Here is a 144179-nt window from a genome sequence, read left to right as displayed (position 1 = left end):
CAGCCTCCCTTGATGTTAAAAGGGGCCATATGAAGCAGTTTTGGCTAATGAGAATTAAGTTAACTCAGCTGCTGAGGGTTCTGGGAAAAAATTTCTGTCTTCAAAAAGAGGACAGATGCAGCTGGGGTCGCCTTTTGCTCTTCCCTTCTTGCTGTCTAAAATATGCATGAAATGCCTGGAGATGCAGCAATCATTTTGTAACCAAGAGGTGATACACATAAGAGTGAAAACTCAATACACAACGGCAAGATGGGGAGAAATCGCCTGGGAGTATCTGATAGCTTTTTAGGTAGCTGAACTAGCTGGAAGACATCAACAATTCTTTTGGTTTATGTTTTTGAATTTCCTACAGTCAAATATATGTGTGTGTGTGTGTGTGTGTGTGTGTGTGTGTGTATATATATGTGTGTGTGTGTGTGTGTGTGTGTGTGTGTGTGTGTGTGTGTGTATACATATATATATACATATATATATATAGTTTTTAATTTTAAAGAGTTTTAAAATAACAAGTGAAAATCTATTTACAGCCAGTTGCTCTAGCAGTTCTCAGAAAAATCCTTTAGCTACCATCCACTTAGACTTGTTTGGTAAGATATAAAATGCTGTATTTAAATGTAGGTTACAAAGTGAAGTGAAAACTGTAGCAAGAGAGGTAAGTGGGAATGTAGGTTGTGGCTTTTAGGAATGAGCGCTGGAGACAAGCTGCTGGTTTTGCCAGCCAGGGGTTGAGGTTTCAACAGCCATGCAGGGAATGCAGATAAGGACTACCTACAGGTCTGGGGATTCAAATTGAGACTCTAGTATTAAGTTGGGTGAGAGTGATACAGAAAGAAGAGCTTCAACCCTGCAAGGATAGATAACAAGGAAACTTGACCATCATATCTTTGGCTCTGGAAGGAAAAACAAAATATCTCTTGATAGTACTTAACTATGACTCTTCCACAAATGGGACAGGTATTTTAATTTCCTGTGCAATCTTGAAGTTGACATAAAGAGCCAGCCCAGTTTACTTATACCTCTGAAGCACTTGGCGAAGCAAAACCCAAACTTCCCTGACTGTATACACTCTCAACCAGGCCAGATGGTACTTTTAGAGATAAATTCCCACAGAACATGAGGTCGCAATCTAAAATTATAGTTAATGCAAGAATATCATTCACTGCAGAACAGCAGATAAGACAAAGAACAGAAATAGACTCCTCAGGACATCAAATTCCTTAGAATGAAAAGGTAGAGGATATACAATAATAGGATTAAATGATTAAAGATTAAAGGAGAAATTCTGTAACTTGGACTTGCTGGTGGTAGTGGAGGGTGTAAGAAGTTAATTTGGTATATAATGGGTATATTTTGAAGGTACAATTGGCAGGATTTGTTAATGAGTTGGGTCTGAGGTGTGAGAGAAAGGAGACAAGATTTGGGGCATGGCTTTTGGTCTGAGTAAATGAAATAACAGACATTAAGACAAAAAGCATTATTAGAGGTAAAGAAGATAAAATTATTTCTTCATTAAGACATAAATATTCATAACTTGAGCATTCCTAATAACAGAACCTTCGAATATACAGTGAAAATGACAGAAGTACAAGGAGTTATTGACAAACCTACTATCAGGGTGGAAAAATTTTAACAAACTTCCCATAGTAACAGAGAGCAAAGAGAAAGAAGTGAAAATAAAATTAATTTCAAGAGCGTATGAAAAATTTTGATTTAATAGACATTTATTAAGTTCCTATAATCAAAATTTAGTGAATATGCATTTTGTGCACCCATATAGTATTTAGAATTGAACTCAAATTGAGCAATAAAACAAGTCTCAGCAAATATAAAAAACAAAATCATAAAGCTTACATTTTCTGACCACCATTTAGCATAATTTAGATGTTAATAACAAAACATATTTACCTTATCCCCTATATATTTAGACATTCTAAAACATTTTCTAAATGATTTATGGGTCAAAAATTAATAAAAAATGAAAACCTCTTTATGACAGTTATAATAACATTTTATTTATCAAAATTTGTGAGTTGCAATTAAATTAGTATTTGAGAAAGGTTTGTAGTGTCAAAAGCTAATATAGTAAAATGCAAATGTTATTGTCATCACACCTGTGACCTCATTTAAATTATTGTTGAAAATGCTGTAAAGGACATGACCTAGTGCTGAGACCTTCCGTGTTAATATAAATAGCAATGCTTTTTCTGTATACACAGTCGACCCCTATGCAGCCCCTATGTCACTTTACTGTGGGCCCACCATCTCCTCAGCTCTGCATGGGCAGATGCAACCAACCAGATTGTGTAGACTGCAGTATGTATTTAGTGAAAAAAGTCTCCATATAAGTGTGTCAGCACAGTTCAGACCTGTGTTTTTCAAGGGTCAGCTGTAGTTTCAAAGCCAACTGTGAGTGCACCAAAGTGTGTTAGAAAGAGAGCACTTTTATACGTGATGATCATGTTGATTTCTAACTTTCAGTATTCGCCTTCTTCCTATGTTCTGTCTGAACCAGTTTAGGTTTTCTGAGCACACTGCTCTGTCTCAAGTACCCTATGCACTTTATCCTCCTGGAAAATTCTCACTTGTTTTGACCTCCTGTCAAAGTATCCCTTCCCCTGACTGTGGTCCTTTGTTTTCAATCTCCACTCATCACACTCCCTCCTCTATAAAATGTCTGTGTATTGCACATATATCTGCTATTTTACATATAGAATCGTACTGTAATGATTTTTGTGTATCTCTTTCTTCTATTGGCCTAAACATTTTCAGCTCAAAGACCGTATCTTAATCAGTATTAGCATAGTGCCTGCCATATAGCACGTGCTCAATGAATAGGTATTAAATTCTAGCAAAGTGAAACCACACAATCCCTAAGGTAAAATAGATGATCTCTAAAATCTTCTATTCTAATGATGTATTAATTGTAAATCTATATCACTAATTTATTTCTGTTGGGCATTATCACAAAAGAATTTAAGGAATATAGGGACACACACACACACACAGAGAGAGAGAAGGTAAAGATCCATGTATTTCTAGAGTTTCACATTTCTTTTAAGTGCAAATGATGTTAATGGAAGTTCAGTAAGGGAGCACAAGAGAGCAGTAGAAAGATGTGGAACATTTATATTTAGGAAGTGTGAGGAATAAGGTCAATTCATGAAAGATTTAGATAATAATCTGTATAGAGAGGCGAGCCATCCACTGTGACAGAGAAGCCAAGGGAAGGAGTGAGTCTCACCGTGAGAAGGGCCAACATGATCAGTGAAGCAAAGCAGTTCAGATGGCAATTAAAAAAATAGTAAACACTTGGCTACATGTTAAATAAGAGCTATATTTTTATACTGGACCAGAGTGAATATCATAGGGGCTAAATGGGGGTTAAACATATGAGGAGAACTGTTGCAATTCAGTATGATTTAACGGGAAAAATATGCTTTTGAAAATCTTTAGAAATTTATTTTCAAAGCAGACACTTTCAAAATCTTTATCCAAAATGAAAAGGTTTTTAAGAATAAAAATTTCATGTGTCAGCATAACTTTATGTATTTATTTCCCTTCTATTTATTCAGAATAAATCTTCATTGTCCTTGGAGAGAAGAATAAATTCAATAAATGTTATATTAAATGTTATAATACTTCAAAAGTATCAACTGTACATTCAAGATATACTCACTAATTTTATATGCCTCACTCTAAACACTAAATTCTGATAGTTGATGGTTTCATTGTATCACAATGAAAGTCAGGGTGGGCTTAAGGAAAAAAAAAAGTGAAACGTTCAGAATGAACATTTGCTGTTGATTATGAGAATGTGTCAGATATGTGTGTGGGGAAGGGGGAGGGTGAATGGTGGTGGGTAATTGCATGATCTATTAATAAGAAACAGTTTAATGCAGGAGATCACTAAAGCATGGCTAATTCTGAAGCCAAAACCCACACATTCTTAATTTTCCCTCCAGCTTTAGAACCAGTCTCCACACACTCAGTACAGGAACTGGAACATTATTCTTTGAAAGCAAAGCCAGTGTTTAGAAAATCTGAAATTGAGCTAACAGCACAGCATATAGAAATCACACAGGATGTTATTTTAAACTGTAATGCAAAAATGTCAGTTCATTTGATATCTTTATTTGTTACATGTGGGCTTGAAGAAGGCATGTTATATACATTTTTGCTTTACAGATACTCTGTTACAGAGTATATTCATTCAACTGTCAGAGAAGTTTGAAATCCATCTAAGAGACAGAATCTTTATTGAACAGCTTTTGGAGCTTAGAGAAAAGCACATTCAATGATTGTTCTCATCTTTTCCTCTTGAACAATACATATTTTAAAATATTACTCAGGAGTCATTCAGAAAGGATGTCCAACTGAGTGAATCACGTAACTGTAATGATTATGCAATTTGAGCATCTAACTCATATTCTATCAACATGCTCCCTCTCCCCTGCACGTAAGTCAAAGATTTAAATACGGAATTGGATCCAAAGAAAGGATCATGCAGTACCCAGAGCTAATGAATATCATATTTAATTGGTTGCACTCGACTAATGCTTGTGCTGTCCTGTAAACACTCCTGTCCAAATACCTCACCACATCCTACATCTACTTTTTGCTTCATTACCAGTTTTATTTGACTACTTCCAACATGTCAAATCAGATAGTTAATTGGTGACCTTCTACTAACTGATTAGCTGCTGTAAAAGGGAAAAATGAAATGTGAATTTTAAAATCAGTGACACATGCCTTCATGTTCACCACAGTCTGGAGATTCTACATGTCTATTTTGTACAAAATGTATAATTAGTATAAAAGAATTAGTTGAAGTTTTCTATGTCTCTATACTACAGATAAGAATAAAATTCTTTTGGATATAACACTACAATAAAGCAATCCTTGACAATTTTTGTAGAATTGTTTCCAAAGGAAGGAGAAAAGAGCAAAGTTATTTTTCTTTAGCAAAGACATAAGAAGAGAAAAATATGGCATGATAAAGGACCATACTTTTATTGGTGGAAAAAATTAGAGATGAAGGTTTGCAAGCTATAGCTGTTCCTGTATTGTAGCTGTAGGAGTAGAGAAGCTACAGGTTAGTAAAGGCCCTTCCAGGGGTTGGTGGTGGGTTTACATCTTGTTGGAGGCCATAGTGTATAAAGGACCAGGGCATGTTGGAGATAATGTACTACAATGTCTGTCTACTCCAGTTTCACTGACAGGAGCTGCCTGTCAGGAAAGATGCAAAAACATGCAATGGGATACTTAAAATAATACCTGATTTTTAAACCGTATTACCTTTAACAGAAGATTTTGAGAAGACCACATCTCTTTTTTTATAATCATGAAAACAAGCAGAAGTACAATATTTAACATGGAGAGATTTTATGACTATGTATATTCAAAAAAGTAAAGCATGCCTCTTTCCAAATGATTGTGTTGATTAAAAAATATGCAAAGCTAAAGATACTGAACAAATATTATTTTAAAAAATGTATTTCAAGCTGCTTAGGTAGGAGGGAAGGTATTGTATACTCCCATGGGTACATGTTGCAAAAAGCATGAGTAATTAGGTACCAATCAAGAATAGTTTTGTTGAGAACCAACGAATTCCTTGCATGTTTTCATTGTTCTATATTTCTGTTTTTACTTATATTCAATTATCATTTGTGGTGAAGTGAGTGGTATAATGATTTAAACAGAAGTGGGCCATACAAATCTACTCTTAAGAATAGCTTTTTGATAGTGAATAGTGAATACCTATTTTATCTAATACTTTATCTTCTCTTTAAAGTTATTTTATATATTCATTCACTTACTCATCCAACAAATATGTGTTGGGTGATCTTTACTACTCATGGTTTAGGCAGTGGGGGTAGAGCATTCGTTAGTTCATGTACAGTTGACCTTTCAACAATGCAAGGGCGGAGGGGCAGCAACCCCCTGTGCAGTTGAAAATCCATGTGTAACTTTACAGTTGGCCTTCCATATCTGTAGTTCACATCCTTGGATTCAGCCAACTGAGGGTCGTGCAGTATTGTAGCATTTAATGAAAAATATCCGCGTATGAGTGGACTCACGCAGTTCAAAATCCTGTATTGTTTGAGGATCAACTATATTGTGATAAGTTTATTGTCAGTCATTTCCTGGGATTCGTGTCTTGATGGGGGGGCTACAGATTGTTTTGAAGGGAATAAAAGGAGACACTGATGAGAGAGTAACATTGAACAATCACATGATTCTGTTTTTCAGTTTTTAGACAGTTTGTAGTTCTTGTGTCGTCTGTATTAAAACCACTCCCTTCTTTCTGTGAGGAATAGCCAGCAATGACTGATTTGACTTTGATTTGAACAAGACTTGAGTTTTCCACCTTCACTGGACATGGGGGTACAGGAGTTAAGTTCGCAAAGATCAATTTAAAAAGCTCAATTTTTGCATACATACATGCCAAGGACATGATGGAATGTACAAATAAATTATGTATAAAACCGTCACTGAATTAGTATCTTACTCTAGTCTCTTACTCTTCTCTTAGAAGAGAACATTTTTGAAAGTCTGGCTTTGCTCAAAGCCTTTTTTAACAAGCTAAGAAGTTATGGTGTCATTAACTACATGTTTAGCTGCTGACAGACTTTACCAAAGCATGGAGATTCTGAGAGAGAGACAGAGAGAGTGAGAAACTGAGACGGAAAGAGACAGAGACACACAGAGAGAAACTGAGAGACAGAGACAGAGAGAATTTCACGTATACATATATAGTTTTATGTCACAAATTTAAAAGTAAATGAAGCAAAGTACACTGTATCACGTTTACGAATTTTGCATAAGAAAAAAATAAGAGAACGATTCTGAATAGAAAAATAGAGGGGAACTAATATTGGGTAAAGGAAAAATACAGCTTCAGAAAATGTCACCTGTTTCAATACATCCAATTCAGTGTGAAAAGAGAACTTTCAGGAGAGAACTGTAGGAGTCACCCCAGATTGCATGGGCACTGTCATGGCAGACAGGACCCACCACACATGTAGGATATGGGCCCTTCACGCTGTTGCTATGGCCCACGGTACAGTAGTTCAGCACACAGACTCTGGATCCAGACTGCCTGGATTTTGATCTTGGTTCTATCATTCATGAGCTGAAGAACTTGCTGGTTAATTCAGTTTCTGCTGGCTAAATTCCCTGATCCCCAAAGCAGGGCTGGTAAAATTCTCTAATTCAGAGAGCTGCTCTGATTTTAAAACTTTGGCACTTGAAACAACCTCTAGTGCCCTCAAATGATTAGCTGTTATTATTTTTGTTTCCATTAGTGTTTGTTTCTGGTATTACCATTCTCCTGAGATCTCTTATTAACCCTGCCCCAAGTTGTCTTCAACTGACAATCTCAATGTCCAGTTCACCAAGATTGTTAAGTCCTTCGGTGTCATCTCCCTCTATTTCTCATCTCTTATTAATTAGTTTATCTATAAAAACAAACTTCCTTCCAGTCTTCTAGGGATGTGGTATCCCTCCTGTTGTGGGCTAGCTCATCTTGTCCTTGAGTCCATCTAATCATTTGTCCATTTTGGATCCACTTTATTTGCTCTACTTCACTCCTTTATGATTCCCTTGGACTATTCTAATTTCCAAACTAGTTTCCTTGTCCTCTTTCAAATTGTTCTGCACAGTTTGGCCAGACTAGACTTTTCAAGTTATTTTTGTTCAACTTTTTCCTTTATGTAAATCCTTTCAGTGGTATCCCTTTGTTCTTAGAATGAAGTGCTAACTCCATAACACAGGCTGCATGATCTGGCTTCCACCTACATCTTCTTCCACACCTCCCACCACATGCCACCTCTTTTATTGTGTCTCCAGCTGCCCTGCTCTTCTCTATGTCCCACTAACAGGACAAGCTCCTTCCCATCCTGCTCATGTGGTCCCCTTTGCTTCGAATGCCCTTCTGCCACCCCAGCATTATTTTTAACCTGGTTTGATACTATCCATCTTATCATAACTTCAACATCACTTTATCAAGAGGACTTCTCTGACACTCCAGACTTGTTGATCATTACTTTCTCTTAAAGTATCCTGGAATTTCTCTTCCCACCCTAAGGTATTCCAGTGTTGCCCATGATAGTTATCTAAATTGCAGATTTAATGTTTACTTGTTCTATTCTTAATAACTCAACTGAAACTGTAGCAAAGTCTAGGACTATGTCTTCTTGCTCACTGTTGTGTGTCTAGCACAAAATGGTCAATTATTTTTGAATAAATGAATGAACAAATGCTGCTGACATCACTAGGAATTCCAATGGTAGAAAAATTCCTCCACCCTCCTCTTCAGGCTATCAAATTTCACAATTCACTACATGAGTGTTGACAGTAGCCTCAGCTTTAACCTCTGTTACCAGCAGAAAAACTAAGTAAGAATTTTTGCTATTTCAAATTGAATTATGATGAATCAATCTCCTTACCCTTTCAAAATTCTCTAATATAAAATAATGTGATTATGTGATTTTTATAATTGAAAGGTACCATAAGTGACTTTGGGTGCATTATTTATGGCCACCTATAAGTTTGTGCTCAATAGCTGAAACTTGAGCAGTTAATCTCTCTTTGACTTAATTTTCTCATTTTAAAATGTGAATATATGTTTAATCATTTATCTAAAGTCTTAGAGGCATTTTTGGACTATAGTATGTACTCAGTAAATGATAGACATTCTTTATGGTTCTTATTATTAATATTAAAGCCAGATATGGCAGCTATACCTAAGGCCTTTAAATATACATTTTCAATGTAAATAAGAATATTACGTACCAGGATACTCATTATAACTAATCAAAGAGCAAACTACACCACTGGAAGGGGCCAAGAACAGAATCTGGAATCCTGCAGGTATGAAGTACATGTTTGTTGAAAGAGGGAATTAATAATACAGTAATTATAATACTGCAGATCTTCCATTTCTTGGATATGCAGGGAAAACTGAAGTAGCTTCAAAACTAAAGGGTTAACTTAAAATTTTTATAAATGAAATCATATATCCATGTTGGTTGATAAATCTACTTTTTTTGTATATTACTTTGGATTTTCAAGTGTAATTTCAGTATAGTTAAGTATTTAAATTAAAATTGATAAGGAAGTGGATAAAAAAGTAATATGAACTCTTTTATGTTGAATTAATTTTTTTTAATCTCTGTAATACTTCCTAGATGTGGTAAAACCCTTCTCAAAAGGTTTTGAGTCCCATGCTACCGTTTCTGACAATGAACCCTATATAGGATACTTTGTAAGTGTCTCTCTAATTGTTTTATCTTGGGGGTTGAGAGAAGAGTATCGGTATCTGTCTATGGCAAATATCCCAGGAGTGAGAGTGAACAGTAGGATAAACATGTAAGATAGCTGGCGCTCTGGCTGTATCCCACGGAGAGGCGCCTCTGCTCCCAGCTTCTCTCAGGGAAGATTCAGCTAGCTATTGACAAATATTGCCTTCCTTAATAAAGTCCTTGAACCCAATGCAGCCCCTGCTTCCCTGAACTGATCTTAGTAGTAATAAGCAGATGGAAGGTAAGCACCTGTTTCTACTGTCATGGCGTGGATTACTGAGACACATTTTCTTATGAAGAGTTAGTTGGAATGCATGGATGGTCATGTTGGGAGGAAGTTCTGTGGTGTTTTTGAGCGCTGGTCACAAATAATAAAAGCCACAATGGGCATTCTAGATCTATACAGTTAGGGAGACAAGCCAGGAGGCAGCCCTACTTTCCCATTTATCTTTGTGCAGGAGCAAAGAGGATTCATATACCCAAACATAGCTAAGGAGAAGCATTAACATTCCACAAGTCAAAAGTCACAATTATTCTTAGGAGCCAGAGCTGTTCCTGGGAAAGAACCTTGAGACACAAAGGGAAAACTGGGAATAGACATTACTGGAGCAACTTATAGTTGTATTTACTACATGTCCCCTCCACCTCCAGAAAATAAATTCATATGCTGAAACCCTAATCCCCAGGGTGACAGTATTTGGAGGTGGGGGCCTTGGGAGGTCATCAAGTCATGCGGGTAGAGCCTTCATGTAGGATTAGTGCTCTTACAAAAAGAAGTGGTATGAAATCTCTCTTTGTCTGCATGCACACACCAAGGAAAGGCCACATGAGGACATAACCAGGAAGGCAAGGTGGCTCTCACCAAGAACTTGACCACACTGACACCATGATCTCTGACTTCTAGCCTCCAGAATCATAAGAAATAAATGTTTGTTGTTTAAGCCACCTATTCTATGGTAATTTTTTTATAGCAGTCCAAACTGAGGAAAACACTAAGTTTCTAAGATTGATAGCTCAATTCGTTCAAACTATCAAGCTCATTTTGAGGGTAATTGTCTTTCAAATTGTGTAGCTTTCTTGGAAGCCTTTCTGAAACTACCGTAGTTGAATTAATGAATATGTTAGACTGGAAACAAATAAGCCTAAAGAATATTGCAGAAGTCAGTGTGTACACAGTCGAAGTACACAAAGTGCAAAGTCAAAGGTGGAGAGCTGGAGGTGATGCAGATGCTACTTGTCCGGTTTTCTTACTTATAAGTAAGCTCTACAGTGACGCTCCAAGTGCCCTGGCTGCACAACAGAGTCATCAACAAGAGCTTACAAGACAGGAAACGTAATTGTCACAAAAACCATAGGATTTGGAATTGGACCTGCTAGCTCTCCAAACCTGGCTCTGCCACTTAGAATTTTATGTTGATTTACAACAATCTAGGTGAAAGTTTAAATAGAAAAACATGGAAATTGGTGAGAAGAGGGAAAAGGCATGCTTTATAAAATAACTTATCACTTCATAAAACGTTTAACCAAAAGATCCTTGTTAAAGAGAATGCAAACATACGAAATTAAAAATACTTACCTTTTTAGTAATGAATTTACTGCCTGTTATGAGATTGTTACTCTTGTGCAAAAATATCCATCTCCCTGTAAAATTAAGAATGTAATAAGTCCAGACCAATGAATTTCAAATTCTATTCCGTGAAATTCTTGAGTTTGAGCAATAATTTAAAGAGGTTCATTGAAATACAATGTGGTCACAGAAGACATGCTTTAACGTCGCCACTTTGGGGACCTGATGCTGACAATGAAATTACATGAGGGATAGTAAATAAAGCTGTCTGCCTTGGTTTGGGGAATCTGGAACTGTGTTAGAGAAGCAGTGACTAATTTATGATGGGTATTTGGAGAAGAGATAGTCTGTCAAAATAAATGTATCTTTCCACTTTTCTTGAGAGGAAACAAGCTGTTTTATGAATTTCCTTGGAATCCTTAAAAATAGCAGGGAGAGAAATGCTTCCATTATTCATGGCATGCTTTGTTTTTGCAAGTTGAACAGGCCAAAGCTTTTGCACCTGTATTGGTGAAGCTGGAAAGCTCCCCGCCGTGCTGGATATTGAACTTTTTAGGTAAGATCCAAACCAACAGCTCATAGCCCTCCTACCCAGGTTCTCTGGGCTTCCTCAGTCAAAGGACTAACTTTAGTCACACACAAATTCTGAAGTTTAGGAAAGTCAAACACAGTGGAGAGGACAGCAGGGCGTAGGGTGACCCAACTATAGTTATAGAAAGGCAGAATTGACACTTCAAATTATTTGGTCCCCTTGCTTCAGACGGTTTAATCTACCTGAAAAATCTCCCATAATTTCTTTCCCCCATCCTCAAATTTAATCCTCTATTTTTGTGAAGCTTCTGAAGACTGGTAATTTTGGGGTTGAAAGCTCAAGCTCATCTTCATCTGTCAATTGGATATTCTATCAGTTCATTGCAAGGATGTGATAAAGACTAAATGGAAAAATGTATATGCAGCCCTTTGTGGAATGCCTGGCACACAAAAGACACTCCCTGAGTGATAATTAAATCAAGGCTAAGACCTGCATCTGTATTCTTTGAGCTAGTGTCATAGCAATATTACCCTCAAGTGATTCTTTCTTTATTTTATTCTCAGAGGCTGTCTCAGGTGCACAGTAGGAGAGCACGTGATAGGTCTTTGATTCTGAAAACGAATTTTGAATACTTGAAGGCTTACAGGTCATGACCCCGATCATCTATCAAAAGCCGGACAGCTTGCACAAACAATTTTCACTCTACTAGAAACAAATGTGCTGGGTAAATTTGTGGATGGTATTTGGCAGATCTAGATCCTTTTGGAAGATATGGAGGAAAATAATGCTTCATAATTATTGTAAATTCAATTTAAAGTTGATTTAGAAATCTTTCTCTTTGGTTATTATGATTGTTTAAGTTCTGGCCCTCCTCTAATTACCATGATTTCTGGCCCCTTCCACTCCTCCTTTATTTCTTGCCAATGAGTAAAATCAAACCCTGCTGTGAAGATCCTTTTTCATTTCTCCAAACGAGCCTTGTCTTTTCAGGAATATAGAGAGTGAAGAAGAGAAAGTGAACTTCTGGTTGAACTGCTCAGCTCAGAATTCCCCTCGTCTGGGAAACTTTTTTCTACACTTTCCTTCCCCCACATCTCTATAGAAGTAATTATTCATAATTATTAATTTTCTGTGCTATCCCTGCACTCTGTACATATTGTTGATCTTTCCCTTTACCATACTGTACTATAGCTTATTTCTTTACATACCTGCCTGCCTTCTGAGACTATGGGCTATTTGAGTGTCAAGGCTGTGCTGTAAACACCTTTGTATCCTGACCTGCTATTAGAATATATACGTGGCAAGTGTTTATTGAACTAAATTGTTGAGTTCTTGAGTCATTACTATTATTTAGTTAACATGTTTTGAAGACATTGTCTACATGTCCATTTCCACAACAAATGATCAGTGATAACTATTTGGCTAAGCCATGATTTTGAAAATGTTTTCTTTGTAATACATTCATGTTTTCTGCTTTAAAAAGCTAGCATTGTTGTTATTAATGTTTTTAAATCTCTAAACTCTTGGCAGTGAATTACTTCTGCTTCACATGCAGCTTTAAGCTCTTGGTGAAAAGTTTCCTGACTGTTCTGCGTTTTCTGATGAATGTTTTCCTGTTGGGTATGTTTAAGTTATTTACTTTTCCTGTAATGAAAAATTCTGTCTGAGTGTACAGTGCTTCCCTACCTAAGTTGTTACATAAATATCCTAGATTTAATTGTCCCTAAGGAAGTAGCCTGAATTTAAAAGATTTATTTTCTCTCTGTTGTTCCTCTGATAAATAAATTCAGCAAAGACAGAAAGGCTGTTCTTTGGAATATCATATACTATGTTGTTGTTTAACTACCTTCATTTGTTTTGAAAAGATAAAGGTGAGAATATATAATTTAATAACTGAATTCCATGTATCTCTCCTCCTTATTTTCAACTTTTAAACTTTTTTACTTTATAAACTTCCAAAACACCTGCATTAGAATGTTCATACTAAGTTTTTCCTATACTCTCTTATAAGAGATAGAAAAAAGCAAGATGAGCAAGATGTATACATATATATGATTAATGATATGACCACATATTAACAATAACAGTAAAATAATTTTCTATATACAGTTAAGGCAAAAAGGCAAAAAACAATTTCACTATACAGAACTAAATCCTTTTCTGGATAATGGCAAACAAGTAAGATACACAAATATTTTAATAGATTTAAAATTATATTTAAAGTAAAGTGATCTCTGCATCCTGTTACATTACAGAATTTAAAGGGACGTTCATGTTAGTTGTTTTAAAGATGAGGTTCAGTTACTTGTCTAGGGTCACACACCTAGTTAGTAGCAGAGTTCTTGTGACTTGCAGACTAAGGCCCTGTTATTCTTAGACAAATAAGTCAGAAGGACAGTTTAGACCACTAATTGTCAATGCATTTCAGTTATCTCATTATTAACCATGATGATTACATAACAGGCTTTGTTTTGATGCCAAATTTTTATTATTTTCATTACAAGGCCTAGTAAAATATGCAGAAAGTTACTGCTTAGTGTTTGTTTCTTTTTTCATTTAACATGTATTTAACACCATCAGCCTGCTGCATGGTGTTAGGCATGTAGGCTAGCCAAGTGTCTGGATGCACTTGTGCCCTGGAAAGACATAACTGCAGGAGAAGAACCAGCCCTGTGAGCACTATTCTGAATATTAAAAGTCCTGTTTAATATTTGATGAAGAGAGCGTCTGAGCAAAGACAGGTGATATTCTTGGAGTTGTCTATGTTTAAGGAAAGAAAACTTTCAAAGGAACATAACTGGGCACACCTGAAACTGTAAAATAGATCAGTGGGGCTCTCTTGTCTACACCTGAGACTGTTTTCTTGGTGTCGTTGCTTTACAGCCTCTGCCCATTTGTACCCAGTAGACTCTGTGCTCCACCCACGCAGGATTCCTGCCATCATGTTTGTGGCTCAGTGTCTTTGTCGTTCCTGTGGCCTCTGTCACCTTCCTCCAGTTCACTATTTCCTATTCATTCCTCAAACCTCAAGTCAAATACCATCTCTGCTTGGAAGCATTTCTTGGCCACCCTAAGGCTGAATTTATTACTCAGTCATTTGAAATGCTATATCTAGTTGGAGTGACCACTATTATAAAATTCTGATATATTTACTTTGATTTATTGTGATTTTGCACTTTAGTAACTCATTTAAATAAGAATGAATCCTAACATTTTTCTAATCCTACAAATGATACGTGGCTCTTATGAGGAGAAATGTCCTCTTCCTCAGGAATTGGATTTTAACCATTTAAACCAATCCTGTGTTATCTCCTACAGTGATTATTTAAATATTCACCTCATAGTATGGAGAGATGGGTTGATTAGAGTTTACTTCAGAGCTTTCTCAATTTTCTGACTTATTACAGGGGTGAGTCAATTCCTCTTTCTCAGTGTGGACTCTGGAAACACTAATTTTTGTGCACTGAGGAGATTAAGCAAACCAAGGACTACAGGTGGAGAACAGAATGTGTGCCCCAAGGAATGAAAATTTTGGAGTTCCTTTAATCAATCTGTTCCTCAAAAAATGTTTTCTGTATTTAAACATAAGAATACTTTCATGTTCAAATTGCTTGATTAGTAAAATTACCATAATCACCTTTAGAAGTAAGGTTGGAATACCAAGCACTATAGGAACCCTAAACAGTTATAGCAGGTACGGTACACTATTTATTTTACATTGTTTATATTATTGGTTCTTTAATACATCATTTGCCTCTTTCATCTTCTGGAATAATATCATTTACTCGATTGCCTCATCAGTGCCCCTTTTAGTAGAGATTATTTCAATATGTCACACTTCAGAAAAAATTTCAGATCTTGGAGAGCTTAAAATTTTTGCTTTACTTTCCTCCAAAACTGCTTTGTGTATTAGGTCATAAAGATTCCCTAAACCCAAATCAGACACATTCGATTTTGTATGGTTACAATTTCTTTGTTTGAGATAAATATTATCTATAGCTGTATGAATATGTTTTAAATTATTTTATGATGTCTTGAGAAATTATCTCCATTGTGACATCAGAAACAATTTTGAATTTTTCAGTTGATCTTCTAGGTTAGTCATTGATGTTTTCTCATTTCCTTCCTCCCACCCCCAAACTTTCCTGTGAAACCAACATCTCTAAACAATTATCAGAGTGAATGTAATGTCTGGCTTGTTTCTAAAATCTTTATTTAGTTCTGAAATATATTTATACCACATACCTATGAATGTTATAGAGGTAATACTATTGATTTTAAACTTCATAAAACATAATGGACTGAATAATTTCAAACATGTCTAATGAATCTTCTAAGGTACCTATATTTTAGTTAACTCTTAATAGAAACCAAAGCCCTCTGAAGGGAACACAAATCATGCAATAATACCCTTAGAGTATGAATTAATGATTCAGATCATTACTGTTTGTTTCTTAATGCTGTCTCCTGTGGTTTTACCCTGTTTCCCCAGAGAGAAAGAATGTGTAAGTATTCTTGTGGTAATCGGGATTGTTTTTACATTAGTTTCTACAGTAGAAAAATTAATCCTTGCCTCCATGATCACATCCTTTCTGAAAAGTACCTGTGCCCCCTGGAAGCTTCCACTCTGGGAGATGATGAACCTAGGTAGGTTCTTTATACCAGGTGACCCTGCCCCTGAAGGAACCCAAAAAGATTCTCTTAGCCAGGAATTTGGAATTTAGAAAGATCAAACTGAATAAGTCATCCAGCTAAGAAAAACTGAGTCCCAAGATAACAAAGAGATATGACTGAAAGTTGGCTCTAAAAAGCACCAAAGACAGCCACAGAGAGAAGACAGCGACAAGTCAGCAAAGAAAGGTGGTTTTCAGAAAAAAAGCTGTGGAATGAGTCAGAAGCACAAAGCCAGGCAAGAACAGGAGACAAGAAAGCAGAGGGAGTGGTCTGGTTCTCAGCTGTTAGGTCTGGGTCCATGCGACCAAGCTGCCCTGTGCTTTTCTGTCTTACCCTCAGATGCTATCAAATTTTCTACCTGCTTCAAATTTTCTATGCAAGCTTGAGTAAATTTTTGTCAATTGCAACCTAATAATCCTAAGAGGTATTTAAAAATCAAAAAGTATTTATAAATTTGATAATACCTGAGAGGTATTATAAGAGTGAAAGAGATTCTCCTCACAGTTCCATTTTCTATAAAATTACCAGATGCAGAGTATGTGAGTAATAAAATATATACATTTTAATCTGAAAAAGAACGTTTCGATCTTAAGGTGTATTTCCATATTAGAAAATCATAACAACTTTTTTTCACGTGGTTGTCATGTCAGATGTTCTCTAGTAAATTCTCAAACATCTTGGTCCCAATCAAACCTGAACTCCAGCATGTGTTAAGCTTGAACTTAATGGAAAGTATACTTATTTGCTCAAGTAACAAATGTCCCTAGCCTGGAATCTTTCCAACCTGTGCTCTTATTTATTCCAAATTCAGGATATTTTTATGTAAGACTATTTTGATTATAAGTGACAAGACCCCAGCCTTGAACTAGCTTAGGCGAAAAAGGAAATGCATTGGCTCTCATAATAGGATCCTATAACATTAGATTTTGGGTCTGGCTCAAATCATGAGTAGGAATTCTTCTCTCTTTGTCTCTTGACTCTGCTTTCCTCTTGGAGAGCCTTCTTACTTAGGTAGGTTCTCTCCTATCTTATACTCTTCCAGTTCAGAAATCTTGACAAAAGGAAAACTTCTCATTATCAATGTTTCCAGCAAATGTCTGACTGTGCTGCTAAGGATCAGCTTCTGTCACCTGGGTCAGAAAGCGCTCAGTTGCAAGGTCTGGGTCTTATGTCCACTACTGAAGTGACATGAAGTAAGAATGGGACAAGGGGGACTGGGCAGTTTCACAGAGGAAAACCAAGATGCTTTTACTAGAAGGAGAAGGACAGGTGGTGCTGGGAGGCTTAAGCAAAGACATCCCCTATATATATTCCATACTTCTGCCATTTCTGTATTTATTCTGGCTTCGTCTGCCCATCCCAGTTATTATAGCTTTGTTCTTCTCAGTTATGGCCTGTTGATCTACACATTCTTACACACTGATAGTGCATAATCTTCCAAATAGGATCCACCAATTCAAAAATCATTCATCCAGTGACAGTCTTAGGAGCGGAGACTGTTCATGTGATATGATTCTAAGAGTACCTGGATATTTCCTCTTTGTCCCAAATATTCCCTCCCACTACGTGACAGAGAGAGTACTTTTTTGGATCCTAGGGGTCTTGGAGTTTTCCAGTTTTATTCGGACACAAATATCCCCTGAGAGCAGTAGTATCTTAAGCTACTCAGAGTTGGTGCTCTAGCAGGGATTAGCTGATGGCTAGTGATAAAACAGTGTTCCAAGGGACAGTGTCTAAGGGAGGTGGAATATTAGATGATTTTTGTTGGCACAGCATCAAAGAGTTACTTGGTCTAACTTCACAATTTTGCTTGTGGTTATTCTTACTCTAAGCCATTGTTTATATCTCTTCAACTCCAATGGAAAAATACAGATACATTATAATGGATATAAGAGAAGAGAAAAAAAATGACAAAACGATTTATTATTCATAGATTTTTTTTTAAATGAAGGGATTTCAAGTGTCAAACCACAAGGAAGACAGACATGATAGCTATCCATCAGTGCTTGTGGAGTAAGATTCTATGTTAAAGAAAGATAATATTATTATCTTTGCAAGTTTTTCTGGTAGGAGAAACTCATTCCATAACAGACGGTGAGATTATGAAAAATATTATTAAATTCAAGTACAAAGCAATAATGTTTTATTGAATTGAATCGAAGAGGATTTAATTAAGCCTTTTAACCTTTAGTACCTTCTACATGTAAGGCATTAATATAGGTGTGTGGGATACATTCATTGATATGTAAAATAGACTGAAATCCTCACCCTTACTGAGCTTGCATGTTAATGAAGGATGTAGGCAATAATCAACAGAATAAATAAATAAAACATGTAGAATAATAGAAATAATTAGAAATAAGGAGGGCTATGTGGCGGTAGTGATGCAATTTGAAGTAGGGTGGACTTGATTGGGAAGATGACATCTGGGCAAAGTCTTCTTGAACCACTGAGGAAATGAGCCACATGATGTTGGCAGGAAGAAGCTGTGGGCAGAGGGATTAGCCAGTGAGATGTTCCTGGTGAGAATGTGTCTGGAGATTCAGCAACAGCAGTGAGGCTGGTGTGTTGGGACTGAATAAATAAGGAGAGCAGGGGGAGATGAGAACACAGAGGGTAACATTGTATATTTTCTACCACAATACTTTAGTACCAATTGGTTGTATCCTCTGAGGTTCTAAGAGTTTAGCTATTACACTTTTAAAAATAAATATGTAAATATGATTAGATTAACACATTCTAAGCTATGGTCTTGTTTGGTTCAATGCCATTTTTACCTACCTTAAATTTCCTCAGTTTATAATCTCATTTTATAAATAAATGTGAACTATTTTCTAAATTGGTATCACTCCCATGTATGACAGAAGGATGTTCATAAAGATGTGTTTTCCTGATAGGGCTTAAGGGTGGGAAGCTGCTATGTGTGACTTTCCGCAGCCACAGACTGGATGATGATAAAAAGTACAAAGCCTTCCTGCAAAATATGCATAAAAGTGGATAACTGCAAACAGTCTCCCTCTAGCGTCCAAGAAGGAAAATGCACAGACCTTACTTAAGTGGAATTTATTGGAAATGGTGCTTAAGTGAAGTTGGGATGAAGTTTGGTTTGGATCTGGCTACTGATGCCCTAGGCAACTGTGGACCAGTTATTGATCAGAATGTTCAATAAACAAAAAGGCTTGATTGCATCACTGTGAAGTAACTAGCTGATAAAATTTATTCAAGATCAGCTTTTACTAAATGTGTTTGTCAGTTGTCAATTGTAATTTATATATAATCATTTATTTTTATAGACTTATGTTAATATGAAACCCAGTTGATGGAGCTAAAGTATTTTGGGAAAAAATTACAAAACCAGAAAATCAGAGTTCCTACTCTTGATATAATATATTTTAAATTTTCTGTCCTGAGTATTTATTCCCAGCCCTGCCTCTGTCACTAAGTGACACAATTTATGGCTTCTTTCTTTCAGGGAATGTGGATGCTTAGGGAATAGCAATTTATTTAGTGTTAGCCTAAGTAAACACAAGAGAGCAGGTCTATGAAAGGAAATAAAATATTGCATTCCAAAAATGGGTCTTATGCTGTTACTTGTTTTTTTTAGCAGTAAAGTTAAGAATTGATAAAATTTTAATTGACAGAATTTTATGTCTTTTACTAATTGTTTTGAAGGCCCTGAGTTCTTGCTCAGTGTTTCCTAGATATTAACAGTTTTAAATTTTGTTTTTCTTCCCATTCAAGTAATATGGGAATAAAAGTATATCTTAACATTTACATAAACAAAACAAAACACAAATGAGCTATAAAAATTTAAATAATATTGAAATAGGTGTAATAAAAAAAATACCCTTCACCAACCCATTTCCCTCAGTCCTGAAGTGAAATGAACATTAGATGAAACCAGCGTTAGGAGTATGAGTTTCATTTTAATGATCAGCTTGTGCAGATACACACACAAACACAGATTATATTTTTCTGCATTTTGCTTTTCTCATTTAACTATACGCGCGCACACACACACACACACACACACATATAAAAGCTACAGTTATTTGTATGTGACAACCGCTCATGGACCTCTTTTGTTCTGTCTCTGTCTCGCTATATGTCTGTTTACCTCCTTATCCATCTATCCATACATCCATCTGAATATCTAATCTCTCATTTTTAATATCACCTAGTAAGTCCCTATCTCCATCATTCGTCTTCTCCTCTCTCTGCTCTTCTGCATCAGTCTCTCTCACCAAAGACTGACTTTCTTTCCTTCCTGCCCACAAGACAAAAAATATTACCAACAGCTTCTGGATTTGCATCTTCTTATATCAAAAACACAAACAGAATTAGACTATTATTTTTGTGCTAATTGCAAGTTTCACAGGGAAGGAAGGGGCTCAATGGCCTGATTGGGTCAGATGCAACACCAAATCTGTGTACCATAAGGCCAGAGGCAAATGGTGTTGTAGCAACATGACTGCCAGAAGATTTGTTCCGCAGCTAAAAGAAAGACAAATATTATATGATATCACTTATGTGTGGAATCTAAAAAATAATATAAATGAATCTATATACAAAACAGAAACAGACTTCCAGACATAGAAAGCAAACTTACGGCGACCAAAGGAAAGAGGGAGAGGTGAGGGACAAATTAGGAGTATGGATTAACAGATACAAACTACTATACATAAAATAGATAAATAACAAGGATTCACTGTATAGCACAGGGAATTATATCCTATATCTTGTAATAATCTATAATGGAAAATAGTCTGAAAAATATTTATAACTGAATCACTTTGATGTACACCTGAAACTAACACAATATTGTACATCAAATATGCTTCAGTAGAAAAAGAATCACATACCATACAATACAAAAATAAAGAACTGTAGATGAGATGAGAGGCTTTTCTTAAAGAAAACTACTCTCTGCGAAGGAGGTGGGGGTCTGGGCATCCAATTCAGTACGTGTCCACTTATAGGTATACTTCCTCTTAAAAAATTTAACCCAGTTGTCAGACTTACCTCTCAGAGGTGAACCCAAGTATCAATAGCATTATTTTGTACATTTGTACAGGAATTATCTTCTTATACAACTATTTCTGGGACATTCTCATTTTTTTTTCTCCTCTAGCTTCTAAACCTGAATTACCACTATCCATTCCACACTATAAAATGCATTGCCTTGGGATCTGAGTACACTGAATATTTTTCCCCCAAACTAAATCAGGACACACTGTCTAAAGTGTTATTATCGAAACAAAAGGATAGTGTTGAAATTGGATATCATTTTAAAAAACTCAAAACATGCTTGTTCTAGATATATCTCCTGGTAAGAAATATAAACGGATAGTGGTTCTGAAGCCAACTTGTCATTGCAGAAGAATTTAGAAGGGGTTAATTCCTCATGAGGACTTTAAGAAAGTTACAGGCCTAATGTTTCAATGTTTTCGGTCCTCTTGAAAAGTTTTGAGGAATATAAAATGATATAATTAATATTCATGAAGATATTTTGCCCCAAAGGCCACCTGTTTGTATAAATGGAGATCTTGCCTTAAATGTGTTATGATTATGGCTGTTTTCACTTTTATTTATGGAAGTTTTAAAAACTGTAAAAATAGAAGAGTATAATGAATTTATATGCACACGCCACTCAGCTTCAACAATTACCAACTCATGACCAGTCAGGTTTCACTTACATCCTAATACCCTCCCCTGAGATTATTTTGAAGCAAATCCTGTACCTAAAGCCTTTTCATCTTGTAAATATTATACTGTTTATTTTTAAAAGATGAAAGACTCTCTAAGAAAACTCATACACAGAAACCATGATTACACCTTAAAACTTAACAGTAGCTCTTAAATATATCAAATATCCATCATACAATTTTTTCAATTTGTTTGCTTATATCAGATCCAATTGTTTGCTTATATCATATCCAATCCTATATGGATTACAATTGTTTAATGGGTATCAATTAGCTTTTAATTTATGGGTCTCTTCCTCTGTCACCCTTTTTTCCTTGCAATTTCTTGTTGTTGTTGCTATTTGTAAAAATTGAGTCATTTGTTATGCAGAGTTTTGCACATGATCAGGATTTTACTGATTTCATCCCCATGGTCTATTTAACATGTTCCTCTGTTCCCTATATATCTGAAAATCTGTACTTCAATCTAAAGGCTTGATCAGATTCAGATTTAATTTTTTGGCAAGACAATTTGATAGCTGGTACAATTGACCCTTTAAAAGCGTGGGCTTTAGGGACACCAACCCTATGTATGGTTGAAGATGCACATACCACTTTATAATTGTCCCCTCATATCCTTGGTTCCACATCTGCCAATTCAACCAACGTTGGATGGTGTAGTACTGTAGTATGTATTTATTGAAAAACCTTTGTGTATAAATGGACCCATGTAGTTCACACCCACGCTGTTCAAGGGTCATCTGTAATGTGTACTGCCATCAAGCTGCACACAGTGTTTGGCTGTCTCAATCTCTGCAATGTTATTAAACATTGATGATTGCCCAAGATCCCATAACTCCCTAGGGATTATAAAATGGTGATACTCTAATTCTATCATCTGTTCTTCATATATTAACTCCTATATGAAGAAGATTTCTTGATAATTTATTTGGCTATCCTGAGGTGTGGTGAGACTAGGAAAGGCAGAATAAATGCTCATTCTTTCTCCTTTATAATTTTTCAAAATAATAAGCTGTTTACTTTGCATGATCCAGAGGCGACTGGATTTTTAAAATACTGTTATAAATTAATGGGTCTAAGTCTATTTTATGAGTTTCAATATATTGCAGTTTCCTTATTTATGAACATTTGCCTAGGGGAGGCTCTTTAGGTTGGCTTCTAGTCCTTCAGACATGATCTCAGTGGTGTTTTATAATTTCCTTGCTATCTGATTTGTCAAGACGATAAGGCTGATTCTGTGTATTTCCTAATTTAGACTTTAGGCTTTTCTGCAGAAAGAGTCCTTGATCCTTTTAGAAGGAAGTTAATAGTAATGTGAGAATTCAAATTTCAGCATACATGATTTACTTATGCTTACCCTCATAGATCTTACATCTGTTTCTCCCATCTCCAATATCAAAAATCCTGGTGCCCCATCACACAAAAGTAATTACAGCCCCATAGAAGCCACAGGAAAGTTTCAAGATAATGATAACAACCCTACCACTAAGAATCTGATTATTGACAATAGTTCAATAATGAATAATTATTTCATAGTTACATGAAATATTTATATGGTTACACAGGCAACTCTATGAATTTAAAGCTAGTTTATCTCCATGGTTGCCTCCACCCTATTCCTGTTATTCCTGTCCTCCACTTTATTTTTGTGGTGGTTTGTCTTTTTTTTTTTTAACTCACAAGGAAAGACAAATCAATAGACATATAGTTACAGATTTATATTAGTAACTATCCTTTCTTAGTTAAATGATAGTACAGTTTTCCATCTTGCCTTTTTTCACTTAACAATACATCTTGGCGATCACTGCATAGCATTATATTAGATATATTACTTATTCCTTTTTATAGTTACATAGAACTTCATTGTGGATATTTCCTGAGCTGATTCAACCAATGCTCTACTTAATGCTCTGCATAAGTCTTGACAACGAAGATGGCTCCTTCTGTGTAGTTTGATAAAGGAAAGGTTTAAAAAATTTTTTTTCAATTTTGGCAATCTAAGATTTGAGAGGTATTGCAACCTCTTCTCTAGAGGAGTAGATGAATCCATTTTTTAGTTCTCTTCCATTTTATAATACCGGTACAGTAAAGGCCTTTAAACACTTTTCTCCAGAAAAGTTACTTTGTAACGTTCTCTAGTGTTTTTTTCTAACCTTGGATAAATATGCATTACTGCCCTCTGCTGCATGAACTTGGACCTCTTCCCACTCTTGCAGACTAATAATAACTATGTAAGATTACTGATTTTTTAAAGCCCATTTCTAACAGTTAATAGGAACTCTTCTTTTATCAGAGAATAATACCATGATGGATTGCAATTTCCGTCTCCAATATAATGAACTGATGTTGAGGAATTACTTAGAGTGGTTTCCCTCAAGGCATTTTAACATTAAATGGCCTTTGAAAAAGAAATCAGATGATCATGTCTGTTATATTCAGAAAATGTGTTACAAATGAGGGACAGATAGATACAAATGAGAGACAGATACAAATTAACTTAAAATTAACAGCCTTAGGCTGTATCTACAGTTGGTTAAAGAAAATGAAGAGGGTTGGACTGTAACAAGCATAACTTTTGATCAGAACTTGCAACTGTCAGCTTTTAAATGGATGACCTCCTAAAATTATGCAAACATATCATATAATTCTGTGAACTTGAAGATAATGCTTAGGTTATTATAAATGTATCTTGAATTTTCGCATTAGAATGGGTCCCAGCTGGCATATCCCTGGAACCAGTGCTAGTTCCAATGTTAAGTGAAGGGGAGCAATATATTCAGTATTATAGATCATTTTCAAAATTTGAATAATTCTATTACATAAGATAAAATTTGTATAATACACTTGGATACTAAAAAGCAAACTGATCAAAGATTTATGAATTTCCCTTTATTATTAATTAAAATATACAACATTCTATTGCAGAACAAGGCTACCCCAATTTTAAGACGTGGAAACATTTGTTATGTTCTAGGAGATAGTACTTGGTCTTAGGTATATTCACATCTACACGTATATTCTTGACATTTAACAACCAAAACATTTTATGGATTTCAGAAAAAACAATAACAACTAAAATTAAAAAGCTAACCTAAATTTGAGCTTATTCTAACTCAGATTTCTTGATAATTTAAAAAGTAAATGGTCAAAGTACACATATATTAAAAATTGATTTCATGAGTAGTTTCAATGAAATGAGATATTCCCTCTGCTCCCACATATTCAGCACTGCCTTGAATTAATTAAAGGTACTATGATTCCAAGTAACTATTAATTTACTGAGTAAATTGAACAAATCAAATTAAATAAGTGGACAAATTAAGTTAGCGACAGAACAACTTGCTGATTGCTAGATTACTCTATTTTTGATGGTTGCTTCCTTTTTCTTTGATCTACAGTGATTTCATTTTTGTATCATATACTCCTGTACTTTATTGTTTCCATCTTTCATTAAGAAAGTGTGGTTGTTAAATGTAGAAGCGATCTTATCTTCTTGGCAAATAGCTTGTGTTCTTTGTTTTCTTTTTCAGGGCCCCACTGGAATCCTGACAGTCACATTTAGACTCAGTCAGCTGGGTTCATATTTAGCCATCATTCACACACAGAAGGAAAGTGAGGAAGTTATGATCATTAACACAGGCTAGAGGTAAAATGGTAATAGGAAAAATTTAAATAGCACTTTTAAGTGACCATATGACGTATTTCCCACAATAAGTTCCGGAACTCTGGCAGAGTTCCAGAAGTGTTACTCTTTCTCCAAATGTTTTATCTACACCATGTCTACAAAGCCATCTGTTATGGCTGAACTGTGTGCCCCCTCCTCAGATTCGTATGTTGAAGCCCTAACCCCCAGAACCTCAGAACGTAACTGCATTTGGAGATAAGATTTTTCAAAGGTAATTAAGTTAAAGTGAGGTCTTTAGGATAGGGCCTAATCCACTACAACGTGTCCTTATGATAAGAGGGAATTTGGACAAAGACAGGCAGAACAGTGAGAAAAGGGCCTCTGCAAGCCAAGGAAAAAGGCCTTGGAAGAAACCAAACCTGCTGACACCTTGATCTTGGACTTCCAGCCTCCAGAACTGTAAGAAAATACATTTCTGTTGCTTAAGCAACCCCCCTCCCATTGTAGTACACACACTTTGTTATAGCAGCCTGAGCAGACTGAGACACCATCCTTAGACAGCAGAGTTCTCTGCTCTATGATCATTCAGCTTCCAAGAGGCTTTATACTACATTAGTCAAAACTGCAATATAGGTACTCATCTACTTATATTGTTGGTGTTATCTGTAGCCCTTTACCAGGTGATTTATCTTGGCTCCTTCAGAGGAATCAGTGTTAAGTCCTGCTGCAGTGATGCAAAGGCACCTCCATGTTCTTGTGGCGGATTCTCCTTTGCTTAGGTGCACTCTGCATGTTGCCGTAACTGGGCATCTGTGACTACAAACGAGGGCTCGCTGTGCAGCATGCTACTCTTTGCTCAGTGTTATTTTAACGTTGGACATTGTTTTAAAGACATGAACTATGGGGTACAAATAAGAGATAAAACATGTAATACATGAAAAGTACTTAGCAAGCCTGGCATATGGTAAGCAATCTACTTTGGTTATTATTACTTTTTTTATTATTGCTCTGTCTTCCAAGCTAGTTATGTATAAAATTCCATAAACTGATTGAAGTTTAATATCTTGATTTTTTTCACACCTCAAACTGTTTTTGAGCATTGGAGCCTATTCCCAGGGTATCAAAAGGTAGGATCTATACAAACTGATCATTTGAAAATAAACTAAACACAATTTACATTCCCTGTTACCGAGTGTGGTTATGCTTCAAACACACAGATTTTAAATTGCCACTTAGGAGCCTATTTCCTTATGTTTTGCAAATAGTTTTCCCATTATTTTTCAATCTATGCCACAATTTATTGTACAGTTAAAGTTTTTCTATGTTCACTACTCATAAGTTCAGATGACCGACCAGGAACAAATACATTTTACCATGACTGGATTAGCTACCCTTCCCTTCCATTTTTAATATTTCCTTACTGCAAATGACCAAATCATTTCAGATGGAATAAATTGCCAGAGTTTCAATAGTCTCCCCATTTGAGTAATGTTTGCTCTGGAAATAACCTGTAGTAATAGCAGGTTACAAATCTATCCTTCTCCTTGTTGGCAGGTTTGGATTCATAGAAGGTTTTGCCTGACTTATGGTTGCTTCCGAATCTGTGCAGTTGATTAAAAACAACCAAACAATCAACTGACCAACACAACCCTCCCACAAATGAAAATAGTAACAAGAGAGGCATTTAAAAATGCATGTTGCTGGAGCCCTCTCCCACGAGGTCCTGTCAGAAATACAGCAGTGCTAACTTCCTTGTTGGACTTCTGCCAAGCCCTGATTATCTAAAAGTTGTTTACTTTGTTGTTCAAGATGAAATTTCTTGTAATGAACCTCTCTCAAGAATTATACATATTTCTCCTTCACCACCAAGTACAGTACTTTTTCCAAAGATGAATCGTGAAACGACCTGCCAGAGCTCAGCAGCGAGAGTAAGTTGGACCACCAAGGAAGGTGTGCAGTGTATAGAACCAGCAGAAATTGTGCATCATAAAGGGGAAGGCTTGGTGTTAAACATTTGCAGAGTGTTTCTAAAGTCAGTTTCACCTAAGGTAACTCACATGCACAAGAATCAATAGAAGTTTGTCCACCTGAGTTGCTGACTATATTATTTGCATGCTTTTAGTTAGTTGGGTTCAGGCTCAAAGGGAGGGATTTGTTCAGTAAATTGCTTTTATTTGGGTGGCAGATAAAATATTGAGAAGATGATTGATATGTCAAGGCTCAAAAAACAAGCCATTGGCTTGTCCTGTTGTCAAGGAGATCAAGTCAGAAGGGGGTTAACAGTTAAAACTGTGGCAGGGATAGAATAGGAGATGCAATTTTTCATATCTGGATGGAAATTGGACCTATCAAGAAACACAAAAATGTTCACAATACCAGTATTAATGTTCATTATTACAAATTATTGAAGATGTAATTGACACCAACACATGGTACTGTTTTTCCTCAGGCAAAGTGAGAAACAAAAATTCCCATGGGATAAGATCCAAAGTATGAGTACTACTAGAATAAAGAACCAGGCAGGCTGGTTTACTATGGAGAGAGGAAACCCACATAACCATGTTTTCCAAATCCTTTAACACCCAACACGATGAAGAAGTTTCACGTCCATCTAGTGTGAACAAGATGCTTTGGGGTCCTGTGGGACCTACGACTAAGTAATCTCTCTTCCCAAATTTGCCATAGTACCATACTTCTGTTCTCACTTCCCTAATAAGCCCGTAGCTAGTGTCATTTCTTTGGATTTGACCACAAATTTCTTTGGATTTAACCACAACTACAAATGTAGGAATACTGTCTCCCTGTACACTGTCAAAGTATACATGTGACTTGAGAGAAAAGGAAAGACTCTGGGAGACATTCCTAGTATTTTTATTCCCATAGTCATATGAATTCAATCCAGTGTGGAAGTTCCAGACACACTGTGGAAGACTGAGAATGGCAGAATTCAGCAGTGGATGAGGACAGAGGAAGGTGGATAGCAGCAACTCTGGAGCGGGGGAGAGGCAGATCTCAGTGAGTGAAAGCTTTCACCGTGGTCTGTAAACCTCTCCACTCCCAAGGCCCTGACTTAATATTTGTATTCTCAAGGCCCTAAATTTAATACAGTGAATGCATGACCAACTGCTAAATAGGCTATTGTAGGAAGTGGTTTCTAATGCAGGGAGAGAGATAATAAAATGAAAAACAAGAATAAGGCGATGAGGTATACCCTTAGCTTACCTTGGGCCGAAGTATTCAGAAGGAAGCCAGGACCCAGAGCAACTGCTGAGACAGGTGTGGTTTTTCTGTGGAACCAAAACGACCCCACAGCTAGGGGAGCAGACAGAGAGGGTAAGGAGGGACAGAGGAGAAACTGTCCACAGAGGTACTTTCTTCTGGACAAGAGAACCCTATCCTTACTTCTGAACAGTGGTGCTTTTTTATATTTACTCCCTAATGATGCTATTGCAAAAGGCACAAAAGATCTGTTTTCCAAGTAGAATATGAAACTTTTATCTTCATACTTATGAAAACACACATGAGAAAACACATGTGGGATTAAGTCAGTAATCCAAAGGATTATGTTTATTTGCAGTTAGTTGATTTTGTGTATGCATATCTGTGTGTCTACATATGGGTAACGTGTGTCTCTCTCTTTCTGTCTTCTACACAGTTTTACAGAGAGCATTTGGATCATGAATGAAGTTAGTTTTTACCTCGTTTTTAGCCTAAGGTGTAGTTGTGTGTATTTTAGCATTTGATTCCATAGTGAGATACTGTTTTCTACATGAGGGACATTGTTTGTGAAAGTAACATCCCTGTGAACTTTGATTTTTAACTGTGTTTGTAAAGATTTGCTCTTGGAGCTTGTAGGGTTCTGTGTAACTCTGAGAGAATCTCTTTACCCTGATACCCAGAGCTGAAGGGTTTCTTGTGAGTAAATACGCTGAGCTTTACACCACTTTTCTTCTTAGCATCTGGTGGGGGTTCGGTCTGACTATGTGGCATCTTATTTTGGTTGGTGGTAAAGAAAGAGGAAACCAACAGAAACAGGCAAAGGATCTTCAAATTTTCTCTTGATTCATTTGAGTTGGCTCTTCAGCAGATGGTGGGAGTGACATTCCCTTCTGTAAAGTCTAAGCACTGAATCCCAAGTACTTATCTAGAGACTTTGGGTCAGTTTCCTTGCCCTCCACTAGTGCCTGGAATGCTTCACTTGTCCTTACAAATCCATTTCTGGACATATTTTTAAAAAGTGAAAAAAATTTTTTTAATGTGAAAATCTCTACCCTGAGGAAGCACAAGGCAATCCAAAGATAAGAAAACATGCCCCAGAGTTCGTTTTAATTACCTCTTGTTCGTGTATTAAAAATAAAAAAAAAGCTTTATGAAAAATGAAGAATTTCACTGCAGACAGACTCACAGAGCGTAGCAGAAATAGACAAAGTGGGTGCAGCCTGGGAGAAACCCAGCTATAAAGTCACACTTTAGACTCGGACCTTTTGAGGGTAGGAAGAAAGGAGTCACTAAGATTTTCACTTAGCGACGTATTGACTGTCTACCCCTGTACGTGCTGGTGTGTACCAGGATCAGGTGTGAAAGCTGACGAACCCAGGTCTGAAAATTAGTGGTTGGAAAGAGCCGCCTCCTCCCCTAGCGGTTAGCCGCCCAGTTGTGCCGCACTGCCTCGATTTCTTCGTGCGCGGAAGTTAGCTCGCGGGAGAGGGAGAAATGCAACAACCTCCTAAGCCCTCGCAGTACTGTGGCAGCCTTGGCGCTCTAAGCCGGCGAACATCTCCAAGCGGGAGATTGCCTGCGACAGCTACAGCTTGTCTCCTGCAATCCTTACGCGCCTCGTTCCGCAGCTGCCACTGGCGCCCCCAAGCGCCGCGCGCCCGCGCGCTCCTGCTCTTCTCCCAGCCCCTTTCGACCACAGTGGCGAACTGGACCTGGGGAGCCTCGGGGTTTGGCAGGAAAGGCTTCCCATGGAATTCCCAGAGGCTGAGATGCAGAAAGCGGAGGAAGGCAGGACCTCAAAGACTCCCTTGCCCCTGTTCATTCTGGTCTGGGATTTCCCCTTTGCAAGAGGGGAGTTACCTGGAACCGTAAAGATGCCCGCTAGAGCTGTAAGATTAAGTCTCGGAGTGTACTCAGGGGCACCCCGTTCCTCCTAGCTCGTCAGGGACATAGACATACGCTGCGTGTGTGGTGGGGTGGGGGGCTGGAGGATGGAGAAGGAGGAGACTAGAAAGTCCTAAATGCCTCCCGGGAGGTAGAGTAGAAGCATCTATCTCCCTTCTCTATTGCTTCTCTTCCCAAAGTCCCTATCCGGATCGGTGGGCACCCTCTGGCTCACCAACACAGCGCCAGCTCCAAACCTCTACTGGGAGGCACAGGCTAAAACCAAACTTGAGCGTACACAGTCCACGGTATTAACGCCCAGATGCTCACTTTCCTCAGTCTTCTATAGGGCTTTTCCAGTGCTCTGCTCCGAGTCAGAGACTGGAGATAGGTTGGGAACCCATGGAAGGGTGCTGGCGGTCCCGAAGTGCAGTGGCAGCTTGCCCCTCTCCACTTCCACATTTGCCCTCCGTTTATTTCCAAAGGTTCTTCCACCCTCTGGAGCGGTTGTCAGGAACTAGGGCCCGCATATTCCTCTGGGAGTGAATACATTTTTCTCAGTTGTTGTAGATTGGAGAGGGAGTGGGAGGGGGCTAAGGAGAAGCAGGAGGGGAAGCCTCAGAAGGAGCTGCCGCAGGGAAAAGAAAAGAGGAGGGCGGGAACGTGGGGGTGATAGAAACGTTTTACTCTTTGTCACTCCTGAATTGGGGGCGGAGGAAAATAAGACCCACTTGTGGGAAGCTATAAAAAGCAAAGGGGGCGGCGGTGAGAGAGCACACAGAGAGGGAGACCGCGGGGAGCGCAAGACCGCTCCCAGGGCATCGCAGCGTCGGTGGTAGCAGTTGGCTGCTGCTGGGTTGTGAACTGGAGAACAACGCTTCGGGGCGACTGTGCGTGCGTGCGTTGGGGAGCTCGGCTGGCCTCAGACCTCAAGGATCGCGTCTGGGACGCGGTTCCTGATCCCCCATTACAGTGCCCGCTAACATTGAAAAGGAGGACTTATGTCCTGCAAAGGTTGAGAAGTAAAGGTTAGGGAAGGAAAAGAGGAGAAAAAAGCGACTGAGGCCGAAGAAGAAACTAGTGTGGACTTCCTGAGCAGTTAAGAGGAGGATTGGACCGCGGAGAACCGGGCGGGACCTCGGAGGTGCGGGGCAAGGAGCAAGGGAAGCGGTGCGGTCCGCGGGACTGGGTCTTCTTGCACCTCAGGTCACGCCTCCTTGGCGAGAAGGCGCCTTGCCTTTGATTGCTTCCAGTTACTGCAGAACTTCCTGCCCTGGCGGAGAAGCGGGTCTTGCTTGGGTCGCGCTCGCTCCTGGTCTGAGGCGTGAGACTGAGTTCACACGGTGCTGGGCCCCCAAAGCCAAGTGGAGTTGGGGGAACAGAGTCTGCGAGCCCCATCGCCCCAAGTGAGGGGCCCCGTGTTGGGGGTCCTTCGTGCTTTTGCATCCGCACCCCTGCGGGCTTTGCTCCTCCCCGGGGACCCCTCGCCCGGAGATGGCCGTGTTGATGCGGGGCAAGGACTCGTCCCGCTGCCTGCTCCTACTGGCTGCGGTGCTGATGGTGGAGAGTTCACAGTTCGGCAGCTCTCGGGCCAAACTCAACTCCATCAAGTCCTCTCTGGGAGGGGAGACGCCTGCCCAGGCCGCCAATCGATCTGCGGGCACATACCAAGGACTGGCTTTCGGCGGCAGTAAGAAGGGCAAAAACCTGGGGCAGGTAGGAAAATACCCCAAAATACCCACTCTGAGGGCAGGAGAGGTAGAGGGACTGGCACTCTCGACAATTCGTTTGCCTTTGCTCCTCTCGACCTTCCGCCCCCAGGTGTGGCGCCCAAGACAGCTGACAAGGGGTTCCCAGAAGCAGGTCTATGCGGGCGCGGGAGGCTAGGTGGCTTTAAGTACGGGAGGGCGTGGAGCGGGCAGGTTAGGGTACCGTCTCATCTCTGCTTTGGGATCCGGGCATGTACAGGGATCTAGTGCATACAGGTGGGGGAAGTGACCAGAATGGTCCTTCTCCAGATTTAACACAGCGATGCCGCAGATGATGTGAGTAGCTAACACATAGCAACTGCTGTGTGTCAGGCACTGTTTTAAGCGTTTTACACGTGTTTAGTCTTCACAACCCTATGAGCTAGGCGCTGTTACTCTCCCTAACCTGCAAGTGAGGAAATTGAGGCATGGAGTGGAAGCTGTGTGCCCAAGGACAACAGTTACTATAAGTGGCAGACCAGGATTCAAATCCAGACAGTCTTTGAGTCCAGGTCCTGGGCTCTTAACCATTATATTTTACCATCTGAAGGGGGAATTTACCTTTTTTCGGGTTCTCCTTTCTTTCCAGCCACTCTCTCACTTTCAAGAAGGTCACATAGAGAAAACCTCAATGGATGAGTATTTTTCACTCCTAAAGAACTGTAAATAAATCATCCGAGAGGAAGCAAAATAATGAAGTGAGTGACAGCATTGTAGGTGCGGGCCGCTAGGGCGCCTGCGGCATAGCAAGGGAGACTCCCGATGTGTTTTTTCCAGAGGGAACTTTCCGCGAGCACCTCTGTCAGACAGATAGATTGACAGCCACTCAAACAGTTACACAAACAGACACACATAGAGACACGATCGTGCACACTTGGCACCCGCTGTGGCCAGCGCGCAGCGGCCAGGAGAGGGGGCCCTGTGGGCACTGGGAACCGCTACAACTCCCCCTTCCGCTCCTTTTGTGGGGAGCCAGCTTGCTAAACAGCACAGGCACCTCGTTCAGCTCAACTGTCAACCCATGAAGGCGGCTTATTGCCCCCACAGATCCCTGGTTTCCCTGTTTTATGAGAGGAGCCTGCTGCGGCCGCTGTGCGCGATCCCGGTGTCCTCCACTGCCCCTGCCCCCAGCGTAGGCAGCAGGGTGAAGGTTGACAGCCAAGGCCAGTCCTGGATGCACAACGAGGAAAGACTTGCCCGCGGTTGGCCCCCTACTGCCCTCTCACGGGGACACTTTTGCATTTCCAGATTGCTTCCTGGGCTTTGAAATGTCAAACATTTCAGCTATCCTCTCAAACGAATACAAAGCCTGCAGCTAAAGGATTTTTTTTTTATGCTCTCAAAGGGAAGTAAGAAACTATACATCTGCACACACACTACATACATACATGTCCTGTGCATATTCTCACGCATGTGCACATACCTCCACACTTACAAGATTACTCTCATTCCTTTTTTCTCTTCCCTGGGAAACACCCTATTTTCAATAGGAATAAACTTGACATTCTCTTAGATGAGTCAAAGATTACAAAGAAAGGATGCTCTCAGTCCTAATCATCAAACTTTTCTCTAATGCTACTAACTTCAAATTCTACCTTATCAGTTGTTGAAAAGACCTGTTTAGTTCAGCCAAGAACGGAGGGATGGACCCAATGATCTTTGAGGTTCCTTTTAATTCTAATCCATGTACGTTCTGTGAGTTTCTGTAAAGAACTTTGTTTCCATCACCATTGGGCCGTAACACCTGATGTTCCTAAATTGAATTATCAGTTATGTCAGTACTGCCAATAGCCATAGGGTTACACAGCTAGACTTCAGGATGCGCCCCAGAAACAGGCTTGTCCTTTATGTTTTGACAGTATATCTGCATATAGATGTTCGCCTTTTTTCTCTTTTCAAATATCTGCTCCTTAAAGAGGTTACTTTGCAGTTCTACTTTGCATGTCTTAAACTGAAGATTTATTTATTTATTTTACAAATGAGTTGAATTTCTTTTTTTTTTTTTGAGTTGAATTTCTTATATGCACCCCATAACTTAGTGGTTCTATGGAATTATTTCATTATATTTACTTAACTGCAATGCCAGACCCTTAAAATTTGACACTGGGTTTATGAGAAAATAGCAACTAATCAGAGACAAAGGTAACATAAAATAAAGGATTGAGTTGAATCACAGAAAGATAACTGGAAAATAAGAGCATTATCTATTGTATATTCTGGATTCTTGCTTGTTTAGCAGGTGATCTAAAATGTGTACTATTAGGAAAGAATAAACAGAAAAAAAATCTCTCTTCTTTGAAGTAAGAAGAGGAATTCTTTGAATATTTATGGGTCTCTTTATCTTCTTTCCTTCACTCGTTATGTGGTTACTTAAATTCTTAGTACTCTTATTTTCAATAATGGAATGGAAATTAGAAAGACTATTTGAAAGGGAAGATCCCATACCCTTTTATGGAGAAAAACTTTAGAATTAAAATGCAGTTGAGCTGTATTTTTATCGATCATAATAGGAAAAATATGATTGGTTGAGAAGATTTGTAAGTAAAATGCCAACTGATAAAACTAGCTGATTATGTGTGTCATCCTGAGGCCTAAGAAGTTTGATTCTCTCTCTCTCCCCAATCTTTGGTTGATGATACTGAACTATATGTATGTCAGAGATACAGGAACAAGAGACTATAGGATGTAACTTCAAATAGGCATATTAGAAACTCAGTCTTTGGTCTTCTTCTCCTTAAGTGAAAATTGAATAATTGTTAATTTTATTTTCTCATTTACTTTCAGAATAGAGAATTAAGATAGAATTTTTATTGCGATTGCAGAATAAATTATTAAAGAAATTAAAATTCATTAATCTACAAAAGTGGAAATGAGGCTAAATGGGCCCCAGGGTTTTCCTAATTCACCATAGCCTGATTTCATATGAAGAAGACATCCTTATTTATAGGAATTCTACTTGTCCTATTGGCAAGGTGGGTTATTTATAAATCACTTCTGGAAGACTCGCCTTTGAATTTCAGGAAAGATTTAGAAACCCCCACAGAAAATGCACTGTTTTCCAGAGGTGTTAAAATTCTCATTCTTAGGTTTGCTTTCGAAGAAACAGTTATGAGTTATGACTGGAAACTGACCTAGAAAATTGAATGTCTTAGTATTCAGGTGATCGATACAGAAGTAGCAGAAATGATTTTGCTGAATTATTCACATTAATGTTTTAATTTGACTTTACATTTGCATCTGTTATTATAGGTTTTAAAAGGTAGTGTGTGTATGTATACGTGTATGCAGTAAATTAGATTGCAGGACTGTTACTAACATGTCAATATTTATAGATTTAAATTTCTAAAGAGACTTGCAAATTTTCCAAATCAAAAGTAATACCAAACAAAATGTTTAATATCATATGGATAAATATATTCTGATTAAGTGCACCATTGCTTGACATCACCTCTGGAGTGTGAGGTATTGACTTTTACAGGCCACCTTAAAGGGGAAAAAAATCAATTTATAAAATCAATTTACCCTTGCAATTAACAGTGATTTTTTTGTAAATGAAAAATCATTTGGATTTCTGTTTGTAATTGCTTCTTTTAGTCTTTACTCCTTATTTTGTCTTTTTGAGACCAGCAGATTAATTTGAATTTAATGGTGTATGATTTTGAAATGTTTTTTAAAAGCTATGAAGAGAACTGTGGAAATCATATTTTAAATGTAGATAAGCTTCCTGGCATGTGTCTCTAAAAAGAATCTGAAACTGGTTTAGTGTAAATTCAGATTCCATTATTTTCTGATATAATTTGAACACTTGAAGGACGGTGGTTTGGATGAAGTTATGCTGTGAGAGAAAAATGCTTGAAATTCATTGAAACAGAAGTTTGAGGAAGTTGGTTAGAGAATACTAATATTTGCATATTGCATTTTTTAATACAAATGCTATGTCTATTTGCACACACGAACACTCATGAAAGTGCTCATTGAAATAAGCTATAGACCGTATTTTCCATAGGTGATCTCTTCACTTTCTGAAATTATCAGTGACTCTTTTTTTAAAACCCCTGCCCAACTTTCTCCTTCCAGAGGATAAATATTTGCTCTGTCCTCTGGACATCAACTGACGCTAAACGTAATTGGGAAAGAAAATCATTTTGAAAATGAAATTTTCCAAAATGTAAAATATTAGAAACAATCTACACTAAAGTTTCTTTTCTCTCACTGTGGATAATAGAGAACTGATGGTTGATACAAGTGAAGGTTACCTCGTGAATAACAAGAAAACTATTTTAATGATAATCTAAGTATGGGCATCCATCATTTTATTTCTTTGCCTGAGGAGAGAGAGCAAGGGACAAGGTTACTGAAATTCACTCCGGCTGTGACTCTGGCCCTGCCCTAGTCTTTCTGTAGGACTCCCCTCCGATACAGACTCCTTCCCGGAATGTTTCAAATCTTATGTTTAAAGTCGAGAAAGCAACGTAACAGAAGGGTAACTGATGTATTCTGTTCTAGGAGAATATTGTCGCCTCCTTTCCCCTGCACAATCATTTTAAATGGACACTAAAATAATCTGTTAAATTACAGAGGCCTTTTATAATACTCAATATATTTACTGTTTTAGACTCAATCACTCTGGCTGTTCATTCTTCGGTACTGATGTAACATCAAAGTGAACTACAAGCTGATTTCTGTCTCTGACTCCCTGACGGCCTTTTGAAGTCATTTTACTTCATTATACTCTAGTCCCTTGTATTCATCTATAGAAAGGAGAGAAAGCTGCTCCTAGTTAATTAAATATTTATTTTCCTCTTCTCAGATCATTTTTAAAATAAGATCTGAAACAAAACCCCCCAAAACAAAATTAATAATAATAAATAGATTTTTGTGTTGGTAGGACTGCTTTAAGATTACATGGAAGGATTAAATATGGAATGTGTAACAGAAATTTAGTATTGCTGTTTAAGGGAAACAGAAGTTAAGTTCTCTTCCTCTGGCCACGCTTGCCAGAAACTAGAAAATGACAGTAATTTTTCTCTAATTGTTATTTTCTTTAGGGCAAATATAAATCATTCTCCCCAACATAGAAGTCAACTGATATAAAATATGGGAGGGTTCTTTTTTTTTTTTTTTTTTTTTTTGATAGGAACATCTGTCCACAGGAAGAAAAGTCACCATGTCACCATCCAAATATTTTGAGTAGTGGCTTCCCAATGAGTCTCTCAAGATAACAACTTTGGTTTAGTGCCCACTTCTTTTGGTTCAAACCAAGGAAGGAAGGCCATGAATAACACCAATATCTACTCAGAGTCCTTAGGGAGAGTTCATGCCATAGATCCTTGTCTTAGTAATGGTAAATTAAATCAGAAACCTTGAAGGCAGAGGGGATTTCAATACCAGATCTAAATTGCTGTATTTTAACTCAATTAGTTTATGTAGCACTAAATACAGAAGTATTTTTCTAACATTTATCCACAACCACTGAGCCTGTATAATAGATTATATTTGTGGGATCTTGATACTAGTTTAGCTTTATCTATGTGACCCAAATAATAAATGTAGAAATAAAATCAGCAAAACACAAAAGTAGTAAATGTTTTTTAAAAAGTTACTTCTCTCTTTTCCCTACTCAGATAAAAAAGACAAATGTGCATCAGATATCATTTTAAATATATTACAGTGTCTAATTTAATTAACTGACTCTACTTATATCATTTAGTACACACAATAGCTTAAATTTCAATATTTCATTATCACACGACATTTTAACTGTCCTACCCTGTCTGAAGCAAACAAATAAATAGAACCAATGAATGAGTAAGGGCATTACGTGGCAACACAGAGCTTCACAATTAGGAGGAGAAACTTTCTAAAGGTATGGATTTATCCAAACATTTCCTTAAAAATGTTAGCTCTCCAGATTATGCTTTATAGTGTGGAATAAGAATGCTCTTTCTTCTGGGGACTGGAAGAAAAGAGTGATCTTTCGGATTATCTTATTTCCTTAAACTGGCTTGTAAGTAGTTATAGCACACGTTAAATTATAGTAAGAGGTTCCATTTATTGATTATTTGTTCTGTGCCAGGCACTACTCCAAATGCTTCGTTCAAGTTAATTTTTTTGATTCTCTTGGCAGCCCTTTGAAGGAAGTTCTAATATCATCCTTGTTTTTATAAATGATAAAACAATAATTCTCCTGAGACGTGAAGAGGTTATGCAATTTGTACAAGCCACACAGCAGTAAGTAGAGAAAGTCAAAATATGAACTGAAGCCATCTGGTGTCAAAACCTGCATATTTAACTATCAGGCCGTGCTGCTACAGTACGCTACAATATACAATGTGGATACAATATCCGTACAATATGGATTTAAAAGGAAATATTGACCTTCATTTTACTCTTCCTGCTTATATTTTCTAATGGCATGGGTATAACTCTAGATACATTAAACACCATACCAGAACCCAAACCCTCTGTTGATGCCAACTGCTACTCTGAGCAGCCAAAGTATGTTAGCACTTCATGGATACAAAGGCAGTCACATAATGACAGAACATTATTTTCATTTCTGCCTTTACTTGCCTCCCTGCCAGGGATAGATCACTATCAGCAAGGAAACTACACACACACACTCACACACCCTCTCTTTCTCCTACTTTTTCCCATTAAATTATGGTGTTGCCTCAAGTAGAAGGGAACGCTGTTGGATACATCCTATTTTCTCTTCTTTTCTCTTTGTAACTGCCATACAGTCCCCGGTACTCATCTTTCTGCACCTAAGTGACACCATGTGCCCACTGACATCAGCAAAGCAGAGGCCTTCTCAATGGCCTGTCCTCAATCGCTTAAATTTGGTTTGGCTGGCATCCTTCACACTCTGATCAGATAGGAGGGAATTGTCCAGGTTTAGAGCCTGCTGTTGCTTCTGTTTTTCCTTTACTTTTGACCCCCCCCCCCCCTACCATTCAGAGAATCAGATGCTCTGTAACAACCCTGCAGCACTACAGTTTCCTAACAGAGTTCCTAAGGGAATTTTTCTAAATTCTGGCTCACCACTGACTAGCTTAATGTCTTTGGAAAAGCCACTTATTCTCTGGTCCCTTTTTTTTTAAATCTGTAAAACAGGATAACAATAATAATAGCAACCTATTATGGTTAATAATATTCATCTTACTGAGCAACCGGAAGAGGAAAGTGCATTTAGTTACTGTGCTGATGTCATTATTCCTACCACCATTACAGAAATAAGTAAGGTCAAGTGCTCCTGCACAAAATGGAAAGTGGCTGCTAACTTTTTCCCACCAAGAGGAATTGGAGTAGCTAAACCAATGTGTGTGATGGACACGAAGGAAACAAATAAACTCAATTACACCAAGGCCAAGAATTGTAAAATAGAACAAAACAAGACAAAATAAACACATACCCACATATGTAATCACATTTCTTGTATTGAGTGCTAACATTAAAAGGGATCGTAAGTCTGGTTATGCTGTAAAAAAGTAAGCAAAATAGCACGTAATTGAGTAATTGGTGAAATTACGCAGAAGTCAGATTATAGCAGACATTAAGAACACGATCACGATGAGTGGAGGTCCTCACACCATGGCAATATTAGTTATTTAAGCACAGGAACCAAAATAATTGAACAACATGTTAGAGTCTGCTGCCAACAGCATTAATTTGATATTCTCCAAAGTAAGACAGCCTGTGCAAAGGCAAGCTTCCTGACACTTTCCGCACGGGGCCTGGAGCCCAAAGAGCTTGCTGAGAATTTGGAAGGTTTACAACCCTCTTTGAGTGTCAGCCTGTCCTGCTAAGAGGACTCTGAAATTTGGGTCTCATTATTCCCATTCCATTACCTTTACTTTTTTGTTTTATGTGAGTTATTTTTTTCGTGATTCAAGTAATTTGGAAGTATTTTAATAATGTTAATTGAGAGTGAATGTCATCTCATTGGGGTTTGCAATAAATTCCTCTGAACATATTGGAAACAAACTGTTTGCCAGTAAGAGTTTCTATCCGGTAATGAACTAAAAACCTTTATCCAAGTGGGGGGGGGGGGGACAGTGGGGGAATTGTCATTTAAAACCAACTAAAATGACAGCTAACATTCAAATAATAGTGTTCACTTGCTCATTCTGGCTTCAGTTCATCTTAACCCTTTGAAATTTGGCTCAACAAGCATTGTGTTAATTTGTCGCTTGAAACCTCCAAGTCTTTTTTCTGGTAACCATCCTCTGTGCTCCGTGGCCTGTTGCCTATACTTCGTACCTGTATAGCCCTTGCTTCTGTTAATATTGCATGTTTTCCTTTCCTCCCTGGCTCATTCCTCTTTACTTCTTGCACTGATTCCTCCACAACCTTCTGCCCACGAATGTGGGCGTGTCCTCACACAGTCTCTCCCCAGTCCTCTCTCCTCTCTTTTCCACGTTCTCTTCTTGGCTGGTATTCTTTTGTCACATTCGTGGGTATCCACCTTGAGCTTGGTTAAACTTCTGAGCCCCTTTGCCTGCTCAGATGTTCTGGAAGTCCTTCTAGAAACAAACAAAACAAAAAAATCTTCATATCAAAAATGAATCCTTTTATGGTTAACTTCAAATTGTCAGGAGTCAGGCAACCAAGTCTTCATGATTTCTCATGGCTCTCAGGAAAGCCTGGTAAAAAGTGCCCCAGGTTAGATGAATGCATACCCCGAGAATTACGTCTTATCACCCCAAACTCTTTGCTCTGCCCTGACTCATCACTCACTGGTGATGAAAGAAAGCTGTGTAGATTCCTATCAAGATAGGTGCTTTTGTTTCTTGAACGCTATTTATTTGAATGCTTGGGATTTAAATGGCCTCCAATTTGTTTCTCTACGATGCACTTATTGTTATAGCAATGAATATGCAAGTTTCTATTATTCATGTTCATGAAATGTTACATATTACATGCACATATATATTTTAATCAATATATAATGCTTGTTTTTATAACTTGAACTATGTCTTAAAGGGTAATTTTTTTTGCTACTTGCTATTTTATAAATAATTATTTGTTAATTTTTAGTGTGAAAAACCTCCTTAACATTTACTTTCAACCTGGTAGACCCTTAATAGTGCTTAAATATTTAGTAACCAAATAAGAGGATTCCTTCAATGTGCTTAATCATTGTTAATCACGATGGAGAGCTTTATAAAAAGAGCCCAGAGAACCTTTCATCATCTACAAGTTTCAAGAACTTGTACAGCAGGCTAAAGGGGCTATAGTTAGAACTGGGAGATGCATTAGAAATCACTTAATTTAACTCCCTCATTTTACATATGAGGGAAGCAAATTAGGAGATGTGTCATGTTCTGCCCAGTGTACTACAAATGGTGCCTGTGACAAAGGAGCTTCTGTGGGAACTTGGACCATCTGACTTCTAACACAAGCCTTCAAATAATAACAAAGCTCTGTAGAGGAATTTGATTCCATTGGTTAAAAAGCTGGTGGGGGAGAACTTATACATAGAGCTCTTTTTCAGCTTTAAATTTGAGTATGTCAAAGTGTATTAGCAAAGAATGCTATGTCACGATGACAACTGTGTCAGTAGGACTTAAAGAAAATGAATGAAAGAATGTGGCTTTCACTGTATTGGCCTTGCTTGCTTTTTCAGTTATGACACTTTAATGACATGATTAGCAAGAAGCCTGGCTGGAGAGAGTCTGTACCGAAGAAATATATTTTACATTGAGATCAAGTACACACATACACATCCCTGGAAAAAAAAAGTTTCAACAATAAATACTCTAATGATGTAGTGAAATTTTTTTCTTTTTAGTCATTCCCCTTCTGTTCTGCTCTGCACTGCTTTCTTGTTCTGTTCCATTCTCTCTCACTTTGTTAAATACTGCTCATCACTCATAGAATTGATTGATCAAACCTGTGGTTTGAAAAACCACTGACCCCTGTGGTTTGAAATAAGTCCCCTGCTGGGAACTCAGGGCGCACGATACTTGGAGATCAGCAGTACTTGAGGAATCAGCCCCTGTGAGGGGAGGTAGAAGGCAGAGGCAGGCAGGTTTTCATGGAGAGAAGCACAGTCATCTCAGAACTCGCCCAGTCTCCCAGCTGCAACTGCATGTCAGCCTCGGGCCTAGGCCTGGTGGACCTCTTCACCTGGGATGTGTCTGACCTCCGCCTCTCCACTTCCCGGAGTAGGTGACTAATAACAGTGCTGCCTTTGGTACTTGGATGTTTCAGGCTTATTCATCAGAATCTGTTATCCCGCATTAGCGTTCTTCCTTCTGGGTGTACGCCGTGTGTGTATCATCATACTTTACTTCTAAGAATATGCAGTTGAGGATGGTTACAGTTTCAACACAGGACAGTAAGTGAACTTGACATAGCATATGATACAGACTCAGAAGACCTGGTTAGCCTGTTTTCAATATGTGAGACCTTGAAGAAATCATCTAACACTGTTAAGGCTTAGTTTTCTCATCAGTAAAGTGGTAGGTGTAACAATAGTGTCTCTTCCTATCTCTTTGTAAAGTATAAAATATTGCTTACTTACATCACTAGAGGCTGTTTCATGAAAAACAAAATTAAGACCTTTCCACTCTGAATTTATGAAAGACAAATCTGAATTAGACAGAATCGAGCAAAGAATGAGTTAACCTAGTCGGATTTTATGATTCTGGAATCATAAGTCAGTTTCTGTTTTGATAGACTGCCTTTTTTTTTTTTATAGGAAGAAGGGTTGAATGCGGAATGTGGTTTTTTCGTTTTGTTTCCTTTCTTTACCTATTTGTCTTGATTTTCTTGGATTTCTTCAAAAATTTCAGTATCAGTAGTAATACTTTCACATTTCTGATTAAAACTTAGTGGTATTATTATTATTGTTGTTATTATCATCATCATCATTACAGGCTACAGACAGTCTGTTATTAGAATATCCTGCCTGTGACATTCAAGACCCCTATGCGTTTTTATTCTATTATTTAGAAGATATGTTACTGTTTGTGTATTTTAAAAAACATCTTGGAAAAGCATAATAAGAATCCAATAATAGAAATAAGTTTATTTTTAATGCTCTGAAATGACATTTGAGTGTCATATTTTGGGCACATTGCAGGTTCCAAGGTTCACAATGGATAAAGTTCAGGGAAATAGCCAATTGTCAAGTCCAGTTGTATGTGTGTGAAACCACATGGACTGTGACAGATGAAGAACATTTGCCACAGACTCTTCAAATAGGAAAGTGGGTATTTTTCAAAGCTTTTGAAAACATATTATTGTATTGCTAAGTAGGCATTTCCTAGTGAACAATGTAGTAGCTCTAATCATTCATGTTACATGTGCAGAAATCTCACCCAACCGTTTGTCCAAGCTAGAAAGCAGCCAAGCTTCCTGCTTGCTACCCCTGCTCCTAAGTAATTATTCTCCAATTTATAGGATTCTACTTCTTTAATATTCATCTTTCTTGTTGTGCTATTGTCACCTCAATTTATCATTGCCTTGATTCAGACCACTATCATTTCTCAACAGAACATATTGTGATAGTTTTGTGCTTCCCCAAACCATCCTTTACACTCCTTCTAAAGTGAGCTTTCTAAAGTAAAAATCTGATCAGCCTCTTCTAGAAATGTCTGTTTCTAGAGCATGAAGTCTAAACTTATCAGCTTGGCATACAATGTCATCAATTATCTTGTTTCTCTTGCTTTGTCTCTGGGACCACACAGCCGATGAGTGGCAGAGCTGGGATTTAAAGCCAAGCAGTCTTACTTGAGCCTGTCTATTTAATCATGCCATGCTGCCACCTCCTATAAACTGGAGGCCAGAGAATCCAGCTACAGACTTTTTTATTGGCATGTTTCAGAATTCAGATGTGATTAAATTCTTCCGGTAAGCCAGGCAACTTGCTAATTGCTTACTTACTTCTTAGGTGTGTTCGGTGCTATGATCAGAGTCAACAAACATTTATTAGACACATATGTTCCACTCAGTCCTTGGCATAAGTAGCTGTAAAAACAAGTGTAGTGTACGTGAGGAATCCAGTTGGAATTTTAAGGTTGAAGGAGTCTCCCATACATTGTCCAGTTCAGGCCTCTACTTTTCTACTTTTCAATACACTATGAGAGCTGAACAACTTGGGAAGTTTTCCTTTTTATAAAGATTTAAGGATGAGCAGTAACTCTTAGTTGTTTAGTTATCGTAACTCTAATTATGTTAAGAATGGGAACATCTGCTTTCTGCTGTAAGTGAAGCATGAATAAAACAAAGCTGGGTATCAATCCGTGTAAAAACCCTTTCTCATTAACAGAAAATGTAATCAAGTTACTTTAGTCATTTTTCACACATTATTCTCTGGTTCCCTAGATGGACAGCTAGGCTGCCCTGGAAGATTATATTCATAAACAGGCAAGGAAAAGTCTGACATGCTGGACATGATGATACTGTAAAGAGGCAGTGTCTACCTTTTCTTTTCCAAATATTTTGGAAGGAATTAAATTTGGGGTTTGGGTTTTTTTTCCCCCCTTTGTAAATGTCTTACTGTCCCTTGTGGAAGTCTGATCCTAATTTTATCATTTGCGAAGCACTAAGGAAACATACGTGGGAAGAGGCAGACTTACAAGGAATTAGAAGCATGGTAAGAAATACCAAAGTTGCACTAGCAGGAGGGTAGGAGTCTAGGGACTCAGAGCAGATTGGTGGCGGGTTGTGTTAAGTGGACAAGATCTAACTGCAGGTGGGGCGGAGGAACAAAATGTGTGCTGAAATATATCAAAGAAAGAAATGTGGCAAAGGTGCAAGAGTAAAATGAAGTCATAGATTTTTTTAAACAAACACACTCAAACATTGTTTTTCCAAATTAGTCACTGCAGAAAACTCATGCCTTTGATACTGTTCTTTAGTCCTTCCTTTGGAAACTAACTTCAAAAGCAGTTTACATGCTTATTTATTTTAGGCCATAACTTTATGACCATAAACAATATAATCATATTGATGAACACACCACATTCAAAATACTTGGTTCTGAGTGGTTTTGTATTGTTTCCTTAAACCCAATACGACACAGAAGGTGAGGATGTCATTCAAAGAACCATGATGTACTTTCTGAAAACCTTCCAAAAAGTTCCAGAAGACATTCTGAATCATAGAATCAGTATTGTGGTTATAACTGTAAATACTTCAGTGTTGGTTGCTTTAAGGTGGGATACCCTCAGTTTGGTCGATAGCCTTAAAAATAAAATCTATAACATAGCTCATAATCATGTCCTCTTTTTTAGGAGAACCTGGTTAGAATTTATGTAATATGGTTGCCATTTCTTGGAGACTCATAATGTTCAGGAAGCAGTTAATGAGTGCAAACCAGTAGTATGTTCCCCACCCCAACCCACTCTTTCCTGAAAGAAGAGGCAGGAACAAATCATACCCAGTGCAATTCCCTAGAGTCCAGTCTGGTGACACACGTTACTTCATGTGCCACTTGTTAGTAAAAATGCGTGCACTGAGGCCAGAAAAAAAAAATCTGGCAAAAGTTATTTTTTTTTAATGCAAACGTATCCTATTAAAATTTCAGAGAAAAGGCTAAACAGCTTAACTCAGTAAAAAATGTTTTTGCAATTGTTCAAAATTAGTACAGTGCTTCCAAATGCTCTGAAAATCCTTGTAAATTTCCTTACTTGCCTATTTGCCCTACTGCTATCTTCCCAACACTCTTCAGAAGGAAATGGCTTTTTAACAAGAAAAATCTTCTTGAAATTACATTTCCAATGGTGTCCTGGCCACACCAGCTGCACCGCATTGTAACTAAATTTTAGTCTCTGTTGGTTCTCATTGTTAAAAGCACAAGTGACCAACATGCAGGTCTTGTACCACAGCCACCCCAGAGATTGATTACAAATTGGACTGGAGTGTGTGCTGTGAATTTTCTTGTTAGAAAATACAAGCTTTCAACACAAAAGAACAACAATATTTGATGGCTTGTCACTTGAAAAATTAAGTAAGACCAAAAAAAAATCTAATTCTGGTTCTTAGTAGACATCAGTAAAAAAAAAAATAAAATGTAGCCTAACCTCACCAGTAACTCTGGTTTTTAAGAGTCCACCTCTGAGGAAGTCAGAGTCTGACAGAGAGAGTGCTGTGTTGGTAGGACCGAGATGTTCTTAATTTTCAAGGACTATTTAAAATATCTTAGGGAATCAAGGCAGAATGGCCAGAGCATTGGACAAATTATTGATTTCAAATTGATGCTAGCAGATTTAAGAATTGCACTTTCACCAAAGAGCCAACAGCAATCATCATAACGAGATTAATATTAGGATTTGGAGGAGTGATATTCTGCAGCTAAGATGCATGGAAAGGAAAGCAAGAACATAAGTGACAGCTGCTTGTGACATAAGCACAAAATTAAGCAGGATAAACAGGCCAACCTCCAAATTATAATCATTGCCTATCCATGGATACTGCAGTCTGATATTAAATGTGGTATGACTATACCCCTCCAGCACATTCCTACCAATATCCTATGGCTGGCATTACTGTGGATGTCACAGTGGTTGGATAGCTGAGCAATATATGGACCCTTGCTTCTAGAAGATGGAGCAATTAATATAGCCAAGAAATTTATTTCACTTGAGCTTCTCAGTGCCCTATAGCTTCTGTTTTGTGCAGAGCACTCAGTAAATATTTGAGGCAGGCAGTCAGGCAGGAAGGAAAAGCGACCATAAATACTGCAAGCAAGCTCAACATTTGGTGTCTGTGGTCCCAGGATGCATTGCTTCACACTCAGAGTTGATTACCGTTTTAATGTAGAAGAGTTATGCCTTGATGAGTTAAGTGGGGAGAACGCTCAAGGTTTTTTTTTTTTTTTCTTTCTTTCTTTTTTTACTGAAAGCGAATGAGATTATTTCCCTATATTGGAATTTTGTTCTAGGAGTTTAACAACTTTATAGAGCTGTGCCTGTGAACTCTAGAAACATTATTGAGGTCCTTGTTTTCTCACCTCTGAAGAAGAAATGAAAAGTGCCATAATCCTCAAGGGGATTAGATTATAAATATCCATTAAAAGAAAAATAAACATTTTAAATATCTGATAATTACGAATGGTACTAAAAGGTAACATTGCTAAATAGGGACCTGAAGACAGATTGTGGGAAATTCAGCCCCTCAAATTGCAAAGAAGTGAGTGTAGTGTTAGTTTCTATTTTTCTAGATGTCAGTTTTAGTTGGTGGAAGGAAGCCAGTTAACACTAATTCTGTAGATTCTGGGTTGTCCATGTTTTCTCTGACCAGATATTCATTAAAGATCAGGAAGACAAGGAATGGGCCAAAAGTATCTTTATGTCTTAGAGGGACGAGGGGAGAGAGTTGGTCTGATTGTTGCAAACCCAGTGACAGGAGCACAGAGCATTTTTGGAATTTGCACATGCTTAACACCTGGAATTTTCTGAGAGTTATGGTCATACTTCATCAGTCAACAGAATGAAAAGCCAAATGCCGATCTGAAAGCGAACTTCTGAGGCAATTCTGGAGCTAGCAGTATGCCCTGCTTGTCATCTCCCCAACATAAGCCTTTAATCCCCTCTTCCTAAAATTGTTTATTTTAAAATGTGAGAAAGGCTAAGGATGTCCCAGCCGAGTGGTGAGCTTTCTCTTTAAAGAGTCCCATCCTTCAAACCCATCTTCAGCAAAGAAACTGGCATCTCATGTGCTGAGCAGATGGTGTCCTGCTGCGCTGGCCAGCCCCCATGTGCAGCTGGGCCTCTCTGGCACACAGGTGTCCTGATTTGGACCTTCTCGAAATTCTGACACCACATTTTCCTCCGTTGGGAAGTATGACTTGGCTGTGCTGTTTTCCAGTGACAGCAGATACTCTGGCCTAACAATAACAGCCCCGACTAAGGTGATAGCATAACCTTCTAATTCATATTTAGCTGGGACTCAGGGTACAGGGTTTGTTCTAGGAGTCTGGGCCAACTTTTTGGTTTTGATTTCCTCTTTTATATTGTGTTTTGTCATTCCTATTGCCTCCCTTCACCTCTTAGAATTTTAGGTGTATCTCAAAAGGGTGGGAAAGTTCCTCAGAGAAGGAAAATACTACCATAATAAACAAACAAACAAAGCTAGAAATTGCACCTAAAATGGGTAGTTTTCTATAATTGGGCAAATATTGAGCAATCACATTCCAATGTTAAGTAGTCTTCAAGGGTTTAAAAATAAGCAAAACTAGACAGATTCATGAAACTTCGCATAGCATTTGACAAAACTACTGTGAAAGTAAAAGGAGATTTTTAAGATGTAGGCAACAAGGAAGAAATTAATTGCTGTTCCTTCTGCATAATCTTTTACATAATCATTTCAGTCTCACCAAAAATATTTCTCAGTGCAGAACCCAGATGTTTTGAAGCTTTTTTTTTTTTTAAGAAAGCAGTATTTAAGAACTTTGCCATTCGTTTCCATCTTAGTAACAGCTGCCTCTAACAACTGCTTATAATGAACATGTCTAAGTAGGAAAAACAGAAGTGGAAATAATGAGAGAAGTAGATGGTATGACAATTTAGAGCTGTAGATTGTGTTACTGCCCTGCCTCTGATTCTCTCTCACAAAACATAAATTTTGAAAATAATGTTTATTTATTAAAAACTATTCATCTTCACTCAAGTATGCCTTACAAACTAAATTGGCTATGCCTTTAGATAAACAGACATAATTACTCAGCTCCAGAACGAACTAAAAGTTTATTATCCCAGAAGTGATTTTTATCCCACTGTCCTAAGATAATTCAACTGTTGTCATGGGTCTGTAAGGCATAATATAATATGGAAGAGATATTCTGGTTTTCAAAAAGTGAAGATTTCTTCTACAGAATTATGAGTTTGATATTGATTGTGGACTACATTACAAAGCAGATTATAAAATTAAGTACTTAGGAAAATAGATATACCCAAGAAACAACACAGGTTTACTTAGAATAAATCGTGACAAATGAATTTTATCTTTTCTTGAACATGGGAACTGGTCTGTTACCAGTATAATGCTTAGTCCTTGCCATTTATAACCATTTCCTTTGCGATTTAATGATCTATTGGCTTTAAATACCACTATATACTATTGACTCCCATGTTTATATCTCTCAGCAAGACCTCTTTCTTGAAACTTCAGAATAATAAGAATAGTAAATGTCAACCTAACATTTCCGCTAGTAGATAGTTCATACCGGTCATATCAAAACCATCTTCCCTTTTCCAAACCTGCTGCAGGCTTGGACCTCCTCATCTCATTGATGGTAAATCTGCTTTTCTAATTGCTCAAACAAAAAGCCTTGGATTTCTCTCTTTCCCTTACACTCCCATTCAGCCCATCAGAACAGCCTCTTAGCTCCATCTTCAAAGCATAGCTGTAGATCAAAATAGACACCTCTTCAGAGGTATGAGTTAGCTGTACTTCACAGAAAAATGACTTAAGAATTTAAGTTAGGCTGGACAAGATACACACAGGGCAGAGTAGACTTCCCTCAGAAAACACCTTCACAAATTGTGAGAAACATACTTATTTTATAGTCTAGGTGGTGTTTTATCTGTATACATTCAGAGCATTAAAAAAAAGTTGGTATCCTAAAAATCAAGTCAGTCATCAAGTCTGCCATTGGCAGAGAAGGAAAAATTACTCAAGTAGCATTTATTAACCTACCCCATCCAAATGAAAAACATTTTGAAAAACATTCTAAAAGTTGTTTGTTAGATTGGATTCCTCAATCATTTTTTTAGTGACTAGACAACACCAAAATCATGTATTAGCTGTGTTTTCTTGATACCTTCCTCATTTTTTTATTTGCTTTTTTGGTTATTCTTCTTTTTTAACTAAAAAAAAATTTTTTTTTGTTTTTCTCTATGTTATGGTACACATACAGCTAGCAGTGGATTCTAAGCAGACAAGGAGAATGATTTCTTAGATTGGCTGATATGTTCTCTAATAGTCATATTGGGATATGACTTAGTTACCTAAACTCAGACTTCCAAATTCACACAGAAGGTATCATGATATTGTTACTATACCATTTATTATAGTCTCAATTTTTATCATAAGTGTTTCTCTCTTTTAGTATTCACTCATATTACCAATATGATTTATTCGTCATACTGGTACATGGACATTTGAGGGAAAATTGTATTTCATCTTAGCCACTAAGAATATCTTATTTTGCAAAACTTTAGGTTATTCTGTAACCCTATTTATAAGAACTAGTATTTGTGTCTCAAGAGAGATGAAAAATACAAAGCTATATTGATTAATGCTGTGATATTGACAAATTAACTAATGAAACAGTCTAGAGAATTAAGAAAAAGATTGAAATGTAGATCATTAAGAGAAGGATGGGCTATTGAAAAATTGATGCTGGAAAAATTGAGTATCCTTATGGAAAAAACGGATATTGTAACACAACCTTACTGCATACAAAAATCAATTCTAAATGGATTAGTGTTTTTATGCAAAAATAAAAAATGCAAAACATTTAGAAGAATATATGATAAATATTTTTCAAATATTGGGAAAGAAAAGATTTTTCAAGCAAGGTACCAACTGGAAAATAAATAATAAATTTGACTACATTAAAAGTAAGGATACTGGCCTACCCTATGACACCATAAAGAAAGCAGAAAACAGATCACTAACTGGGAGATGTATGTATTATATATAGCCAAGCCAAATCTTGTATGGCTATGGACTAGTGTCCAGAATATTCAACACATTCCTGTGAATCAACAAGAAATTAAAACTGAAGTAGACAACCTATAAAAATAGGAAAAATACATGAACAGGCATTTGACAGAAGAGTGATAAAATGGCCAAGAAAAATCTGAATAGTGCCTCAGTCTTATTAGTGATAAAGAGAAAGCAAATTAAGACATCAACTTTCCATTTTATACACACTGTATGATCAAAAATTAAGAGCTTGATAATACCAAGTGTATAAGAGAATACGAGAGAATATGTGGAATTTTAATACATTGCTCATGGGAGTGTAATCACTACAACCACTTGACAATACCTTGTGATTCTGAACATTCCTGTATTCTATGACCTAGCAATTCTACTCCTTGGACTATAACGCAGAGAAATGTTTGTTTACATGCACCAGAAGGTATGTTTAAAAAGGGCCAGAGCAGCATGGCAGCATATAGTATAAACAAACAGGAAACAACCCTAGTTCATCAACAAATGAATATATATAGAAACCATGGTAGATTAGTACTATGGAGCGTAATGGAGCAGTGACAATAAATAAATGAACTATAGCTAGAAGTGAGCACAAATGAAGCTTTGAAATATAATGGTTAGTGCCAGAAAGAAAATATAAATAATATGGAGGCCAGTGTTAATTTTGGAGGGAGTCAAAGGGTTGGGATACAGAAGGCAGACTAAATAGAGGCAGGTTATTGATATTCTAGTTCATGGGTTGGATGGCAGTTTCACAGTTGTACTTGACAAAAATATTTAAATATATTTTACATGTTTCAAATATATTTTAAGATACTTAAAAATAAAAAAATATTAAAAGGTAATACATAAGAAAGAGCTGAGAATCTTTGTCTAACTTGGGGATCAACTCAGGTGTGATATCTGCAGAATGGAGTTGAGAGAGAGGTAAGTATCTCTGAGCACATTTTCTGTGTTATCGTTTTAAAAGTAATTTTTAGAGATCATATGTTGACAGTATGATAAATAGTATTAGGGAAAGTTGAGTGAAAGTAGGACGCAGACCTTAGAGAATGTAGATAAAGCTTTATGAGTTTCTTCCCCAGCCACTGATGAACTTCTTTCCCACTCTCACACATTCCTACCTAATCTAGAAACATTTTTTTTTTCTTTTAGAAAAGCGTTCATGGCTTCAATAAGCAACACTTTCTGCAAAACGTGTCTCTATCTTATTATTGTAACATCCTAGGAGATTGGACGGGATGAAATTGCTTATAATGAATGAAGAGAATAATAGTTTTAAAATCTCAATACTGAAGCTGACATAAATACAGGATTAATTTATGTGAATCACATTTGCAAAAAATTGTTGCTGAATTGTTCTACTGGGAACTTTATTAAGTCTATTTGCTTCTTGAACTCCTTTCTTGTAAAGTAAAGTAGGTGATAATTCTTAAACTGTAGTAAAACAGGTTGAAATATCTTTAAAATCTGTGTTTAAACTTTCCCTTCAGCAATATTATTTACATGGGATATGAGATATTTCAGCAGTTCAGCTTTAGATGCATTTTGCTTGTTACATTTGGAGAGTGTGGTTAAAATGATTTTTATTATTTAAATGGTAAGTTATAGTTAATGGTTAGCAACTTCCTGTTCTAAAGATGATAGGGGTGGGTGCTGTAACTCTTTAAGAGCAAAAGAGAAATTTACTTTTTCTAATTTATTGGCATGGAAAATTGCCTTATGCCAGTGGTTCCTAAAGTTTGGTCTATGGACTCTTGGGTATGTTCAGTACCCTTGTAAGAAATCTAAACAAAACTCTTCATAATAACACTAAGATGTTATTTGCCTTTTTTTTCACTATGTTGACATGTTATCGATGGTGCAAAACCAATGATAAGTAAAATTGCTGGTGCCTTAGCATGAATCAAGGTAGTGATACCAAACTGCTAGTAGCCATTATATTCTTCACCGACACACTCATAATAAAATTATACATACATGCATACCTATCTATGTATGCCACTTTTCCCTTAGAATGTCCTTGATGGAGCAGTAAAAGTTAATTAATTTATTACATCTCGACCTTTGAGTACTTCTAAATATTCTGCATGGTGAAACGAAGTATTCATAAAGCAATTTTGCTGCATCTCATAATATGACTGCAACACTTACGGCAATATATGTTGAACTAGCTTTTTTTCAGGAACAGCATTTTTTTCTAACCTCAAAGAATGATTGAAAAACAAGCTGTAGTTATTCAGACTTAGCAAGTATTTTCTCAGTCAGAAATAAACACAGTGAGCCTGTTAGTTCAAGGGAAACAGTTCGTGGTATTTGTTGCCATAATATTTGAGTTTTCAAGGTCCGCATGACTCTACAAACCAACTGAGTAATGAGTGAGGCTGCAAAATCACAGTGCAAAGTTGACCAAAGGATTTTAATGGGATAAAGTATAAAAAGTTCGTTGATACGGTTTCAGATTCCATATTGCAACTAACCTCTAAAAAACTATGATCTGTCAAGTTTTGGTGTAGTAGTCAAAGAAGAATGTTCACAATTATATGAAAAAGCTGTTCAAATACTCCTCCCTTTCACACTGCATATCTGTGTAAAGCTAGATTTTCTTTATCTATTTCAGTCAAAACAACATATCACAAGAGATTAAGTGCAAAAGCAGATAAGAGAATCCAGCTGTCTTCTAAGTCAGACATTAAAGATATTTTCAAAAATGTAAAACAATTCTATGCTTCTCACTACATTTTCTTCTGTTTTTAAAAATATAGTTATTTTTCATAAGCACATAATGGGGTTAGGTTGTTACTTTTTAAAGAACTAATAAATATTATATTTTAAATTTTTTAAACTGCTAATATGGTCATTATGGATAGATACCACAAACACAAAAGCTTTGGGGGGGGGCCTCAGTAGTTTTTAAGACTCTAATAGGGTTGGGCCTTAGACTCGAAAGTTTGAGGAAAAACTTTCTCATGCAAATTCTTGGTCTTTCTCTTCTGGTGGTTAGGAACAAAGTGAAAAGAAAACTTTCAGGAAGTTTAGAACTTAACAGGGGAACTAGAAAGGCAAGTTGATCCGTTCTCTTTAGTTTAACGTTCTACGTTCTGAGACTTAACACCTGTTACTAAAGTTGAGCCCCACATTTATTCTCTTAACCAATATTTATTGAGAACCTTTTATGTGACAGGTATTGTCCTAGAACTGGGAATATAGAAAAAAGACAAAGGCCCCTGCCTTCTCTTAGGAAGGATATTTAAAATAGACATGGGGTTTAGCTTAAATTGATAACAGTGAAAGATTGTGTGAAAGTACTGATGTGTATTTTGTCAACCAAAAAATAAGACCGTGGCTGTGAGGCAATGACAGCCCTTATTTCAGTCTTAGGACCTGCAGTTCTGCAGACACAGAATCAGGTAGAAACCCAAATGTACTCTGAGGAGACTGAAGACCAAAGGGTTTTTAAAAGGAAAAGGAGGAATCTCACATGAGTTGTATTGCAAGAATTATGACTGGTGCGGGCAGATGGGAACCACTTTGGTCTATACTTGATTGGTGGCTAAGGGTGCTATTATTCAAGAGTCCGCCGTGTAAGTGCGCTTTCAGGGTATCGTGGCTCAGCTCAAAGTTCACGTTCCATCTGGGTGGAGACATGCGTAGGTTCGCTCCCCCAGTGGCCTCCTGGCTCCATTTTATTCATCCCTTTACAATTAGTAAAGGATTTCCATTTAAAAAATAAGAATAGAATTATTATCTATTTTTATTGCCTAATGACTTTCATGTTTAGGTGTCTTAATACAGGGTTAACTTATACTTTGAAAGAGAATCATTGGATAGTTTATAGTTTTTAGTTGATGGGGCTTTGATTGAGACTCTTGGCTATAATCTAACCCACGGCACCCACGGGAGTATAGATGTCATATCATTACTGGTTTCCTACCTTGTGGGAAAGCAGCCTACTTACAGGTAAATCAGGTCATTTAAATGGAAAGAATAAAACCTACAGGGCTTTTTTGTTTAGTTTTTTGTTGTCCTTGTTTTTTCAGTGTTAAAAAATAGCTCATTTAAGGCCATTAAGTGATGGTAGGCTTCACAGATGGCAAAATGCTTTGGGATCCTTAGAGAAAAATAAATCCTTTTGAAGTACAAACTTGAAGAATTGAGGAACAGTCACTTGGGGCCAAAATCGTATTCCCTGTAATTCGAGAAGAATTCCCACAGAATTACAGAGATTTAGAAACTGGTTAGCAAGTACTCATTTAAAGAAAAATCTCCATTAGCCAAGGAGCCTAAAACTGTTTTTTGCATAACAAAATGCCTTAGTCCACTTTGATACTGATTCAAGAACGTCCCTTCCAATGCTGTCAAAGTGAGGGCTTGCATATTTTATTTAAGTGACTTACTTGAAAAATATTGCTGTCCCTTTGCCCTCCCCCAGCTGCAAGTTTCCTTGTTGAAGCATGATTTCATAAATTTATTCCGAAATAAAATGTCTTTTTTCCTTTGCTCTGCCCCTTCCAGCTGCAAACTCCTACCCTGCTGTGTGCAATAATTAATACATATGTTTAAAATACGAACTCATCTTTTCCCCTCTACCCTCCCAGATGCAGATTTCTAGCCCTTTCATGGTTTTTTCAGCTTTTTGTTTGTAGTAATATTTCATAAATACAGAACAAGTTCGGATTCTCTGGTACCTCTTTCCAAACCCACAATGTTGTCCTGATTCTCAGTGGTTCTGATTCTTGCCCAGTGGAGATTAGCCCAGGCCCTTCCTCAGTTGCATCATTACTTTTTAATTCCACTATTTTTATTTAATTTTGAATTCTTCAGTCCTGAACACATGACTAAATGAGCATTAGCCAAGAAAGGGCATGTTATGATTTTTTAGCATTGAAACTAAGGAATTTTTTTTTCTATGCTCGAAGATGATACACATCCTACCTCTTGAACCAATCCTTTAATAGATAATCTATAATTCCTTTATATTAAAAACATGAAGTATATGAAAGCATTTCAGTCATTGAGAACATATGCTTGGTTCTACTTTGATAATCCTTGAGGTTCATGTTTGTTTCCATATATTTCTCAGATTGCAAACAGAAAATTCTGTTATTTGGCACTTTATGAAAAGACATTACAAATAATCAAATATTCCTGATCATAGAGTAATGAATTGATATTTTTGTTATACAATCCAGTTTTGATTAGATTTATTCATCATCTTTCTAAAACTCTTGACAATTTCAAGAGTTTTCATTTTCAGCTTAGTAAAATATCAAGTCTAGGAAACCCTTCTATGTTGTTACTACTATTAACGTAATTTTATTTGACGTAACTTTCTTAGACTATTAAACCCTAAAACTGGGAAACAAGTATAAGTCTAATTTGACACTAAATAAACAACCTGAAGTGTAGAGAATGTTCAATTTGCGTGTGTGTGCGTGTGTGTGTCTAAGATATTGTTGTGTGCTTGAGACATTAAGGGAACTTTGGCCTCTCTCTTTGCTCTTCCACGTTGTGGCTGGAGTGATCTTTCACAATTGCAGACCTGATGGTGTTCCTCCTGGTTAAGAGAAATCTAACTGTCTTAACAAGACTTACATGTCCATGACTTACAAGAGTGCTTGTCTTTGCCTAACACAGGATGCTGCTTCTTTTTCTCATGACACATTTTACTTGGTTAACTCTTGCTCATGCTACAGTCTTTCCAGAACTTCTCAAGACAAAATAAGATTCCTAGGCATTCCAACAGCACCCTGTACTTACTCTCATTGTATTTGTTGCTATTCTGAATAGTTTTGGTCAGTATTATCCCTCAGTCCTCATTTCCACCCAAATGGAAGATCATGTTTTTCACCATTGTATACCCAGCATCTAGCACAATGACAGACACAGAATAGATGTTCAGTAAATAAATATTACTTGAATGGATGAATAGCTTTTGAATTATACATCTTTTAAAGTTCTTCTCAAACCTGAAATGTGATTCTCTGTTGCTTTTTATATGGTCCACTTAGTTTTTAAAGGTAGTGATTAGAGAATACCTGTTTTATCAGGGGCTGAAAAATAAATGGGGACATTACTGGTAGAGAGCATTGGAATTAAATCAAACAAGGTGCAGCCAGGAAAGAAGTATGGGTCAGGAGGTGAGATGGAGGTCTAGTTAAGAGAGTTTCTCATTCTGAGAGTTGATGTTCCCCAAGGAATCAGCAAACCTGGATAATGACATGCCATTGCATCCCACTGGTTACCATGAGCCTTAGCAATATCAAGTATGTCATTTTGCTATCTTTGCTCTATAGCATGACTTCATCCACTGGTATACCAGCTGCTAAACCTAGCTGCACACTGAAGTCACCAGATGCCCAGGCGGTACCTCAGAATCACTAAATCAAATCTCCTGCTGTAAAATCCAGGCATGTTAGGTTTTTAAAGTCCTTCAGGTGATTACAGCGTGCAGCCATCCACCACACTTGAAGATAATGACAGAGCTGTTGATTTGGAATCCTGTTAGACTCCAAGAGCACACTCAAGGAAGCCATCTCTGGGTTAGAAAACCACTTCCCACTGTGACATAGCAGCTTCACACTTCAAGTATTTGATTTCTTCTCAAAACACTCTTTATTTTGTAGTGGTATAATTTAAAACTATATTTAAAAGTACTAATGGAGTCACTCTAATTCTTTTCAGGAGTGCTGAAATAAATGGCTGCTTTGGCCAGAAAAGGCAATACCTATGATAAAATAATGTGTTTCCTTACTGCCACCTTTCATAAGCCCATGCTGAAAAAGGAACTTAAATTTTTCATGACCATATAAAGAGAAAACACAGCCTCCCTTACTCTTGAGTCCAAGGACAGTGATATCCCAAGGGGATATTAAAGTCCCATGCAAGAGCTTATTTTTGAGCACAAACTTAAAAAAGAATGAATAAATCTCCTATTTTTAAAAATGAATTCAGGATCATTCTATTGGGGAAAAAAAAATCACTAACCCAGAAAAGAAAAATTACTATGAGAGTTGCTCTTTCATGATATATGCACACATTTCTTTCATCCATTAGCTCTGAAAATTTGAAATGAAGTTCTCTTTTAAAGAATTCCTTTTCTTTGTAACATCTAAAACACTGTCCCTTTGAAAAGTTTTCAGTCCATCAATGTTTGACGTATTTGTCACATTAACACTCCTTATTATTTCCCTTCACTTTCTCCAAAATAGCTGCATTTTACTTACAACCGAGGAACGTTTACATTTCATTTCAATTTACTCTCAAAATGCTGTACTTCCCAATCAAAATTTGAGGACAATATTTTTTTGCCAAAAGATTTCAATTTAATAGGCTCCATGTTTCCTTAATTTTCATTTGATTTGCTTTCTACAGAAACAGGACATAAACCAGAGACTGTCACCTGCCTTTTTACTTCTTTCACTTAAGTCAAATGGGAGGTATGGCATGTGAGTGTAGGGGAGGGGGTGACAGAGAGTCAAAGGAAAAGGGGAAACCACCTGCACTCAATTCAGCCATCATATGAATCACATAGAACTTAACACTTGACAAATACCGTGCATTTAACATGATCTTGGAGTCACTAAAGATTTCAACCAGATCCTAGAAATTCGACCCAGACAAACAAACCTTGGTTACGAAAAGATTGTTTGCCAAAGGTATACTTTTTCCCACAACCAGGTGCTGCTAGACATGGTAAGAGGAGCTGAGACCAGGGAGGACCTCCCTCCCTTGGGTTTAGTTAGGTATATAGAAAAATGCACTGCTTTGAAATTGTCGTTGAGATGTTGGAATTCTTCCTTCTGAATCATGCTGTCACACCCTACCCACATTACCAAAATTATATATTCAAGCATGATTATCATTAATAACACAGAAAAAAAACTGCTTTTTTTTCAAAGTTATTTTAATGTGAGCCCTCAAACCATTACCTTCCAGCCCTTTAATTTTTTTTCCGACATTTGGACATTTACCTTCTCACTCATTAGCTACAACTGCCTTCTTAGCTCTTTAGGTTTTATTTCCAACATTTTCTTAAGTGTTGGAATTGGTCTTGGAAGCTATGACTGGGTTTTACTTAGAAGTTATTTTATTTTAAACTTCCATTGGCACTATGATTACACTTTCTGTATTGTTACGCTGTTTTAAAACAGGAGACCATAGTCTTCCCTCAGGAGCTTTTCCAGAGATTCTTGTAAGCTGCCAGATTTGGGAACTCACTGCTTTAGAAACAAAAGCATTTATTAAATGAGATTGAAAAACTTCTTGTTAACTCATGTAGCATAATGAGTGAAACTCTACTGATAATTGTATGATCATAATGTAATTTGTCTAATGGAGAGTGTATGAGTCCATTGGAAACTAAAACCAAAATACAATATAAAATAAAAATTTTATCTTCCCACTTACAAAAATACTTGAAAACAGCTTCTACCTCTGATTCCAAGTTCAGAATAACAATGCAGATGGGTTTCAAGAGATGTCAAGGTGAATTAAGAGAATGGTACACATCAAATACCATATAAGAAAGAATGCAGTGGTGTTAGAGCATCATCAGAATATCTCCATATATTTTGGGAGAACTGTGTTAAAGGTATCAAGAAGGGAGAAACAGATCTTCTAGGTCTTGCTACTGTTTCACATTTAAAAATTTTTCTATTTTCTCATGCTGCCATAACAAATTACCACAAACTTGGTGGCTTAAAGCAACACAAATGAATTATTTTACAGATCTATGTGTCAGAAGTTCAACACTGGTGTCCACAGGCCTGAGTTCCTTTCAAGAGCTTCAGGAGAGAACCTATTTCCTGGACTTTCCCAGTTTCTAGAGGTTTCCTATATTCCTTAGCTCATTGAACCCCCTTCTTGTATCTTCAAAGCTAGAAACAGACTTTTGAATCATTTCACATTGCATCTCTCTGGGAAATTCCCCAGTTTTAAGACCTAAGTAACTGGATTGGGCCTGCCCAGGTATTCCAGAATAATCTTCCCATCCCCAAATCTTTAATATCTGTGAAGTCTCTTTGTCATGTGAAGTAATATATTCCCAAGTTCCAGGGAGTATAATGTGGACATCACTGGGGGACATTATCCTGCCTACTATAACATGTGTGAGCTTTAGGCAGTTATTTTGTATACCACATCTTCTATAATTTTATTAAATTATAGAATTACATAGTGAGAAAAAATTTAAAACTTTAGCAGAATATTTTGGCAACTGCAGATGATTTGTGGTTAATCATAGAATAGATGTTGATAGATTCTGAATTGGGACTTAAGTCTAAATCACCCTTGAACGTTTCTTACGAAGATATCATTGTGAATCCAATCAATAATAACCAATACAGTCCATTTTTTCTGCACTACTGGAAAGCATCACTAGAATTGTGATCTGCCTGAGCATTAGATGCAGTAGTTAGTAGATGAGAAATGCATATCTCTAAACACCTGAATCACAGTCACACCACGGTATCACAATGTGAGAAGCACTTTGAGACTGAGTAATTCAGTAGCATATTCATACACCTGATCCCTCACTCACTCTGGTTATACAGTTTGGAAGGGTGGGTTTAATTTAAATTGTTCTCTCTCTTGCACTCTATTTTATAGATTCTTGCTCTCTTTCTCTCTCTCAGTCCACAAAGTATTACGAATATGAGTTCTGCTGAACTGTGTTGCTTCATCCATTCTAGTTTTAACCATCCCTCATAAGAAAAGAAATAAGTAAAACAAAAGGGAATATGAATTCCATCCCTATGTGTTTTTACCCCCATCTCACAGTTCAGTTTGGAATGCAACACTTATACAACTTCTTAGAGCAGGCTTCTCAAGTTATAATGTGCATACAGATTTCCTGGGGATCTTACTAGAAAGCAAATTCTGATTTAGCAGGTCTGGGGTGGAGCCTAATATTTTGCATCTTAATAAGTTCCCAGGGGATGTGATGAAGATGGACCTAGCCTGAAACAGGTTAGTTGTGCCCTACTGGTGATTTGTTGTTGCCATGGTAACCACCCCTCCGCCCCACTAGGAAAGGAAACTACTGGTTCAGGCATTTGGTGTATATGCTTGGCTGAGAAGACAAAAAAGGGCCAAGCTACTGTCTGTGGAGTTATCACTGAATGCATTTGCATCTAAGTCAGAACTCTGCCAAGGCAGAATTTTAGGGCAGTGCCACCGAGCCTTGAGTCTCTTACAGCTGTTGGCTCAATGATGATGAAGGCTGGTGGGGTTGCTCTCTGAGTTGGGCCTTTCCAGTTGGCCAAGGGCACACTGGGAACAGGAGCACGTCTGTTAGGACTGGAGTGATGGTGAACTATGCCTGGGTAGAATGAAGCCTGAGGGATCTCTGGTGGAGTTCCACAGAGGTCCTTCACAGATCCTTCTTCTGACCCAGGTATAGGGGAGAAAGACTCAGCCAGCCAGTAGCTAGTTCCCCTTCAAGTTTCCATCAGGAAAGCAGACACACACAGAGAACACCATGGGAAGAGGAAGGCAGAAACTGACAAGCCAAGGACCACTAAAGACTGCCAACAATGACCGGAATAGACGGGAAACAAATCCTCCCTCAGCACGCTCAGAAGGAACTGACCACCCTCCACCTTGTTCACCACTTGTGAAGTAACAAGTTTTTAGTGGACTTGAGCTAGGAAAGATCTCACTTTTCGATCTCTCCATAATCCTGCAGTCGGTGCCATGAATTATTTATTATTAATCATTTATGGAATATGATGACTTATCTGCCACTATACTAAACATTTTATTTATGTTATCTAATTTAATCCTCACAGTGGTGCCAAGAGATGGGTATTATCCCCATTTTACAGGGAAGGAAGCAAAAGCTGAGAAAAGTCAAATGATTTGTCCAAGATTACATAGTAATCTTGTAAGTGGCACAGTTGAAATTCAAACACATCTATGTTATTACAGAACCTGGAATTTTAATCACTATACTAGGGTAACTAGTTTAACAGGGAGTAGACCCAGAACCCCAGGTCGAGAAGTTAGAATATTAGAAGGAGACTGATTTTTAATTTTTTATACCATTTTTGGGGATGCCAAATTTGCTTTCGACTCAACATTTGTTCAACAACTAGTGGTTTTCTCTTCCTTTTTCTTTCTTTTTTTTTCTCTTCTTTTCCTTTTTGGCAGTAGAAACCATGGAGCCAGCAAAGCAGAAGCATGTGAAGCCCTCCAGCAGATAAACATTTTCCATTCACATTTTGAAGAGAATAAAAAAGCCAAATAAAAGAACCCAAATGGCAAACACTGTAAAGCCATTCCTTCATAAAAATAAATTTTTGGTGAAGAGGTCTTTCATTTGGAAATTAGATCCAGCTTCTGCTTATGGAAAAAGCAAGTAAAAGGCAGGGAGAACCAGTAGGTCTTCTAACGATACTGCCACACAGTGATGCTCAGAGTTCCAGAAGACAAAAATGTGGACTTAAAAGATTTGAACAATTTGTTTGGGTATCTGTGCGCTGTGGAATCAGGCGTTGTGAAGAAACAATGTCTTGTAGCTAGTTCAGAATGATATAATTTAGGACAGATTTTTTTTTTTTCCCCTTCCAACACATGGTTTTGAAATCGAAGATTTTTTTTCTTTGAAGGAAGATGGAAAAGTCATTATGTACCAAGTGCAAAAAATTAGGTGCAGAGTAAGATTTTCATGGTGGGTAACATTTCACTTCCTGCTTGTCTTTGATTGGGTGAGTGTATTTCTTGTCCACAAAGACCAGAGGGTTCTCCAGGGCTGAGGTCTGCAGTAGTCAAGTGGAGGCAATGAAGTAATGATAAGGCTTCCACTTTCCAAAGGACAATGATTTTTCTCTGTTGTGAATTCAAAATGTTTATTTTTCCTAATTATTCAAGAAAATATCTGTAATGCACTGTTGTATGCCTTTCCTTATGGAAAACAGAGGACTTTTCATTCCTTTAGTTTAAAAAAAATAGCAGTCCATTCTTTTGTAAATACAGCATACTGTACATTATGGTGTGAGAAGTGGCATGCCATGATCTCCGCCCTCCAGGACCTTAAAACCTGCAGATAATCTGGGATAAGAGGGAAGAAAAAGAAAGAGAATGTATTGTTTCTTACCTAGCAAGAAATACCTCCCAGATTTGGGGCCAAGAAATTTAAATATTTATTTAATCTTCACAACAATCAGTACCAGTTGATTTAAACCCCAGCTCTGTTGCCTCAAAAAAGCTATTTCCTTAATTTAGTCCTGAAAGTATGAATATCGTCAATATAGGAGTTATTTATTTAGAAAATTCTTAGAAAAGGAAAGCCTTTAGGGTTACCAAGATCTCTGTTAATTTCCTAGGGCTGCTTTAAAACAAAGTTTGCCAGATTGGGTGGCTTAAAACAACAGTTTACTCTCTCACAAGTCTGGAGGGGAGAAGCCTGAAATCAAGGTGTTGGCAGAAACAGTCTCCCTTTGAAGGCTTGAGGGAAGGGTTCTTTCTTGCCTCTTCTGATGGTTTTTGGCAATCGTTGGCATCCCTTAGCTTTGTGTGTTGTACAGATTTATGATGCTGGACAGTTGTAAAGCCCGGTCTCATTGAGGCTTTATATTTCTAAACAGAGGGTAGGTATTTTGTTTGTTTTCAGGAGAGAGAAGAGCCCTGTCCATATGATACGGAGAAAAGTGAAGGGAGGTCCATCTCAGACCAGTCGTACCTGGGTTTTCCTCCCCAGGAAGCTTCAAATCTCTGACCTCACACCCAGCTGCAGCTAGCACAGTGCAGGTAGTTGTGGAACTGAGAATAACTACTACCTCAACGCTCACAGATTTTGAAGGTAGTGATAGCTAAACTACCTGGCTGTACAGCCGTGGACAAGGGACTGAATTCAAATTTCAACCTCCTCATCTGTGAAACGGAGATAATACGCATAGCAGGAGGATTTTACGAGACAGTATAAAGAGTCTGGTATCATGTCTGGCACGTGAAAATGGACCGTAGTCATTTTGTTCTCCTTGTTCTATGACTTACGTGGGTGCACTGTATCTCAAAGGGTCACAATTTAGGAAAGATGGTACAAGGCTCCCTCTGTGAGCATACAGAATAGGAAAAACAGTAAGATGAAAAAAGATTAGCGTGTACCAGGACAGAAAGAAATTGAAGTTACCAAATAACAAGTTGAGTTCTGCAGATTTAAACTGCCCTTTGTCTTCTTGAACAGAAGCTTCCACTCTGAGTCAACTTTCAGGTGCTAAAACAGTTTAGTGTCCAGTGCTGTAAAATGGATGGTGCAAGTTTTACTTAGATTGAAAATCCCATAATCATTTTGTCTAAATGTTGTAAAAGACATTCTTTATTCTAATCGAAATGAGTGCTACATTTTTGATGAATTAAACAGAAACACTGTAATTTAATCTCTAGCCATTAACATCATTTCAAAATTACTGAACTGTGGTTTTTCAGTCTGTGTAACACTAGCAAAGAAAAATCCACAGTAAAAGCAAATTTGCCATCAATCAAAGACAATTCTTCTTAAAAGTAAGAATTTATTAGATATATAGCAAATCTACAGTCCAATAATTTTAGCAGGTTTTTATATTTATAAAACTATGCATTGTTTTAAAATGTTTGGCCTGTTGATGTCTGTATTTTCATTTTATCACCCTTTACACACTTTCCTTTTCTCCAATAGGTCTGCTCTTATCACCTCTTTATGTACTTCTTTTCACGTTACATATTTCATTATCACGTTTATTATAACATTTTCATAGCAGTAAGGTTTCAAAACATTCCCCTTCCTTTCACAGGCACAGTTCTTTCCATCAGAATTATTTGAAGAGTTGAAATCTTACCAATTTAAAATACTGCAGTTTATACTTAAAATTTACGTTATACATGTAGTCTACAGGATATTGAAGTAAAGAGATGAAAAAATTTAAAAATTAGACTTAGAATCTTTAGTAGGCCTTTTGTTTTTTTATATAGCCATATCCTTGCTAACTAAAGAAATAAAGGTTTAATTAGAAAAATAAATCCCCTTAAAAATGTATACATATATATGTATGTTCACACACACACATATTTTAAAGATTTTCTCTAGCAAGTAGGGTCACATCTAATGCATTCTTAAAACCCTGCAACATACAGTGAGCCAGGCCTTGTGCTAGGTGATTTACATAATTCAGTTGTGATTCCCACAGCAGCTCTAGAAGGTAGGTGGAAAGCAAAGTAACTTGCCGAAGGACACAAAATCTAAACTCTGAGGTCAGGATACTAATCCAGGTCTTTCTGATTCCAGAATTTGTATGCTTTCTCTGAAGCCAATTCCTGCCTTTTTCCCTAACAAAATGTAAAATGGATGACTCTAAGGAGCTACTTCACTGCATCTTGGTTAAGTCAGTGACCCCCATTTTTAATGCCTCAGTTGTTCCTCTGAAAGTTTTTTTCACATAGTATTCAGGAAGTCATTTTTATTAGGTGAAAAATCGTGTTCTTATACTATGATCCATTTATGTGATTACTTGGGATTTTACTGCCTCATATATAAGCTTTCTAATATGGTCATCAGCAAGAAGTACTATTTGGTGCTTCCTGTAATTAGCATAAATAAACAGATTTCCCTCCCTAAACAAGACATAGGGCAATTTTTCTGATTAGCTATGGCTATTTGTATATGACTGATTTTGAGAAAATTTGCCAACAAATTTATTAAACATACACTTGTGAAAGGTATTATTAATATTGTATAGAACTACTTCCTTTATAGGAGAATACATTGAAGATTTTTTTTTAAAATTAAATCACTATTCTTTTTTGACTAGAGCTACTAAGTTAAATGAGATTTATTGTAAACTGCTTGTTGGCCTCTATTTCAAAGAATGCTTTTGGAAGGAACATTGACTGGTTGCCTTTAGTGGAGTAAAGGAAGAGATGTAAATACACCTTTCTGCCCTTACATAACCAAAGTGACTGCAGCAATTTGACAGAAAAATGTGGGTACACTTTAGGTACTCTTCTTCCAGAAGAAATGTAAGCAAAATAACTTGTTTGTGGCCAGATGGAGGGCTCCCACATTGTGAGATTGAAACAGAATGGGCTAGAAAATACATTCAAAATAGATTAGAAAATATGATTCATTTATTTTGTGGAAAAACAGAATGTCTTGACAACAGAGAAGGAAACAAATGACCCACATCCTTTGCTTGGATGTTTCAAGTTCTCTATGCAAGTTGTTTAGCATTCTCCTGCCTCACCTGCGTAAATGTTCACAAACAGGGTGTTTCATATGCCGAACGATCTCCAGACCATCCTTGTTCTTGAATAGTCCCGACAGCTTTAAGACTGTAATGCTAGAAACAGGAGCCTGATATTAAGTGGCTGCACATGCTCCCCATTATCTCCTCCAGAAGAAAACAATAGTTGGATAAGATTACACTCTGATGCAATCCATTTTTGAAAAATATGTACATTTAGTCAGATGTAATTTGGTAGACCTACAAGGGATAAAGAAGGAACTATTTAAAATGAGAAGGGCAAGTATAACGCCCACGAAAAAGTGCCTGAGGAACTGATAACACATGCACGCATAATTGCAGACCTGAATATTTATTTCAATACACCTAAGTCTTGATAATTTTTGAGAAGAAAAATCAGTATTTAAGCTACCAGGACCTTTATCATGGATGTTTTGGTTTATGAACTTGCTAAGCTCCTGTCGTCCAATAACTTTCTTTGGATGAAATTGTGAGGAAGTTTTTCCATTGGCATGGTAAAGGAAGAACTGAACTCTAAGGAATTTAAGAAATATGTCTCTTGAGTGCCTGGATAGCTGATTGGCCCCAGATAATCTTACTGATACTCTTGGTAGTTTCTTATATATTACAGAAGGAAATGAATCTATTTGCATATTGACATTATATGCATAAATGTGATCTATATGTTCCCACCAAAACAAGTAGTACTTGGCTGATTAAAGAAAAAAATCTGAAAACTGTTTCATAGGATGAACAAATAAAACAACTGAAACTTTTTAACCTGGAAAGAATATCAAGCAATATTTTAAGTGTTGATATGGAGTAATTATTCATTCATTCACTCAATTGTTTAATAAACGTTTTTATTGAAAGCCTATGACGTAGCACTATTAGGGCCTGTGCTAGGTGCTGAGGATACAGGAAGCACTCTTGCATCAAGCTCGTCAGATGGAAACAGTTATTCTTTGTACGTGGAAGAAAGAACTAGGACTAACGGGCAGGCATCACAGAGATTAAACCAGAATTTTGACTAAGGCAAAAATTTCTAAAGTCAGAGATTTCATAAAAGTAAATTGGGCTCTTTTGTGTTATAGAATTCTCTAGGAGAGTTCTAAAGGCAATTGTGTGTCAATTTAGAGGGAATGTTTAATATATTCATCTATATTTAATATGGTGAAAACCTCCTACACTTCATCTCAACTCAATGATTTCTTTTTAAAATTGTATGTAATTTATTGTTAACTCAGCGTTAATCTTGGCCTACTGAAAAAGGCTAAACTAGGCGTCAGACAGACACTTTTCGGAGAAGCAGGAAACAGACCCACATGCTGTATTTCTGCCACAACTGCCTTAGAAAGGAGAGGGCCAGTCTTGTGCAGCGATTTTTCCTTGCCTCGCTGGTTTTTAGGCTAGCAAAACAGGCCACCAAAGGGACTATGAAAACCTGTCTCCATCGGCCCAGTAATCTTACGTGTGAGGTTAATCACCAGACGTTGCCCTTTCTTTGATGTCTTTGAGCGTGAGGGTAGTTGTGGCCTCTAAGACCTGTCAACTTCAACATCCACGTGATTTCCTAGTTTACTGTAGAACTCTGGGCTCAACAGAACTGCATTCAAAATCCTTTCTTGGTAGCATATTAAATTTACAATCCTATAAACTCACAATGAGAGGTGTCCAGTTACCTTTCCTAGAAATAGAATAGAATCCTGATCAGAACACTTGAAATAAGAAATCTCTAAGTTTACGCTTTTTTCCTTGTAGTTGAATATTCTGTGTCTTCCATAAATTGAATCAGAATATTTTAAAAATCTGATCTACAAATTATTCTAGGTGGGGCCAGATTTGTATCCAAACACTTACCATTTAAGACAGTCTGTGACTATGAAGATCTGGAATGACAAATATACTTTGTCTATTTGATTTTCATCACAAATGAAAGATTTCCAAAGTAGACTTATTTGGTTTTTAATTCTTCAGAACTTTTCCTCCACTTTAAGGATCTCTCAATATCACAAATTAAGAGTTTGGGACAAATATTCACATGGCTGAATAAGTGAAAATAGGAAATTAAAATTTCTTTTGGATTTCTCATGGTGAAACAGTACTTAAATACATAAAATCCTGTTCCTCAGTGACCTCATTCTGCACATGAGAATGATTTGTTTTCCCTCCTACATTATATATAGGTTATGAGAATTCATATTGGTGAATTTATTTTTTAAAGATTTCTTCAGCAAAAAGTGAATAAGCAAGAGCAAAATGAATTCATTCTGTGTATCTTTTTCATGAGAAATAATAGAATATCCATTGAGGCTTTTATCTAATCTAAAATGAAAAAAAAGTCAGTAAGTGGGCCATGGGTGAAATTTCTGAGATAAAGTTTAATTTTAACATAAATTCTTATATAAAATAGTTTAAGTGGGAAAAAGAATTTTAGAACTCTAATCAACATATTTACAATACTGTCTATAAGCTAAATAAAAATAAAGAGATTAACAAAAATACTATACATTTTAATTTCTGTCTCATTAATTCTCAAAAATATTGTCTTAGAAAATGACATTAGGACTATAATGTCTTAATATAATATTTAATATTATTACATTCTGGAAACAAAAAAGGAAACAAATTGGGTTATAGGAAATTAATATTTTAGGTATATATTTAGAATGTATTTTAGGTATAGTCCAGTTTATATATAACTAGTACTGTTCATGGCATTAAAAATATTATCTATAACAAATGAGGCCAACATTTTTAATAAAATAATATACCAGTCTTGAGAAACTTTCTGTGGTAGAATAACAGCATATTTTACTAGAAAAATGAATGATGGAGTAAGTCCTACGGTCTCCCTGCAGCTGTGTGAGCAGTTAAGCGCCCATGTGCTGGTCAGACAAGAGCCTTGCGGTGCTTGCTCTGGTGTCAGGTGTGCAAGACAGTCCTCAGAGGAGTAGCAGGACTTGAAAGGGGAGCAGCTGGGGCTGGATGGATGGGGCCAGTGGTGGCCATGAAAGGGTTAACTTGGTAAGTTCCTCAGCAAGGCTCCTTATTCTTCCCTGGGGACTCTCCTGTTCTTCACACAAAGTAAGTCATGGCGCTGAATTATAAAAGAGAAAAAGAGAATTGGTCTCTAACCCTCAAATTATTTTGTTTCTGCAATAGCTGGTTTAACTCAGGGTAACCTACTCTTTGAATTATTTAATTCAGAATTATTATAAACTTCAATTTTTTTAAATTGAAGTAATGTTGATTTGCAATGTTTCGGGTGTACAGCAAAATGATTCAGTTATAGAAAAAGATTCTTTTTCAGCTTCTTTTCCATTATAGGTGTTATAAACTTTACCTGGGAACTTGTAATGAGGATTATTTGTGAGTAAGTGTGTGTGATTGTTTTGGAAGACTTCTTTCTGGAAGAAAGAGGGATGGATGTGTTTAAATCCTGGACCGAAATCGTGTAAGTGAACTCTGAAAAGTTATCTTAAGTGAATGTAAGCAAATCATCAGATGTGTGGGGGCCACACTGGTCTTTGGAAACAGCTTGCAATGCATGAGCATTTCACTGGAAGCTCAGAAAGCTTGGCTTTTGTCCTTAAGAGCTCTTCAGATGATAGCAATCCAGAGATAAAGAAGGCTAAATGGCACCAGTTGGTGAGAGGAGAGGATGGTATGTGAACTTAGTAGTGGAGAGGCTGCTAAATACAGTGTCTGCCGGCTACTTCCATAAACCACAACATGCTCTTTGAGTTCTTCAAACCCAGTTACTTCAACCACTAGATAAGGTTTCAATGCATGATACCGTGATGCTGCAGGCTTTTTTCCCCCTTCCAAGTTAATATCTTTGTTTTGATTTTGGCTGAAGAAGTTTCTTTGTTGGTCAGCTGCAACATGTCCATTAACTCACAGAAGTTCCCCATCTCACAATGCTTGCCAGTTTTCTCCCTGCCCAGACAGGATAGATAACGTTAGCAGGGTTGCGTGAAATATCCAAAATTAAAATGATTCTTTCCATAGCTTCCCACCACTGGATGCTGAATAACTTCCATATTATTCACAACTTTCCTATTCAAAGCAATGAACTTGTGATTACTTTTTATTTTACCTAGGAACTAAATGTCTTTATAATATTAGAAATTGTTTATCGGTTTTAAAAAATTAAGGAGTACCAGAGTTGCTTCAGAGATTGCTTTTGGATCTTGGGAAATCTAATTAGCCTGTTTTGTCTGCTCAGAGCAGTGGTCACTGACAGCTTGCATGGCATCCCCCCCTCAAGTCCTAACAGCGTGGAGTTACCCTCATGGGCCTAATTCAACAATCCAATCAGACAGCAACACGAGGGCCAATATATTTACTAAATATTAGTGTGAGGCAAATTGATCCTTACAGATACTGTGGCAATGACTGCATGGGCAAAGCTAGCTAGTCTTCCACAGTTCAAATAAACTAGAGAAGTGAGTCTATTACTGAGCTACTAGGAACTTCCAATTCATTGATCATTTTACCAGTACTTCATAAACTGCTCTCTTGAGTTACTGACAACAACCCAGAGAGATCAATATTATTTTAAAAATTTTACAAATTTTGGGCATAGTTCCTTTAACCAATTTGCCCATGGGCATATGGGCACCAGTGAAAAAGTCAAGATTTAAGCCAGACTCTGAAGGCTATGCTCTGAACCATTCCTCCACGTTATTTGATTGAACCCTGGTTAGCCAGGCTTTAGGAAAAATGGAAAAGAATAAACTTTTCTGCATTTAAACTGTTTTCTGACTCAAAGAGAGCGCCATACTGGTTCTGGGCAGTATCCGGGGATCTTCATAGTGAAGATCCTTCTTTCAGTGAAGACCCCCCCCCCCCCCAATTCACACACAACTCGCTCTTTCTCCGAGGACACAGGAACACCTGGTGAGGTCTCATTTACGCATTTATGTTACGACAAGGAGAGCAATACATGCAAAGAGCTTTCATCTTCTGCCAGGCACTGTTCTAAGTGCTTTCCACGCAATAACTCAGCTCCATGTTCGCAGCAACCCTATGAGATACGGTCTCATGTTCTGAGGCCAGAGTTTAGGCGGAGGTGGGGAGGAGATTTTTCTATTCAAATATGTGTCAGTGCTACCTACTACTAATTCACAATTCACATTAGCCTAGTAAAGGCTCTGAGAATTCCTGCAGTAAAGAAATTTACCTTTGTTCTAGCCAGCATATCCCAAATTTACTTTAATATACACTTCCATCTGCACTGACATCCATTAGCATATCTTGGAGCACAGGTTGAGGATCGCTGTTCCAGATCTTCAGTAATAGCCTGAATTCAAAAGCAAACCCTCGGGGCAAATCTTTAATGGCTGAGAGGTGGAGAAGGGGCAGCAGGTGGGGAGGGATGTTACTGCAGCAATTCTAGAGACCACACCAGAGACACTGGGCTCAGGTGAACCAAGCTGCATTCCCCGTGCCAATCAGAAAGTTGTTTGCCAATGCAGAAAGACGTAGGGGGAAAGTGTGACACTTAACTACAGGTTGGCACTTAACCCAAACCTTTAGCATTTCTGCTATTTCTTAATCAAATCTTTCATCAAGTAACCCAGTGATTCCAGGGCTTAGGGCACACCAGCCCCCTCTTTGTCACTGACGATAATAGGATAGATTTGTGCAAGCAGAGCTAATCTTGTTACAGTTGTTTGTGAAAGCTGTTGGCATTTCACAGCCTGCTGCTCATCTCAGGACTCTGAGGAAAGTTTAGCCCGTGATTTGGATTCAAAATCTGGTCGCCTTTCTGGCTTCATGGGATCATGTTTAGAGTTTAATGTTAGGATGGAGACTAAAAGAGAGCGATGCAAGATGGGTCATGGAAACAACTCAAGTTAGAGGATCCGAGTGGCAGAATGAGTGAGGGAATGAACTGTACTGGAGTTCCGGGTTTGGAGCTGAGGATGGAGGCTGAACGATTATGAAGGTTTCAAAAAGCTTGAAACCAACAAGGAGCCTCACTGCTGGGTGGGATTTGGAAATTTACAGATGAAGAAAAGTAGTATTCTGATGTGTACCTGTGTGTACATGCATCTGTGTGTGTGTGTCTGTGTGTGTGTGTGTTGGAGCACTGGAGAAAATAAGGAGTCAGTATGCAAGAAAATTCTGTGGCAAATTAGGCCTGTGTTCTGAAGGTTGTAAGAGCTTGATCTGGCGACATGCACGTCCTCAGATGAAACTTTAGAAATGCAGATTAAATTCAAGTTATGGAGTTCTTTGAAGGCCAGGCCAAGAATTTGGACTTGTTTCTGTAGGCAAAAGAGCCCTGAAGGTTCTTGAGCAGTGGGATGACATAAAAAGTGGCGTCTTAGGAAGAATCAGGTGGGGATGATAGGCTGGGTGGTTTGGGCAGAGCCCTGGAGTGCAGTGTGTGAAGACTTGGATTCCTGCTGCAATGGAATGGAACCAGAAGAAAGGATTGGAAGGATTACTGGGGTAAAAGGGTGAAGACAGCAGTAGAATACAGGTGTACAAGCCTGGGTGATTCCTAAAATGGGGAGCCATAGTTTATCTATGCAGCACATCATTTTTGTCAATACACTGAAAATTATATTATTAGTATAAATAAACACACTGTTTCATACCAAAAAAGTAACCTTTTAATAATTGTCTGTAAAATTACTTTCACAAAAATTTTTCCTAACCCATTGCAAAAAAAAAAGAAATGTGCTCAGAATTTGTGAGGTTATGTCTTAACAGTTTTCCCCAAGTGGTGTCCACCATAGATTGGTACTGGAAGGGCATTCTTCCTCTGCATAAATTCTATACTCACAGAAAACGAAACTTTTTAATCTGAAAAAGAAATAATCTGATGCCTATTTTATTTAACATCTTACCTTCAAAGATGGTGCTATAGATCTCAGCTTCCTTACTGTCCTCATTTTCTTCTATATGTGCAGAAGGAAAAGAGGAAAAGATAGGCAGGTCTTTATTTTGAGCACTGAGTATGTTTCCCAGTTACCCTTTCTGATCCTTTCCCAACCTTTAAGTGTCCCAAGAATGTATCAGGGGCACCCTTGCTTCTGGTTCCCAGTTGAGTTTGGTCATCAGAAGAGATCCCAGCCCCCTGACTCTGCCTTCGGTGACATCATGTTGTTAGTTTTCAATCAGCCATGACTGCAAAATTTATACCATGGAAATGAACAAATGTTACAAATCAGGGCTTCCATTTCTGGAAAGTCAGGGTAACAGCATGCTTCTAGAGGAGTGTGGTTCCAGGTAGTTACACCTTTTGTTCCCTATGTATGTGGCCATCTAGGTTAGGTGTGTACCTCAACCAAAGATATATATAGAGGGGGCTATTTCCACAGAGCAGCACTATTCAGGTTTCTGCAATCACTGCCTCCTCTTCAGGCTTAAAAGAGATCATGTTTTCCTGCCCTACTCACCTCAGACTACTGCACCATCTCTTTTGTGTCTGTAAACCTGCACCATCCAACATGGTAGCCACTAGCCACATGCAGCTACTGACACTCGATGATGTGGTTATCATAATAGTGAAACTGATGATTTGAATTTTTAATTTTATTTAGTTAGAATTAATTAAATTTAAATTTAAAAGCCAGAAATAGTATAACACATTTTTCCATTTAACACCACTTTATTATTTTGGTAGGACCACATTTCACTTGAGAATTTATTATTTAAACTGAGATGGGCTGTAAATGTAAAATATACACCAGATTTCAATGACTTAATATGAAAAAAAGGAAAAATATCTTACTAATAACTTTTTTATATTTATTACATATTAATATTTTGGATAGGTTGGGTTAAACTAAGCATATTATTAAGATTAATTTTACCTGTTTCTTTTCACTTTTTTAATGTGGTTATTAGAAAATTCTAAATTACTATGCGGCTCCCACTAATGGACATTCCTGTTGTAAATCTTGCCCGCACTGCTGTAAATAGACCCTTTATACTCTTTAAATTCACCGCTTAAATATGCCATCAGTTCCTCACTGGTGGGACCCTAACTGATTCCACCACAACCAAAAAAAAAAAAAATCTGTGAGCTAAATTACTACTCTGTTTTTAAAGAGAAAAGAAAGAGGGCAGTATTAGCAGGGTGACACTTAGATTCTAATGATGTTTCCCAAACAATTTTTACAGTATGCTCTAGTGGGACAATGATCAAAAATGGAAGTTCTGTGGCAAATTTGGGCCTGTGTGGAAGGAAGGATTAATATTAAGTAGTTATCGTAAGCCAGACAATTTTTTGATAGCTTGTCCAATCTATCCAGTCTCTCAGACCACATTCGACTTCTTCCATGGCCCTGTGAGTAACCACAGACCTAGAGTTGTCTCCCAATAATCCTGAGAGGCAGGCTGTTTTGAGAGGCCTTCATTTTACAGACCAGGAAACTGAGGCACAGAGAGGTTGCTTGCTCAAGGTCACACAGCTGGTAAGCAGAGAGGACAAAATTAAGCCCAGACTTGCTTGACTTTATAGCTCAGGCTCATTCTAGCACACCAAACAATAAATATTCCTTACTCTAAGGCATTTTAAACAAAATTTAGGGGAGAAGTTTGTTGATTTTACTAGATATCGATTTTAAAACTTTCGTTGCAATGTAGGTGGTCTGGAGCACTGCTTGCTTTTCCCGCCCACCCAATCTCTCAGACCACATTCCCCTTCCACGGCCCCCAGGGTCACTGCTTTCAAGCAGACCTAGAAAAGACCAGAGCTCACAAAACTTCCATGAAAAGTTGCTTCTTGGGAGGCTTGTTGGGTCACTTGCAAGAAGGGAGAGACAGAGGTTTGGTGGAATAAATCAGGCTAGTCTGGGCAGGCAGGCTGCATTCTGCTGAGCCCAGCCTCACGCCCAGCCGCGGTCTCACCCTACCCTTAGTCACTGCATGGGGACCACGAGACAGTTGTGCTTCTGTGTAACAACTGGGGAAGGATGTAAACAGGGGCTCAGATGTCAGCTGTACCCAAATCACAAAAGGAACTCAGGTCCTTGGGGTTGGAGACACTGTAGTGCTGCCTCCCATTCTTACTTTCAATCTATGCATAATTTGATCCTCCTGCATTTGACTCTGACTTACAACGTAACTCTTTATGGGAGTTTTAAAGTGCTGTTTACACACATGTTAGCACTTGTTGCTTTGGACTTCACGTATCCTCCCTTGCTAAATGGGTGTGAAATAAAAATGTGTTTTTAAATGCAGGTAGGGACTGTACTTGAGCCCATGGTAATTCTGGAATTGTGCACAGCTGCGGGACATTAACCACTAAAAAGGGAATTACAGGAACCTCCAAGATCACTGCAAAATTGGTCATGGTTTTGCACTCCTTGTTTAGTGCAAGGAATCCTTTCGGTGCATAATAAACAGTGACTATCTGACTACCTGTAGTGAAGAAAGGGATGCTTCCTCCTTGATCCATTTTATATTTTTGGTCTGATCTAATATGACTGGGTGACCACCTAGATATCCTCTCATCTCAACTCTTCTGAAACTGAAAACAGAGGCAATGTTACTTGGGGATGAAAAGCAGAGCTTGGAGTCAGGCAGCCCTGAGCTCAGCTGTGTTGTCTAGATGCCGTGACTGTGGACTAGTTCCTTCACCTCAGTTCCCTCCTCTGCAAGGGGAGGGAACCACAGAGCGGTTAGGCTTCTTCAGGTGTAAGCAGAAGAAATCAATTCTTAAGCGACCTATATGAAATTTTTTTACAAAAAGAAATTTGTTGTGAGGATATGAGAGAGCTGAGAGGATCAAGTGAAAGGAAGAACTGGGCCTCAGAGGAGTATGAACCTACGGAGCTCCAGGGTCTAGCAAACAAGACCTTTGGGATGTTATTAGGGCACCGCAGCCTAAATGAAAGACCTCTAATCAAATTTCATCCTTTGGCCTTTCTACTCAAGATGCAAATTCCCAGGAAGAGTCTGAGTGGACTAGATGGGGTCCTGCTTTCCTTTCCTTGATGCAGGGAGGGCAGGAGAAAGTAAGGGGTCCTGACTGACAAGCTGCAGTAAGTGAGGGAGGCTGAGTTCTTAAATAAAACGTCAGGGTGGCATTAACCAAGGAAGGGGATATGGGTATTGGGCAAACAAAAGAAATGAAGTATTTTACATTCTCATGACTTATATAAAGTCATCATGCCATTTAAATGAGATCACTGACATCAGTACACACAGTTAACAATACATATAGATTGTCAATGAAGATAATTTTAAAAAACTATCATTAGGAAAGAGTTCATAATTCAGTTTATTCTTCTCTACTAAGAGTGATTATGTTCTCAAAGAGTGCATTTTAAACACACACAGCAGTCTCTTAGATTTTACTAAAAGGGACATTTTAACAATTTGCTATCTAACTAGATGGAGATACTTCGGAAAACAAAAGTTGTAATTGTGTCCCAAATAGTTAGCATGCAATTATTTAATTTAAAAATCTGCCTTTGCTATTTCAAACATAAGCCAACAATAAATCCCATGCCGTCTATTTTAGTTATGGTAAATCATAGTCGTATGTTGTCATGATTATGGCTAATTGTGGGATAAAGGATTTAATTTTAGAGTATGCATGAAATAAACTCTTGTTGACATTTATGCATGACAGTCTGGGAACAATAGGGGATGAGCTAACAGCTATATGAGATAAATCCCCCTACAAAGAGAATAATAAAGAAAACTTAAATCAAGGATTCTGATTCTTAATGATGGTACTGATGATTCTAGAAGCCTGAGCTCACCATATTTAGAATGCACCAGCTGCTTCAAATTAGAGAAACTGTAAACTCTTCTGACATGGGTTCAATGATGGTGTGTGTGGTGTGTGTGTGAATAAATCTTTCCAGTTATGTGCAAACAGAAAATCTAGAATGCTTCCCTGAACTACTAGCTTACGGACGAATAATATTCTGTGGTAAACTGCTATCCCACACTAAAACTGCAGTCTACACTGAAATTTGCAACTTTTAAAAGAATATTAAGAGAGTCTATTTACACTTGGCCTGAAATTGCTTATGGACTGAATGACAACACCAGGAATTTAAAAGGAAGCAACTCTATTTTATTTTTAACTTCTTTCATTTTACAGTAATGTCTCCCATTAAAACTAAATGATTAGCACTCTCAAAGCAAGGCCTCCAACAATTAACGTAAGACTCAGAGTTATTTCCCTCATTGGGAATCTTTAGTAGAAAGCAGAATGTTTAGACAATATGAAGAGGAACCAGAGTGTGCCTTCTGCTTCCACAACACATCTCCAGAAAGAGAAACTCCTGCACTGACGGCGGCTATGCAGAGTCAAGATACAGTGCGTGTCAGATCTTTTCAGGGAATTTTGTAAATAAATATGGGTTGAAGGAAATTTTAAATTCTGCCATTTTATAACTGTACTGTGTGCACTACCCTGTGGATATTGAAATGGATCTGAGTCACCACCCATAACATTCTGGGAATGTCTTAATATTGACACAGTGCCTCTGAGCTACCATTAGGGGGCGATGTGGAGGAAGCATGGCCAGCAGGGATCTCCTGATTCCTTCTAGTTTATTTTTCATTTCAGTTACTGTATTCTTCATCTCTGGTTGGCAGTTCTTTATATTTTCTGTCTCTTTGTTAAAAGCTTCTAACTTCAAGCTCTGTGCATCTGTTCTCCTCTTGAGTCCTTTGATCATCTTTACGATCATTACTCTGAACTCTTTCTCAGGTAGACTGCCTATCTCCATCCACCTCACTTAGTTGTTCTTCTGGGGCTGTATCTTGTTCTTTTGTCTCTAACATATCCCTCTGCCGCCTCATTTGGTCTAACTTGCTATTTGTATTTTGATGTATGTGGTAGGGTTAGTTACATTTCTCGACTTTGGGGAAGTGGCCCTCTTTAGGAGGCATCCTGTACACCCCAGCAGAGTACCCCCCTCTTGTCGCCCAAGCTATATGCTCCAGGGGTTCCCCCTGAGAGGGGGTGTGTGGGTCTTTCTGTGGTGCTGGGGTGACTATGAGGGTGATCTGGCAGCTTGGCTGGCCCCTAGCCTGGTTGGTCGCCAGGCCCTGCCTTGTGCAGATGCCGCTGGCTGCTGTTTATCCAGGTCTGGTCATGAGGCAGCTGGTCGTGGGGTCCTAGGGGCCCCAGTGGGCAGAGTCAGGGTCCTGAAGACTCTGGGGCTGTTGCCCACTCACTGGCTGGTGAAGCCTGATGCTGGGATTGGTGCCGATGACCGGCAGGCAGAGCTGGTTCCTGGAGTCTGGCTGCAGGGCCCAGGAATCCCAGAGCTTGTTTCAATTATTGGTGGGGGCAAGGGGCGGTTCTGGACACAGTTGAATATGGGTTCAAGGGTATCCCGAAGGTTGTCTTGGCCTGCTAGTGGGCACGGCCAGAGTCCAGCTGGTCCCAGAGTAGGGCCTGGTGTGCGTTGTTGTAGGGTCCTACTTTTTTTGCTTCTGGTGCCTGCACCCTGGCAGGTGAGGCTGATCTAGAGGCTCATGCAGGTTTCCTGGTGGGAGGGGCTGGTGCCGGCCCTGGTGGGTGGGCCGGGTCTTGGCCCGCAGGTGGACTAGGCCATGTCTAGGGGCGTGCCTAGAAGCAGCTGTGGGCTCTTTAGTCTTCAGGCAGCCTCTCTGCTGCTGGGTAGGGCTGTTGTGCCCGCCCAGTTAGTTGGTTGGCCTATGGCTTCCCAGTACTGGAGCGGCTGTGGGGTGGGGCCAGGTTCCAGAGCTGATAAGACAAGGTTGCAGTCGCCAGGATCTTTCATTCGTTTGGATGTTCCCCCGTGTACCTGCTACTAGTGTCCATGTTCCCAGGGTGAGCCGCAGCCGTCCCTCCGCCTGTCCAGGAGACTCTCCAAGACCAGCAGGTAGGTCTGGTTGCAGCTTCTACCAAATTACTGCTTTTGCGCTGGGTCCCGGTGAGCATGAGATTTTGTGTGTGCCTTTTAAGAGTGAAGTCCTGTTTCCCCCAGTCCTGTGGGGGTCTGGCAATTAAACCCTGTTGGCCTTCAAACCCAAATGCTCTGGGGGCTTGTCGTCCCTGTGCCCGACCCCCAGGCTGGGGAGCCTGACATGGTGCTCAGAACTTTCAGTCCTGCAGGCAGGCCTCTGCAGTGTAATTATTCTTCAGTCTGTGGGTCGCCCACCTGGAGGGTATGAGATCTAATTGCATCATGAGCCTGCTGCTCCTGTCTGTCTTCTGTGGTTCATTTTTTAGAAATGTGGTTCTTTCTTTAGAAATGGTAGGTTCCAGTTTTTTTCACTGATGGGTATTCTGCAGAAGTTGTGATTTTGGTGCGCTTGTGAGAGGAGGTGAGCTCAGGGTCATTTTAATCCATCATCTTGGCCATTCCCTGATCCACTGTTGCTGGGATCTAAACTGAGCTGTGATCAAAGACTCAGGTTGATGCCATATTGTGTATGAGTGCGATTCCTTTCCTTCCTCCTTCTCTCCCTCCCTGCCTCCCTCCCTCTCCCGCTTTCTCCCTTCCTTTCTTTAGTTAGATGTTTTGTTTCATGATAATTATAGATTCACAAGCAGCTGGAATAAATAACAGAGGGATTTGCTGTACCCTTTGTCCAGCTTCCCCCAGTGGTAGTGTCTTGCAAAACTATAGTGCAGGATCACAACCAGGACTTTGACATTGGTACAGGTCAAGGTGTAGAACACTTCCGTTCCACAGGGATCTAATACGTTGCCTTTTACATCACATCCACTTCTCTCTAGCCCTCATTCTGTCATTTCAAGAATATATCATAAATGGAATCACACAGGATATAATCTTTGAGACTGGCTTTTCTCACCCAGCATAATTCTCTGGAACTTCATTCAGGTTGTTGAATGTATCAGTAGTTCAGTTCATTCTTTTTTTTTTTTTTTTTTTAATTGCTAAGTAGTATTCCATGGTATGGATATGCCAGTTTGTTTTACTGTTCACCTATTAACAGACATCTGGTTTGTTTCCAGTTTTTGTCTGTTAATAAATCTGCTCTAGATGCTTGCATGTCAATGTGCATAGCAGCATTATTCGCAATAACTAAAAGGTAGAAACAACCCAAATGTACTTTCACTGATAAATGGATAAACAAAACATGGTATATACATTGGCATAGAATATTATTCAGCCTTAAAAAGAAATGAAATACTATACATACTACAACATGGGTGAACCTTGAAAACATTATGCTAAGTGAAATAAGCCAGACACAAAAGGTGTGTGATTCCACTTACCTGAATTACCTAGACTAAGCAAATTCACAGAGACAGAAAGTAGAATAGAGGTTACCAGGGGCTGAAGGAGAGATGGAAATGGGAAGTTATTATTTACTGAGTCTGAAATTTCTGTCTGGGATGATGAAGTTTTGGAGATGGATGGTCGTGATGGTTGCACAATATTGTGAATGTATTTAATGCCACTGAGTTGTACATTAAAAATGGTAAAATTAATGTTTATGTATATTTTAGCACAATTATATATATATATATATATATATATATATATATGTATATATATATATATATGTATATATATGTATGTATAAGCCTTTGTGCATAGGTTTTTGTATGAATAGAAGCCTTAAATTTCTCTGGGATAAAAGTCCAGGAATGCAATGGCTGGGTTGTATGACAGTAACATTTTTGTTTTTCAAGAAAATGACAAATTGTTTTCCAGAGTACTATGCATTTTAATTTGCATCACCAATGTTCAATCCAGGTTGTCTGCACCCTTACCAAAATTTGATGTTGTCACTAATTTTTCAAAAATTTTTAACCATACTGATAGGTGTACTGATACTGCATTGTGGTTCTAATTTGCATTTCCCTAATAATCAATAATGTTGAACATCTTTTCAGATGCATTTTGCTAATCTGTATATCTTCAGTGAAATGTCTCTTCATGTCTTCTGCCTACTTTATAACTGGATTGTTTGCTTTTTGACTGTTGACTTTTTAGAGTTCTTTATATGTTCTACATACTAGACCTTTGTCAGAGATGTAGTTTGCAAGTATTTTCTCCTACTCTGTCACCTGTCTTTTAACAGTGTCTTTCATGGAGCAAACGTTTTAAATTTTGATGAGGTCCAATTTATCGTTTTTTTGTGTGTGTATGGATTATGTTTTGGTGTCAGGTCTAAGAACTCTTTGCCTAGTCCTAAATCCCCAAGTCTTCTACTACTTTTTTTCCCTCCAAATTTTATAGTTTTACATTTAAATGTATGATTCATTTTGAGTGAATTTTTGTATAAGGTGTAAAATTTAGGTCCGGGGGCTAGGGGGTGTAGCTCAGTGGCAGAGCACATGCTTGGCATGCACAAGGTCCTGGGTTCAAACCCCAGTGCCTCTGTTAAGGGGAAAAATATATATATATATATATATATATACTCTAGAAGCTCAAAAAAAAAAAAAAGGTTTAGGTCCAGATTATTATTATTTTCCCTATGGATATCCAGTTGCTTTTGCACCACTTGTTGGAAAGACTATCCTTGCTCCATCAATTTTTTTTAATTACCCTAAAATAATACCTCTTTCTTCCTCCTTCCCTCACTCCTTCCCTTCTCCTTTCTCTTCTGCTGCTCTTTTACATAATGTCCAGCGTCTTTACCATGGCTGGTTTTCTTCCTGTAAACAGAGGTTTCAGCACCTTTGCACTATGAGGTTTGATGATTAACACATCTGTGGAAGGCACAAATTTATATTTTCTTATGTATTTACAAAACAGCTAAATCGGCATCTTTGTACTTTCATAATTGTCATGTTAATTAATAAGCGGAAGAGGTGGAGACAGGTAAAACATTTCAGTCCTCTTTGTTGTACTATGTACTGACATACTCAGTGTCAGCAGCCTCAGTTCATGGGGGTTTATTTCTGCTCTCTTCGTATTAGGAGCACCAGGAACTCAGGAAGCACAAGTGATTTTCTAGTTAGGAAAAGTGATGAGAGCAGTCACTTATGCAAACAGGTCCCATCCATTCCTTCTTCCCTCCCTCCCTCCCTCCCTTGTCCTTCTACAAATAGTTAATAAATACCTGGGAGTAATATGTTGCACTGAGTAAACAGGTCTTTGCTTTCACAGAGGTTTTTTTTTTTTAGTGAAGGAGGAAGAAAATAAGTAATTAAATGAAATAATCACAGATGAGGATAAATGCCATTTCATGAAGTTTGATCAGCATCATACATTGAAATACTCCAAATCTTCGAATATTAGTTGTGTTAATTATAATAGAATTACAGAATGTGTCACTGGAGTTATGTTAGTGCTGAATTCAGTGATGACATTGTGTTGACTGGCCCCATATTTACTGAGTATAACAACAGTCCTAGTTGCTGCTCTATTCCTAAAGAAAAGAATTGCATAAATTTTGATTTCCAAGATTTTATAATTTAGCTGAAAAGATACGAATATACATAAACACACAAATATTTAAAGATATGTCATATAAAGAGAATAAATAATAAAAAAGGTGAAAAACCAAAAATAGGCCAGTGAGGAGAAAAGTCCCTTGCCTTAGGAATAATCATGGAAATGCATCACTGAGCAACATCATAAAGATGGGCTTTGCAACCAACCTTAAAGAGGAGACAGGGTTTCAAATAATCAAAGACCATGGAGGAGGCAAAGGACAATGAAGTGAAGGCCCTAAGAAAGGCTCAGCATGGAGAGAGAACATGACTCCTCTGGGTCAATAATGATAGAAAGACCAGTCTGACATCACAGTTTAAAAAGTAGGAGATCCAAATAGCAGGGGAACAAACGCATGGGAATGCATTTTGGATGCTCGTGGAAAGATGCTTATTTATACCTAGACCCTATGCTCGCAACAGCTTCTAAAAGAACTCAAAGGTTCAGGCTTTGGATCAGATGGAAGAATGTTTTCATTCCTGTGATAGCTTTTTAAGTTTTCCAAGTGAGGAACGGGTAAAATGGTTTTCTAAGAGAAATTTCTATTTTCCCAATTAAAGGCTAGAAATATTTGCATAATGTGGCAACATGAAATTACAGTAATTTGCTAATTCAGTTCACTTAAAAAAAAAAAATTCAGACCGTTCCGTTATGAATCCACAGGGCACCATTTTGCTTTACTCTGATTGCATCCATTTTTCCAGTATTGGCTGGGCCTCTACTAAGAGCAGTCAGTCAACACCTGAAATAATTCCTAAGCTGTTATATGCTGCATCAGCAAAATTACCAGCAGATCCTTTCTACCCCATTGTCTTCTCAATTGGGCAGCATGTTCGCGAGTTAAGAGTCCTGACCTGCATTGAACCCTTGCTCATGTCACTTTAATAATAATGTTTACTGCATCTTGTGATAAGGATAAAATGAAACCACGTATGTGAATTTTTAAAATTGGCGGAGCCCTAATTTAGTGTTATGAGATAACGAACTTCATAGTGGCTTAGATTACCCCCACGTGTCTTACATCTTCCACGTGCCCGGCATGTAGCACCTGGTTGCTCTCAGAGCATTACTGAGCATAGCAGCAATACCACGGTGCATTTATTTGTACACATAGAATCTGAGTAAGACACTTGTTGATAAATAAATGTTTTATGAACTTATTTGCAAATAATTTAGCATGTAATTATCCTATTTGATCACAGTAAGTCATTCAGAATAGAAAAGTCATGTTACTTGTATCAAAAAATATATATAAAACAAACCCAAAATTCATAGAATTTTGTGTGTAATGCTGAATAAAAGTCCAATTACATAAATTCCACTGGCTTCATTTTATATTTAAGCAGACATGATACATGATATAGTAGTCAGCATATAAAATGCAGAATCATCAAGAAGTTTAAGTTTAAAAGGTTTGAGCCTAAACATTTAAGCTAATTTTTTGATAACATATGGATAGATATATACATGAGTTTCAAATCACAATGATAGTGAAACAAAATAAACATGTACAGCTACCCAGCAATTGTCTTGTTAAAATTAAAACTTTATTCCAGAGCTCTTACAGCATCCTACATGGAAAAATAAAGATTCTGTGATACAGACTGGTGTAGCAGAAACTGTAATGCATATGCCAAAATGGAATTTTATGTGTAGGTTTGTGGATGAATAATTATGAATAATTTAAGACTTATGGTAGTAAAGTGACTAGTTTTATGATTGTCCCCTTATGAATCTCCTTGACCATTTATATAAGTCTTATGTGGTTAAATGTCCAGGTTTAACAAATAAACCAACACCTGGCTACTGTGATGAGAAAAGACAGAAACTGCATCTGTGCATGAGTGCAGCGAATTTGAGTAAGTCAGTAGTAAGTCTGAGAATAACACAGCATCCGCTGAGTGTGTTACACACTTAGCAGAGCAGATCCTGAGCATGTGCAAGCCCTCGTGGTTGTGGTCAGCAACACCGTCTAACAGTGATGTGGAGCTCCTCCTAGGATAAGTCACGAGCATGTAATTTACCATGGAGTGTCCTATTTATGGCACACAGGAGGCTACCTTGCTGGTCGTTTTTTCCACAGTTATTAAATCTTAGCAGCAGTTAAAATCCAAGATACTCGATGACTTTGCACAATATGACAGGATGCTTCCTACCCTCTTCCTGTCTTTGAAAAACGGTATTAAGTAATCTAATCAGAACTCAAGAAATGGGGGAAAATGTGAGTTTTTGAGCCAGACGAACTTGCCTTCAAATCCTGTGGCTCTGTATTAATTTTTGTTGGCCAATGTTTTAGTTTTCTGCAGAACAGACAGAATTTTATGTATGTACCTTATATGATCATTTTCAGTATTAAATGAGATAATGGATGCAAATATACAATATAATGCCCACTATCTATTAGATACACTCTCTTCCAATCCCAAATCTCTTCACCATTTCCTATCATCCAAGGGGAAATTAGAAAAGACTCTTTGAGTTTTATAAATTCTCAAAGTAAAAACTTTGAATATTTTTCTACTGGAAATTGATGCTAATTCACACAGGAAGAATGTGATAGCTTCTCAGATACTGGTACCTGTAAGAAAAAGCCAGCAACTGTTCGAACTTTATATATGTTATGATTTTAACCCATACGTTAATAAATACCCTATCTGGTAGATATTATTATAAGCATTTGGCAGGTGCTTATAATAATCATGAGGTAAAAGTACCAACTTCCTTATATTGGCCTTATTACAAGAATGCAAGCTTGGCAAGAAGACATTTACCTTCCTTGTATTTTAACGTTTGCTCTGTACTTAATAGGTAGCCAAGAAACATTCACTGATTCTGTTTTTCCTTGAGAATTTTCATTGCTAAACCCAGGAAGATGACAGCGTAGAGAGACTGTTTTTCTGATCCAAGTACAAATCAAGCTCTAGGTAGTTAGTGAAAAAGCAAGAGTTTGGCTCTGTAATTTGTGACTAACCTTGATAAATGTTGCTTCTATGATCTGGTTTGTTCATTTATGTAAAGATGGGGTGTGGGGGTGGGGCAGACATGAAGAAATAGAGGTGGCAGAGGAAGGAGGGTGACACAATTCTCCAGGTCCTCAGGTGTGAGAAATTACTAGTGAACTAGCCTTGAAATACTCGTAGTGCATTTCAGGGGTTGCCTTGAAAAAGGTCTATCAGCAATAAAATTTCTCACAGCATCTCCAGCCTGGAACCCCTGCTCCTCTAGACCTATGCTAGCGTCACCAATGAGTGGGTGCTCCATTACAATGGGTTTAGAACATCAAAGGAAATTGTGTCAGGTTGCTACGTCTGGACTATTTTCAGGGGTGGAAAATAAAATAATGAGGATACCAACCGGGCCACCCACTGCAAAATGTGGGTGACCAAATAAGCCAACGGAACCTCTAATGAGTATTTACTCCAAAGGACTCTGCATGTAAACTACTTCCAGACTGATGTGGTGCCAAGCTTAGAGGATTAAGTCTTTCAATGGCTTTTGTTGATCAGGAGCCAAGGCATTTAGGAACAAAGGAGGGGGTCCCTTTATTAAACATATCAAGAATATTACTTTCAGACAAGAATGCAAAGAATGGATCAAAGCACGCCATAAAATAGACAGAAGACAGTAGAAATAAGCAGTAACAGCATCGTTCATACTCTGGATTTAAGACGATTTTGTTAAGGCATTATTTTTCAGAAGACTTTAAAGCATTGCTTACCATTTATGTGGTCTGGCCTACATTATAGGTAGTTGTGTACAGTACATGTCTTTGGTTTTAATGATCTTGAGAGCAGGGGTTTCTCTGCTCTGTCTCATCAGTTTGCACCACTCATCTTCTGGTCCTTGGCTCCTGCAGCACTAAGCCAAGTACAGATATAAGTTATTTAATAATTATTTTTGAAATATATTAAATTGAATTTACAGCTACTATTGCTTTAGTAATATAGAAAGCACGAGGAGAAACATCATGTTTTCTTTCTTTTGAAGAGATAAACCTGTAATACAAAGAATTTGCATGTCTAGAGGGAATAGCTCAATATCACTTAGAAAGTTAGTGGCGGGGTTTATCCTGGCTCAGGGATCTTGTGTATCTCAAACTAATCAAATCCCCCAAAGCAATGCAAATGACAGGGTACATATGGAAAATCACATTCTCTGTATGTTTACTCAGAGAAAACACAAAGCCAGAAAATGTTTGCACGCTGTGACAAAAGTCAGTGCTAGAACAGATTCTAAAATGGCCACCCAAACAAATGTTTACTTCTGTAAAGCAAAGCAAAACAAAACAAAACCTAATTGGGTATTTTAAAAGTTTGAAATATAACAACAGTTATTTGATTCTTTTTTTTTTCTTCTGTTTCCAAATAGTTGGGTAAACATTTCAGAAATTTTACCTTTCTGGTCCTTCTCAAAGGAGAGGTCCATTGCATTTTACAGCAAGATTTTATAGCAGAAACACTGTCCGATGTAAATTGTGGCCACCAGTTTCTCCTGCCTTAGGTACAAGGTAGCCATGTGGTATTTGGAGTTGGCTTGCAATTTTGGAACTGCTCCGTCTGAATTGAAAGATTTTTCTGATGATGATCAGCATTGCCAGTTTTGCCAGTCCTAACATTCTGTGGGTTCATTAGGCCCTCTGCAGATACAGCAGTTGAAAAACTAGACCAGAGCAATAAAAATAAGCTTGAGTTTTGACCAAAAGCAGTGAATATTTGTTGAGTCAGTCATTTGGTTCTATAATAGCAAGAGGGACTGCCAGTTGAGATACTCTTGATGGGTGCCATGGGTAAAGGAGGTGGAGCTGTGATGATAATCCATGCCGCCGCTGATGATGATGATAGGAATGGTGATAGTAACAGCTACTGTTGAGTACTTGCTCTGTGCCAAGCACTTTTCTAAGAATCTTACATACATTGTCTCACCGGATATTTACAATGATAATGGCAAAAATAGATGACTATTACTCTTTTCTAAACGGACTACAGTTGCATGCCTGTAGTATTCATACAGCTTCTAAAATGTTTATTTATACTCTTAACAGTCCCATATAGTGCCAGACAATGTTCTCATTTCTCTACATGATTAACTCACTCAGTCCTCACAATAGCCCTATGAAGTAGGTAGCAATACTGTCCCTATTTCATAATATGAAAATTGAAGTTAAATACACTGTTGAAGGTCATGCATCTCAAAAGTGGTTAGAACTGGGATTCAAACCCCAGCCACCCGGCTCAAGCACGCTTAAGTGTGACCCAAACTCAAAAACACGTGCTCTGAGGAAAAAATGACAGCGGTTGGGTTTTCATAAAGTTCTGTCCAACTCAATATCCCTGACACCATGTTAGGCATCTCCCTCCTTCCTTCTGTGTCCAGCTCTGGAGTAGAAATAGGAAGTTCTCCAGGTCTTATGCCTCTGGGGTGGGGGTTCCACATAGTGGATTTGAGAGGAAGATTGGAATGATGTGGGTGGAGGGGATTTCTGACCAGTTTAAACTCCTGGGGGTACTTCTGTGCTCTTGAGGACTCTGTGTCTTCCTTTGGTTGGCCTTTTCCTTTACTACCACCAGTAAGTTCCAAGTTTTTTTCTCTCTCCTATATTCTTTAGTTCAGAAAGTGATAGACTGTATCTCACACTTAAAGCAAGCACTCAAACTTCATCAAAAACTTTCAAAATTTCTATTGCCAGGGACCAAAAGTCCCCAGAAAGATTGAGAGTATATCAGAAGGGAAATACATCCCTCTTTTTTTTTTTAAACTGTCCTCCCCTCCCTACCCCACCCTCTGTCCCATCCCCCATTTAAACATTACAATTGGTCCAAGTTATGTAATTGATTTTCAGAATAAAGCTTTTTGGGGGTTGTAATTCTGGAGTCAGCAGGGGGTTGTATATCTGGGGAGAGAGCTAGGAAACATGGGAGCAGATAGATGAGGGACAGAAGAGGCCTTAGCACTACGGAGAGAGTAGGTCCTGGAAGCAGGGGAGCCCAGGAAAACTGTCCTGGAGAAGGAGAAGTGGGAGCATGTGGGATGGCTCTGGGAGATAAGGTGGGGAAGAGGCATCCCAAACCGGAGCCTAATGGTTTGAGCAAAGGCAAAGTGAGGGAAGCCAGGCTTCAGTTTTCAGCAAAGATCATGAAACTGCTTCTTTGTGATGTTGACTGAAATAAATGCACAGCCTAAAAGTTGAGAGTAACGTTTTACTCGGTGGACCATTCTGAGGACCCAGCCCAGGATGACAGCCTCTCAGATTGCTCTGGGGGATTGCGAAGAGGTAGGAGAGGAGCTAGGATATATAGGAGCTTTACAATACAGACCAGGTAGTTGGAACATTAAAAGATTACCTGTTATCTAAAGAAAACCAGACATCTCAAGTTAAAGAATTTAGCACTTTTCTATAAACGGGAGGAAGGAAACATTTGGGCTCTTTGAATTCATTCCTTTGACGAGCATCTAGCTATCTAGGGCCAGTATCCTGTCCTTTCTTATTCTGAGTCCCCTCAGAGTGCACCCTTGTGAGTGGCTGCAGAGGCTGGGCTGCAGGCTTGTCTTCACTGGGGGTGGTGGCAGCCGCTGATGACTTGATGGCTTCAGCATTCTTTGTTTACTGAAATGGTTTTCGTTCACAGTGGTAATTGATTTCTTAACTTAAGAAAAAAGAAGAACAAAAAGCATAAATCAGCCTTATCCTCCAGGAACCTAGCACTCAACCTAATTCCAGAAAGGAACTGGGATTTGTTTTAGGTCAAAGGCTAAAATTTCTTCTTGAGTACTTCTGTTTTACTCTGGGAGTATCTCTAAGTTGACCAGTCACGCTTCTGCGAAATTCACATTGGCAATGTGCGAAAGGGAGGAAGAATAGGACCGTATATCTTGAGGGAGTGTCTTTTTATCTTCTCTTCGGTGGGGGAGTCTATAATACTAACTCCTTTCCTCTTAACCTGAAGGAACTACAACCAGAGCCAGCTCTTCAATTTTCTGTAAACCCCATGTGTGACAAGAGCTCAGGAATCTTGCCAACACATTCAAAGCCAAACTGCCCCAAAAGCCATATGGAAAATGAAGACTCAGTGATCTCACTATGCAGCCCATTTTATGCATTACACGTATTTCCACTGTCTCTTGGGCACGCTGTGTTTCACAGCAACTTTAATTAAAAGTAAATGTAATATTTGCAATAATGTTAAGACTATGAAGCAACGTCCCATCATGTAGACACCTGCTTTAAATCTTAATCACAATCAAGACCTCCTCAGTGGAGAGAGAAAAGAAAATGATTTGTGTGTGTGTGTGCATGCACACACACTACTGTGCTAGAGGAAGAGCTGATATGGTTGGGTCACTTTAAGCAAGTTGCTTAACTGTTAAGGCTTTGTTAATCCCCATCTGTAAAAATGACAAAAGCAACCAAAATGAGTCCAGAAAAAGTTGAGGCGCCTCAGCCATGGATGGGGGCTCTATTTGACTTAGGTATCTCCAAATCTTGTACCTCCACTATGTCTCTCTCTCTGAGGTTTCCTTCCCTCTCTTTCCTCCCTCCTCCTTCTATTTCTTCTTTCTTTCAACATGTATTTATCAACTTTATTAAGTGCCAAGCATTGTGTTCAAGGTATGTAACAAAATCTCCTGCAACAGGGATTTCACACAAACCGTTTCCACTTTCTGGAACTTTTCTTCAGCCTGGTTCTCCCTTCAACTAGATAACTCCTGGGTACCCTTCAGATCTCAGCTCAAATGTCACTTGTTTGGAAAAGCTTTCTCTGGATGAGGTTCTTTTGCTGTGTCCTGCCACACCTTGCCGCATTCATTTATCTAAGTTGATCCTAGTAATTGGTTAATCTCTACTCCATCAAGCAGCCAGCTCCATGAGAGCAAACACTGTCCACCACTGAAGCCAGCGCCTCCCACAGTCCCTGATAAGGGCCCAATATTTATTATTTGAATGAATGAGTGATTGAATAAATGAATGAATCCACTGAGAAAATTCATTGTCATCAATTCTTGTCCTTATCAGTTATTGTAAAGCTTCCATAAAGCAGTCCTCCTTTACAATTAAAAAAAAAAGTGTACTTTTCTAATATACAAATAGACTACACTAATGAAATGAAGATAATTCTTTGAAGACAGTATCTTATTGTGACATTTCTTCTACTTGAAATCTGTTATTAACCGGAAACCTGCAGCTGAAAAGCCTGGTAGTTCTGAGACAGCCTCCGGAGAATTATGACTTCCAGGCTCTTCATTAAAATGCATATTGTTTAAAGAAAGAACGCAGAGGCTTACAATATGCTTTTTCAAACAGGACTATTTGTGAACAATGGTCAAGACATTTCATTTACTTCCGTTAACAGATGAGATTTAAATAAAAAACACACATACATTCTTGGGAAAATTGGAATGGTTGAAAATTTAGAAGGGGTGGAGAGTTAGCTACTAATGAGAATACCCTCCCAGGAAATTAATTAAGTTGGTACTCAGTTGCAGAATTTGTGACTGGAGTTGAGAGTAATGCTATATAAATTTTGGCCTATAATGTATATTTCCATATAAATTCCATTGTGTGAAAAGTGTGTGATAAAAATGAATGGATTGCATGCTTTTCTTTAAACTCAGAGTCTGATATTATGTCACAAAAGGCAACTTTTACTAGAGACAGTATGATAGCCAGGTTTTTTTTTGTTGGCAATTTATTGTGTTAAATTACTGCTTGGTCTTTATCTCATAATTCCAACAACCTTACAGTATAAATTATCTATGACTTATTACAAACATCTAAACCTAAGTTCATTTGAAACTATGCACTTAAAAGCCTTTACATTTTCCAAAATTATTTTAAATCCTAAATTACTGTATTTATCACTGGATTCTTCACTGGACTTCAACAACTTCTCTGTGGTATAAATATTTTTTGAAAGAGAATGGAAAGAATTATATAAACAATTAAAAACAAGTCAAGTAGGTTACATGTATTAGATTTTATTTTTGGTGAGATGCTCCAAACAGTTTTTATTGCTTTCTAATTGAGAAGACCTATATAACTCTTGACTTTGACATTCTTGGGAAACCTATTCCTGTCAAACTTAGAAATAACTCATTAGGCTCACAAAAAGTTATGTCGCCGAAGTTTTGACACAATGGCTGATATTAGCTATTCCAAGAAATAAGAAAGAAGTTTTAATTATCTGGATATTGACAAAATGAAGGTATAGTTCTATTTTGTTTTGAAAATTGCTTCCTTAGTGGTATTTAAATGTCAAGAAACAAAATTTATAAGACATAAAGGAAATAGGACTTAAATATAAGAAAAATGTGGAAGGAAAAAAAGTTCCTCTTTTACTTTTATTCTATTTGAAATCAAGTAGGTTGAGTGATACAGTTTTAGTCAGGGTTTTCCAAAGAAACAGAACCAATAAGAGAGACCCATAATATATTTGTAAATATAGGTAGAATATAGATCTGTATGTCTGCATATCTATATCTGCTTCTCTCTACCTACCTACCTACTTAATCTATCCTATCTACCTATCTATATTTTAAAGGAAATTGACTCACATGATTGTGGGACTGGAAGGTCAGAAATCTGTGGGCTGGAAACTCATGAAACCTTGCAGTTTTCTGGCAGAATTTCTTCTCTGGGAAACCTCAGGTTTTGCTCTTAAGGCCTTTCAACTGATCGGATGAGGCCCTGCCACGTTACCAAGGGTAGTCTCCCTTACTTAAAGTCAACTGATTGTAGGTGTTAACCACATAATCTACAACATACCTGCACACAGCATCCAGAAAAGTCAGTGTTTGATTAAATAACTCAGTACGTTAGCCTGCCAACGCTGACAACATAAAGCAAGCAATCACAGCACCAGGTTGCTGACTGATCTCTAGCTTTCTTAGCTGCCCCTTGCTGGCAATTCAGTTCATACTCTTAATTTAAACTGCTGGTACTTGTGGTAATTATCCTTTCTTCTTTCAGTTGTTCATGCTTAATCATTTTGCTGAATATTGGTACATTCGTCCGGGAATCAGAAAGAGGAGAGTAAATAAAGCTCCCTCTATCCATCCGTGTACTTAATCAGTAGGTCAAGTACACAAGACTCCTTTGGCAGTTTGGTGAAAATTGGGGAACCTTTTCAGAACAATGTTTAAATAAAATAGTAGAACTAAAAGGAACACTATTTATATTGAAATATGATTAACCAAATTTGTGATGTAATAATATATGTGTTGATTTATATATTAAATAATAAGACCTAGCTGTAGGTTTAATAGGTACCATAATTTTTAAATGGTGATGAGTGGAAACAGTATTTTGAGATCTAGAAATAACTGTAATGTGATATGAAGAGATCTATGATTTCTATTGTTGACAAAGTCACAGATACTGCTAACACCACTGTGATCCATCAGGTACATTCACAATTGAAGGACATGGAGTTAGAAGTTAGTGAAAATAAAGATGTCATGTTTTTCCAACAAAGTTCAGAGACTTCTGGTAAGAACTGGTCCACTGTTTGATGAGAAAAGAGAAAAAAAGATGGTTTGTCTAACTGAGACTTAGAGATTATCTATGGATTTAATTTCTCAAGCTTTGTCCTGATGACAAGAATAATAACAGCAGTAGCTAAATACAGCAATTATTAAGTCAGACATTGTTCTACATGCTTTAAATATGACTCGTCACCTCATTCTTAGAAAAACTCCATGAGGTAAGATTTTACAGATGCACAGAGAGGTGAAGTAACTTGTCTCAAGGCACACAGTTTTACAAGGGATGGAGCCAAGTCCATCATGGTCTTTTAACTATTGTTCTATGTAACAACAGCTGGTTTCTTTGTATTTGACTTGAGTTTTGTGGTAAATTTGGAAGGGCAGGATTATGTGAGACTTCTTTTTTTTTTTTCAGTAGGAAAAGGCATGAAATATTTTAAATTTCCATACATTTTCATAAGGAGTATATTATTGTCTATCTAATTTATAAATTGTTGAAGCTAAATTGTTAATGTCAGAAGCACAAGAAAGAGAAAACTCACGCTTACAAAGAAAGTCTGTGACTGTTAACTATTACCAGATTTTTTTTTAAGTACAAGCTGTTGGTGGTTGCAAAAGTTGAGTCTGAAATTTCTTTAAAAGGTTAAAACATTTTAAAATTTACTATTGTATGCTTGTTTGGCTCTGCTGGAATTCTAGAACTGCTTTGTTGTGAAAATGTCAAGGTCTTAGAAGTTTTAATAAGATTAAAAATTTAGGAAAATTAAGATGCTGTTAAAATAATGGCTACTATAACTAAACATGAAGTATTTTTCAACTCTAAAATTTTGCAAAAGAGGCAACCCACAGCATGTACCAACTTTCCAAAAGGGTCAAAACACTTTTTTCTGTAAGATTTAATGAAGTTAGGATTACTATTTTTAGAACACACAGAAATTTAGCCAACTCTTGATTTTCCAGAGAAAGAGGAGGTAAGATGGCATGAGGATTCACAGTATCAAGACAAACTTAGTATTTAATATTAATACAAACCTCCTCCTTTATCAAAATAGTAAGCTTCTAACAAATAGATGAATTATTTAAATGGAATTAACCTCTTCACATATTACCTTGGCAAAAGAGAAAAATTTGATAAAAGGGAAAAATCAGATGCTTGGATCCCCCAAATATGCATACTTACAATGAATAATAAATATCAACGAGTGTATTATTAAGCCGTTTTCCTCAGGTGGAGCAAGCGTATGACAATAGAATTAACAAACCAATAGGACAGAAGAAAATAGGAAAAATATAAACCTGTCCACTTCATTGTTCCTTTATAGTTTAATTAAACATTACTATTAAGACTCAATAGAAAAAGAGAATTTAATTAGTTATATGTATTTTTCTAATTATAATTTATAACTAATGTGAAGAAAAGTTTGCATATTTTATAACAATATGAATGCTAATATGAAACATCCTGACACTTCGAGTGGTGTCTTAAGGCTAGTTGACCATTTATTAAGACATAAATCACTGTCTATGAATTTACAGTGAATCTCTAGACATGCAAGTTCTTCTTCCTATGCATAATTAGTTTTATCTTTTTTGTCTAAGTTTTCACCCCCTCAGTTCAGTTTTTATGACAGGGAACAAATTGTTTAATAAATCGATGACATCTGGGGCAAACTGAGAAGTCATATTTTAAAAATTGAGCTTCATTGTTTATGAGCTTAATTGAGTATCTATACACTCTGGTAGGAAGGGCAAATTGGTTTCACAAAGGGCAAGAATATCTGTTAAATGAATGAGTGAGTGAAAGAGGAGTGAGCTTCTGCCAACAGTAACCTTTTCAATAGTCTTCACTTTTACAGACTATTATTGTTATGAATTTGCTCATATTTTGTGTTATTCCTTATTAAACATATTCCATATTTTAAAAGTTTTTCTGAAATTCCCATTACATTCTGACCATTCTGTTCAGAATGAAGTTACTTATGGGAACTTTACAAATTGTGGGTCTAGGTCTCACTTAATCTTTGTATCCTCTTAAGAAAGTTTTGGAAAAATAGGCATAAAGAATCAAGTAGACTTTTCAAATAACTGAAGATATTTACACAAAAGGGAAAGGGGTAGTTTCTTTGCATTGAGTACTGTTGAGCACTATAAGCCGACTATCGCTTAATGGTATGGAAGACCAATTTTCTAGACTCCCTAAGAAAGAACAGTGAGCTCAGTCAAGAATATAAGCTTTTGGGAGGCAATCCGGTGCTCATAAAAAGCAACTTAATATAGTGAATTTTTGTGGTGTGGACAACTTCTATCCACTGGGAAAATCCTTTTATATATTTGGAATATTTTTCCACACAGGCAAATAAAATCTTTTTTTAGACATTTTGTGATTTTAGAAAGTCAGATGGAGTAATTGGGCATATTTTTTGGCTTTCCAAAATATTGTCTGCTTGATATGATTAACTATAAAGAAAAGAAATGTAAGCACATGTTTGGATTTGATGTCATTTTTTTTAATCTCTTAAATTTTTAATAATAACCTCTCTGGTTCATTTTGTCTTACTTAAGGGATGGGGTGAACATGGGGAAAATCGAGTCTATTAGGCAGGAGGGTAATTGGTTGAACTGGATACTATAAATTAGAAGCAGCTGTGTTCAAGTGCATAATTTTTGCCTTCTTTGCTTAAAGTTTTGCCCAACTACATCCTTTAAAAATGATGCTAGGCATGCATCCATGAATTTAGACTTCATTCACAATGCCTACCATGCATTCAGTACAGTAGAACTTTTTTTTTCTCAGTTTATATGTGTGGTTTGGGGGAGGTATAACATAAATGGGAGATTAAGAGTAACAATATCTCCCTTGTTACTTGACTACAGGTGCAAATCTTGTAAAGTTTAAGTAGTGTGTAATCCAGGCATATTCTCATAGATCTCAGGTTTGTATCTATTTTTGATTGATCCTTTTAAAAGGATTGTGATTAGTATTCATACTGGAGCCTGGGAATAATGAGTATTTTGTTAAGAAAAGCTCTCAACAAAGATAAAAGTGAAACAGTCCATTCCAAGGACCCTGTAATATAATCTATATATAACTTATATCTCTAATGTATCTTTTAAATATACATTATCATTTCATCAGTCATTTCTATCCTGGGTCATAGAAATTGCAAACAAAGTTTTGCAAGGCAGACAGTTCCGAATCCTCAGTTCTTTTACTTCAGTAGAAGTGGTCAGCTAAATTTTGTGACACATTCTTGTTCTTTTTTAAAATGCTAGTAAATTATCATCTTAACAAAACTAGACTACATTCTTACTCACTAGATTAAATTATCTCTGGAGTTGGAATTCCTGTGTTCAATAATTATTCATTGACCCTCTTCTATGTACCAGACACTGTGTTGTGAACTCGAACAGAGGGATGAGCTAAACACCGTTCCTGCTCTAAGGGAAACTTCTAAATAACCATAGTAGAGTGTAATAAACGCTGCAATAGAGGGAAATGAGTGTTACTGGGAGCCGGGGTGGGAGTTCTGTTTCTGGGGTTGGAGTGCAAGAGGAGGGCATGGAGAGGGCTCCCCCAGAGGGATAATAATCAGCTAAACCTGTTCACTAGGCTATGTTGCAACTTAATGTAGGATTTCTCTTTTTATCAATATTCAGTAGTTAATAGCAGCTTACTACCAAGCAGTGTTTTTCATTTGCTTTCTTTGTATTTCTGAGTATGGTAAATAAAACCATTTGGCATATCTAGGTTTAGATGCAATCCCACCAAAGTTTTCCATGGTATGTCAACTATTTGTTGAGCTTTATAGGAAAAAAGTAACAATTTGCTTCTTCTGTTGTACTGTTAGGAGTGAAAAGATGAGTGGTGGTGAATTCATGGGCTGTGTGTTGACACCTACTGGGTGTGATTCCACTGGAGGGAAAACAGTTATCTCATAGACACTGGTGTGGTGGTTCCTTTGCCAGTCCTACAAAACCTCCCCAGATGTCATGCTCTGGTAGAGTAAGTAGGAGCCAGCAATGAGTCTATTTTAGAAATGTGTTCACCTTACATTGGCTTTCAAAGAGTTTCAGTTATAGAGAAACCTGATGTCTCTGACTTAAGAAAAATGGGTAGGAAATATGGGTAAGAAAGAGGACCAAAAAAAAGCCACTCAGCCTTCAGTTTGAGGGAGTATAACATTAAAAGAGAAAATAAAATCCATTACATTTCCAGTAAGTTGTTATTTTAAGAGATAATTAACATCAAAATCTAGCACACTGTCTCTTGTTCATTAGTATTTGATTTATGAATAAAAATATTTTCACTAAGAAGCTCCATTGGAAGTAAAGTTGCCTCACTGTGCAATTTCCCAATGTTCTCCAATGGAAACAAAGCAGTATTATAAATTAAGAACTTATGGGGTCATATTCCAAAATGGGGAAATCTTTCCACATTGTCCAGAAGTGTTTCCATTCCAGTCTCTAAAGACATGGCTGTCTAACACTGATGGTGGCTTCTCTATACCATAAACCTCCAAAGACCTACTTTTTTCGGTCACATAAAAATAAGCATTTCTCAAATCTGATTTAGGCTGTCATTTAAAATAATGGAGTGGCATATTAAAGAATGTATCTTGCCTTGATTAAAATGTAGTTACAGCAGTCATCCCTTCTCCTCCCTTACTTCCCTGTGCTAAAAATACACTTTTAGGTAATCCAGATAGAAAATACAAGAAAATGATGCTACTACTCTTAGGTCAGACAAAATGAAGCAACAAACAAAACAACCTGAAACTTCAAAATTCATATGCGTAGTCCTAGGACTTTTAGGTAACAGCTTACGTCTAAGTCTTGTGTCTGAAATTTTTGCTGGCACAGTGGTGACCTTGGCTAATTGGAGAGGAGACAACTTTTCATCATGCAGGTTGATGAATCTTTTTTAGAGATTTTATGTAACTCAGTGAGAATAATAACACTTTTATAATATTTACAGTGTACTTTTAAGTATAACATGTTATCTCATTTGACCACTCAATGGTGTAGTAGGTAGAATAGCAGTTGTTATTATACTTATTGTGTATTTGTGGAAACTGAGGCTTGGCTGTTAATCTGCAAGAGACAGTACTCACACTCTGCCCATAACTTGGATTTGCCTCACCAAACTGCACAGCAGGACTTTGACACCCTAGGAAAACTAGACGTCAAGTGCTTAAGATAAATTGACAAGAAATGTAAAGTGAATGAGTACAGGTTTGATGTTTAAAACATTTTATTTCTTTACCTGTAAGTGATAGGATTGTGCTGCATTATCGTAAGTTCCATGTCTCATGATTCTCTGATTCTGGAATGTTAGAAGGAGGCTACAGTCTTCCCCTTTCTGCAGGGAACACTCAAGTCTCTCACTCAACTCTTCACTGGGCCATGTCATGACTTAAATGTAGGATTTCCCTTTTTATGTGAGGGACTGTCTCATATGAACACAGGAAAAAAAAATCTTAGTAACCGCTGAGCTTCTGAGGGAAGGGAAGGAAGGATGGAAAACTCAAAGCTTTCTCTTTTATCTACTGAATGAGGCAACTCATCTATAACCTTGAAAATCATCAAAATGTAATTTATCCTCCAAGTGGTATTGGTTAAAGCCGTCTTTGTCTCACATTTTTCTTTATTAAACACTTGTTACTTTGTTTCTTTAAATGGAGAAAAACCACTGGGAAGGTATGAACAGAATTTACAGCAGAAGGGTGTTCTAGACACCTCTTTAAATTAGTGTTACAAATGTGTTTCTGTCTGTTTTATTTCCATAGAGAAAGGTGCAGCTCAATCCCCCCTTTGGAGCAGTGAACACAGTGATGGGATGGCCGGCACTCAGTGCTGGTTGTCCTGGTAACAGCATCTCAAATCTTACACTAACATCTGGTGTTCTTAAGCTTAACAGCTGGTTGTCTACAGAAAAATTTGAACAAGGAGTTGAAACACAAATGGGAATACCATAAAATAAAAGTGGTTACCTAGGAGGAATACCAAGAAATAACTAAGCTGAAGCAGGAAATTAGATGCAACTTGCAAAAGGCAGAGAGAAATATATCAGGGATTAAAAAATGGATAAAAGATCATGATGTCCTGAAAAAAATAAAATAAGATGAAGATTGTGGGTTTTAAGGTTTGCATTAGTTTTATAAGCAAATTGACCAACGTGTTGGGAAGATGAAAGATTGAGGTTAAATTTTGAAGAATTTGGACTAACAGACTAGTTTTTGGAGTCTCTACAAATCCTAACAGAAGTGGCAACCATGATTATATGTGTAGTTAAACCTCTGGAGAATGGTTGACATAGCAAAGTGTTTGAAATTAGAAAATACTCTGGACTTTGCCCCAAAGTGATTGATCAGTAGCTTTTACTTTCTCATTTTTATTCATGGAATTACACATATTATTATTATTATATTTGAAAAATTGGGGGCTATTTTTATTTTTAAGGAGATTGTTTTTACCTTATGGACTCACTGAATACATATTGACATTGTAGTACTCATTTTAAATTTTAACCAAGATGAAGAACTTTGGCATCGATATTAGTCTTCATTTTGAAGGGCACAGGATCTGATTATTTACATAAAAAAGTTGTTAACAGAGAGTTACAGTGATAGTTCTTCTCCTTCATCTCTGAAGTTGGAAAGTTCACTAAATTCCCAATTCATACAGTTAAAAAAAATTCCTGCTAGACATACTCTCATACTAGGTGATAATCAGAATTTGAAATAGAAATAGGTCCTTTCCTATAAGGAAACTGACCAAAGCTAAGCAGAGGTTTGCTTGTACTTTAAAATACAATCATAGAAAGTTAAACTTGGACTTATTGGACTAATAAGAGTGTAAAACTTTTTCTGAGTAGATTTAAAATAGGCAGAGCCAGAAAAACTGGATAGGAATTAGACTTTTACTTGATATAGAGAAGAAGAGTTTAGGAATTTTTCCAAAATAGAACAGACAGCCCCTCGAGGTCATAATGTCCTCACTGGAGCCAAGGCTGGATGGCCACTTGTCAAAGATCCTGAATAGAAGATTCATGTAGAGTTAAACGACTGCTATGCTCACATCCAAACCTAAGATTTAGTTTTCTTGTTGTTTAGTCAATGCCACACCAAACATGTAGTTATTCCCAAACATGCATTTTTGTTTAATGTCATTTAGAAAAGATAAGCAAATAATTGACTTACTGTTTTCCATTCAATGCAGTGTTTTTCCAAAGGGTATAGACATATCAATTGTTTTTCTTAAGAGCCATATTTTTGGAGAAAATTTTAAAACACTAATAATTTAAAAGAAGAATTAAGTCCCTGGACTGCCACCACCCAGAATTAAGAGCTTCTGATATTTTTCCATATTTGATTAAAAACTAAAATGTTAGAGTTCAACAGATTTAACTTTATCGTCAAGGATGCCCTGAACACTGCCTCCCTTCCCTCCCTCTACAATCACATCCCCTACCTCCTTAGACACAAGGTTTTTTTGGTCTCCCTTTAAATCTTTTGAACCATTCCAAATTTTCACGTTTTAGAGGACATTTAAAGAGGAATAGGGAAATCATGAGGAAGAGATGCTTTTGATTGAATCTTAGTGCAGATGTAAATATGCAACGTTCAGGATGCCAGAAGAGACCCAGAAGGTGTTAGGCAGTGAATGGGAAATGTCTAGAGCGGCAAGGGCCAGTGTTAGTTATTATTGTTTCAAATGCCATCCGTGCTAGACAAAGCCAGAGAAGTATATAGAATTCTGGACTGAAAGATTCTACAAAAAGTTTAAAAATCTGAGGCCAGAGCTTTGTTCAGAATTATGATGTTAGAAAGCTGAAAGAATGATGAGGACCCGTTTAGGATACGGGAAAGAACCAGGAATGATGAGTGCTGGAAGCTAAGGAGAAAAGCATTGTCCATAAAGGACACTTATTTCCTTAGAAGGAGTAAGAAACATGGGCAAGAAGAACCCTTTGACTGGAGTTCTTAGAAGATGAAGTATGACCAGGAGTGAGTGATGAGTTTTGTTCGGCACATTGGTAGCACCAGAGCTCAGGTTAAATGGTGAATTAAGGAATAGGTTAGCAGCCACAAAGAGGAGACTACATGTGTAACCTAACTCTTTCAAGAAATTTACCCACGAAAGACAGAATAAGCCTAGAGATTTTGTTTTTAATAGGAGAATTTTGGAAGGGAACGAAAATATGCTGGTAGAATCTGTGGAGCCTAAAAGAGAGGTAGAGAGGAAAGTGACCTCATTAATGCTAGATGTGCAAAAAATTCTAGATGTTTATGAAATATATCTACTCATTTTAAAGCATCTATTTTATGTCAGGCACAGTTCTAGATGTTGGAGATAGTTATAAACAAAGCAAATTTAAAAAATCCCTGCCCTCAGAGGTGCTTATACTTAAGTGAGGGGAAACAATAAGCAAGTAAACGATTAAAATATACAACACATCGGGTGGTGAGAAATGCTAGAAATAGAGAAAAATAAAGCGGTAAGGGAGGCAAGGGAGCTGAGAGTGGGGTGTCAGGAAGTCCTCAATAAGAAAGTGACATCTGAGCAGAGACTGGAAGGAGAGGAGAGAGTAGGCCACGTGGCTCTCTGGGGACGAACCTTCCAGGCAGCGAGAAGGGCTGGTGGGGGCCGAGCCTGAAGATGCGCGGCGGCGTGCAGGGATCATAGCCAGAGAGCAGCGCTGCCGGGGCAGGTGAGCCAAGCGGTGAGAAAGAAGCACGGCGGCTGCTCCCATCAAACAGAAGGGGCTCAGGATTTTGTGCTGAGTGAGATGCAAAGCCAGTGGAAAGTTTTCAGCAAGTAACTGACAGGATCGGCTTGGGCTTCGCATTTCCCCAGGCCCTCGAGGGCCGCCCGGGTTGAGAATGAAATGGCGCAGGGGAGTTCCAGGATGGAGGAGCGGAGAGGAGCAGTGCAGATGATGAGATGAGGTTGGATTCCAAAAACACTTTAAGGATAGAGCTGAATGGAGTGAAAGAGAGGAATGCAGCTGCCGTTATAGACTTGCCATGTCCTGAGACGCGGGAGACGGCTGTGAAAAAGAAACAGAATAGCATTTGTGATTTTTTTTTTTCCCGAGATCTCCAAAGGATCGTCCCTACCTATATGGATTTTCACAAAGCATATTATCTACAGGGGCCTTTTTGACATCCTAATTTGGAATTGAAGCTTTGCAATTCAAGACATGTTTTACACTGTGTGGGAGCCTCACACACAGTTCTTGTAAAGCGTGGAGCACAGAGCATGGTCCATAGTAAACACTCAATTAATACTCTATTATTAGAATTTTTTGTTGGGCCAGGCTGTGTTAACAGTGCTGCTGCTACTTCCTATTTATCAAATGTTCTGTCCAGATCTCTAGTTTGTTCTACGAGATGGAAACAAACAATAAAAGGAGGTACTATCATATTATTTCTGTAATGCTGAAGAAAAGCAAGTTAATGACAGCCCCTAGGAAACAGGCAAATTTGTAAAAATTGGTTGCAACAGATAGCTTCTTAAAAACCAAAACAAATCTTTTTAAAGGTGATTTCCCTCATTCTGCAGAGAAAGAACCAGAAGCCCATAGATGGTAAGTGATATGGGCAAAGTTTACAAACTGATACAGCAGAGTCAGGAGCTGAACCCAGAATTTCCTCTCCTGGTTCTCAGCTACTGGGACCACAAGAATATTATCCCTTTTGTATCTCTTTTGTTTGAATCCAAAAACCATTGGTACAAAGGTTCTAAGTGTTTTAAAGTAACCGCTTTTATAGTCATCAGAGCCGAAAAGCATTCCTCACCCCCCCGCCACCATTGCTTGTGCCTCTGTTGGGTGTATGGACAGAAAATAAGTAGAAGTCATAAAAATGTGACCAGAGCTGTCATCTTTTCACCCAAAGTAAAAAAGAGTCCAAATAGCCACCCACCCACAGCGCAGAGCTCAGAAATGTGTGAGTAATTCAAGTCACCTGGTACCATGGGCTCTGCAGGTGTTTGTAACACACACCCTTTGCTGGTAAATGGTTTCCTGGTGTTTCATTTAGTCCCAGTGTCACTGCATCAAGAAGGAAATCTCAGACATCAAAGGAGAAAAGAAGATTAAAGGATCCCAGCACTTTAGAAACAAGACATTGTCAGCTCTACCGTTTACTCCTCAGCAATGCTCTTCCATACCCAACGCAGAGCAAAGTGATCAGGAGAGCGTGCCCAGATCTGGTAGGCAGATGGTGGAATATATGTTGGCTGTATTACCAGTTTTCATCTATACACATGTACATACATGGGGGCAGGGCAAGGAAAGTGGTTCGAGGGTGATGCTAAAACACGGGCATCAACTCCTGCAGAGATGCAGGCGAGGAGTGAATGCCCTGATCAGTGCTTTTAAGACCTTTTAGTGCACATAGACAAGGACACTGACAGGAAACCTGATGGGTAAGCATTGCTGTGTATGTAAAGCTCTGTCCATTATGTCGACCAGCTAGGTTGCTTGCAGCTATATATTTAGAAGTGCCTCAAGTAATACTAAAAGATGCCCTTTTAGCTTTGACTGTTAAGTAAACAAACTCATCCAACATTAATGACTGCTCTTTGCCAGGTACTGTCAGACCCACGGTAGGAGATACCTCCGGTTCTGGCATGCTGGAAGTACACCGTTTAGTAGTTTACTCAGACATGCTGGAAGAGTTAATAAGCTCAGCTACTTTAGAAGGCCTAGCTTCAGCACAGAACACGATGCTAACTTACATGATCAATTTTAAGCCGACATAGTGCTTTCACCTACATGTTTTCATTTTAATGTTGACCCAGACAATAAACCTACGATGTAGAGAAAGCAGACACCTTCTATAAGCTCACTGTGCTTAAATGCTTAAATACATAATGTTACTAAGTTGGATTAGCAAAATGTATAATTAGAAAGTAGAAGACTAGGCAACTCAGCATAGCACAGTGGTTCTCAGAGTGTGAGACCGGCAACAGCAGTGTCATTGGGAGTTTATTAGAAATGCAGTCTCTCAGGCTCGACTCCAGACCTAACCAGAAACTTTGAGGCTGGAGCTCTGCAGTCTGTGTTTTACCGTGTCCTCCAGGTGGTCCCATGCAGGCTGAAGTCTGAGAACCACTGGTCTGGTAAAGAGAACGGGGTTCTGTTTCTGTCACTAGACTTACTAACTGTGCATCACTCGACAGCTGCTGATTAGGCTTCTTGATCTGCAGAGCTGAAGTTAAGGACGCCTACCCAGGGGGTGGGGGCAGCAGGAGGGGTATTTTGGAGTGACGGAAATATTTTAGAACTAGACAGAAGTAGTGGTGTAATTATTCACATAATATTGTGAATAATTGAATGCCACTGAATTTTACACTTCAAAAATGTTTACTTTTATGTTACATGAATTTCACATCAATAAATTAAAAAAAAAAAAAAAAAGCCTACCCAATTCACTTCCCAGTTGAATGGGAGAATATGCCTGAAGGCTCTTTGCCAACCGGAAGGTGCGGTATAGACAGGGCTTGTGAGAAAGCTATTCAGAGTAACTTTCCTTTGCTACTTCTATTTTTCCTGAGAAGCAGAGACCCCTGTCACTTCACTCAGACAGACATTTAGCAAGCTTTGCCAGTGTGGCATTCTAAAGAAAACATTTTATCTTTATAGTACCTTTCAAGCAGCTGTCAAGGAGTGGATCTGGGGTGGGCAGAGGGGAACACCAGCTGCAGCTGATGTGGTTGTATCAACAGGTACAACTCTGCAGCCCCAGGTCATCCATGTACCCCAGTTATTCCAAAACCAAAAAAAAAAAAAAAAAAAAACCAACAGTTAAGAGACTCCACGTATTTAGAAACTTTTCATTCAGTCTGATATCAATTCTCTTTCTCTTTGTTTGCCCATCCCAAGTTAATGGAGTTCCTGTGTACTCCCTGAAAAGAGGAGTTGAGAGTATGTGGACTGCCACCACCTGGGTTTTGGGGACCCTCAAAAGCAATGGCTTTTTTCTGTCCCACATAATGTGAATCTCTTGAGGGCACTGACCATGTCTTATGCACCTTTACCAGCCCTAAGATGCCTGCATTAGTAACCCTTCAGTAAATAGTCAATAGGTAGCAATGGCTTGACATTCCTGTGGGCTCCAGGATAATTTTCACTACAGAGATTTGAAGACCAGAGGCTGAAGCACTAATTTATAAATCCAGTGAACTCATGGCTACCTCCTCGCAGTAGATTGTGAATAATCCAGTTTATAGAAGCTCAGAAGATTACTCACATGGTCAGAGGGCTGATCAGTGTGATACAGGCTTATCAGAGGCTGTCTTGTCAGCTTCTCCAAGGTGAGGATGGACAGGATTTTGATTCCATGTTGTCAGATGCTGCCTGTGCTGTGTGTGTAGAACCGAGTGATTTCAGATTATGTCTTGGGTTGGCTGCTCCTTAGAGATTACTTTTAGAGTTCTGCCTACATTGTAGGAATTCTTTTGTGTTTTTTTAATGGAAACTTTTTATACATACAGAAAACTAGAGAAAATAGTATGAGTGAAGCCCCCTGGGCCCATTCCATAGCTTCAGCAATTTTTAACTCATGGCTTACCTTGCTTTATCCACATTCCCCAACTCATCCTCACTTTCTGCAGTGTATTTTAAAAATAAATCCGGCACATCATGTTATTTCCTTTACAAATATTTCAGTTTCTTTAGAAAAACTAAAAAATACCTGCAATATTATTATCAAAACTTAAGAGTTAATAATAATTCCTTAATATCATTAAATACCCAATAAGTAGAATTCTTGCTTATAATTTGGGAAATTATCAAGGAAAGGCAATTACAATGAAAATGTGTGACCTGTAATAAAGACCAGTGGTTGATCTTTATTCATCTGTAAAGTGACGCATTGATAAAGGGCCTAGGCAAATTGTGAAATCATTTTGTAAAAAGCGCATCTGCAAAATATCTGTAGTTTCCAGGAGTCTGTTCTTTTCAGGGTCTCATGAAAATATGTGCGGTTTGTAGAGAAGCTGTAGCAACTGTGGCATCTGTTAGCAGAAGGAGTCCTTTTGGCTGGTGAGATGGTGAATTTAAGGATCCACGCTGGGCTGAGGTTATGTGGAGAGTACTGAACTCCAGTGAGAAATGTGAAAGTCTCATCCTCACCACACCCAGGTTATGCACCCAAATTCCCAGACAATTTTTGTATGTTCGGAAAAGTCTGTCCTCAATGAAAACCATCCTGCTCTATCACTAGAAACACATTTTTGCCTTTGATTGGGTATTGGTTGAGGACTCAGCAGTGAGCCAGCCAGCCAGCAGGACATGGGTGTGTGCTGTTACCCATCTGTACGCCCAAGCGTGTTTATCTAACAATGGAAAGATCCCTCGCAGACGTTACCGGGACAGAGTGCACGAATGTTAAATGAAGTTCTCCCTAGAGCTCTCAGGCAGTTGCGATGGAGATTAATTTGTTAATCCTTAAGTTCAACTGCTTTGAAGACAAATAGCTCTATGCACAGTTGCTGGTAAATTTTTAGTAATAATTCTTATGATATAATCAGTAACTGGCTGATTACTCTTTCAGCTGATTTACTCTGTGAAACTGGGTTCTAAGTGCCTGTGATCTCTTTTTGGAAGTTTCCCAGAAAGCAGGACTGGACTTTTTATTTCGCAAGTTTGCTGTTATTTATTAATGTCTCTCTATAAGAAAGTCATTCTGATGTTTCTTGGAATCATCATTTGCAAGTTGTAAACAGTTTTCAGTGTGCCATTTATAAAAGTCCGGCTCCAATTCTCGTTACAAGGGGCTGAGCAGTATTATTTTAAGAGCTCGTTCTTGGCTTTTCCAAACCATCCTGTTCAAAATCACAGGCAGAATTTGATCAGCGTATATTACAGTGCTGTGCTCCAGGAGGGGAGATGAAAAGCACATGACCTGATCCTTTTGCTTTTGATCTGCCCTCAGAAAAGAGCCTGATGAGTACTGGGTTTTGTAATAAAAATCACTTCATCCAACGTGAATGTGGGAACAACTTGATTTGTTTGGGTGAGTAAAGTTCTGGTGATCTCATTTAAACCCAGGAAGTGTTAGAGTCAGACCGTAATCCATCCTGTCTGATACCTGCTGTGCCCAGGTGTGGCTGTGTCTCTCCTCTTCCTACAGAACAAGGGAACCCAATCGCTCTAGTCTTCCAGCTACACTGGAAAGAGTCTTACAGAGACTTAACCTTTTCAAACACACAGTGACATCCCTGCCTAGACTCAAAACATGTAGCAAACATGTAACTTAGGAAATCTGATCTGAAAGGTAAAGTTTTTATTTCTTGCCTCTTCGACCAGGCAATAGGCTCATATCATCTTCCACAAATACCAAATATGAACCTAGACAAGGCTGAGTGAAGTCTTCTGCAAAATTTCTGTAAGTTCTGAAACTTGGGAGCAGGGCCTGAAAAAAAATATGGGTGTCTTTAAAATTCTGATGTGTGGGCATCATGAGGGGGGTTGATGGTGTGTACAAAAATCGCAGACATGATTTGAAATGAATTTGGTTCCAATCCTAGAAGCACTGTCTAAATTTGGGGATGAAAACTGACATGTCAATGTGACTTAACTAATTTAACATGGTGAAAACTTTAACTCAATTTGTTCAGAATCATAAACAAGTTAGACACCAAATAAATGTTTTGGTGGTGGCAGTCCGTGACACAGACATTTGGAAAAAGCACTGTAGTAGTTATGTGCCAGGTGCTCTATTGCTGTGGCTGGTGTATCAAGATACTGAATCCTCCAAGTATTCCATCTGTGTACCTCTAGGATGTTTAAAGGAAGCCATCGTAAGTTTCTCACCTTTTTGCTTTTTTACGAACACCTCTTAGTGGTGGAGGTTAACTAGGAGTGCTATAAGATATGACCTGCCGATGAGAAAAATATTGAGAGACAAAGGCAAAGAGAAGTTAGAAGCATTTAGGATGGTGTGTCACCAGCTTCATCCGATCCTCAGAAGTATCCAGTGTCACAGCCCCCACCCACCAAGAGGTTTTAACAATTTCCTGAGGGCAGTTAGGGAAAAGGTGAACTGTGGATTTCACTGCTACGAGGACAGCCTTATTGCTGTGGTAGAGACCAGCGATAACCACTTAGAAAGGAAAGAGCCTACATTTCACTTTAGATAATTTATACGCGAAAAATCACATCAGCTCTAGGAATGTAACGTGAAGGAGCTGATGACAGCACTGGAGAATGTGAATCTGAGGCTCAGCATGAAATACTTGCAGCCAGGTTGCTGGCTGGAGAGTTGCTCATCAACCAGTTTTCCTTCTTTTTAAACACATACGACGTCCTTAGTTAACAGTTGTAGGTTACAAAGGTTTATGTAGCACTTCACTGATCTTTAAAAAATCTGTTTCAAAATTATACAAAATTCTCTCTTGATCTTCAAGTTCTTTCTTTTTACATCTTCTGATGGGTACTTGTATGAGCATTTTTGTTAATTCAATGGTACAAATTTCTAACCCCGGTTGCAACAAAATCTCATTCATTAATTCATTTCTGGGCAAAATGTGGGCTGCCAAGCTATTCCAGGCATCATGTGACCACTGGGGATACAGAGATGAAAGACGATGTCCATAATCAGAGTATAAATAAGAGGAAGTATTTAACAGAGCATGATGCATATCATGGTACAGATAAGCGTGAAGTGTTAGCAGAATATGGCTTGAAGGGGGCACCCAAATCAGCTGGAGTGAAGAGCCAGCCCAGAACGTTTCAGGAAAGTGAAGTTACTTGATATAATCTCTGAATGATGAGTTGGGATTATTCTGATGATGAAGTGGCTGAAGGAAAGCTATTGTTCACAGAGGAAAAACGTTTGTAAATGCACAGTCACAAGGGCGTGCGGCTAACTCAGGGCCATGCAGGCAGCCCTGTGGAGCTGGTGTGTCTGAGGCAGTGCTGGGGAGGTGGGCAGGGGGCATGTGCCATGCTAAGAACAAAACTGTTCTGCTCATCTTTATTGCAACACAGCTGCCTTCCTCAGTTAAAACAAACAAAAACAGATGGGACAGATTTTCAATTGCATCCCAAACATAGTTCTAGAAACACCTTACCGTTGGATGTGAGGGAAGAATTTTTGAAAAAAGTATAGGATTTCAGATTGACCCTAGTAAAGTGGTATGAAAAACTCTATTAACCCTTCAGCTAATGAATTTTGTTCGATCGGTTTGCCTAGACTTCCTATTGACCAAAAGAGCACTCGCGTTGTCTTGAGGCAGGACGTATCTACCCCAGTCCCGGGGGGAAGCCTTGCTCTCTTAGCTGAACTCCCCTTTCCTCTTCTCCCTCCCCCAGCTCACATTTTAAAGCCCCATATTTGCTGCAAATTTCTGCTGGAATGTGAGGCCAGACACAGGGGTGTTAAAAAGAGTCCAATGCCAGTACATCTGGGGATCCTTAGTGATGAACAAGGGCCAAGAAAAGAAGCAGCAGAAATACAGAGGAGCATACTCTTTGCATAGTCTGGAAGGGCCAGTGGGATGAAGGGGAAGTGACTTGAGCCTGGAGACATGATTTCATTTTTTTTTTTTCATCTGGTAACAAATCATCTGACCTCTCCTGCACTATTGGGAGTGTCCCAGTCACCACACCAAGCAGATGTACTGGGATGTGGGTGGTGTGGGAGACCAAAGTCTTATGTGTTTTCTTTGAGATGACTAACACATTGAGTATGTCATCGCTAGATGTACCACATTTCTAAGGCTGAGATTTGAACACTAGGGTCACACAAACCAAAGGATCTGTCATTTGGCTCAGAATTTCCCCCCTTTCCAATCTTCTGGCAAAGCATTTAAATAGGACTTTTTGATATAAGTAGATTATAAGCCAATGAATGATGTCCTTCTCTATGATGTGTTATTCGCTAGACATAAATTTCCTTTGTCTTGTGCGCTGACCTTCCTTTTTCCACGTAAAAAGAATGTAAATTGGTTCATGGGAGTAGGAGGCTAAGAAGTAAGACCATGTGTGTATTGAGATATTGATTATTTTTCAGAAGTATTATTTTAATAAACAACATATAGTCATATAATCAATGTCATCTGATGCTAAAAATATAAATACTCTCCAAGCTGGGGCTTTCCAACCTAATGGTCTTGTGAATGTCTGAAATAAATGAGAAACCTTGGATATTGTAATTTCATTTGTCAGGAAGTCAGGCAGTAATTCCCCTGGATGCTTTAACCCTATGATTATGTTAAGAGTCTTCGAGACTGGTTCAAACTCTCTCAAACATCATTTGAGATCTTTGGAACCTGATCTTTGGAACCTGTCCTGATCTTTGGAACCCAGAAATGACAATATACATGTCCTGAGCATGCTCCTTGCATGAAGGACTTCTATGTGAGGTCTACCTTATCAACTGAACATTCCAAATAAATGAAAATGAAACATGGGCACGAAGCACAGAGCCTTAGCCATTTTATAGGTTATAAAAATATCAATTTAGGATACCTAGAGAAGGAATCAGATTGGGAAATGGGAAAGAATAAAGAGGGCAAAATCACTGATTATATGAGATCCCTCTTCATTCCTTTCTCTTAGTAACAGACCAGCTTAGTAACATCCGAACTTACCTCTCAGGAGTCGAAGCTCTTCATCCCATCACACATATAACTTGCATTGCAGTCCCTCCATATCTCAGGAGTGTATAATATCATAATGATCTAGTCTGAGACTCTTCACGGACTTTCCTCCAGAGGGCAAAGGCAGACATAGGTGAGTTAAGGAGGCATATTTCTGTGCTGAAACTGTGAACCATCTCTTCGTCCTACTTTATTAATCACAAAGCTTCACTCTCTGTGGCTGTTGCTACTGAGTAAACCTCTTGTTCCGCTCCTCTGGGTGATCATGTGGGAACATGCTGCTTCTCCAATGATTGCTTCTCCTTCTAGCCCACGTGGAGGATAAAATGCTGCCTGACTTCCTGTTTCTGACTCTAAATTTAAATTAACCGTTTATATTTTCAAGCAATATTTACACAGGGCTTGAAGTAGTTCTTTCTTACACAGAAATTAAGAGCCTTTTCACTGCAACTAAATATTGAGGATTACATTTTGCTGTGCTTTTTTCCCATCTTCCCAACAATAAAAGGGCACTATTTTCAATTTCACCAGCTTCCATCAACTGTTTCCTGAAAATCAGAACAGAATATGGTGAGTGGCCATTTGACTATTAGTCTAGCCTAATTCCTAGAAGAAAGAGAATTAAATGAGACTAGAGAAGCATAAAGTTTGCATGTTCTATAGTAAAATCAGCCAAGACAAGAAACATTAGCTCAATTAAATAATTGTTAGAACAATGGATTATTTTATATATATTATATATATGTATATATAATACATATATAAAACAAAATTTGGATGTTGCATTGACAGTCTGATTCTGCTAATAAAGTGAGAAAATTTTTAATCATGAAATTTCAGTCTGTATTTTTTTAACATTTTTATAGAGTAATAGTCATTTTACAATATTGTGTCAAATTCCAGTGTAGAGCACAATTTTTCAGTTATACATGAACATACATATATTCATTGTCACTTTTTTTTTTTGCTGTGAGCTACCACAAGATCTTGTATATACTTCCCTGTGCTGTACAGTATAATCTTGTTTATCTATTCTACATTTTGAAATCCCAGTCTGTCCCTTCCCACCCACCACCCCCTTGGCAACCACAAGTTTGTATTCTATGAGCCTGTTTCTGTTTTATATATATTTTAGATTCCACATATGAGTGATCTTACATGGTATTTTTTTTTCCACTTTCTGGCATATTTCACTTAGAATGACATTCTCCAGTAACATCCATGTTGCTGCAAATGGCGTTATGTTGTCAGTTTTTATGGCTGAATAGTATTCCATGGTATGAATATACCATCTCTTCTTTATCCAGTCATCTTTTGATGGACATTTAGGCTGTTTCCATGTCTTGGCTATTGTGTATACTGCTGCTATGAACGTTGGGGTGCAGGTGTCATTTTGAAGTAGGGTTCCTTCTGGATATATGCCCAGGAGCAGGATTCCTGGGTCATATGGTAAGCCTATTCCTAGTCTTTTGAGGAATCTCCATACTATTTTCCACAGTGGCTGCACCAAACTGTATTCCCACCAGCAGTGGAGGAGGGTTCCCTTTTCTCCACAGCCTCTCCAGCATGTGTCATTTGTGGACTTTTGAATGATGGCCATTCTGACTGGTGTGAGGTGATACCTCATTGTAGCTTTGATTTGCAAGGAAATTTCAGTCTGTGTTCTTGATACTCTTGCATGAAGCCCCAGCTCCAGGAAACCCAAGTTCTTCCAAGCATTCCTAATATGAAAACCATGAGGCATAAATTAGCAAGGAATAAGAAATTTCACTTTGAATCTCATAATATTACAGTTATCCCTCAGTATCCGCAGGGGACTGGTTCCAGGACACCCCACAGGTGCCAAAATCCAAAGATGTTCAAGTCCCTTATATGAAATGGCTTAGTACTGTTGACCCTCTGTATCCGTGGGTTCCACGTCTGTGGATATGGAGAGTCTACTGTAGTTCTTTTAAAACTATTAATTTTGATACATCATAAATGCACCTATTGAAGATTATTAAATGTTTAAAAAGATTTACTTGGAAACTAAATGTTCCTCCTTTCTCTGTTCTCAATAACCATGTTCACCTTCCCATGGGTAAATTTTGTTATTTATTTCTTCACTATACTTAGAGAACACAACCTAACTTAGCACACACACAAACAAACCCACACACATCTTCACTGAATTCTCATATTCCCATTTGGAAACTCATGATATTATAAGTGAAAATGACTTCAACTCATGAAATATTTCAAATTCACAAGGGTTTACATTTGGGCACAGCAATCTTTACCAACATGGACCTATTCTATAATCATAAAGAAGGTCTTTTCTAAACAGCAGTTTGAAAGGATGTTGTTTTCCTATCCACCTGGACATTGATACTTGGATTTTCAATGGAAAGGAAAATTTGATGCTATACAAAGAATAGAAAATAATGAAAACATACATCATCTATTTATCATACTTGATGTGGGGAAGAAGAGTACTTGTTTTGTAAAGACCAACAGGACACATGATGCAAAGAAAACTGCAAAGCTGTGCACTGCCAACGACGCAGGTGTACACCACATGAGGGTGTGAAACAAGCCAGCCGTGATGGGTGTGTTGACAGCTCTGAGTCCCCACAGTGTTGCTCCCAAAGTGCACTGGTGTGTTTGTTATGTGTAACTTTACCTTTTTATATAGTTTTAGAAATTCTCAAGCTCACCCCTAAGCACAGTGGCTAAGCACTAGGAGTGAAGAGGAACCTGCCTGGAAATAGTTGTTGTTGTCAGTGAGTCTCTTGCTTAGACTCATGTTGGTGTCAGGGAACCAGCCCCACTTAGACTTACGTCCATCTGGGAGATATGGTTGAGTCGTATCTCCTGTAGTCCAGACACTGTATAACACATGTACAAAAAGCATCTTTAATCTTTGCAACAATCCTGTGTAATCCAGTGTTCCTGTCTTACCTTGCCACAGAATCACCAGGACAGTATTCATTAAAAATATAGATTCATGGATGACGTCCAGTCCTACAGAATTAGGGTCTCTATGAGGAGTCTCTTAATAAGTAGTTTTTAAAGAAACCCCATGAGATGTTTAAGGTTAGTTAAGAAAGGAAATGCTGCTGAAGGGAGGAATTATATCCATCTTATCAAGGAGGAAACTGAGACTCAGTTAAGTAACTTGTAACAATAAATTAATTGTGGGGGTATAACTTAAATTGCAGTGTAACTCCAAAATTCTTCTTACCATGTTACCTTGCTGCTGGTCATGAGGTCAGGCAAACTTGTGGGGCTGCAATGAAAATTTTATATTACAAGCATTTGATCCTGAATTTGGAAGAGCACTTGAAATTGTGTACTTTCTTCCTCGGTTTTGCATAGGACAATTATACTGAACCAATCATAGAATTATAAAGGACTTTATAACTTATATACGAAGCTTAAAGGGCTCCAACTATGGTGTGAAAGCCCCATGGAGGCTTGACTGCATTCTGAACATGGGATAGAAGCTCTCTGTCCTATATATTACAAGTGAAGGGGAAATGGTTAAAAACAAGCAAAAATAAAAAGCCAGGTAAGTAATACGGTTTACATTTGTCTAGGTGCTGAGACCATATGGGAAGGGTTAGCTCTCCTCATTCAACCCATGATCAATAGCAGTAATGGACATGTTACAGTTGAGGATGTGGTCTATGTTCAAAGTAGAGCATTCCCCGGAATCTCCTTTCCGCTTAATGACATACAGAGAACAGGGTGGAGGAACCGAAGTTGCAAAGGACCCTGTCTTTATTTCATAGAATTATTGCTTTTTAGGATTTAAGTGAGGTTCTCTGAATACATTGGGGAGGTTAATGGAACCCTGGTGGAAATCCATCATAATTTATAATCCAGGCAGTATTAGTAGACAAGCTCTCAATTCTGGACTTTTATATCAAAAATTAAATGTCTAACAAACTTAGCCTTGAAATGAATGTGTATAAAAGGTTCTCAAAAGTTTTCCATGGTGTGCACAGCATGAACTGTTTTGGGGAATCAATTTCCAGATCCTCAACTTCCATGGTTCTTTTTCTTACAATTGTCTGGGAATATGCCTATGTTTACAGTAAGTATTTTGCTGTTTTATGGGGGGAAAAGGCAAAACTGTCACGCATTCCAAATCTTGATATACTGCATTCGCCAGAGGTAAAACATTTTTGGATGACAAACTAACGTAGAATTTGGCATATTTGTTTTAACAAAGATATTCTTAATAGTTGATCAGTGCATCCCAAACATACAAAGTTACTTTCTTTCCTTCTCTTATTAATTTTTTAAAAGTGAATCTTGGCCCCAGTTGGAAAGTTCTGGATATAGAACATTCAAAATAGTTGTGATGACTTGTGTGTTTTGAAATTTAACTTAATGTTTTCTAACTTTTTCAAGGAAAAGTATTTATCAGTAAATGTTATGATTTATTTTAGCATTGGTATGCATTGACCAATAAAGTAGGTAAAAAGCTATTTTATTGAATCTTGTCAGATTACTGTGAACTTCATCTTATAAAATTTTTGGTGTAATCATATTAACAAAACAAACTTAAACTTATGCTGTAACAAATATGAGAAGATATATGTTTTTTCAAAATTATTTTAGGGATAACATAGGCAAGACATTTGTAGATCACTGAACTATTTGTGACTGTATGGATCATAGTTGGTGTTCAATTAATAAATGCTGAACAAATAATTATTGAATACTGAATGAATATTCAAGCAGCTGCCTTAAGAATCTATGGCACACATCCAGAACATCATGAGATATCTGAAAATTTCCCCTCAAATTTAATATAGCTCAATCCTCCTGGCCTCAGGTTCAGGAATCCTCAAAGATGCATCTAGTAAACCCCTATCCCCTAGAGGTAATTGTGGACAAAGGAAAAGATCAGATTGCACAGGCTTTGGCCTGAAGCGTACAACTGCACATTAGCCAGATTGAGTTAATAGTTCCCTGCGTCTCCTGCAGTTGGAATTTTAGGGTTTGATTTTGAAATGACCACCTCAAAGGGTAGCATATTTTGCCTGCTCACTGAAAAAGAGATCTATCATGAAATGTCAGGACGAGGGAAATTAATCTTTTCTTGAAGGACCTAGAGGAAGCCAGTCTGATCTGGTTTCCCAAATGTAACTGCCAACACTTGGCTGTGCACTCTTGGAGACCCCAGACGTGTTCCAGTCCCCTGCCCTGTGCCGCTACCTCCCTCTATCCACTGACCTCAAATGTTTTGTATTCCCACAGCTGGGTTGTCCCTTGCAGGCTTTCTTCTGCCTGCCCAGCTGATGACGTTTTTCTGGCTCCAGAAAACTTCCGAGATTGTTATAAACAGTGCTTGCGGGGACAAAGGATTGTCCCAATTAAAACAACAACAACAAAACTAGGACGGTCTTGCAAGAATCCGGATGGGTGGCTAGCCCACATGAACACTCTGTGATGTTTCTTCTTTTTCTCCCCTCATCATTAACAGGAACAATGTCATTGTTTTGAAAAGTGGGGAGTTAATCTAAGGTTTTAGTTGTGGACAAAGGTCTACTAAACTGTCAGTGCTACTGAGATACCTGAAACAGTTTTCCTCATTTAGTTACTTCATCGGTGAACTGGCGGTTCCTTAAGGGATGAGCAGTAATTGAAAAATAAGAATAAATACAACCCTACATCTAAGTCTTGATTTAACAAGACTTTTCTCCCTGCAGTTTTTAGACTAATTGGAAAAAAGTTTCAGTTGATTCAGATAAGATGCAGTAACATTTTATTTTGTTCATTAGAATATTATTTATTACTTGCGTGATGAGATTTTGCTTATAACTGATTACACTGAGTTGAAGTGGACATAAAACTGTTGTCAAAAAGATGGAATGAGAAAATGTTGTTTACAGTCTTGTCAGTGTTTTCTGCCAGTTTTCTGTTTTTCCAACAGCTGCAGCAGGACATGCTGTTGGTATTTAGAGGCTTCTAGAAAGAGAAGTGGCCAAGTTTATTTTTCTGATCTCTAAATTCAGCACGTAGGTCATTCAAACACCTCCTCTGTGTGTGCATTAAACCATCGTCATTAAATGCTCTGAGTCGTGACATCTCACAGGGAGGCCTGAAAGCCAGCGCAGAGCTCTGAATCCCCAAGTTTTCTGTGGCTGAGCACATACAACTCACTTGCCGAAATTACTTAACCTGTCTTTACTTCACTGCTAAAATTTTAAATAATGATTCCAGAATTGCATATAGTAAATGGGCTTAAAAAAAAAAACCCTATATACTAAAAAAGAAATGCTTTTTTCTGATAGACATTATTTTCAAGCTGTGTCCAATGTGTTCACTCTTTTTTTAGCCCATGGCATGGTGGTAATGCTAAGTAGCACTGCTATTTATGGGAACCACTGTATTTTTAGCCTAGAAAGGGAGTTGGGCAAAACTTCTTTGCTTTTTTTGGCCTGATCACGGACCGCTCTCATACTTTCTTAATTTATGACCCATCATGTGCTATTATTAGGTGTCTCAAATGAATTCATCTCCTAAGTGTGACTGAGGCTAAGTCATGAATGATTCTTCACGAAGGCGAGTGTTCCTGGATGCTCAGGCAACTGAATTTCTCATGCAGTTCTGGAACGTTTTAGTACAGAACAGGTGTATATAAGGTCTCTCCCTAATTCTTTCACTTGACTTTCAGTCTTCCACACAGACTGTCACTGTTCCTCATACTGTTCACCTAAAATCAAGTAAATGAAGGGCCATAAAAATATACTGTTAATAATTTTCATAGCAGGTTTATAAAGTCAGTCTTCTTATCCATTTATAAAATAAGTACCAGGGAAGCATATTACTACTTTTGTTAAGTAGAAACTTAGACTAAGGTACTCAAATATACTTTTTGTTTGTCACAAAATCATCATCAAATGGGACTAGAAACAGCCTTTGGAGGCCAAAAGCCTTTGGGAAAGTTTCTGAATGGCACTTTTATTAATGTGTGTAATTTCCCTCCAGCGGTCTGTTAATTGCCACAAGTCATCACTCCTTCAAGATCCTCTCTAACTACTTTAACCATGTGCTTTTCTTTGTCTGTCTCCCTCCCTCCCTCCCTCGCCTACTGTGATACCACTTCCAGACAAGGTAAAGGGGTTAATGTAGGAAAACCCAGTAGCAAGCTGCAGAGCCCTCCTACTTGAGTTTAAAGCTCCTTACTGAAAAATAATGCGTTAGGCTGAAAGCACGAGAATTGCTATTAATGGATCAGATCCGTATTTTCTCAAGTTCTATGTTTTTTTTCTTGCTAATGGTTACACACAGGGAAACTTTATGGCTGACTAGATCCATCCTGGGGGACACTGATTTCGGAAGACAAGGTGTGCCCTCAAATATCACTGGCTTTCCCTAAAACCTGTTTCAGTCAACCTGTCTCATCCATTCTTGATTTTATTCATTTATAAAGGCTGTTTATTGGAGCCAGAGTTCCATAACCATACTAGAAGCTGTGTCATATAACCCTGTATTTTAATTATTGAGGTTTACTTTTTGTCAAAATTTATCTTAATATGTTTGGGATTCATTCCATTCCAAGTACAAGTTCACATTAACAGTAACCTTCCATTAAAAAAAAAAATTCCTGCACACTTTTTCTGCCTTTATCACTTCTATTTCAATCCAGTTAGAAGATACATTAAGACACAGTAAAACTACATATCTTCTAATATTTTTTCTCTCTTCCCTCTGAAAAAATTGTGAGAATTTTACTGTGGTCCCATTCAAATAAAGAACTACTGTGCATATTACTTTTGTAATAGCATCAAATATCTTCCATCTCATGTATTTTCAATTTCAATATTTTCCATTTCCCATCAACTGAGAATGAAAAGATGAGGATGAGCCTTCCACAATTTTCTGCATAAATGAACTGCTACTTTAGCAAACAACTTGCTTTTTACCATACAGATGATTTTTTTTAGGAATGGAATCAAGTTGTTATTCTGTGAACTCTGAATTCCTTGAAGATTCGATGTGTGAGATGGCACATGTTTACTTCTGTTGAAAGAATATCCTATTTTTGAGGAAGGGAGAATAAAACTTGTGAGACATCAAATGTTTCTTGCAAAACAATTTGGTGAAATGAATGTAAATGAAGCAGAAACAAGTGAATTGTATTTCAATTAAGATGACTGGGTTTAAATAGGAAGGGAGTAAAGTGCTCCAGGGAAAGAGTGTAGCAAGTCAGGAAGTGACATTTTGTTTTGTTTTCATCAGTCTTGGACTCTTAAAAAATGGCTTGATACTCTGAAATCACCTTCATTCAGATTCTCTCTGAAGCATAATGATGGTGTCAGAATGGGACAGTTACATCCTAATTCGTTTTATAGCTTTATCTGGCTCCAACTGTAATGTAGGCATTAAACATCGCTACAGTGGAATTCTTCAAAAGCACTTTCAGTTTGAAGTTAGAGGTGTTCCTATTTTCTGTTTTCTTTGGAGGGTAAACAGCAAATTGTAATGATACTAAAAGTGTATTTTTCTTTCATGCAACATGAAAAGTTTTCAGAGTCACATGTCAACTTCATATTTTTTTCGTCTTTCTCACCAAAGATGATCAGATCTAAAAGGAAAACGTGGGGGCTGAATATGTACAGGGCACAGGGAGAAAAGGTAATGGAAGAATCAGAGTGAAAAAGTGTTGCAGGTGATGAGGTTCTTGTCTCGTCGCAGAAAGGATTCAGAGACAAGATGCAGAGGTGAAGAAATTAAAGTGAGATAGTACACTCTCAAGGGGAGAGCGGGCAGGCTCAGGTGAGCAGCTGCCCTGAGTTTCTTTGGCAAGTTAGCTAGCTACATAGGGTGTAAAAATGAATGGGCGGAATATTCACTGGGGAGGGAAGGGTTTGGTGTCATATTCACTGATTTTCCACCCCAACTCCACCTTCCCGAAGGGAGGAGGGATTTTTGTCCTTATTTAGTTTGGATCAGAAGTGTCATGGCATTGGTGCATGATGGGTACTTCTAATCTGCAAGGCTAATTTTATTGAAATGAGGGCATAATGAGCAAAAGGTTATATTCGGACACTGGAGATTCCTGCCTTTTCCCATCTTTCTTCGTTGGCATCCAGGGCACTTGTCACCCCAAAATGTGTGACCACTTATCACCCCTGCTTTTCTTTCTCTTCCAGGGACCCCTGTTGTTTATATGATGTATGGTTTCCTGCACTTGGCCTGTGTCCCTCCTTTTTGCCCAGTGCATCCCCTTTTCTCTGCTCATAGTAGCTAGCTACCTGCTTTAACAAGGCAGTGTTGGGGGAGGAATAGGAATGGATGCAAAGTGAGGCCATCAAACCCCATTTCATAAGCAAGGCACTCAAACCACACTAACTGGAGGGTCACAAAAATTTTCTCCGTAGTTTTATAATCATATCATTTATGCTTGCTTAAAAATAACTACATAGCTTCTTCTTCTTTTTTAATTAAAAAAAAAAACGCATTACTCTGGAAATAAAAAAAATAAACTACCAAAAAAAAAAAAAAAAGACTGGCAAATAAGTCTCCCTGTAAACCTGCCTCAAAATATAAGTTTGATGTGTGTGATGTGACATTTCAGTTTCTCAATTCTCAGTCTGAAAACAGGACATTTTAAGTGTTCCAGCAAGAACTTCTGTTGTTGGTAGATGTGACTGGTGTCCAGGTTCTTGTCCCATCCCAGAAAGAATTCAGAGACAAGAAGTGGAGGTTAAGAAAGTAAAGTGAGAATTTATTAAAGGATGGATAGTACACTCTCAAGGGGAGAGCGGGCAGGCTCAGGTTAGCAGCTGCCCCAAGTTTCTTTGGTAAGTTGGTTACATAGAGTGTAAAAATTAATGGGCGTAATATTTATTAGGGAGAGAAGGGTCTCTGGGGTCGTATTCCCTGATTTTCATCCCAACTCCACCTTCCTGAAGGGAGAAAGGATTATTGTCCTTATTTAGTCTGGATTGGAAGTGTCATGGAGTCGGTGCAGGATGGGTTACTTTTAATCTGCAAGGCGAATTTTATTGAAATGAGGCTATAATGAGCAAAAGGTTACATTCAGACACTGGAGATTCCTGCCTTTTCCCACCTTTCTTTGTTGGCCTCCAGGCCACTGAGCACCTTGAAAGGTGCGACCTCTTATCAGCCCAGAGGTTCCTGCTTTTCTTTCTCTGCCAGGGACCCCTGGTGCTTACATGATGTCTGGTTTCCTGCATTTGGCCTGTGTCCCTCCTTTCTGCCCAATTCCTGCCATTTAGCCTGCATTCCCCTTTCTCTGCTCATATCTAGCTATCTGCCTGCTCTAACACTTCCAAGAGACAAGGAGTATATAATTAGAGTGTATGTGTATATATACGTATTTTTTTGAAATAATGACTCCTTAAGTAGCCTTCTGAACATACAACTTGGTAGAGGAACGCAGCAGCAGCAGCAATCCCTTTGTATAAATTAAAGGTGCAGTAGCCCGGAGGACTATTTTTGTATGTAAGGAGCCTGCCCTTTGGTTTCCTGAGAACATGATGTAACTGGGGTTCTGCTTCTCTGACCACTGAGAACTCCACTGCTGTTCATCACTGAGTCTGGAAGGAGGACCCTGCTCCTTGATTGCTTTGTGCCAAATAGTTCATTGCCTCACACTGCTCTGGAAGTGTTTCTCCTCTGTTCCTCGCAGGCAGGAACTGTGATGAGTCACTCTTAGAAGATCTGTTCCGTAACTGGGCAGGAGATGTGTTTGAGCTTCGAGCACAGCCCTTTGTTGTTTTATTTAACCTTCTCATCCAGTTGTAGTGGATGAAAAATGGGGTGGCTAGGCTGTTTCATTTATACCTTAAGTCAGTGGCAATATAACACTGACAACTGTTTGTGAGGCCCAAGAGTCACTCTTCAGGCCTCTGCTAATGAACATAAGGTCTAAATCCTAACCCAAAAGTGATGTCAGTGAAAATATATGAATAGTGTCACCTTCATCTTTGTCACCATCAATAATCAGGATTTATAAGGTCCTCAGTTAAGTGTCACTCTGTAGACACTCTGCTGAGAACATCATTACAATGGTATATTAAAATCCTTTGAGGAGGGTCACCTTGTGATTTACTTCCCATCGTGATTTGCTGCAGTAACTTTCCATGTTCCAAGATCTGATCTCCGCTGCTTTTTTGGTGGTGTTCCCCTTCATGACAGGCCTACCCTTGCAGCAGTGATAAGGAATGTGAAGTTGGGAGATACTGCCACAGTCCCCACCAAGGATCGTCGGCCTGCATGGTGTGTCGAAGGAAAAAGAAGCGCTGTCACAGAGATGGCATGTGTTGTCCTGGGACCCGCTGCAATAATGGTAAAGGGCTCAGTTTCCTTTCACAGAGGTGGTCTGGCTACCGAGTTAGGCTCCCTTCTCTTAGGCAGATTCCTAAAGTGTAAGGAACCTTTCAAAGCTGGCAGGAATGGGATCATGCTTTGGGATATGTGGAAGATTACCTGGATCACCTCCCAAATCTTAGCTTTCCTGGGCTCTGATCATCTTCTATAATTTATAATCTATGCTGGTCTAGGATTTGCCATGTTAAAATGTTGCATGTAAATAGCCAGATGTTTTATTCCACTAAACTAAACACATAAGCGAATATGTGCAAAGGAACCAAAGGAAAGGAACCTGCTGTGATTTAGCAGTGCAGTTGTGAGTCTGTTTTCCATTTTCATACCAATTTCATACCTTGATTCTTATACTCGAGGTGTCTTCTCTGGAAGGCCCCACCCCGTGGCACACACAAATGCTGATGGAGTGACTGGTTCCTCAAAAAGGAGACACAGGAGTCTATTCCCTGGCCTTCCCCAAAGCCAGGGCTTCGCCCAATCTCAATGAGTTTATAGGCAGATAATTCAGCATTAATGAGGAAATGGAGAACCACAGACAGTAAATGGCAGGTAAAACCATTAAGTAACTGAAGGTGATCAGGAACATACTTAGTCATATAAAACAACATCATCAGAGTCATATCCCTACACTTGTTCCTGACCCCTGGGCACAGTCCCACAGGGAGTAGCCTGGACAAGAGGTGAAAGGGAAGACAACCTCTTACCATTAGAGATGTTTACAGTGTGGATGAGGACTGTACTGCTGATTGAAAAAGGAAACTTAACATAGATGTCTGATCAGACTTAAAGTACTAATAGCTAGTAATCATTTAATACCTTACTATGGCACTATTCTAAACTCTTCACACATATTCACAATAACTTAGTGAAGTAAATTCTGTTTTAATTCCTATTTTTGCCAAAGGTCACTGGCTCTTGAGAGAGGCAAGATTCAAATCAAGGAAGCCTGACTCTGGACCAAACTGAGTAATACTCAGTCTTGATAAATACATGAATAAATGGATGGGTGAATGAAAAGATGATAGGTGGCTTCATGCCTCATGGCGAGAGAATGCTTGGTTAAAAACCACACTTTTAGAAATGAGTAAGTCTAACTGATTACTTGACTATCTCCAGGCATCTGTATCCCGGTCACTGAGAGCATCTTAACCCCTCACATCCCAGCTCTGGACGGCACTCGGCACAGAGATCGAAACCACGGTCATTATTCAAACCACGACTTGGGATGGCAGAATCTAGGAAGACCACACACTAAGATGTCACATATAAAAGGTAGGGAGATCCGTAGTTCTTTGGTTCCGACTCAGTTATTTTATTTCATTTTTATTGAAGTATAGTCAGTTTACGATGTTGTGTCATTTCTGGTGTACAACATATTTCAGCCATACGTGAACATACATACATTCGTTTTCATATTCTTTTTTTACCATAGGTTACTACAAGATATTGAATATAGTTCCCTGTGCTATACAGCATAAACTTCTTTATCTATTTTATGTATATTAGCATCTGCAAATCTAGAACTCCCAACGTATCCCTTCCTACCCCCTCCCCCTCTGGTAACCATAAGTTTGTTGTCCATGTCTGCGCTGTTTCTCTTTTGTAAATAAGGTTTTTTTTTAAGTTCCACATATAAATGATATCATATAGTATTTTTCTCTTTCTGGCTTACTTCACTTAGAATGATGATCTCTAGGTCCATCCATGTTGCTGCAAATGGCACGATTTTATTCTTTTTTATGGCCAAGTAGTATTCCATTGTATAAATATACCACATCTTCTTTATCCAGTCATCTGTTGATGGACATTTCATTTGTTTCCATGTCTTGGCTATTGTAAATAGTGCTGCTATGAACACTAGGGTGCAGGTGTCTTTTTGAATTAAGGTTCCCTCTGGATATATGCCCAGGAGTGGGATTGCTGGATCACATGGTAAGTCTATTTTTAGTTTTTTGAGAAATCTCCATACTGTTTTCCATAATGGTTGCACCAACTTACATTCCCACCAGCAGTGTAGGAGGGCTCCCTTTTCTCCACACCCTCTTCAGCATTTATCATTCATGGACTTTTAAATGATGGCCATTCTGACTAGTGTGATGGGATATCTCACTGTAGTTTTGATTTGCATTTCTCTGATAATTAGTGATATTGAGTATTTTTTCATGTGCCTATTGGCCATTTATATGTCTTCATTGGAGAACTGTTTGTTTTTTCTTACTCAGTTGTATGAGCTGTATATATTGTATATTCTAGAAATTAAGTCCTGTTCAGTTTCATCTTTTGCAAGTATCTTCTCCCATTCCATAGGCTGTCTTTTTGTTTTGCTTATGGCTTCTTTTGCTGTGCAAAAGCTTGTAACTTTAATTAGGTCCCATTTGTTTATTCTTTTATTTCTATTGCCTGGGTAGACTGTCCTAGGAGAACATTGCTGAGATTTATGTCAGATAATGTTTTGCCTATGTTTTCTTCTAAGAGGTTTATAGTTCGTCTTATAAGTCTTTAAGCCATTTTGAGTTTATTTTTTGTGTTTGGTGTGAGGGAGTGTTCTAATTTCATTGATTTACATGCGTCTGTCCAGTTTTCCCAACATCATTTACTGAAGAGACTGTCTTTACTTTATTGTATATTCTTGCCTCCTTTGTCAAAGATTAATTGAAAGTTTGTGGGTTTATTTCTGGACAAGAAAGTACTTTAATGGTACTATTTTGACTGAATTTATTAATTCTTAATTTTGAGGATGCTATTTCTTAGAGCTCTTAAATTGTTAGAAAATATATATTACAAGAATTGCAGTACCCTGATCAACCATGTCATTTCCTAAATGCCATTTTATGTGATACTTAGAATCAATCTTTTGTACAAGTATTTCCATCCCATATCCAAGAATGAAGTGTTCCAAAGAATAAATGGGAAAATGTTTCCTACTGCATGATTGAATCAATAAGATTTAGTCTTTTCCTCACCTTTGCAGATTCAGAAATTTTATTTCACTAAACAACCAGATAATATACTATTCATTGAACAATTTACCAAAAATAATTAAATTCTAGTTGCATTATATATGGCCATAAAATCTTCCTTTTGTCCAAATATTTGGGAAGCCTAATCATAGTAAAAATCAAAAGTACGAAATTATTGAACCTAATTACTAATAGTAAAATTTTGAAAGTATGAAATACCTGTTTTTTAAGGAGGCTTTTTTAAAGTGTATTCTTTGGAGCAGTATTCTTTCAAGACATTCTGTGAATAAAAGAGCCCTACGGTCAAGAGTTACATAATAATGCATCTCCCCATTTTTGGAACTTTATAATAAACACTGATACATTGAAGGCTCTGAGAAGTTCAACAATGAGGAAAACTGGTTACCTTTTTTAAACACTGTATTTCCTGGTTTACTTGATCACAAAAACCACTTCCCCACATTTTCACCTTCTGCAGGGCTAGTCTCCTATGGCATATCTGATGTATTAGTCCAACCTGGAATACCAGTGGGCACATGGATAGTGCTAAAGAGATTGATGATTCCTCTTCAATTATCCTTTGTCTACACTTGCTAAAGGTCTAAGTCCTTTACTCACATCTCCTATTTCTATTTCACCAAATTTACATGTATTTGTTGGTGTATAAGTAGCCTTTTTTTTTCTTCTTCACAAGATTCCTTTATTCTGACAGGTATCTATCTTTTTTCCAGTGCTTTTTCTGTATCTTTTCACCCAGCTGTAGTAAATAATTTAAAAAAGTAAGTTAGTAAAGCTGACACTAAATTAAAAAAATATATAAATTCTTTCAACACCTAGAATCTTTTTTTTTTAACTGAAGTGCTGATTTACAATGTTGTGTTAGCTTCTGGTGTATGGCAAAGTGATTCAGTTATACAGAATATATATATTCTTTTTCAGATTCTTTTCTATTATAGGCTATTACAAGATATTGAATACAGTACTTTATGCTACACAGTAGGTTCTTGTTGTTTATTTTATATGTAATAGTGTGTATCTGATAATCCCAAACTCCTAATTTATCCTTCCCCGCTTCTTTATCCTTTGGTAACCATAGTTTGTTTTCTATCTCTGAGTCTGTTTGTTTTGTAAAGTTCATTTGTATCATTTTTTTGTAGACTCTACATGGAAGTGATATCATATGACATTTGTCTTTCTCTTCTGACTTAACTCAATATAATAATCTCTAGGTCCATCCATGTTGCTGCAGATGGCATTATTTCATTCTTTTTTATGGCTGAGCAGTATCTCATTGTATTTATGTATATGACATCTTCTTTATCCAGTTATCCATTGATGGACATTTAGGTTGCTTCCATGTCTTGGCTATTGTAAGTAGTGCTGCTCTGAACATTAGGGTGCATATAGCTTTTTGAATTAGTTGTTTTCTCCAGATATATGCCTAGGAGTGCTATTGCTGGATCATATGGTAAGTCTGTTTTCAGTCTTTTAAGGAATCTCCATACTGTTTTCCATAATGGCTGTACCAGACTACATTCCCACCAGCAGTGTAGGAGGTTTCCCTTTTCTCCATATCCTCTCCAGCATTTATTATTTGTAGTCTTTTTCATGATGGCCATTCTGACTGGTGTGAGGTGATACCTTAGTGTAGTTTTGATCTGCATTTCTCTAATAATTAGCACCATTTAATTATATGAGTAATTTTCTGATGGCAGCTAGGAGAAATCTTATGTCGATGGCTAGTGAGCTATGTCCACGTCACACAGTGGAACTGTTGACATCTGGGATGACAGAGAACCCTTTAGACCAGGGCTGGCTCACTATGGCCCATGAGCCAAGTCTGTCCTGCTGCCCTTTTTTGTAATGTTTTATTGTGACACACACTTGCCTAAGTGAATGGGCATTAGCTGTGGCTGCTTTTACAATACAATAGCAGAACGAGGAGCTGTGACACAGATTACATGGCCTAAAAAGCCAAAATAGCCAGAAATATTTCAATCTAGCAGGTAACAGAGAAGCTTGCTGACTACTCCTTTATCCAGGTTACACATCAACCTGACTGTGATGTGCTCTTTGCTGACTTGATCCTTTTTACAGAATTAAATACTTAGATTTGTGCTCCTATATGATTTTTATGATAGGTTTTTGGTTGACCCTGGGGTATGCCCTTGCTCTGTTCTGCATCACAGCTCTTTATAGACTTCATTTCTCAGGCTCCCTGTCAGATGGCTCCTGGCCACGTAGGTTTGGCTGTGGTGGGAGACTGAGAAGCAGAGGAAAGAAAAAGTTAGCATATTCTCTCTGCTTCAGGGAGTGTTTCTGGCAGAGCTGTACCTCCCTGGGGCTTCAGCTCCTGCCAGGTGGGCCTGTTGGGGATTCCAGTCCCAGCCCCACTGCCCGCCCCCACCATTCTGACGTCACCTGCTCCTTTGGATCCCCCGGCCTAAATGTGGCAGTGGTTTCCTGCTGTGTTGCTTTACCATATTCTGGGACATCTTAGCCCTGCAACTCTCTGCCTGTGTGACAGGTCTCTGCATTAGTATCTTCTCTTTTGAATACTCAGAGTTTCCGTTTTCCTGGCTAGACTGATTCGTGGTCTTAGGCATCACTGGGGATTTCAGCCTTCTCTTTGAATCAGAGTTTGTTTATACCTTCCAAGAAGGTATCAAATTAATTAAGTAATGTTTTTTTAAACTGTTAGTTTCAACTTTACTTGATTTTCCAATTAATTTTTTTTGCAAATTTTTAAAATTTACATATATGTACTATTCATTGTTTCTAAGAACCTTTAGAGCTTTAACTTTTTAAACTTACCTAGTTATCAAAGGAATAAAGCCAATCACAAAACAGGAATTAATTTAAAAAGATACATACACCCTGCTATTAATAGCAACATTATTTATAATTGCCAAGATATGGAAGCATCGTAAGTACACATCAATAGATGAATGGATAAAGGAGATGCAGCATATATATGTAATGGAATGCACTCACCCATAAGAAAGAAGGATGTTTTGCCATTTGCAGCCCTTCATTCACTTTTTTTTCCCACTTCAAAAACCAGAATTTTATAACTGGCATAAACATTTCCATTGCGTTAAAAAGAGCAAAATACCTAGACATAAACTTAACCAAAGAGGTTACCTATACTCTGTAAACTGTAAAACACTGATGAAGGAAATTGAAGAGGATACGAAGAAATGGAAAGATATCTTGTGCTCTTGCATTGGCAGAATCAACAGCATCAAAATGGGTGTACTACCCAAAGCCATCTACAGATCCAGTGCAACGCCTGTCAAAGTACTCATGGCATTCTTCACAGAACTAGAACAATTTCCATATTTATATGGAACCATAAAAGACCCCAAACTGCCAAAGCAATCTTCTGTAGGTCTTTTTTTTTCTTTTCTTTTCTAATGACTAGAGAAGTTCTTTTAATATTTGTTGTAAAGCAGGTTTGGTGGTGCTGAATTCTTTTAGCTTTTGTTTATCTGTGAAGCTTTTGATTTCTCCATCAAATCTGAATGAGAGCCTTGCTGGATAGAGTATTCTTGGTGGTAGGTTTTTTCCTTTTCATCACTTTAACTATATCTTGCCACTCCCTTCTGGCCTGTAGAGTCTCTGCTGAAAAACCAGCTGATAACCTTACGGGAGTTCCCTTGTATGTTATTTGTTACTTTTCTCTTGCTAATTTTAATATTTTCTCCTTATTCTTAATTTTTGTCAATTTGATTACTATGTGTCTTGATGTGTTCCTCTTTGGGTTGATCCTGTGTGGAACTCTCTGTGCTTCCTGGACTTGGGTGACTGTTTGCATTCCCAAGTTGGGAAAGTTTTCATTTATCTCTTCAAAAATTTTCTCAGGTCCTTTCTCTTTCTCTCCTCTTTCTGGGATTTCTGTGATGCGAGTATTAGTGTGCTTCATGTTGTCCCAGAGTTCTCTTAAACCATCCTCATTTCTTTTCATCCTTTTTTCTGTTCTGCAGTAGTGATTTCCACTAGTCTGTCTTCTAGCTCATTGATACATCCTTCTGCTTCACTTAGTCTATTCTTGGTTCCTTCTAGTGTGCTATTCATTTCAGTGATTTTATTCTTCAACTCTGTTTGGGTATTCTTTATATTTTCCAACTCTTTGCTAAAAACTTCACTCTGTGCATCTATACTCCTCTTGAATTCTCTGAACATCTTTGCCATCATTACTTTAAACTCTTTCTCAGATAAATTGACTATCTCCTTATCACTTATTTCTTCTTCTAGGATTTCATCTTGTGCCTTGGCCTGGGAGATAGTCCTCTGCTGCCTCATATTGTTTATCTTTCTATTTATATTTTTAGGCAGGTTCGTTACGTTTCCCAGCCTTGGAGAGGTGACCCTCTCTGGGAGACATCCTGTGTGTCCCAGCAGTACACTCCTCTTGTCAGCCAAGGGCTAGGATCCAGCTGGTCACAGTGTAGTCTGGCCTGTTTGTGGATTCCTTCCACAGGCTTTGGGGTTGCTGTTTTCTTATTTCTGGTATCTGCCCCCTGGAGAATGAGGCTGGACTAGAGGCTTATGCAGGTTTCCTGGCAGGAGGAGCCAGTGCCTGCCCACTGCTGGGTGAAGCTTGGTCCTGGCCCTCTGGTGGATGGGGCTGTGTTCCCACCCTGGATGTTATTGGGCCTGAGGCTTCCCTACAGGCTGTTGGGTGGGGCTAGGTCTCGGTGCAAATGATCCAATCAAGATATCAGCCTCCAGGAAAGCTCATGTAGATGAACATTCCTGGAATGTCTGCCACCAACCTTTATGTCCCCTGGGTGAGCTGCAGCTATCCCCTACGTTCCCAAGAGACCCTCCAAAACCAGCAGGCAGGCCTGGCCCAGGTTCCTATGAAATCACTGCCTCTGCATATGGACCTGGTGCACTCGAGATTCTAGGTACGCTTCCCAAGAGAGTGAAATCTGTTTCCCCCAGTCCGGTGGGGCTCCTGGAGTTAAGCCCGCCTTCAAAACCAGATGTGCTGGGGTCTCCTCCTCCTAATGCCAGAACCCTGGGCTGGGGAGCCTGACGTGGGCCTTAAAACTCTCACTCCAGTGGGAGGGCCTCTGTGACTGACTTACTCTTCAGCTTGTGGGTCACCAACCTGGGGCAGGGTAGGGTATGGGGCCTAATTATATCATGAGCATGCCCCTCCTACCGTCCTGCTGTGGTTCCCTCTTTGTTTACAGTTGAAGACGATCTTCTTTGCTAGGTTCCACTTTTTCAATGGTTGTCTCCAGTCAGTTGTGGTCCTACCACTCTGCCATCTTGTCTGGAAATCCCAAATTAGTTTAAAAGCAATTCTTTTTAGTTACTCATTCACCTAGTAAAAACAAACAAACAAAATAATCAGAGAAGTATCTAGAAGCACACCATGGCAAAGTAAAGAGAAATGAAGCACACTCCTAGCTATTCAGACAGCAAATAATGGACATAGACAATAATGGATTTAAGTGATTAGAGGTAGACCCAATCGATATGAATCTAAGACAACATGGAAGATGGTATAAGTAAAAATATTTTATGTGCTTCTGATTGCAAATTAGAATTTTTTCTAAAGTGTCACAGTACTATCTTTTGGTCATTATCTCTGTAGGGCATGAAGGAGACCCCTGCCTGCGATCCTCAGACTGCATTGAAGGGTTTTGCTGTGCTCGTCACTTCTGGACCAAAATCTGCAAACCAGTGCTTCATCAGGGAGAAGTCTGTACCAAGCAACGCAAGAAGGGCTCTCATGGGCTGGAAATTTTCCAGCGGTGTGACTGCGCAAAAGGCCTGTCTTGTAAAGTATGGAAAGATGCCACCTACTCTTCCAAAGCCAGACTCCACGTGTGTCAGAAGATATGAGCACCTCTGAGGAAACGCAGCATAGCAGACTGTGAATCAGTGTATTTAATGCATTAGAGCATGGTGGAAAATAGGATTTGGATTTCAGAAACAGGGCTAAAATGAGGAATGTGATAAGAATATAGATCACAGAAAGAGAATGGAGCAGATTAGAAAGGGTGACAGCTGTAGTACAATCAGTGTGTTTCCATCATGCAGCTTGTTTATGTAAATAATGTACACATTTGTGAAAATGCTATTACTGGGGGAAAAAAGGCAGAGTGAAATTACTGACAAATACCATGTAACCTTCCAAGAGTTTTCCCGAAGGATCAGTTTCCTTCAGATTGGTAATGCCTATAAAAATAACCTAAAAAAATTTCTATTTAAAGGTATTTAACAAAATATTCCCTGGCATACAAACAATAGACTCTAAAATATGTTAAATAGGAAGTGAAAGGCTGGAGCAGAGTTAATTTGCACTACTTCTACTGCTCAAAGACCTTGGTAGACGAGAAAAAAAGCAATCAATACCCCCAAATTAAAAATCATCACAGGTCTTTTGTCACGGCCTTCAGAAAAAAAGACTTGTTTTTCCTCACACTGCTTACATTTTTCCAAAATTTAATTTCACTTATAATTAATAAGAACGAGTCTTATCAATCAGACCAAAAGAGTTCATTCAGATTCTAAAGTGTTTAAATTGCATCTCTGTTGGTTATATGACTCCTGCTTTTATTTTCCAAATTATTGTGAACAGCACAGAGCAGAATTTTCAGATTGCGAAGATTTTAAGATGTCCACGATACGTGGTAAATAAAGCCACCAGATCATATTTTTTTTTAAGCTTTGGTATGTCCTATGCTTGCTAGAATTGGACCTTTATTCTATTCTTTACATGCTCTGCAGTATAGGAGGGTAAAGCTGATACAAGAGACTTGAGCTACATCTGCCCTGCAGGGAAATGGAGAAAACTCAAGTGTCGAGGTTTTGGCAACGCACAGCTCAAATGTCTGAAGGACAAACTGACTTTTCATATCTGAAGCCCAAGGCCACACAACCTAAATGGAAGTTCTTCCATGGGATCTGCTTTCACTGTATTTACTACGCAGGTGAGTTCAGCCTGAGGTCACTACTTGACCTCAAAATATTTATTTTATATTTTTGAGGTCCTAAAATCTCAACATGAGGAGGTCTCATGAAACGGACTCCAAGGCAGGCGGGATAAAGGCTTCATCGCCCTCGGTAAGCTTCTAACTGGCAGATGACACCACCTGATTCTTCTGCACTGACCTCTCTCTGTAAGAGCTGTTTTTTGCCAAAGATACAGTTTCTGTTTTTTGCAGTCATTGAGATTAAAAAACATAGACGGAATAACCTAGAAAACCTACATTTTGCTAATCTATAGAAACCACAGGTTCTAAATTTGAATCCATTTTATTACTTTTTTTACTTTTACTCAGTTCTAAATATTATGTCTACAGCATAATGCAAAAAGTTATCTTATAGTTGTTACTGTTGACCTTTTCTTTTATAGACTGCAAGTCACTCCTTAATTTTCTTTTACTTAAATCCCATTTGCAGTCTCAAATTCAAGTTCTCCCAGTAGAAATTGAACCTGAGCCTGCATGTCTATTAAGAATTTCAGCTTCCCACACACATTTACTAGTATGATTAAGATTTACATTTTCCCCACATGTCTGCTAAAACAAAAATTATTAGACAATCTATCCAAGAACCAAAGTCTGTACAGATTTCTATGAGCTTGGCAACATGAAAATGGAACATTTCAGTCAAACATTTCCTATGTAGCAATTACATTTACAGTCTGGTTTCTGCATTATTTCCCTTACGTACATCCCTTCAAAAATTATTATTTGAAGTAATTTATTTACAGGAAATGTTAATGAGATGTATTTTCTTATAGAGATATTTCTTACAGAAAGCTTTGTAGCAGAATATATTTGCAGCTATTGACTTTGTAATTTAGGGGAGATGTATAATAAGATAAAATATATTAAATTTTTCTCCTCCAAAAATGGAATTCAAGTTTCCTTGTGTTTTGCTTATGGGAAAAACTTTCATAGAATCATAGATTCTGAGTTCAACAGGACTGGGTCTGCTTTTGCAGGCTTAGCCGGAATCCTTTGGATGACTCCCCATGAGATGCTCCGAGGCAGTTTACTGTTACTGAAGGTGCTTATTTCACAGCAGGACAGCTGTAATTGTCTGAAAGTTATTTTTTCATTAAACTAAAGTATTCTAGCTTGTGCTTTCCAACCGTCTATTCTTACTTTGCCTTCTGGAACAACTTAGAACAAGGGCTCTCCAGAAACCACTTGAAGCCACCTAGCCTATTTCCTATAACCTTCTCCCAGGTTAAAATTTCCCAAAATAGAGATGCAACATGCTTAGGGTATTGGTTCATTCCCCTATATAGCACAAAGATGCTACAAAATATCTTTATCCCGATATGACTACAGACTAAGTTACCTGGTCCTGTGCGAACTCAAATCTACTTCCCAGGAAGGTCTTTCCTCTGCTTCCTGAACACGAAGATGTAAGGAATGTTTAAGCAACATTACTCACCAATTATGAGACCGGGAGTGGCTGCAAGAGCCCACGTTGTATTAGAGATGTTAATGGGCTAGAAATGTGGAAAATAATCCATTCTACTGTGTCACAGAATGTTTAAGTACAGTATGGCAGCTTAATGAAACTAAAGCAGTCCCATGGCTAGAGGTCAGGGTTCAAGATATCTCAGTGCTGCTGAAATAATTCCCCACATTATTCTAATTAGTCACTTAAGTATATTCTTAAATAGCTCTCCATTTCGTCAAATTGAGAACATTTGTATTTCCTAGCTACAGTGTATTTTTAGATTATAACACTCATATGGTTGATATTTTTCTTTTCCACTGAGCTCAGTGAGATGCTCTGAGAAGTGATGAATTGTCCTGATCTCCTTTTTAGCCAAGAAACAAAATACCCTTATCATAGCCTTAGGATTTGAGTGGGGAAACTATCAATTACACTTTTCTGCTCCCCCAAATTCAGGCCATTTGAGAAAACGGTTAAGAAAGAAGGACAGATGACAGAATAACCCATGGCTGATAGTTAATACTGGAGAGTGTGGCGTCCGTCTGTGGACAAGAGGACACCAGAAAGAGACAGTCCCTTCTCAGACAACACCAGACGTCAGTGTGACCTGCTGGAGCTGCCCCGTACAACTTAAGAGTGTGGATGGGCAGCACAGAAGGACACACTTTCTTCTGGTAGGCAGGGCCAAAGAAGAAGGGTGGGGAAAGGACAGAACTATGCATTTCTTATTCAAGAATCTCATTTGAATTATTCCAGAACTGGGTAATTCATAACACATGAAAGGAGTGAGGGAGGGCAGGAGTGAGACAAAGATCATTATACACTCCACATTAAACTAACATTAAGGATTAGAAAAGAGGAACCCCCCACCCCAGATCCTCATTCCCCAGATCTTTATATTCTTAGCCCATTATACATAACCATCTGTCTATGGTAAAGATACGGATTTTGACCAAATCTGACCGGCTGCCGACCAGAACAGGACCTGATGAGGTCATTGCCCCAGTGCCAATCAGTCCTTTATGCATCTTCTTGGGACCAGTGGTGAGCAATTTAGATTTTGTCCCTAGCAATTGCAAAATGGAGAAAAATAGTTCATTAATTCAATGGACTCTAAGACCACACTATACTCAGGACTGAAAAGGGAAAGGAAAACCTCCTCTTTCTTCTTACCATCCCAAATTATGTCCATTGTATTATCCAGTACAGCCAATCAGAGGTTCTGCAGTGAGATTAAATAACATGTGTACCTGATAATAAAATGTATAATAAAAGCACTTCAATCATAAAATTCTGACAATATAGAGATGCCCCACTTTTGAATATAAATCCTGTTCCATTAAAAAAAAAATCCTTGGAAGAAATTAAAGTACAAAATTTAAATCCTCCTGCATGTTAAGATAAGGTGAAGTCCAAAGAAATTTGTCTATATTAGCTATCTTCCTCTTTCGAATAAGGAGTCCAAATAAACTGAAATTCAAGAATCCTCAAGTTAATGGCTAAAGTATTTCAACCTTATTCCATATTCCTCTCTCAGTCAGAAGGGTACCTGATGCCTGGGTGAAGGGGGACTCCTTCAACAGCTACAGCCAGGACAGCATCTCAATGGAATGAAAGACTTCTTAATGAAGTCCAATAAATTTTTAGGGCACACAAGGTTAAGTCAAAAATGTCACCATATTTAGAAAATAAGCCCATCTGTGGCTCACAGAGCAGGTATCTCAGGCAATGTGCTAAGAACACGTCTAGGACGTGGTGGTGTAAAAAATCACAGCAGAGGTGCTTGGAATCTGAGTGAAGGAAGATGGGTGGAGAAAATCTTTGTCTTTGCTTTGCTAAAAATGTCAACCAATCCAAATCAGTTGTCTGGAACCCATGACCTGTGTACTGGAACTCACCTGGGAAAAATGTCCCACCCGGACGTTAGCTCCAGCACTGTATTTTACCATAAAACAGAGCAGGAGGAGAATCTGGCTGTGTATTCCATCCACTTTTAGAGAGGGAGTGGCACTACTGCTTTCGTGAAAACTGGTCAAGTTTAGGAATTCGCCAGCGTGTTAGCGTCCTTGTGGCTTCTTTCTTCTGCACCCAGCATATTCAGAGATCACCAGTGCTTAATTGAGAATAGGTTTGGTTGGGCAATGAGGCCTCCACTGCTTTGCTACTTCTGAAAATTATTTTAGCAAAGGGTGTCCAGGGGCATAGAACACTTAACGTTCTTTCACTCAACATACACTCGCAGAGAGAAACTTCTATTGTGCTGGGCAGCTTTGTAGGAGGCACAGTGGGCAGACGCAGAAAACCAAACCAATAAAGTTCATCCTTTCACTGTTTTTACCATCCTGTTATTTTTTAGGGCTGTAGCTTGGAAGCAGAAAATAACTAAATAAGAATTACATAAATACTAGAGGAGACAGATGGGAGCCCTACGAAGAAAACTGAAGCAGGGTAAAGGAACAGAGGGACACAAGTAGTGCTATTTTAGTAGTCGGGAAAGATCTTAGGAAGCAAATATGAGTAGAAACCTGAATGAAATGAGGGGGTGTTGTGGAGAAACAGTGGCACAGGAAGAGCAGGAGCAGACTCTGACAAGACGGGAAGAAGCTGATGGAGGAGACTGGGATGGAATGGGTAGGGGGAGAGAGACAGATGAGGTCCGAGGAGGAGCTCGGTCAGACTGTGTGGAACCTGATGACCATCATAACTGCATTTATTTTGAAAGATGCATGAAGCTGGCAAGAGCTTTTGAGCATGGGAGTAGCATGAGCTGACTTGTTTTGAAAGGACCCCCCAGGCTGCTGTGTAGAGAAGAGACAAGGGCATCCAGGCAAGAACAGCTGGTGACCTGGACTGGTGAGGTAAGGCACTTAGGGCACACTGGAGGTGGAGGCAACTGGACTGCTGCTGAACTGCATGATGATTGTGAGAGACAAAAGTAAAATCTCTTTAGGCTCACAAGAGGATCAAGAACAAAGAGAAAGTACTGATGAGAAAAGAAAGGTTAAAAAAACCCCACTTTTCTGTACAGTGCCCTTGTATTTAATGTATAAAGAAATGACTGTCCTCAGTAGAATACTGACAACTCGTAGGAAAATTGCCGTCTGTAAGCTTCTTGCCAGCCATATTAAAAACTTAAGAAAGAATTATATAAAGAAGGGACTGCATTAACGAAAAAGAGGACTTGTTGGCTGCACAAAGGAAGCAGTTGCAGACAAATGGAAGAATGAGGGGGTGTCAGGAAGATAAAGGAAAGGGAGTAAATGGGCCAGAGCACAGAGACTGAGGAGAGAAGTTCAAGTGAGAGTATAAGAAAGAGAGGCAGTAAAACTACAATGAGGGATCACCTCACACCAGTCAGAATGGCCATCATTAAAAAGTCCACAAACGGTAAATGCTGGAGAGGGTGTGGAGTAAAAGGAACTCTCCTACACTATTGGTTGGAATGTACTTTGGTGCAGCCATTATGGAAAACAGTATGGAGATTCCTTAAAAGACTGAAAATAGACTTACCATATGATGTACCAATCTCATTCCTGGGCATATATCTGGAAAGAACTCTAATTCAAAAAGTTATATGCATCCTAATGTTCATAGCAGCACTGTATACAATAGCCAAGACATGGAAACAACCTAAATGTCCACTGACAGATGATTGGATAAAGAAGCTGCGGTATATTTATACAATGGAATACTACTCAGCCATAAAAAAGAATAAAATCATGCCATTTGCAGCAACATGGATGGACATGGAGATTACCATACTAAGTGAAGTAAAACAGAAAAAAAATACCATATGGTATCACTTATATGTGGATTCTCAAAAAGAAAAGGACACAAACTTATTTATAAAACAGAAACAGACTCACAGACACAGAAAACAAACTTAGGTTAACAGGGGGGAAAGAGGATGGGGAGGGATAAACTGGGAGTTTGCGATTTGCAGATACTAACTACTATATATAAAATAGATAAACAACAAGGTCCTACTGTGTAGCACAGGGAACTATATTCAATACTTTGTAATAGTGTATAAGGAAAAATATGAAAATATATACATATAAATGAATCACTATATTGTACACTAGAAATTAACACAACATTATAAATTGACTATACTTCAACAAAAAAAAAAGATGCATCAAGAGGAATGCTGGAAATCCTAAAAGGTGCTAATAAGAAGCTTCAATTTGATGCAGATGTCAAAGGGTGTCAAGGAAAACTTACGGGAAGAGAACAGTTGACTCACAGCAGTAGGTTTAGAAAATTATTTTAGCAAAGGGTGTAGCTCAGGCAACACTCCCATTGACACTGGGCCAATGCATTGCATTAAAGGACAATCTGTCAAAGCAAGTCATAGGTCTCTTTGAGTCTTAAGTAATTGTATAGCGTAGGACCTGGGAATTCTAAAGAAATAACAATATGCAAGTAATTGAAGTACTTTCATGAGAAATAACACTTGCCATCATGCCTCTCACACATACGTCATGAATACCACAGTGCATGAACCTTTAAATTTCCTGGGGGTCAACACTTCTTATAGATGCCATGGACTTGTTTTATTTGCTCCACACCTTCCCACTTCGCTGCACCTGCTGCACCAGTCATCATTCTGTGTTTAATGGCCAGTCAGCCTCCAGGGCCTAGTAACAGATGGTGAACATCAGATCAGCTAGTGCATGTCAAATATTCTAAGTCCTACTTAAGCTTTTCAGGCAGACTTTGAAATTGAGATCATTTTATCTTCCGTTACTTTCCCCACCTTGCCTGTGGCTCTTGACAGCTGTGTTTTTGTCTGTTCCAACAGCTATTTATTCTGTGCCCAATAGTGTGCCATATTACTGGGCAATGTCTATGGAAATTTCACAACAATATGCAAGCTATTTAAGTCCACATCTTAAAACTTTCTAAGATCCAAATATAGTGATACTGCTTTCTATAATGCCTCAGAGAAATGCACAGCAAAACCCCTTTTTACACTTCAAGGGACCTCGAGTTCTCTATGGGGAGTAGATGCCCCAAAACACTATGGGCTTCAGTGAGGGACTGTTAAAAATCAATGTTAGCTGTGTCAGTTTCTGGTACACAGTACCATGTCCCAGTCATGCATATATATACATACATTTGTTTTCATATGCTTTTTCATTAAAGGTTATTACAAGATATTGAATTGTAACTGACTATACTTCAATTAAAAAAATAAAGTTTATGGTAAGGAAAAAAATCTGTGTTAACTGTGGAGAAATGTGGGGATGCTGCACAAATTTTCTTTAAAATAAAAGCAGTAAAAACACCTTGAAAACAGTTTGGATTTGTTTCGTAAATGAGTATGAAGTCACTCAAAACACTGTTTGAAGGTTACAGATGAGAATGTGTATCTGTTCTTTAACAGGGAAAAACAACCTTAGAAAAAAACCTACTCAGTGTTAAGAGTGGGAGGGGCTGAAGAGAGCGGCCATCTGGAAGAGACAGAAGGGCAGAGGCAATTCAAGCAAATGTTCAGGGAGCAGGGGATATGTGACCCTTGGAAAATCTTTTGTTTTGGTAGCCTTGAAACAAATCAAAGGGAGTACTTAAAGAGAAGGATGGATTGGGTCAAAACTGGCTGTTACGGGTGGGGGCTTCACAGAAAAACCAATGATTTAGCGACTATCCAAAAGGAGCACTGTGCTAGTCCAACATTCCTTTCTTATTCTTCAGGTCATCTGACCAAGAATCCAGCTCTTACCTCATCGTCTATTGGCAAAGAAGAATGTTCATAAGGGCTCTCCCTTGGGATACATACACAATAGTGATGATAATCATTACTATTTATATAGCACTTTTTACTTTGCCTCAGAAATGCCATCAAATGTATTTCTATACTTTGTTCATCACAACATGCTTGTAACTCCTGTCTCTTTTGAATGTTGACCACAGACCGGGTGCTGACTTAGTGATGCCCCTCCAGCATCTCATGTCATTCTTTCCAGCAACTACTCTACAGCGAAGAGGAGTGGAGCCAGGATTTGAAACCGTGACTCTGAGGCCAGACTGTGAACCCTTATCACTTAGCCTGTGCCGTCTCCATTTGGAAATAGCAACTCCTTTTAGGATTACCGGGGTCACAGAGCCCAGCAGTATCAGAGCTGAGCTAAAGACTGGTTTTCATACCCACTTCTTCACTCCAGGATTTGCTGAGTACTTCCTAAAGCAGTTGCCTTATTTTATAAATCCAATAAGCAATTAAAATCTTTCCAACTTAGGATATGGAAAGCAGTTACAAAGGGAATCTGGAAATCCAGATTTTTATGTAAGAACGTTCCATTTTCTAAATGCTAGCAAATAATACAAATTTTCCTAAAATCAGTATCCAAGCCAGCACACTATTAACAAGTGGTTAATAGACAACACTAAACATACTTGGAAGCTGGATGTACTTATGTTCCTAACACTGTCTACCTTCCTTTCCTACATCGCCTTATTTTACCCCTGAAAGCACAGTAGTCAGCGCTGGGGTCAGGGCTAACCAGAGAATCTAGCCTTCTCTCCCAGCACATGTTCCCAGCCGCTGCTTTCTTTTCAGGGGACAACCAGCCTAGTTAGTATTGTGGACAATGGTAGCAAGAACAGCTTATAGGTATGTAACAGTTTATAAAGCTTACAAATAAACACTCTTATCATTTGATAAGTGGACAACTGAAAGGACAACCGAAATCAAAGCTCAAAATTTCCCAACAAGAATGGAAAGCAGGAATGGGAGTTTTCAAAGCAGGATCTGGAGAGTATATGGCTGGAATCAGCTTTGGTGTGACTAACAAGCTAAAATTGCCATTGAATCGCCATCCCAGCCCATCTCACATTCTGCTGTGAAACAGAATTCAAATCAGAAAATTAACCGTCATTTCTTTGAACATCTTGTCAATTTGTAAAAAATCAGTGTAAGATTCCACTGAACTTGTACTCTCATCGATACTGCTTACCAAAACATTCTCTCTATTTAGATAGCACACAGAATTACTAAACATAAGTAATTTGCAGTAATAAGTAAGATGCAAAAGTGTAGAACACTCTTTGTGTACATTTGAAAAAATGTTCAATCATCCTGTCAGGGAAATGGAAATACAAACTGAAAAAAATAACTTCCCAATGTCACTGAGCTGCGGGCCAGAGGAAGTGAAGGTGGAGATTCGTCCAAATTATGACCAGTGTGCTTTACTTGTAAGTCAAGTTCTTTTATATAATCTTTTAAAACAGTGCTATATGTCTTGTTTCTTTGCCGAGCGTGGCCTAGAGAATGTGTCCACTTCTGGGGGAATGATGATTTCTTGTATTACAAACAGTGCTTTCCAGATGCCATCTATCCATTCGTTTTTTTCATTCATTCACTATGGTTGGCTCCTTAAAGAGGAAAATGAGGCTGACTGCGAGTTCAGATTTTGTTTAATGACTCTGTATAATGACCACAATTTGCTAGTTAAAAATAAGCCACAACTTTTAGTTTGTAACTGGTTTCCATATCCTAAGTTTGAAAGATTTTAATTGCTTATTGGATTTATATAATTACTAAAGGTTGTAAAGTATTTGAAACAACTTAAAAAAAAAAGTACGTGGCTGTGCTGGATGGTCTTCGTTTGCCCTCCTATGTCCCAGGAAACTGAACAATATCAACTGTGGTCAGTGCGCTCCTTATATCTCGAGCTGCTTGTTGGGTTTGGCCAGAGGGAGACAACTGAGGAAGATCTGGGAATGAGAACAAAAGGCTCAGAGTAAATCTCTTCTTGGCTCTTGACATGATGTGGCAGTGTCTGGTGGGTGTGGCGGTGTCTGGTGGGTGTGGTGGTGTCTGGTGGGTGTGGCGGTGTCTGGTGGGTGTGGCGGCGTCTGGTGGTGGCGGTATTCCTCCACCAAAGGCCACAGACAGGGATGAGCACCCTTCCTCCAACTCCTCTCCAGGTTTGAGCAATGACTCCTTCAGGAGTGGCGATGCTAACTTGCTGATCCTAGCCCTGAGCATATCAGTACTCTTTGTCGCTTCTTCCTAACACTGCCTACACCATTGCAAATAGTACTTCATCCATTTCTTCTCAGTGACCTGTCTCTGCCTGCCATCTGCTTCCTGCCAGGACCCTGACTGATACCTGCCCTCGGTCCAACTGTTAATCTGCTTTTCCTTTTCACTGTTCTCCTTCAGTCTATGAAAGTCAAGATACAACATCATAAACATGGTAAATTATCAAGGCCGGGGCTTCATCTAGCTTCCAACTATGTTTAGTGTTGTCTATTAACCACCTGAATTTAGTGTAATGGCTTGGATAGTGATTTTAGGAAAATTTGTATTATTTGCTAGCATTTAGAAAATGGAAAGTTCTTACATAAAAATCCGGATCTCCATTCTCTTGAAAAACAAAACACAGCACCCTGAACTGCAGGGGACACTGGGCCTGCATTTCTGCCCATCAGCTGCTGACTAAGGGAGCGGGAGTGCTCTTATTCTTCCCAATTTCCGCCACCCCCGGATCTGAGTATCAGTTGCTATTTTTGTTGTTTAATTGAGCTTGGGATTTTTTTTCTTATTGTTCACTTACAAAAAAATGAAATATCACACATTGCTCTGGTACAGATAACTCCAGTCTCCCACTACCCTCAGAACTGCCTCTAACTCCCATGTGATGTGGCCTCCGCCCAGCCTCTTGACCCCATCTCCCATCTCTCTCCCCTGCTCCCACTCCATTCAAGCTTTTTTTTTTTCTGTTCCTTGAACTTACCAAGGTTGTTCTCACCAAACTCATCCTTCCTTCAGTCCTTTTGCCTAGTATAGTTTCCAGACACACACCTGACCTGAACTTCACATGGCTTGCTTCCTTAATTCACAGAGGTCCAACAAAGCTCTCCTTTCAAAAAGGTCTTCTCTCTGGAAGCTGCAGGTCTCCATTCTGAGAGGAGGATCTCACATGTGTGCACACAACTCTAGTATCTTGTTCTTTCTTCTGGATCCTCTATTTTTTTTCCCAGTCTCCAGCACCACTATCTCTCAGGCTTCTCAGCGCCAAATCAATAAACTGCAGAGCAAGTGAGCTAATACCACGTGGCCTCCGCATGATCCATACTGTGAATGTTGCTTCAGCCCTAGGATTAAGGGGTAGGAGAGTTGCTGTGAGGTATTAAAACCAGATGGTGTTATTTTAATTAGAGTAACAGGGCTTCTTGATCAGGACAAGAGCACTAATAAAGCCAGGATATATTATGATCATTATTTAAAAAATCGGCAAAGCTATTACTTTAAAATATTTTTGAAATTCTTCTATAGAAATATCTGTTTTCATTAACATGTACATGTATGTGAGCCTTTTCCAAATTTCCTTCCATAATCTTTTTTTTTTTAATTTGTTCAATGAAGAGACAAAAGTCATAAATGTCTTAAAAGGCACATAGAGTTTCGGTGCTTCATTTTTGGGGCTGTGGGTGTATGCGTGTGTGTATTTTCTGTGTGAATAAGGTGTGTTTCCTCAGAAATAAATAAAATAAAAGACAAATCCTCCCTTTGGAACCATTAACCACAAAAGATTCCTACGAGAAAAGTGAAATTTAATTTGGGAGGGATGAATGGAACAATCTGGTCCCGTAAGTAGTTGCAATATACTTAACTCTATTCCAATCATTGTAATAACTCACACCCACTCTTTATCCTTTTCACTTGCCTGTGCTTTAGCACTTCTAGGGATGTCTCTAGAGACCTGAGCATTCTTTCCATGTTTCTGACACTTATGCTTATACGTATTGGGGCTGATCCTCTCTCCTCCATTAGATTTTAAATTTATGGTGCACCAAGAACTTTATAACTCCCTGCTCTGCTTAGGAGACCCACAGCTGAAGTCTTACCTCCTCCATGAACTCTTGTTTAGACCCCTCTGACCCCTGGTGATCCTTTCCTTCTCCAAATTCATATTGCATTTTTCATTGCATCACATCCCACAGCACTTTCTGTAATAACATTTACTGAGCACTTGTTACATGACACACACTCCTCTGTACTTTATATGCATTAATAAATTTAATTCTCACAATGACCCTATGCATCAGGTATGGTCTTTATGCCAACTCAATAGATCAGATTAAAATATCTGCTCAAGCCAGACAGCCAGTAAATGCTATCACACACCAAGATTTCTGAATTTAGAAACATTCTTTTTAACCATTCTGCTTGATCATGTTACACTATCTCCCACATATAAAATGTCTATTCATATAGGAAGTATGTCTTATACATTAGTTGAGACTTGGCCAAATGTCATACCGTCCTCACACAGTCCCTACGGTGCCCAGGTCTGTTATATGGGAGGCACTCAATAAATACATCTTCGCAAATTCAGAAGTTGTCGTTGGAACTAAACAGTCCTCACGAGTCTCCACCATCCTACATCAGCTCACCTAGCTGCATGTAGCCAAGTTTTTAAAATCTATGAGATTTGAGCATTTCTATTTTTGAAATCATCAGAATATCCCAAGGAAATGGATTTATGTTGTGTAATTGACGTTATTCTTTTTAGGATCTAAGGAAGGAAAGCTGAGCTCACAAAAGCTTCCATTCACCCCATCTGAGCAGAAACAACATGCCTTTCTGGTGAAGAATGAGTTACAGTATAACCAGAAATACTTCACCTTAATTTATTCTGTGGGGAGAAAAAGGGATTAAGAGAGAAAAGAAATGCACACAATATTCATTAAGCTTCTCTTTATCTTCTTGTCCAAATTTACCTTAAAACTGTACTTTAAAGCAATTTTAAGATATCAGTTACAAGAAACCAGGATTTCTGGGTTTCTTTCTG

General features: G+C 38.2%; 1 protein-coding gene and 2 long non-coding RNA genes across 3 annotated transcripts; 1 reads left to right on the top strand and 2 right to left on the bottom strand.

The window, feature by feature from the left end:
- The first annotated feature begins 31222 nt into the window (after positions 1-31222).
- On the top strand, positions 31223-133038 carry DKK2 (dickkopf WNT signaling pathway inhibitor 2). Its single transcript, XM_006184631.3, has 4 exons — positions 31223-32224; positions 121784-121934; positions 123089-123244; positions 130544-133038. Exons 1-4 carry the CDS (start codon positions 32003-32005, stop codon positions 130792-130794), a joined length of 780 nt encoding a protein of 259 aa, XP_006184693.1. The 5' UTR covers positions 31223-32002; the 3' UTR covers positions 130795-133038.
- On the bottom strand, positions 73041-111837 carry LOC116657820. Its single transcript, XR_004312949.1, has 5 exons — positions 111779-111837; positions 110612-111168; positions 105265-105376; positions 86247-86386; positions 73041-73069 (listed from the first exon to the last, which is right to left on the bottom strand). It is a non-coding gene; the product is annotated as an uncharacterized LOC116657820 (long non-coding RNA).
- Positions 129702-142639, bottom strand: LOC116657816. The gene is made up of 4 exons (XR_004312945.1): positions 142119-142639; positions 140961-141093; positions 137881-138014; positions 129702-130270 (listed from the first exon to the last, which is right to left on the bottom strand). It is a non-coding gene; the product is annotated as an uncharacterized LOC116657816 (long non-coding RNA).
- Positions 142640-144179: the final 1540 nt, after the last annotated feature.

Source organism: Camelus ferus, chromosome 2 (assembly GCF_009834535.1).
Source record: "Camelus ferus isolate YT-003-E chromosome 2, BCGSAC_Cfer_1.0, whole genome shotgun sequence".
In the NCBI taxonomy this organism is placed as follows: domain Eukaryota; kingdom Metazoa; phylum Chordata; class Mammalia; order Artiodactyla; family Camelidae; genus Camelus; species Camelus ferus.
Note: the sequence above shows the minus strand (reverse complement) of the source record. Positions and strands in the feature narration are given on the sequence as shown.

Coding starts and splice junctions, on each gene's coding strand:
- DKK2 (XM_006184631.3), top strand. CDS start 32,003: ATGGCCGTGTTGATGCGGGGCAAGGACTCGTCCCGCTGCCTGCTCCTA. Junction 121,935..123,088: donor TGGGACCCGCTGCAATAATG/GTAAAGGGCTCA, acceptor GACTATCTCCAG/GCATCTGTATCCCGGTCACT. Junction 123,245..130,543: donor TAAGATGTCACATATAAAAG/GTAGGGAGATCC, acceptor TTATCTCTGTAG/GGCATGAAGGAGACCCCTGC.